This window comes from Apis florea, unplaced genomic scaffold (genome assembly GCF_048593485.1).
Source record: "Apis florea isolate Af1SG1 unplaced genomic scaffold, ASM4859348v1 contig_2748_pilon, whole genome shotgun sequence".
Taxonomy (NCBI): domain Eukaryota; kingdom Metazoa; phylum Arthropoda; class Insecta; order Hymenoptera; family Apidae; genus Apis; species Apis florea.
The window spans coordinates 256744-400922 of record NW_028256636.1 but is presented as its reverse complement, the minus strand read 5'-3'; the positions used below and the strand labels follow the sequence as shown (position 1 = coordinate 400922).

General features: G+C 40.4%; 1 protein-coding gene across 1 annotated transcript; it reads left to right on the top strand.

Annotated features, from left to right (window-relative positions):
* The first annotated feature begins 70771 nt into the window (after positions 1 to 70771).
* neo (ZP and PAN domain-containing protein neyo) lies at positions 70772 to 143752 on the top strand. The gene is made up of 6 exons (XM_086907120.1): positions 70772 to 71144; positions 72378 to 72772; positions 93401 to 93602; positions 129055 to 129391; positions 131702 to 132367; positions 141555 to 143752. The coding sequence occupies exons 2-6, from the start codon at positions 72409 to 72411 to the stop codon at positions 142110 to 142112; spliced, it is 2127 nt and encodes a 708-aa protein (XP_086763246.1). The 5' UTR covers positions 70772 to 71144; positions 72378 to 72408; the 3' UTR covers positions 142113 to 143752.
* Positions 143753 to 144179: the final 427 nt, after the last annotated feature.

Genomic DNA, 144179 nt, shown 5'->3' with positions numbered 1-144179 from the left:
AGATCGAATTTTTAATTTCACTGTTAACATACATTTTCCAACGTTTTGACTCAACAACTCAGCGATGATGGGTTCAACTGGGCCGTGTAATATATTCTTTGCTCGGTCATCGCAGTTGGAAAAATTTAATATCGGTCCACTCGAGGATTTCGCGTGCAAGATAAATGATAACGAAGATTCGCAATAAGTAGTTGGCGGTTTTTCCTCAAACGACGACTCTTCTTTGTTCGTATCCTCCTCGTGTCGACGTGAACTTATACCTTCTTTTCACAAAATAAAGGAAAAAGTCGCTTTATCGCGAGTGTAACTAAAGGGAATTTCCGTCATCCGGGCCGACGTTTTGACACACGACTCCTTAAAGTTTACTCGCACAAAAGTGCAGTTTAGATTTCTCTCCTCTCTTCGCGAGAAGTCTCCTGACAGTTGGCGCACTCTTTTCACTCGAACGGATTCGCGTTACTCATTTTCTCACCCGATGGCTTTATACGTTTTTGACATCCTATCCGACCAATCGTCGTAAATTATAGGGATCGAAATCGTCAAGTGAGACAGAATTGAAAGAATTGTCAACGTTTGTGAAAATGTATATTATTATTATCCCTATGATAATTGATATTCTTTAATTATACGGCCATTTTAATTTATTAAATTAACTTTGTTAAATCAGTTTTATGGTAAAGAAGAGAAGCTTTAGATGTAAAAATTCAGAGATCCTTCTCGAATTTTACACCTACAGTTTCGTTTGATGAATTATTTTTATAATTCGAATAATTCGATAATTAAATAATAATAATTTCTAATATCCTCGTCGTTAACTTTAATATTAATAGTTGAGATGATATTTAATAAATTTTAAAAAATTTAACAACTCGAACTCGTAAGATAATTCTAAGATATTTATTAATAAAAATATTATTCGTATATCCATATATATATATATAAATCTCTATCAAAAGTGATAAACTGTAAAACGAATAAAACGAATGAATTACGATGTTCTTTCCTCGAGTAATAACAGAACAGGCATTAATTATTCCATTCATCATGTCTCCTGGAGTGTTAAATCGTTAAACGATGAATGTACTGTTATGTTTATCAAATCATGTTTATGATTGGATTGAACGTAATGGGCGTGTATTATAACCGGCACGTTCACCGGATCTAAGACTATTAGAGTTTTTCCATGGTGGAGGCTAAAACAAGATCTTTATCGGCAATAATTTACTATCCTAGAAAAACATAATGAATCAAATAATTAATGCTTATACCGCTATTAACTTTTAATATTTATCGCCTCAACGTTAAAGTCGCTCCTAGACGAAACATATCTGCCAATGAATCATTCATGTTCACGTTTCAATAAAAATTATATTAATAGATTTATAAAAAAAAAAAAAATTGATATTTTATATTAATATTTATACACGATATATCGTGTATCGTGCTAATAGTATATATTATTTTTAATCGTATTTACACTTTGTGCTCGTACCTTAGCTTAACGATTCTATTATTTATGACCGATTGTATTGTTATAAAAGTATTACAAAAAATTCTATCGAAATTACATATTGATATATACTGCTAGCGGATCTAGCAACTAATGAGAACATTTAAAACACATAAATACTTGAGAAGACGAAAAGAAAATAATCCAACAAGATTAATTATACTGTAATTGTTACTTCCTCATCTTTCTGTTGCTCGGAAAAATATTTTAATTTTAATAATTTATCTCTCTCTCTCTCTCTCTCTAAAAAAAAAGATGATATTCGATGTTCAAATTTTTTTAAACGATAATTGTAAAGATTTTCGAAAGCATGGGTTGATGCACGGTTGATATCAAATTGTCAGCAAATTGTAATTATTCGAGAAACTCGATCAACGATCAAATAAATCGATTACATTCGCGTAGCGGTTTCATCCAACGTAATCAAGTTGAATTCTCATTAAAAGGAGCAAATTGACAATTCCTCGCGTATCGACTCGGGCCAATAGAAGCGTATGCGTGCGGCACGCTTACGCGCCATTTATACGTGCCGTATCGCATCGTATAACTTGGTTTATCGGTTGAGAAACGTCTGAATTAGTAACCCCTTGCGTGTATCTTGGAATCGAGTCAATTTAACCAGCCTCTTCTATCGGGAACTTACACATTCCTCGCCAATTTAATTCGCCAATGAAATATTTAGATGCAAACTGTTCCACCTATAATGGTGAACGGTGTGTTTAATTAAATTTCCAGTATCAAAGTAGTGGAAGATTTCTTATTTCAAGAATATGGAGAATTGTTTACAAAATATCAATTTTTTTTCGTCCACGTTCATTTGGCGAGTATGCACAGTCTACCCTGAAAGTTGAGTATGAACTCTTTCTCTGGCAAGCGAAAAAGTTAATTTTGGGATATTTCTAAGAAAAAAGGAGGTAAATTGTTATAATTACTCGAAATAAATTACAATTGGTCGAGAAACTTTTCGGACAGATAAATTAATTTATTTGGTAAAACTCGAGTTATAGGCACAAATTACCGATACTCTCCTTTCCTTTTCCCAGTCGAAACGTCGATGCACGCCCGATTACGCTCGCAATAATGCAAGCGATTAAATTATATTTACTTTCAATTTATGTCGTTCACGGTTGAACCGAGTCCTGGTAATCAAACTTGTTCCACACCGCAATTACTCCGCGTTTAACAGCTGTGCGAGTGCGTTCGTTAAACAACGATTACCATCGCGGCATATGTTAATAATAAAAGTAAAACATTAATGCCAACCACGAATGTGTTTATGTTTACGCGAGATCGTAAATCAGCAACAATGACATCGCCAAAACACGTATTCTTTTATAAATTTCATCGATGTGAAAAAAAACGTATTCCCCGATACTTTCTCAACATCGTTCAATTTTAAAAACGCTACCTCTCAATTTCCACCAACAACCTTCAAACCTCGTTCGAGGAGAAGGATCCTTTACAAGATCGTAAACCGAGAATTTAACGTTGCGTCCACGGCGTTCAGATAAGAGAAAAGAGGGCAGCAGGATCGAGGAGGAAAACGAGAGGGAGATCGGCGGAGGAGAAAGATGTCTGGGAAGCATCCCGTTTCCACCTGGCTTCGTTCTCTCCCCAGAAGAGATATCTGTGGAGTGGCGGTGTAACGCGGTAGGACGGCGCGTAATTAACGCCTCATGTAGATGGTATCGTGTTGTGGACGATCCGCGTGACGACCGGTGATGTACGGCCTCGCCGCTGTAATGGAATATTATTATCGGTCAGCATCGACTGGTCGTCGAGGTTGAATTAGTGGCGTCGTCGTCGACTACGACGCGATCCCCTTGCGGGGAAGGCGAGATGCGAGTGTCGATGGTGCGTTCGTTGCCGGCCATCACCACGCAACGTTCGTGGGGAGCGTGAGAGACGATTCATCTTGGAACTTTCGCCGTCCGGGTGCTCGATCATCGAAACACGGTGGGAAGAGTCGAAGGGGATGAAGAATCTTAACGGGATACGAGGCCTGCGAGATTCCAATTGGATACTGAATTTGAACAAGTACAAGCGCTTGCTTCATACTTTGTTCCGTTTAATAGAAACGCCTTTCGTAAACGTTATTTCGTTCGATTAATTCGTCTAGTTCTAGTTCAGAAGGAAATTATTTTCAAAATTGTGCGAGAAGAGGGGGGAATTCTTGATTAATAGAAAGAAAAAAAGGGGAGGGGGGGATTATCAAACTTTGTTTTTCGACGAACTTTATTCTATCATTTCGATCTGCTTACCTCGTTATGCACTTTTTTAACGAGCCTCCACGGAGTTTCACAACTTAATTATACGCGCGACAATAATCTCAAAACAATTTAACGAGCCTTGAAAACTTTATCTAGGGCAATCGGCATAAAGGATCCAACCCCTCCCTCTCTCTCTCCCCCCCTCCCCCCTTCCTTGTAAAACGACGAAGCTTTGAAGGCGCGAGGAAGACAATGAGAGATAGAAAGGGGGAGGGGGAGAGGTATTCCTTCATCGAGAAGAAAGATCCGAGCGCCATTGTGCTCGGAGAAGAACTCGCTGTCGAACTTCGTTGACTTCTTAAAAAGTCGTAAAAGACCGATTGCGGAGAGGGGGAGGGGGGATGGGTGGGTTTCTGTCCACAACTGACAGGGATGTCCTTGCCTGTCCACGTTGCCTGGAAAATTGACGTCGAGAACGAACGTTTTTCCACCTAGTTCTTGCCCCCGAAAGCCGTTTTCAAAACCGTTCTCCAACCGCTCCCACTTCCGCCATCTTCTTTCATCCAACCTGTCCCCGCCTTTTATTACGATTGCGCCTCGCTCGACTCCGATGATCGATAGTCTCCGGCCATCTAAATCGTGTTTCTTAGACACGAATTGATTACTTCGCGCGGGATCTTTGTTTTTCTTTCCTTTTCTCCGCCGCGGCGTTTAATTCCGCGCCGCGCCAGTTGTGATTCGGATATTTTAGGTTAGGTTAGGTTAGGTTAGGTTACCGTTTTTTTTTTAACAGGCTACGCTCTTTTTGTCTTTTTCTTTTTGCGAGAGATATTCGCAGTTGTAGAGATTATTCATGGATTTATCGTATTAAATAATAGACACGATTTTATTTTTGGACTCGTTGGCGAAAATTCGATGCTACGTTGAGAAATGAAAGTAAATGAGATACATTTTTCGTGAACTTTTGCTCAATTTCATTAACAAATTGAACATGTTTGAAATATGTTATTACACTTACACAAATAAAAATGAACGAACGAAATGAAAAATATTTTTCACTGGTAAGAACTTACGTTCGAGCAGTTTGTCGTTAACGAGGAACTGATTTATGTATCGCGTCTTCAAGGAACACGCGTTCAATTTTTCAACGCCGCTTCAACGCATCGCGCTCCACAATTCGTCATCTTATTAAAACGATTCCCTGTTCATTCGTGGAAACACGGTCATGAAAATCGCACGGTCATATGTCTGCACGATGAAGGCATGCTGAGAATAGACTTTTTGTCCACGAGAATCTCGCAGCATGCGCTTCAAACGCGTTTATTATGCGACGTTTCACGTTTAATACCATACCGTAACCGTGCTATTGATCGAGTTGATATACTTACTATCCATCAACAACAATGTTGCATTTCTAAACACGTCTATACCTGACAAGTGCACACGTATAAATTTTATCCTCATCCTGTGAAAACAAAAGTAACTCATTTATCGATTCATACACAATCATATGTACTTACAAATTTACAAAATACTTGCTAATAGATACAATTCAAATATCAAACGCGACATTGCATCGAGCGCTAACAAATTATAACAAAATGTTATCCTTGTCGATTATTCCTTCGCAACCTAATCTAACCACCAAAACACGGTAAATCGTGGAAAATGGTTCAAATTCCGATCGAAAGCGCCATCTTTCGCTCGAAAGCTCGAGCGGACCGACGATTTATACGAAATTGTAGCGCGTGGAAAGCAGGGACGGCACATCACGCAAGGACGAAATTACAGAGAGAAGTTCCGTTGGCCGCACATTGGAGAGGAACTGCGACAAATCCGATTTTAATGCGATCAGTGCACGGTTGCACGAGTTTCGAGAGCGGATGGTTAGACGGCTCGCATCGGCAGTCAATGCTGGCTGGATAAGCAGTTGCGGCCACTGTGGATGATCGTTAGAACGCTTTTGATTAGCGCGAACGAAAGTGAAGAAGTTCTAATCTGTGGTCGGCTCACGTCAGCCAATTAGAGTTCGCCGTGGACGGCTCATCGAAGTTAGATTGCCAAGACTGGCGGGCGGACTTAATGAGCAAATTTATATGATTTCCACGTCGAATAATCCGTCCTGTTTCGACCCTCCCCCGATCGAATTTCAAACGGACAGGCCTTTCCTTCCTACTTCCGTCTTAAATCTTTTTCAATCAACGACTCCAGACGATTCTCGGTAAATTTCTTAGCTAATTGCACAGAAATTAAAACTTTTATATCCTAATATTTTATGTGTCTTTACGCGTGTGATATTTCTCTTCCATCTATCGTCAATTTCTTGATGAATAGAACTAATTTCATTATTCCATGCTTACAAAACTCAGAAGCTTTCGAACTGTCGGACCAACGCCGAAAATGTAGTTTTATCCACGATCTAATTTCACATAAAAAATCTAACACTTCATTCACACTTATAAGATTACATATAAAGAGCTTAGGAATCTATTCATGAAGCGATATTTAAAATCAAACGTAAATAAATATCGTTCGATATTTCGCTTACTCTTCTTTCAGATATAATTTTTTTATTTCTATAATATCTCGATTTTCTATACTTCAAATAACAAATATTTAATTTATTCAACCCTATTTTAAAACTATTTTAAAAATTTATCCGAGAATCTGATAGTCTCGTTCATTTGTTTATAATTCGATTTACGTACATGTATGAATGGCTACACTTCTTCAGTGTCTCGCTGAATATTTATACTTGCCGTGCATACACGTGAAAGACGGATCGAAGGATGGAATGGATTCTATCGTGGTGGCCTTGTTGCACGAAAAACGGAAATAGAGAGGAATCTTTTAAGGCGAATAGAGCCATCTTTTATTTCCCTTTCGGGGAAATTCTGCCTGTTTTCCCTCTCGATACGATCAGGATCAAACAGACGGATCCTTTATTGCGAAGAAACGAGAAATTAATCCGAAAGGGTGGGGGCATAAGCGTTTATCTTTTATTGGCCGGATCGTGAAACGAAGGGGGGGATAGTCAACGCAATTTCGGGCCGAAATATTAGTTATTTCCTTCTTCAAAGCTCTTTGACTCGGAAGACAATAAAAATCTTCTCTGATGAAGAACTTCTCATTGTCGTGTTGTATTCCTTCATTGTAGAAGCTCGATTACCAACCATTTGTCGCATTTTCTTTTCTTTTCTTTTATTATTAATGATCATTGTTCAGAAATTGTATCGAATTCAGGAATTTTAGATTTGTTAGAAAAAAATTCTTATTATCGATGAAATCTACCATTCGACACCATTTGGTGAAGTTTAGTCGAAATCTCTGATGAAAATCTGGCCAAAGGTGACCGTGTAATTATACCCTTTCCCCCCTCCTGGACTGTTCATCGTTTTAACACCAAATTTTGTCGAATCCACGGGGATATCTCTCGAGTATCGAAGTGAAAGGGGTGAGACCAATGAAACGAGGAGCAAACAAAGTGGAGGAGGAAGAGGGATGAAATAAGACGAGACGCGTTGCATTCCTTCGCGCTTATTGATTTCATCAGATTGCTTTGCTTCTATTAGGTGATATCTATACAAATTCCATCGACACCGAACAAATGAAAGAGCGCGCTTCAACTCTTTCATTCCTTCATCCGAATCTGTCCTTTTGTCTACATTCTCGTCCCATTGATATTTTCTTCAAATATTCTTTCCCTTCTTTCGAAATGTAACTGCAGTCTCTTGGAAATTAATTTATACTCTTTAAAAAAAGATAGGCATACGATACAACACCCTTCAAAAATTTATTTAACAATTTAATATATATCTCTTTCCTCGTGTACGCTCACCACATATCTCTCTCTCAATCGTAGCTCAATATTTCCTAATGGTGAAACTTTTGAATCGAGAGAGAGAAATCTCGCTGATCCCTTAATATCGTCATGGCTGTTGTTTACACGGTACACCGTTGGTTACTTCTTGGCGACAAAGAAGGAGAAAAGATAGATCGGACGGATAAAGAGGGTGGATGGATATCGCCAACGGCCATTGCTAACAAACCTCGAAATGTAATAAAAGCCAGATTCTCTGCCGCGAGAGGGTGTTGGTCGCGTGTACGTGTGTTTTCCTTACCAATATCGAGGCTGGATCGATCCAGAAATAAGTATCTTATTCGATACAGCAGGGAGGGAGGGATTTAAGGAATGAAAATCTGTCAAAGGGGCAACGAGAATACACCGATGGAATACCTGTTTGCGTAGCGAGTTAGAGTCGAGATCATTCGATCGAGCCAGCTTTTCGAGAGGGGTACCGCTGATCCTGATGGAGGGAAAGGTTTCATTGTGACGGTGGTCAGGAATATTACCGGCAAAACTGCCTACCGAGTTTACTCTTTGACTGTGCTGGCCGATCGATACCGACAATCTGCGGTGGCCGTTAACAAGGAAGGTCAATACTGACAACTGGGGCCGAGTTACGACAATGACGAGGGCCGCAATGATGACACCCATGAAGTCGACGGGTATAATATAATCCGCGAATTTACGTTTAACAGCCCGTCGTTACAGCACCATCCCCTCCCTTTCAGGATTTTGGCCTGCTCTCTGCCTGCGTTAATGGAATTTGGAAGATCGAAGTTCTAAAAATTATAATTGCACACCGATTAGATTTATTTAATTCTGATATTGAAAAGACAGATAACAGATAAATTTGATTTTTCGTATTCTAAAAACTATTATATTAAGAAAATGATACTCGATACTAGCCTAGTTAACAAACTCTTCTAAGCAGAGTGGATGATTAAATAAAGCTTCTGAATCTGCGAAAAATTCATTTTGATAAATTCACGAAATCGATCCTAAAATCCTTCCAACATGATCCACTTTAATTTCTCAACAAGTTTAACTAAAAATTCTCACGTGTGAAATCGAAGAAGAGAGCTTAAAACTTTCGTTACCGAAGTTACGTTGATTCGAAAATTCGAGATCATAGCCCGGGATATTCCAGGCTGCAGAGAAAGAGGAGAGGTTCTAACTAATTTATCCGTAGGTGTGTATTTAATGCGATGATGAACAGGCACGAAGTTTCGTATTTTAAATTTGTTCACGTTTGTAATTTCTCCTCTTCCTTTATCCTTGACCAACGTTCGAGCGAAAGAGAGGAGGAGTTTTCCGCAAGATCGCAGACTTACGCTCCCCACACTTTTACCAAGTGGTTGTCAGTCGGACGAACAAGTTTTGAATGGGTTTTGCCGAGCCATTGTCCCTTCCACGACCCTTCGTCGGTCTTGTTATCGCAGTTGTAACACTATTACCATATAATTATCATCAGCGGTTGCAAGTTTACATACAGGGACACGTCATGGTGTTTTCGTTGGATGTGTTCCACGGCACATTTGTCACAATTCGCGTGAGAGACGAGAGCGCGAATATCGATGGCTTATCGAGCTCGTTTGCGAATAAAAATTATGACTTCTCATTCTTGGAAAAATTTTTTGTTTTATTTAGTTTCCAAATAAACTTTTAATCATTTTTTATGGAAAAAAGGAGAGAGATTTATAAATGGTCAAACGTTATTGGACAAACGTCACTTCATAACGCTAATTACGTGATTGAACGTGGCAGGTTGTTAGGCCTGGTGTGTGCATAACGCAATGCAGAAATAAACTCGAGCCCAAAAGATGTTAATTACACGGGGCCTGTGTCTAATGAATCACGTTCCACCAGTTATGCATTATACCCTAGGGGGACTAGCTATAGGAATTTCAGATATACATTGAACAGTTAAGTTCTTCGACCGACCGAGAACCGGTAGGAAGTCGTTCATATGGATCCGAGCACGTGGTAATTACGAGTCGGGCCAGTAAACACGAGTGCCAAGCAAATCCTTCGGAGAATCCTTTTGTTCCAACGAAGAAATTCACGCGTTACGTAAGAAGTAGCCAGATGTTGGTTCGATCGGGAAGAGAAAAAAATCTTTCATCCTCTTCGAAACATATTTCTCGACGATCTCGTGAACGATGTAACGAGCGTCGAGAGTCGAGTTTGGGAAGGCAGGATAGCGGAAAAATACCGAAACCTATATCGTTAATCAGGCAAAAATTTCCGCGGTTACGCTGGCATGAGCGAAGGAAGAGAGAGAGAGAGAGGAGGTTTGGACAAGCGCCAAGGGAGGAAGGCGTGCACAGCCAAGAGAACGAATCGTGATGGTGCATGATGCTTTTCGCCCGTCGAGATCGAGCATTTTTATTTATTCCACCTGGAAATATTCCGCGAGCATTCGGTTCGAGGAGAAAAAACGAAAAAGGATTTTCTTTGAACACCTTTGCCATCCTTTTCAGACTTTCTGCCTATGCAATCTCTCTCTCTCTCCCTCTCTCCTCGTCTCGTGTCCTCCCATTTCCTCCCTCGACGACGAGATTCCGATCGAAAGGGTAGCGCGCGTGTAGGAAACAACCTACACCTGGATCCAACGAACCTGGACGACGGTGTCGCGATTTTCCGTGTTCGATTAGCGAATTCTCTCGTGCTCGAGAGGAGGTAAACGAGAAGGAAGGCCTCGTGTATCTCTGCATGCATCATCCGTTAGAGGCGCGACGCCGAGGAGAGGTGTAAAGAGGGGGGGATAGGATAAAGGTGACGGGGTGTGGAGAGAAGAGGAATGAGATCGGGAGGAAAGTGAAATACGTCGGTCTTAAGCCTTCTCTTCCGCGGACGATACGTCGTCGTGACTGCTCTCAATAATAAGGAGCTCTCTCTCTCTCTCTCCTCTGACGGCGGGTGGAATATAATACAGCGTGGAACGAGAGAGAAAAGGTTGGATCGCGTCAAGGAATGGGAACGGAGATGGAGGCAGGAAGGAGAGAGACGGGTACAGGAGATGAGACGAGGCTTTCCTCCTCCGGGTACCGTTATTTCGCCAAGGTTCTTATTTACCTTTCTTTCCTCCTCCTTCCTTCTCCACACGTCGTATATTTTCGGGGCGGAGGGCTTCGATACCGACCCAACCGCTTCGTGATCCACTGATCAACCTCGCGACGAGCCGTGGAACCTTCTCTTCCGGCGAGCCGTGGATGGAATGCCGGGCGAATATCTCTCGCTAATGAAACGATTTCAAGTATTCTTCTTTTTTTTTTTGTTAAATTCGGTTAATTTACGATGGAAATAATCCCGTCGAATTTAACAAACAAAAATAGCGCATTTGATCCACTAATCGATAAACATTATTAATTTTCTTACACTTGCATTGAAAATTCCCCAGGATTTGAAATATTTTTTCTCTTTCGATGATAGTGTGGCCAATGGCGTTAATAAAATATTTCCCACCTTTCTTTCTCGTGATTTTTATTCCTCACTGCAATCTTTTTAAATCGTGGACTCTTCTTATTCCTATCTAATTTCTCCAGTGTATCCTCACAATGAAAATAATCGGCTTCGGAGTTGAACGCGTTTCAAAGAAAGAAACGCATTCCTCCGCTAATGGATAAACGTTTGTCAACTGCTCCCCGTCGAAAATTACCCCCGGTAATCGAACCCGGCTCGAATAATAAATTCAAATAAATCAATTAAGAAAAAACAATCGATCGGCCCGAACGAACTTATGTCCCTCTTTAAAGACCCGATCGAGCGTGTGTACCTAACGAGTTTCCGACTCGACAGTTTACCGTATCTGTCCGCGCGGTTAACGAGCACGGGCCGAGCGTCTCATGCGATTCTCCTCCTCCCTCTTACCTCTCATCGGGCCGTGCACACTCTCCCTCCCTCCCCTTTCCCTCCTCTGGGCGCTGGGAGGAATTTATAGTAATTCTGGAAACTGGCGTCACTCGTTGCACGTAGTTTATACGGGGAGAGAGGCGACAACGCGAAGGCAATATAGTTTCGACCGTTCGAACGTGTGCATGCATTATAGTCGATAAATAGTCGGTGTGGGTCCACGCATAAACAATGGCGGCACGTCACGGCCAACCACGGAGGGGGAACCACGGTGAAATTGATCGTCACTTGGCAAAATACGAAACGTAAGCTCGTACGTGCATCACGTCAAGATTAATAATGGCGATGATTGAATTTCAAGAACGTTAGAGCGACGGCTTACGGTATATGAACAGAGATACGGGCGTGTACGTTTGCGGCTTGGGGGGATGGGGAACGCCTAACCGACGTTGAGAGAATATATTTCGGCGCGGAGATAAAGCTGGCGGTTCTAATTCTGGTCATCGACTCGTTTCGAACGAACAATAATTTTTGCAAGAAGATCAGGAGGAGGGTTTGGATTTCTTTCTTTTTTTTTTTTTTTTTTCTTTGGAGGAAATTCGAAGGATGCTGCGAGAGTAAGAAAATTAATAAAATAAAAAAAGAGATATTTATTCGTCGATACGTGAGAGAGTTAATGGAGGAGAATAAGAAAGTTTGGAGAAAGAATAATAGAAATGGAACATTTGCTGATTTCAAATCCCTTTTTTAACAAGACAAATTCCAATTTTTTTTGTTCAGTGCGTTTATTCTCACTTATATACGCAAGAATTCAAAGGATTCCGTCTTGCAAAAATTATTACACAGCGAAGAAAGAGATAGGATAAAATAATTTTCGAATAATCACTCGAATGAGAGAATATACGCTTCGACCAACGTCCAATCCCCGATTTATCGAGGCAGTAAGCGTAAAGCAGCCTTGACTACTTGGCAATGGCGAGGTTGTATCGTTCGGCCCTGTATCACGTGGTATATTTAAAACATAGCGGAAATACGTGGGTATCGAGATCAGTGATTCCCTCCCTCCCCGTCAAGGGTGCCTGGGATACGCCGAAGGGGAATAATTTCCCCATTCCGAAATAACCTAACCGTGAGCCGAATGGGGGAGGAAGCGAGGTTGGCAAGAGCCTCGGCATTGGTTCAAAGTGCCCCTAAACCAGCCTGCCTTCCGAACATACGTGGTAACTTCCGTCGATTCGCGAATATCGTGAATTTGCAAGGCTCGCCAGCTGCGCGCTAGTTACTCGTTGAATCTACGATCCCGCCCCGCCTGGCTCGTGCGCCGAATTCGGCATTATATATAAGTTCAACCCCGCCACGGGGTGAATCTTGAACGTTCACGCGACAAAAGAGACGATTTCACGCGCGAAAATCTTTTTGTTTTTTATCCGTGTTATGTATGATAAATAAAATTTCACCATACGGCTGTAAATTTTAATTGAACAACAGATGTAGAGGTTAAGTAATTCGTCAGTCGGTTATTATATATTATTATGTCAATTATTGTGCATCAATATTATAATATGTTTCTTTTACTGAATATGACAAAGTAAGGTTATGTTTATCAAAAGAAGATTTTTGTTGTACAATCTTAATTGAACAAGATATAGAATAAAAGTTAGGTGACTTTTAGTAACTATATATTATTATGTCAATTATTGTGCATCAATATTATAATATGTTTCTTTTACTGAATATGACAAAGTAAGGTTATGTTTATCAAAAGAAGATCTTTGTTGTACAATCTTAATTGAACAAGATATAGAATAAAAGTTAGGTGACTTTTAGTAACTATATATTATTATGTCAATTATTGTGCATCAATATTATAATATGTTTCTTTTACTGAATATGACAAAGTAAGGTTATGTTTATCAAAAGAAGATCTTTGTTGTACAATCTCAATTGAACAAGGTATAGGATATTTACAAAGGTTAGGTGACTTTTAGTAATTTATGAGTCAGTTACTATATATTATTATGACAAAGTAAGGTTATGTTCATCAAAAGAAGATCTTTGTTGTATAATCTTAATTGAACAAGGATATTTATAAAGGTTAGGTGACTTTTAGTAAATATATCAATATTATATAACATGTTTTTTTACTGAATATGAAAGTTTTGTTTATCGAAAGAATCTTTACGAGAAACATTCACCAGACCTAACCTTTCGCTTTAGACATTGTAACTGAAACATAGAATGAAAGATCGAGATAAATAAATAGACGGAGAAAAATGATTAAAAGGAATTTAAAACGAACGTTCAATCGATATACAAATACCCTTATTCTCTTATTTACAGATGTAAAAACACATTCGCAGGACAGGAAGATAATAGAAGGGCGGATGGAAAATCTAATTTTAAAGATGCTTGGCTGATGCGGCTCGGCACTTTTACCCACGCTTCCTGTATATGTGTGTGTGTGTGTGTATGTATGTGTCCATGTGCCCATGGTAATATAATAATATCAAATTACGTCCCGACGCTTTGTACGCTTTAGAAAGTTACTCGCTAATATCAGAGTGATTAACGCGCGTGCCATACCCAGGTAATATGACGTACGAAATTCCAGAGGATCGTATAAAATTCCGTAAAACGTAACACAATCCTGAATCATTTAACCCGGTTATCGTTTCGAATCGCCTACGTTACCCTAACGTATATCCTGGTTAACGCCTCGATGTTTCTCTCCCTGCATATACTGGGCTGGGACCCAGGGTGGACCAGGTTGCAAGATTTTTATTGCTTATTACGTGTATACTTTCGTTATGTTTACTTTCACGGTAACGGTGCCATCGCTCGTTAAACTTCATCCCTTTTATCCGAGGCTGGGGCATAAATTTCACTTTGCCCAGGAATTCCTGATTTCCTCCTGTCCCACGATCTTTGGTAATGCTACGATCTCGGCTGATTAATGTCCTCGGCTGATGGACGTTTTACGATGTGTTGATACCAGGAGACATATCGGATCTAGTGATAAAATTAATTCTCAATCGAAAACTTGTGTTAACCTTGTTTCGAAGAATTGAGAGAAAAGGACGAGCCTTCTTTTTATCAAAGAGCTACTCACTTGGATCTTTTTTGTTTTTTGAATCGGTAATCTTCCTCAGAGGCTGAAAATATGGAGCATAAATTTCACGGTGTATCGGGCGCGAAAATTTAATTGCTTCGATAAATTAGCATACAAGTGGAGAGTTTAAGAGGAGCAGGGATATCCAGCCCTCATCTTGGCCATGATGAAGGGTATCTTTTTCCGTAGATGGTCAAATCGAGCAAAACGAAAGATCGGCTCTCCTCTTCCATTCTCCCTTCCTAACTCCCTCCCTCTCTCTCTCTCTCTCTCTCTCTCTCTCTCTCTCTCTCTCTCTCTCTCTCTCTCTCTCTCTCTCTGTACACCTCTGGTCGACGAACGAGTCGATACTTTCGTTACTTATGAGGGAGCGGACAAAGTAAATGAGACGAAAGAGGGCAGATCGAGGGGAAAGATTAAAAGGGAAGGGGTTAAGAAGCGAGAGGGAGGCGGAGGTTTAACGATGGAGGGGGAGGGGAGGGAGGATAGGTTAGGCGGGTTATCCGATTCTATGCCACCACGGTAACCAAGTAGGTATGGACCAACAACCATGGCTAAAAGTTAGGAGAAACTTCCCTAATGTATGTGGGAGAGTCGGATGGCTTGCATCCATTCTACGACCGGGCGGTCCAGGTCGTGACCTGCCAACTGACTCCCCCTCCCTCCCTCCCTCCCTTCCTTCCTTCCTTCCTTCCTTCCTTCCTTCCTTCCTAGCTTGGCTGGCTCGCCTGCCTGATCCCCCCCCCCTCCCCTCTGATCTCTTCTCGACGTCTCTTCTATAACCTTTATCTAATATCCCCTTCTCGCTTGGGTTCACGGATCGCAGGGGCCAGCCGTACGTGTAACCAATTGGCAACCTTCTAACCTCGTTTGACCGTATATTCCTATAGGATGTACAATAGATGCTGCCATCCCGATATATCCTGTGGCTGTGTTTGAGACGCGATGAAAATCTTCGCTCAGAGATGAGGTGTACGTTAACGGCCCGTTTCTTGGGTTTCAGCTCGACCTGTTTGTCCACTCGAGGGACTGTTTGCGCTTTTGTGCCTGTTGTGCGTGTAATTGCGAGAGGGATAGAAATTTAGATTGTGATTCTCATCCTAATTCATCGATGATGCTTGAGCTCAGTTCAGTTAGAGGTTGCGTGATAATATCTTTCTTCTTTTATCCGTCTAATTTAATTCAATCATCAATCGAAGGATCTGATCTGAATGCAATCGCATTGGATCAAGGTGAAATGGGAAGGGAGAGAGAGAGAGAAAAAAAAGTAGAGAGATCGCGTGAGAAACTCTGGAAGGAATTTCTTGTTATCGATTCTATTAGATCTCTGTTTGGTCAGGTTTTTTCACTAATTAGCCAATAACGAATGTGTCATTGGACCTGGTTTCTTCATCTTCCTGCTAAGAGATCTATATGACAGGACGCACACGTGTTTGAGAAAAACGAGGTTCGTGATGGTGGCTATCAAGTCGTGAATAATAGAAGAAGGCCCGTTACTTCTAACGTGTTACCGTCCTCCTGGTGATTTATACGTGTGGATATATATATATATATATATATACACACACAGTGTATCTAATATTCTCGGTGACTTGCCGACAAGACTTGGTATGATAATACCGAACGATTAGATTGTTTGACAAGCAAGTGTTACAAGGCAGCATAGGTCGTGACATGCAATCCTTGCTTCTGGTTTGCCGACTTACTCTCCTTCCCGCCTACTAACACTTCTCCCAAGCCTGAAAAATGATCTTCATACGCGTGAAAAAAACTTGCTTCGAAGGTGATAATTCGCGAGACAATTTTTAAAAGTCGTGTAAAATCAACCGGTAAAGATAAAATTCCAAAATTTTGCATGCATAAAAAGATTGAACTCACAAGTACATATCAGCTAGTATGAATGTTGGGTTAAAAATTTCAGGTTGAGAAGAGAATGAGAGAAAGAGAAGGATTGAATATTGACATTCGTCGTTATAAATATTAGATATCATCTAAGAGAGGGATGAATTATGTATGCAGGCAGAGAAATAAAGAGGGACGTTTAGAATATTTTTGAGAACGAGTTCTCGAAAGTTTTCTGTTGCTTAATAAATTTATCGCGATTTACTTTGCTAACTAAAAATGATGAGAATGCGAGGGAAGAGGAAGTGGAAAGAAAACTGGCAGAAGAAGAGGATCTCTCTTGGTATGCAAGGATTTTTCCTTTAAGAAATCCAACTAAGGGAGAAAAATTCGAGCTCGAGGGGAAATTTTTAGATTTTGCAGTTCTACGATTCTTTTATTTGTCTTCTTCTTCTTCTTCTTCTTCTTCTTCTTCTTCGTAACAGATCCATTTGGAAACAGTGCAATTTCGAATGATTATCTAGATGCGGAACTTTTCGTCATCTCCCATTAAAATCTTTCATTCAACGTTTTAATCAATCACAATATTTTTAATCGTTATTATTATCATCGGTGTCTTATTAATATTCAACGCGACCCTGTCTCATCCATCTCAATCGATTCGTATAATTAACAATCAAATATCTACGTAAACGTAGATATTCACGCACGTATAATTACAATTTTATCAATCTGGCAAGAAGAACCTTGTTTCCAGACTTACATAACAAGCCATACGAGAGTCATGCCTAGCCTGCCTTTTTTTGCACAAGAAACAACCGTACCCCGCTCAATCTAGAAACTTTTTAGTCGACATCCTGTATTATAGAAATCAATCAACCGAAGTCCTGTTCGCGGCATTGTATCGGGGATCGTTTGACAAAAACCACTTCCCGCTCATTAATGAATTTATGCGCACAATTTCCCTCGTTACCCTTTTTTGCGCGGTCGATTTATAAATCGATAAAAACGGCGTAGCTGGCAGGCAGGGATCGCGAAATGCAAATGGGCTTTCGAGAGAAAGATTAGGCAGAGGCAGAGTGTACGTTTCGTGCGGCGCAAGAAAGGAAAAAAAAAGGAAAAATTTCGCGTAAATGTTTCGCGACGTTTTTCCTCGCGGAAAGACGGATAAAGGCGAGAAGTGAAACGACCACGAACTTTCCTTAGCCTTTCATCTTCCCTCCCCCCTCGTTTCTTGCACGGCTCTCTTGGCCGCAAAAACTTGTACAGACTGGTATTTCTGTTAAACATGGAAATATCCCCGCTGGTTACATGCTGTTGTACTGTTGGACAAATAGAAAAATTCTTCTTACGTGTTCCCAAGGATGCGTGGCTCGGCCTCCCCGTCAAAAAATAAACGGATCACTTACCTGGAACAAACGAAAAAAAGGGTATAGAGTTTCGAGAGTGGAAAAACACTGTGCTCCTTTTTCTGAAAATTGGTCGCGAAAGGAATTTTTTGGGGAAAGGATTATTTTTGAATTTCGAGGAATTATTATTTTTGATAAAATTTTGTACGAGGGGAAGAGTTTTATTTAATTTTTTTTATCGAAAAATGAAGTTGAAAATTTCACGATACTTTATATTTTATCAACAGTTTTATAATTCATAAAATTACGTTGTATTACATTGAAACAGTTATTGTGAAGACTATAAAATACGATCACGATTGATTTAAAAAAGAAAAATACGAAAATATCATATAAAATTTATAATTCGAGACTGTATCATTTTCGAGCAATTCGATTTATCTTCGTCTTGCGAATTGCAATTAATTCGACCGTATAATAATTCGTAACACGAAGTATTTCATAATCTCTCTTACAAAAGTAGTTCTTATATTCCCCTAAAAAAAAAAAAAAAAAGAAAAAAAAAGGGGGAAGGGAGTCTATAATCAGATTCTTCTTACTTAGAATTATTTCATGCACCAAATGGCAGGATGGGCTGTAATACGAACTCTTATAACTCGATAAATATATTATGAAATTTTTTAAGCGGATTCCCAACTTTTCTCCTCCATTCTTCCAGTTCTTATGAAAATCTTCCAGGGATACGTCTCGAGTGTAATCGAATTTTTCAAAGTAAAACACGAAAGGGCTCTCACCTCTTTGGAGAAAAAGTTGATGTGCATAAACAAAATAGTTTAGCAAGTAACGTGATAAATAGTCTTGGATGTCGGAAGGAAGGGTTAAATGAACCGAGATCGAAAGGGGGGCAAATAAAGCAGACAGCAGATGCTCAAAAGGAAGGCTGGAGTTCTGTTTGCCGTGTCAAAAATCAACACAAATTGAAATCACCGGTGACCTGTGTTGACTTGGAGAAAATCGACTTTATCCGCCTTGAGCTACCAGATTTTTCCACCGTCTATCGCATTTTCCAGATTGGGCACTCGATGAGAAAGAAAGGGAGAAAGTGTTCGAAACGCGAGAAAAATTTAGAAGAAAATTTCTCGAGCATATGGTGATAGAGGAGAAGAAAATAATAATGATAAAAGGAGAATAAAAAAAATCGAAAAGTTAATTTTCTTCGAGAGGGAAGAATGAAATAAGCAGGATATGGGATGAAGATTTTTTTTTTAACTGATGTTTAAAAATTTCAAGTCAATTTAATTCAACGCTTTTAATGTTTCAACCTCGTTGATAATGTTATTAAGATTGTGCAACGCAAGTACACGAATGAATGCAATTAAACTCTTTCCTAATTTGTAGAGAATTGTTTCGAAATTAAAATGTAATTAAAATTTTTTTTCTTGGGTTAAAGAAAATTATTCTCTACAAATCAGATGATTGAAATTTTAATTTATGTTAACAAGATTCCATCGCTAAATATAATATCAAATTAGTGCAACACCATAGTGAGTTGCACCAACTATTATTCATTCGATAATTACGATATAGGATGTTTACCGAGAAACGAAACCGTACAAATTTATTCCAATTATTTTATATTTTTAGAAATTATCTTTTGCAACGATATACCTTTATCACACTTCAAAACATTTTATTAACGTTCACACATTTAATGGAAGCAACAGATTTATTTTCCAAAATGATCAAACGTTATACTTCGTTTATTACAAGAAGAACGAAAGTCGTTGGTTTCGTGGTTAATTTTGAAAATTAACTGCATATGAAGTTGAAGATAAAATTAAACGTCGGATTGAACGAAGTAAACTCGATGCTCTCAAACGAACAGGTTTGAAATCTTTTTGCTAGAGAAATATTACACTTTTTCCTTTCAAGGTTATTATCGATTAAAATAAAATAAATTTCTTTATTCAATCGGTAATAATTGCAAATATTAGATCAAGGATTTAATTGTTAAATAATATTATAACTTCAATATTTATAATTCAGATTTAAATATTTAGATAATGTCAATGCTTTCAGACCATGCTCGATGCAAATTATCGATATAAATTAATTTCGAAAGAACAATAAAAATCACACATCGAATTAAACAACTAAAATTTCAAGAAATCAAATTTCAAATTAAATTTCTCTTTTCCACTTTAAATCTTTAAACAAATTTCGAGTACTCTAATTAACCTTCCCTAGATCAACGAACATTTACGACACAACCGTACAAGATTTCTTATTCCATTCTTCTAAACCTCCTCAACAATTTAATTTCCCTATTCGATTTTCCGATAAGGCTTTATCGAACGTTATTTCGTTTGTGATTCGTCCGCTTTTGTTGCGTAATTTTTCTTTTATCCCTCGCTCATTACTCGGCCGGCGTGACGCAACCTTGACTGAAGATTGAAAATCTCGGATCGAGACTCTAATTGACTCTGCTCACCGAGGAGGAAACGGGAAAGCACGAAGGGTGAAACGCTAGGTTTCAGGAATTGCTGCCGGATGACGAGGCAACCTTCTCTCCCCTTTCCTTGAATCAATAACCCCTTCCTCCCTCCCTCCATCTATCCATCTTCGAGACGATCCCGGCCAGATTACGTTTAACTTGAGCCTGTGATACGCAACGTAACCTGTACATCGCGCTTGCCTCAATTAGAATTTGTTCCACGACGCGCCCCATGATTCTGAATTATTCATAGATGGCGCATCGAAAAACGATACAGAGGGAGTATGGTATGCATGCATGGGAATAAAAATGGGGGGGGGTTATATATATATATATATATAGAGGACGAATATTTGCTAAATATACGCATATTTATCCGTTTTTGACACGGATATGAAAGTATTTATTGCATTTGTGTGGTAGGAAGGAAGGGGATCGATCTTTATGCAATATCTTTCTAACAGTCAATTTAGATAGACTCGATGGAACGATAGGATGAATTTGATTAAGCGTTGAAAAATAATTTATTATTTTTAAATGTTTATATTAAAAGTTGTGTTACGTGAATCATTATTGATTCTATCATTTATCACGAATAATAGATTAAATGTATTACAAACTATGATAATATAAAAGAAACTTGAGAGTAAATAGTTGTATAATTATGTGATAAATCCAGTTGAAAGTTGATATTTAAAATAAAGGAAATGGTAGGAAACAAACTATTCTCTCGCGAACGACAAATAACACAAGATACATAGAATCCACAGAATCCCTAAATTCAGTTTAATTGCAACCCTCCGACTCGAAGAAAGTACACCACTTCCTAAAGTTCAACGTACAGTGGCCAAGATACCTTCGAGGGAAACTTACCCCTATCTTTCAACTATGCTCGAGTTCTCGAAGACGTATGTCGTCCGAATGTACGACCACGAGAGTACCTCTAAATCTCTAAACTTTAACTTCAAAGCGTTAACAACACGCTTCTTTATCCATTCACGAATTTATATCGCTGTTATCAATTTCAACCCCTTTGTCGTCTGGAACAGAGATATGAATGACAACTTAATAATAATTCAATCAAACAGAGGTATTTTCTCACGTGATTTGAACACGATTTGAACATCGAAGCACTTATAAGCGTATCTTCGTAACAAGTAATCGTTGTAAAGTCTCGAACCAGTTTACGGGGATTAAATACGTTTAAGGGCGTTTTATGTGCATCTGGCACAACCTAACCACAGCTCTTAAATATAAAATAGAGTAAAATTTAATGAGGTAAAATTGAAGGTTTTCGAATGATATATGGGATATAATGAAATGGCGTTTAAGATTACAAAGTCATCTCTAACGTATTTCTTCTATCGTCGATCAAAAAGCATTCTTTTAACATTCATTGCATTCATCCCTCTCTTATCTTTCAACACGATAAATATCACACACAATTAAAATCAGAATAATCTTTGAGGCTAATCAATATCTTAATATTTTTTTTTTGCTTTGTAATAATGCTCGAAATACCATTTAATTTTATCCCATAAAATGTTCTTCCATCTTGTAACATTTTATTATTGGAACCAATTGATACAATTCACGAGTAATATTCAAAATGACCAATCAATGTCCTATTCAATTCCTATAAAATAAATCCTATTTTTTCCCGTCGAAATTAACTCTATAACATATACGCAAGTACACTTACACGCCAAATCCAAACCAATCACCATTAACGAGGCGGGAGTAAACAATATCGTTACTCTATATCGTTCGACGTGTATCCTCATCGCGTTCGATCTTGGCGCGGCCTTGGCGGACAGCTAGAGCCGCCTAGGCGGTAATTAAAAGAGGCAGCGGGAGGTGGCTGCATATTGATGGAGGAATTTCCCAGCGTGTAAAGCCGGGCCCCACGACTTCGCCTCTCCACTCTCCTTCGATTTCTAATCTGGTCGGCGTAATGTCGCCCGTAATTAATACAAGTTGTAATCCCTGCCAGCATTCCGGTTTTGCGCCGGACAAGATATTAGTTGTGCCGTAGTTGCGCCACCGGCCAACCCTGCACGCAGAGATAGGGATCGGTATTAGAGAGGTATATAGAGAGACCTCCGACCATCTTACTCGCTCGATCCTTCTTCGGTTCCTGTTACAGTTAATGGAAATTCAACAACGTGCACCGCTTCCTAGTTCGCGCAGTTTTCCACCATTCCAGATGTTCTCCGTGTTTTTCTCTCGCATCGAGGAGGAGAACTGTCACGACGTTGACATCTTGTTTTAAGATAGTGTGGAACGAGATATATATATGTATATGTATACGCGATTCGATGTCGTTATCGAGAATTTATTCGAGAGAAATTTGTTGTTATTAGTATGTGTATATATATGGTTGTGTATGGGGGATTATCGAGAATCGTGAGAATTTGAGTGTGAGGATTATATGAATCGTGGGAATAATTTTCCACGAGTTGGTGCGAACGTGGCTTTTTTTTTTTTTTTCCTTTACGATTTTGGAATATTTACAGTTTTGTGGATTGTCGATAATTTTGGAATTTTTGCAATTTACGGTGAGAATTTTTTACCGTTTGCTTTTTTATTTAATCGACGTGAGGATTTTGCATCTATTTTGCATACGTATATCGCGGTACGAGTGTACAATGAATAATCGTTACATCTGAAAATAAGTTAACCTGACCAAAATGGATTCGATGATAAATTGGTGTCTGGATTTTTTGCAAAAATCTACGTTACGTATGTTATTTTGATCGATGATAGTTAGCAGATCGTGTTGAATATGAAATAAAACGTGTAAAAAATATAATACGAATAATGATAGAATAATATAATATAATAACGAATATAAAACAAATTTTTATTTGATAAAACAGAATAGATATCGTTAATAATATAAATCATTTGTCATTGCGGCACCGTGTGTTTTTATTGAAGAAATTTTCTACGTTTAACAAAATGTATGGAAAAAAACGCGAGATAGAAAATTCGTTGTTATAACACTAAAAATAAATCAATATTCGATACATAGAGATATATCTCGCTGAGAAATATCGACAAATCGGTTAAAAATCATCCATGATTTAAACGGATTTATACGGATAGCGATCGACGACGAATCATTATTTGGAAATTCGATACATGCAACGATACATTTTATTAAAATTTTACTGTGAAATTTTACTTTCCATCATTCGACTATTATCGTCATTATATTTTTCTTCCATTTTTTTTTTTTTCGAAATTCTGTTCAAATTGTACCGCGCTCCGTCCTGGAATTTCGAGCGAGGCGAAGAATCTGAAAATTTCTGTCAAACGAGAACGAACGTATGCGTGCAAAGGTAGATTAAGTTAAGCGCAGGGATGACGCACGCGATGACATCCCGGTGTTTTCCGTCTGAAATGCACTTCCGGTCTACGTGCCTCGCCATCCCCTAGTTAAGAAAGCTTTATGGAAATATTCGTAATTTTCTCACGTAGCCGAGCATACGTTGCTCGACATAACTAAATCTATTTTCATGCATGAATATGGATGGGCTTTGTTTATGATTCAGTAGAGCCGTTTTCGACCATGGGGATAATGGAATTGTTATTGGTTTTTTTTTTTCAACGATCATTTCCACGTAGCATTTAACGACGACGACTAAAAAAAATATTTTGTATCCGTTTTTTCCCTTTTTCCTTTTTTTGCGATTAGTCTCTTCGGGATGGATTCGTCGGGAAAAAAGCAAGCCTATTAAACGGGTCATTTAAATTTTCTATAGAAGACAATAATAACGAAATTGTTCGAAGGAAGGAAAAAAATTTTAAACGATCGAACCAAACCTTTATTTAAGAATAAAAACTATCGGAATCGAGGGAATAGATAGAAAAGTTGAAACCGTTGTTTCCCTAGAAAATATACTTCATATAAGAAGCAAGAAATCTATTTTTCCGAGTCTGAAGAGTCGTCCTACGTTGCAACCGCGTGATAGCTCGACAAATTGACCGATCCGCACCAATGATTATTTAACAAACAATCTGTGAAAAAAACGAAAAACTGATTTTCCACTGTAACCTTCGTTGTTTCACTTCCTTTACAATTCTAACATTATAACAGTCGATACAAAATCTCTTAACCCAAGCTGATAAAGAGAAAAGATAGACAAAATGATCCAAAATGACGATCCCAAGTATTCAACCCTCACGCACTCAATTCGCGAAACAATTCGAGCCTCATCTCGGTTGGTGCCTAAAGAAATTGCGCTCCCCCGCAGTGACTAAGCCTGTGGTTTCACGCGTTTAACGTTCAGCAGGAACGTTCATTTTTCTCAGGCCGCACGATAAATTTCTATCGGCTCGTCCCGAATTCGATACCACGATAATCTCGTCCGCGGTCAGCCGGGACCCGGTCGCAAAAAAATCGCATCCCGCATCTTGAACCCGTGGAGAGACCCGCACCACGCTTTTTGCCACCGGCCAACGTTTTCCCTCCACACACAAATTGGCCGCCGGTCTAACAGGTAGAAGACGAACACCGGCTACCCGGCAAACGTGAGAGGAACTAGATTTATCAAGCGACTTCTTCTTCTTCTTCTTCTTCTTCTTGATACGCGTATAGAACTGGGCTATCTGGATGGAAGACGCGTGGAGCGACCTCTACAGTCGTAAAACTATCAACCAGAGCTCCCCCTTGCGACGAGAAAAGATAGCTTTTCGGTATCCGAGTGAGAATCGGTTTGCACTAAAAGAGATAGGCGAGGTTAGGTTAGGTTAGATTGAAATTTAATTTGCCCTGTCCTGGGGGATGATAGGATAAGCACTGGCGTTTTTTAATGGAATGCGGGAGAGATTCGAAAGCGTGTGCTTTTTACGAATATATTCACAAATATACATACAAGTGTTCGTGAACGAGAAAAGTTTTTCGTTCGGGGGGAAGCAAAAACTGAAAGAAATTTTCGAAGAATGGATATTCAGCTTTTTAAAAATCGATTCCCCGTTCGAGCAACAAAGAAAAATAAAAAAAAAAAAAAAAAAAAAGGTACGTAAATATAGGATTCGTTTCATCGTGGAAGATGCGCGCCTGTAATAATCACAATCAACGGACCGTAACCATAAGTAATAAAACTCGAAGGCGCGAAATTTTTTCACCCTTCGAGGAGAATCGTCGGAAATTTATTAAAAAAAAAAAAAGTAAGATAACGATCGAGCAATCATTCCTCCTCCTCCTCCTCCTCCTTCCAGAAATCTCCTTCTAAATCCCCCTTCCTCCATAATACCATAAAACACCCGTGTTAGTTGGTTAACCCGGAAAAATAACCGATCGAAAATCGAGGCAATCTCCCCGTGGCCTTGATCGAGGCACGCCACAGGAGGCGGTGGATCCGCCAAGTGGATCTGGTCCACCGATCTATCTAACACCGCCGCATCGTCGTCCGACATTCGCGGTTTTTCACGAGCCGGCTCTGTCTCCCTTCCCGGGATTCCTTTTTATCGAGGCGCGCTCGCCGGGTATATAGCCACCACGCTCTATCTGGGGCCGTGATCGCCTGTGCTCGGATGTTGTTGGGGGCCCCCGAGTGCCGCAAACGAGGAAGATGGAAAGGCGAAGGGGGGTCGATAGATAAAAGGAACGAAGAAAGGAGGGAAAGAGAGAGGGAAAAATGGACGGCAAAATAGCGTGGCTGTTATGGCCGCGGCACGAACTGTCACCCGTTTCCGCGTGTTTCTTACTCGCCGCGTTCCACAACTCCTTTATCCTCCGCTCGGCGACACGGTCTTACGTAAGTGTGTGCGCTGATGCACTCGCGCGCCGCTTTCTTTCGCCTCCCCCTTTATCTTTCTGTGATGTCGTATGATGAACAACGATCGTGGCATGGTCGCCACGAATATACGCTGGAAGCGTTGTTGTCCCCATTGATCTACGAGCGAGCGCGTTCCCCACCGTGGCCAGCTACACAACTCGGGTCGGCTCGCAGGTGAATATAACAGGAAGAGGACGTCGTATTATAGGAGAGTTGCGTAACCATAAACGTTGCGTTTACCTGGCTTATTACCATCTTTCCATTCTCGTGACGGTCCCGGAGCGAGCGATTAAGCTGAGCCGGATCGTTTGTGAAAATTATATTTCCAGTTACATCGATCGTGCGAGTCAAATTTATAAGTAAAATTTCGCGACACGTGCCGATTTCGAAGTGTTCTGCGATTAATTGTGACGAATGTATATTCAATTGTAATAATTCTTCTAAAATTAAACAATTTGTTTAAACAAAGGAAAAAGCTCAGGTTTCTATCGAAACAATAGTTGGGTCGAATATTAACCGAATAAGAGTGAAATCGTGGGCCGGATACAAAGCGGAAGCCAATAAGGAGAGAGAGAGAGAGAGAGAGAGAGAGGGCTGGATGAAATCGGGTGAAATAACGAGGCAGTGAAAATATTCTTGGATATTCTTTCACAGTTGAACGCTTCCCTCGCGTCTTCCTTCTCCTCGACACCGATAGAATAAAACTGATAAGTAAGGGGGGCAGAATTCAAACTAGCCCCAGAGCTTCTTCTATTATCCAGTAAACAACCTTGTTGAAAGAAATGGCTTGCGGCTCGTGAGCCCCGGCTGTTTCGCCACCCCAACCTAGAAACCATAAGCATGGTCGACCGATTATTATCGGCCTCGGTTATATTCTTCGAGTACACTGTGTGTGCATCTTCGAAGACTATCGAAGGTAGCCGGAAGGTAAGGTCCTTAAGTCGAAAGAGAGAGCCTTTGGAATCCTTTCGTTTCTACTTCGCCACAGATTCGATCTATCTCGCGCGGTCTATCTCTCCCCAGCCTTGTTCCCAACGCGACAAGGACTCCGCGCAAAGGCCTCGGATTCGCCCTTACGTTATCTGTCTCATTTTCCTCTCGAACGGTTCACGGCCATCTCGGGGGTATCGGTGTTGTCTCGGGTTCCTCGGCTGAACTCTTGCCACGGTGCTTCGGTATCAAAGCGAATGGAATGCGGATTAATACCGCCTCGTTTACGTAACTTGATGACGCCTCTGACGAGGACAGCCAACGTTGGCCCAGATAAGGAACGTCCTTTTCGCAATATTATATAAATTTTCATCGTTTCTCGAATTTTCGAAATGATTAGAAGTACTTTTTCAATATAATAAATTCTTCGAGATAAATGATTCAATTCGATTGAATTTGCGATTGAAATTTTTCGTTCGTTCGTTCGAGGGGCGGGGGAAAGGGATGCGTTTTTCATGAACTGCGATTTTAATTTAAAATATATTTCTCTATCGTACTCCCTGACTACGGTCTGAAAACAATTAATTTTCGGTTAATTTGAAAAAGAGTAAAAAATTAAAATGTGATGTAAATTATGTAAAAATTTCCATTTCCTCTTCTGTCTTCGTGTTTTTATTTTAGGAATATTAAATTTAATTCGACCCATCGTACGAGATAATAGAGTTTTTCGAAAATTTCAACTTTAATTAACTTTCGTTCGCGCGTGGATGCAAATTCAATTGCAACATTAACACAGATTTTATCTTAGAAATATGGACTTGCAATTCCATTACATTTAACGTATAACTTATGCAACAATTGAAAAAATATAATATATAATACCAAGGACAATTACATTTCCTCTACAAGAAAGAAAGAAAGAAAGAAAAAGAAAAATTCTTCTCCAAATCCTTTCCTCGATCCCGGCTCGAATATTTTCAAGCGAACGCTCCATTTGGAAGGCAGATGTAATTTCAAGTATTTAATAACCGGCGATAAATATGACAGCGGCGAGAGATAGCAGCGTAACTGGTGTCTCGAGAGTTGGTGAAAAACGAACGGAGCGAAAGGAACAAAAGCTGTTCCTCTGGATGGGCTTTCGAAGGAGGAGGAGGAGGAGGAGGAGGTGGGAACGATGGCAAGCAGAAGGGCGGTTCCTCCTCTTATTGAAAGAGGAAATAATACCCCGCTACAAGATAACCGCATTACCCCGCTGTTCCTTTGGGCGTTCTCTCCCTCTCTCTCCTTCGTCTATCTCGATCCACCCCCGCACAAACACGACGACGAATACTAATTTGAAAGCGGAGCTAACCACGTCGCTCCCGAGGGATCATCGTATCGTGTTCGATTGACGAATAAAACACGCATGACGTACGTTGGCCGGCCAAGAGAAACTTCTTAGCTTCTTTTTCGAGTTTTACGAGGTTCACCTTCTCAGTGTAACGTGACTCTCGTCGAGCACATTTCATTCGAGGGGAGCGAGATTTTCCTTCACGAGGAAAAATTACCTCGTAGCCTTTTCTAACGATGTTTGCTCGAATAAATATTTTGTTTTGTTTTGTTGCACGCATGCGCCTCGTAATTGTTTGAACAAATGGGTGGGAACGGAGGAATTATCGTTCTCGATTGCCAGTTTTCTTAAAAGTAAATACTTTTAGTCAAAAAAAAAGATGCATTTAACTAACAAATTAAATATCGAATTTATACTTTCACGCGTAACGAACGAATAAGAATAATTTTTTACGTAAAATAGCACAAGTTGGAAAAAAATGAACGAGTTCGAATACAAGTGATATTCAATTATTAAAAAGTCTATCGTTTCTTTTCTTTTTTACAAGAATTGAAATACCGAAATTCGAAACGATATTTCTATACAAGAAATACGGATAACGTCACGTAATCTTTAACGCAACAACGTGACATTGGTCGCATTTCACGGAATCGTTACAATCCTCGCGCGAAATCCTTTCTTACGCAAGTTGGAAGGAAATGTGCACGCTATGGAAGTTTCAGGGGCCTTGTTATTTCTCCGATTTCTCCTGCAGCGGATCATTCCGCGTGGAAAAATACGATGGAAGAGTTCTATTCTTTTCGAATGAGTGTTATATCGGATCCTCCTCCCTCGTGAAATAGAAAACTAATGGGATTTGCATTGAATACGGGTGACGTAAAATGGTGGTGGTCAAGAATAAAAGTCGAAGTGTGATGTAATAAGGGGAAGGATTGATTCCATTCTTACTTTCATCTCTATTAGGAGGGAGAAGAAACTGATCGGATATAAAAATTGGCCCGAAAACGAAGTTGCGAGGAATTAAACACGTTAAAAGTGATTGTGTCGCAGAGAAACGTGATTTAAATACGAAAGCGAAAGGATAAAATCAATTTCCAACAATGGGATGTATTTGTTGTGAAGTAAAAATTGTAAAAGCAGCGAGAAAATAATCTTCTCGAAGGAGTAAATGTAGAAAAAGAATAATTTCTTCTTTCTTCTTAGTGTTAAAGTTTAAATTTCAGGATCGAATCAGGATCGTTATTTTCACAGACGTTTGAGAAAAAATTTCAAGAAAGATTTCTACAAGTAAAAATTGAAAGTTATAATTTTGTAAACGGAAATAATAATCGGAGCAATGACAATCTGTCAAACAGAGGGTGGTAAGTTAAATGAACGTGATGAATTCAGCGAGCGAAATTCATTTTCACAGAGATTTTATATAAAATACGTGCATTCTACTTTTTTGATTTATAGTGGAATCACTCCCTGTCCGGTTGTAACGTTCATACCGTCTCGCCTTGTAAATTATATCGCATATGCGTATTTCTCTCTCTCGAAAAATTGTCCATATATATAAAAATGATTTCTATAAAAATATAGAAATCCATTTTCCATCCATGGACTAAACAAAAATGATACATTCTGTATTTAAAAATCTATATTTAATTTTCATTAATACGATCGATTTGCTTGAAAAATATTAAAATATCCAATAATATTGCAATTTGAATGGAACAACCTTATATTAAAATTTCGTTTTCGCTTTACTTTATAAATTTAACACAGGAATATTCCTCTCGAAAAGTTCAAGTTATAAATAAAAACTTTTATCAAAAATACATAAATCCGTCTAAATAATAATTAATACGTCTTTATTAACGAATTATTATTTTCATAATAAATTCTCGCTGTAATCTAAAATTCGTCGATTCGTTTTTTAAAAATATTCAAAAAAAGAAAAAATCATCGGATAATATATCGCTATTTAAACGGAATATAATGAATATAATGAACCCCCATTAAAATTTCATTTCGCTCGCAAATTACTCGAAACGTTATCCAAACGCCAAATAACACCGAGACACATATCTCCTCGCAAATATCGTCTGACAAAAATTCGTAATCCTCGTAATCAACCCTTAAAGATATGTAACCGAATAACAACTCGTTGCCGAGCTTCGTTATTAAAATTTCATCGAAAAGTACGAGTAATGGCGATGCAAATCCGCGACGCGTTCCGTTCCAGCACGCAAAATGATCATCTTCCAAGGATCATGATAGAATTACGCTTTCCTTACCCGGTGTAATACCGGCCACGTAGAGGATCAACCGAGGAGCCGTTTCACGAACGGGTTAAGGGGCAACAATTTTGCCCATCCTCGTGATAAACGCGAAAGGTGAATTCACTCGTTACCAAGAAGCCAGACACCGCGTAATTTTCTCATCCCCCCGTTTCCTTCTTCCAAGAAATCGTCGAGCTTTCAACTTAAACTCCAACGACGAGCCTATCTATCCCTCCTAGACTCTTCTTAGGTAGCCATCCACTTTGCGCCCTGGTGCACCTTGGAAACGACGAAAATGGAAGGGAACGGTGAGGAAGAGACCAGGCGAAGTGAAGGTGAAGGTGAAGTCAAGGACAGAGAGGGAAGGGAGAGCGAGGCGAGCGGGGAGCTCGATCTTCACCGTCTACGAGTCACGATCTAAGAAGAGCGATTGTCTCCTGGTTCTGGAGTTGCGTGTCTAAATTTGGTGTTTCAGTTTTAACGTTTCAATCTTCTCGCTACGAGCTACCGCCAACAGACTCACCCCCTTCCTTCCTTTTTTAATTCAATTCGTCGTTATAATAAAGGCAGTGATCCGTCCACTCCTCATTATTATCAATGTATTAATCAAGAGAGGAAGCGGCGGGTTAAGCGAGAACATCGAGAAACGATATTAGAGGGGGTCAAGTATATATCATAAACACCGTGCAGGAGTAAGTTGATCTCTCCTGGCGCGGCCAGTTGCTAGGATAAACTACTGCGGCTGATCGTATGATCAGCCTTATCCGAAGGTATCTGTACGACAAATAATAATAAGCCTGGGTTATTAACGTGCAGCCCAAGATCACACGAAAGATGCCGGCGATAAAGATTATTGGGCTCTCCGTGGTGGAACGTATTATCATACCCTCCTCGTGAGGGAAGAGGCTGAACCTTATGGAGGGATCGCAGCTAAAGGGATGAGAGGGAGACAGACGAAGGGAGATCCATGATGGCGAGATCTCTGAGGAGGGGACGCGCCTGTTTGGAGGGAGGAGGCACATGTAGAAAGAGGCACGTGTGCGGGTGTGCGCAGAGAGGAGGGAGGAAAACAAGGAGGACGAGGGCTGCCGGTTTATAGAGGGGATTTAGAGATGCGGACGAACGAACGGTTCGCATTGTTCGATATAAGACACGACTTCATTAAGCATTCAAGTAATGTTCAAACATTGTACATTGAATTGTACTCGCGCGTCCCTCTTCTGGACCTCTCTCCCTCCCCGGTTTTGCCCCCTCGGCGTCTACGAACATTGTCCACCCACCGGATGGCCGGCTATGTATTGCTAAGTGGCGGCGCGGCATACAATGAGAATATCGTGGCGATGGTGGAGCTCGTGATGCCGCAATATCGAATAATGTATAACTATATCATCGACCGGCGAAGGAGTCAGATACTTGACTTGTGATGACCTTTCCATTTTTTTTTTCGTATTTTGACGCCTGTACATTCGATATCCGCACTCTCGTTAACTCGTCGCTTTTTGATTTTCTATCGCGAGTATACACAAAGCGCGAAAATATGAAGGTTTTAAGCGGAGAATTGTAATTGCAAAAGTATAGGGATTGGTTCATTGATTGAAGTTGATCGAGAAAGATAGAAGTTAGAAAGAAAGAAAGAAAGAAAAAAATAAAAAGGAAGCCACAAGTTATTTGGAATAATACTTCACAGGCTTTATACAGGATGGATATAAAGCTCCTTCAGGGGCGATGGTTCTCGCTACGACGGCCTTTTTATGTTCCACATTCTCGATAAGACGCGTATCTCTCACATTCGGTTACAGTTTCGATCCCATTCCTTCCCTCGGCTAGAAATTCCAAGGGAGATTGTACATACGGAATCAAGGGATTCGTGATAGATTTTGCAAATACGAATCCAACCCTTTTATTACTTAAAAGAAATTTCTAAGATTCTGCTAGGTTAAATTTTATTCAAGGAGATCAAACGTCTTCTCTCAATTTTTCTTTTTTTATTTTTTTATTTCAAGAACACCGACGTCCCAATTTTCACGTTCCCAAATCGAATATTCCCGCGCTTCGCCTTCGCACCAGGCCGGTCCCCTGCCTCGGTAATTTTAACAAAATTGCAGTCGAAATCCTTTCGCGTTGAAATAATGCAGGATGCCAGCCGCAGGGCCTGTCTTAAACAACGAAGATGTATAACGTTGCTGCCGAGGGGGAAGAATGACGGTGTGGTTTACTGCGCCGCGTACGTTGAAAATTTTCACGATTCCAGGAAGGAGATCATTCTGGCTATCAGCCACGGGGAGGAGGGTTGAGAAAGGGGGTTAAACAATGAAGGTGCACGCAACTTTCAAACCGGTTTCATCGAGTTTAAATGCATTTTGCGTAATTGAAGGAGCAATTCGGACACAACGATATGGAAACATTTTTGCCGGGAATAATATCTGTCTTGCGAAGAATTGTGACCGTAATTTTCGAATATCCCATCCCCCTTTTTCCTTTCCTACGAGAAAGAGAGAGAGAGAGAGAGCTTTTCTCGTCCCTGGAGCGAGAGAAAGAGAGAGGGGAAAAAGATAAAACAATAAAGAGAAAAAATAAAAATAAAAAATATTACGCCTCCTACGGAGCCTTAATGGCGTTGTTAACATAATTCTCGAGCACGAGCTCGCGCATAACTTACTTCGGAGGGCGCGAAGGGCCAGGGCGAATTATTTGGGGGGAGGATACCGGTGAGATGGATGAAATATATCACGCGACGGAACGGCTTCGAAACGATTTTATTCTCGTCTATCCTTCCCCTCTTATTACCGCGGGACCTTGATTCGATGTCACGAATTGATTTACGACCCTGCGAGATTGATAAATTTTTCCCACCTGCTTTGGATAAGATTCTGATTTTTGACCCCTCGCTGGTCGAGGGTTAATCGAGTCGCACGAGAGATAAGATAAATTTTATCCAGGCAAATTTTGATTTGGTTAGAGAGTTAATTAATTATACCATATTTTGGCATTAAGATCAGAAATTTCGAATATATCTTATTTACATGATTACATTAATTATGTAAAATTTAATATATTTTCGATATATTGAATGATATCGATTATAGAAGAAGGTATGATGATAAAGTGAATAATATATGAATTTAGATTTTTTTTTTTTTAAGGTTCGAGTACAAGATCCCTTTTAAACAAATGCGTTTATCCGATATACACATGAATTTAATCGTTTTATTCGTGTTCCATTCAGAACTTGTTTGAACGTGTGAAAGTAATTAGGGCAACACGCCATGCAATTATTGCACACTCTGCGTGCATATACAGGGACAGACGTTGCAACGCATGACAAGCATTTAGAATATTAACACGTACAGTATAATTATATCCAATAATTATAACGGATAATTAATTTTTACTATTTTGTTAGTTCGGATTACGGAATGGAAAATCACCTTTGGAATTCGTATAATAAAATAACGTCTCCAACTTAAAAATATAGCAATTAACCTAAAGTTACGACCCCATTCATTTCCACGTCGATAAATTGGCTAAATCATACAAATGAAGCGTTGTAAAACGAAATTTATTCCTGCTCGATTGGAACAAAATATAAGCTCGATTAATCTTCCACTCCCGTAATTACATTTCAATCGCTCATTATCACGAGGAGTATTCAAATGTAAAAGGTTGAGGGGGGGCGAAAGAAAAACCTGAATCCAAGAACCAGTTCCACGGCATATCCACCATCTTTGTTTTTCCCCCTATCTATATATATATATATTCAATTTTTCTTCGGCATTACAGATTAAGAAGAGACGCGGCCCTAGCTAAATAAAGCATTTCCTCCATCTTTTTTCCCTAATAATTCCACGTTAACGTGTCCATAGAGGCTGTTTCCTCGATCGCCTTAGGCGCCATGTTGAATACAGGCGTTGGAAGAACTTGTAGGTTAGGTACGACAAAAGATAATCCGGACTTTTTTTTTTTTTTTTTTTTGTAAAAAACAAGGTCTTTACTTGTCAGTGGCTAATTCGTACACGGCATCGCAGCCCTGTCTTTATCTTCATTGCTATCTCGTATGGTTCACAGCCAACCTTCTGATTATTTTCAGTTAATGAGTTCTGGAAGTAATAATAAATCGAGGCTTGAACAGCCAGTAATATCGCGCTTTTGCCTTTTCATTTAATAAGACGTTTGTTATGTATATATATCTCGATTATAATCTTCACGTTTCTCTTTATCTCTTAAAGCACATTCCGCTTCTAATAACATCTCCTCGCGAACTATATTCTATCTCGTTCGTCGAACTTCGACGTTAACATCCTAGATGTTACCCGCTTCTTAAGTTCATTATCATCTTCCTTTAATTGGATCTGCCTATGATAAACTGGATTTAGTCCCCGATAGTTTCGACGTGGAACAACCGTGTAAAATTGAATTAAGATCTTCGATTCTTCCTCTGCTAGAATTGAATTATTAAATATTCTTTCAATCACAAATCACAAGGGAAGATTGACGTTATATGATAGATTTATAAGCTACGATTCGTAAGCAATGCTACAAGAAAAATTCAACGAGGACGTCGAAAAAGAATTGTTTTCTCGTTTGCTAATTGTTGTGTTATTTCAATATATATATATAAGATAACACTTATCACAGTAATTTCTCGTTACAACAAAAATTACGTCGACACATCCATTTTTTATTTTCTACATCGTTTATCTTTCCATCGTAATTAAATAAATTCCTCGTCTACGCAACAGATGTTTAAATCCCCATAAAACATACGAGCCTAAGACAAAATTCCTCGAAAATAGAATCAATAAACTAACCGAGAAACCGGTTAGTTCTATTTATATATATATACGAAGAGTAATCATCGAATTATTCTTGGATAAAGGGACCAGATGCTTTCGTCGATCGATTGTTGCAAAAGTGTTTTAACAAGGCGGGAATAGAATAAATTAAACATCGTTGTATAATTGCATCCGTGTAACGTGGAAGAGAAGGAGGAGGGAGGACAAGTGTGTAACACGGCACGAAAAACGGCGAAACGATGAAAAAAGTAATTTCGCGGCGCATGATACGTCGAAAAAGCGTACATGGTATTCGCCTATTATTACCAGCGCTCTTTTAAAGCGTCATCAGTTGGCAATAAAAAGATCGTACGGCCGGCTAACGTTCGCCGCGTCTAGCTGTAGTCTTAGCTATAATTCCATATAAGGCGGTCCCGCGATTAACAGTTCGAGAATGTGGTGTCTACTATACACATTTATATAGAAATGGAGGTACGTTGTACAAAGGGACGTAATTATCGTTTAAACCGTTCGAACCTAACCTAACAAGAAGCGCCCGCCTTGTTTCGTGAAGTTGGAATTCCGGGTTTATATAGTAGAACCGCGCATACCGGAATAAATTTGTATATATCCGTTATTGCTTCATGGCGTCGATAATGCATGACACGCGTTCTCGTCTCGTAATCCGATTAAATTACATCCGCCGTACGATAATTCAACGCCGGCGTTAATGGAGCAGATTCAAGAAACTGTATCACAATTCGATTAAGCGTCGAACGAAGAGATTAATTTTTATTCCAGGTGAAAGTTTCTAAGTTTTTATGTATAACGATTCATTTGGCAGGAATTCTAACCTAACCTCTCTTTTCTTAAATTTCTGAATCGTCTCATCTTCTGAATAAATCTTAATAATTTGAACTCGATAATAAACATCTTTCCCGTAATCGTTATCTTTTGCCTAAAATTGTTACTTATTAAAATAACACGTCATATATAAAAAAAACTATTGACTAACGTGCTCGATACGCGTGCTGGAAAAATAAAAGAAAAAGAAAAGGTCGTGCATGCACTCGACATTTGTTAAATACACATTTGCAACATCGTTTAATCGTCTTTCGATCGAACCACTGATTTTTCATGGCCCGAAACAGATCTTAATAATTTCGATACAAATCCGGCCATCATCCATTCCTCGCTTCGTTAATTAATATCCCCGATTCGTATCGTTAGCATATTTACGCATGACAAACGAGGCTGCCGCTAAAAAGCTTTCTCGAACACGCTACCACGCTATCTCTCTCTCTCCGTCTTCTCGTATCTCTCGTCGGAGGGAACTCATTCTGACAGAGAATTGGGGGAGAAGGGGGGAGAATTTCATCGTACGCGTCGTGCATATTAAATTTCAAGCGGCGTTGCAGGCTGTACTCTCGAATACTGGAGAATGTCAAACAAATCCCGATTTCATCAGAAACCGATATCGGTCTATCAGAGCGTGGTCATCCGCTCGGTGTGCGTTGTTGTTCTATCCTAAATACACGGCCAAAAACCATAAATTGTTGAACGGTTTCCACCGACGAAAACGAAATGAAAGCGTTGTGTTTTCCTATCGTCGCCACTGTCCCCCCGTTTCTTCCGATTTTTTCGCGAACAATTAGCAACGCTTTTTACACGTCTCTATCTACGCGTACGTATTTTCGAAGAGGAAACGCGTGTGCGCGCGAAAGGTTTGTGAACGGGATAACGAGATTAAAATATGGATCGAATGAATTATGAAATTTATTCGAGAAGGTTGGATCGATGATCAAAAGAATTTGAATGAAAATTTTTTGATTGGTACGATATATCTTGAATTTTTTTCTTTTTTTTTCGTATAACTTTCTACTCGTAATTCGTCCAATTCAAGTCAAGTTCTCTTATGCTCGAAAGCTTTCAAATTTGATTTATTCAGAAACGAAGCCTCAGACGAAAAAAATAATATTCTTTTTTCCTCGTCTTATTTCCGAATCATCCATCCTGAAAGATTCTTTATTTGTACTTGAATTTGATATTATACGTGTATTTTTTAAAATCGTTCGACCGTGAAACGAGTAAATTTTAGCTCTAACTTCGTTACACGCGATAGCCAAATTATTTCAATAGTTTGCGATGAGTTCATAAACAGTAATTAGCATTATTTCGCCAAAAGTTTGTTCCCTTGTTTATCTCGCAGACCCAATGAAAATATAGTACTGTTATATATCAATTTCGCGTTAAATTTACCAAAATAATTAATTACATTCGATTCAACGAGCAATTAAAGTAATTTATTACGATATACCTTATTTTCTATCTCTCTCTCTCTCTCTCTCTCTTTATACTCGAAATTACACGCAAGATCGATTTAAAAAATTATATTCCATAAACAAGAATTCAAGAAATATGCGAAACCTTTTACTTTCCAAATATTCACAGTGACATCTCACTTCTTCACGTTCATTTATCATCGAAAAAGAAAAAGTCAAGTTGTCCCAAAATCTTGGAAAAATCTCTCAAAACAAAAACGATCTATCGATCTACCGGAATAAAAAATCATGGATTCCTGGCTACAACTCAGCGATCGAAACGATTCCCTTCGAATGTCGAATAAAACTCTCGTTCGAAACTTAAGAAGTGGATAATTCAATCGGCGGAACGAGCCCGTTAAAATCGACACGACGGGATTTACACGCTTTCCATGTTTCACCTTTACACGCCGTACCAGCCGCTTAATCGAGATCACGTCAAGCTATAATTTCGTTTACGTCTATTCATCCATCATCTTGCCGCCGTGGCTGATCGTGACTTGCTATCGGGGTAAACACGAATCGGCAAATATGCGAATGAAGCCTAAGCAATTGATTGAGTTACGTCACGCGTCATTGGCCCCGTATTCGCCTGAGGAAAGAGCGATGCGTCATTTTGACAGACCACCTCCTCCCCCGATACACCTCGGCTCAACACCTCGCGCATATCGGAAGAATGCAGGTAGCCTGTTCTGGATCAATGAAAGATTCGATCAATGGGGGAGGAAATGGAATGAAAATGGAAAGCGTGGAAAATGGAATCATAAGTTCATAAGTTGGATGAGAACGCGATTAATTCAAGCGTGCTTTCTTCTTCTTTTTTTTTTTTGTGTGTGTCAATCGTTTTTTAAGCGTTTAAGCGCGTGTATTTGAAATAATTTGCAATTTGTATCTCGTAGAATTGCAACGGTGTTATATACGATACGATGGACATTTTTTCCTGAAACACTAGTTGACCGAGATATTCTATTCGTTGTCAGACAGATTTACTCGATTTTTATTTATTATTTCCAAGACACTTTTAAATACTTTCCCGTTTTTATGGATTAGTTTTAAAGATATCGCGATCACGCTTGCATGTAAATTTATAAACATATAAAAATTAAATATTCACATTTAAAATGATAGCGGGAAATAAACTTTATGTTTTTTCACGTTTGAATTTATAAAAAAAAAAAAAAAAAAAGGTGCAGTAATTAAGAAAAATAGGAAGGGGGAGGGGAGAGGAAAAAAATTCAAAAGATTCGCCTTTTTCTCTATGATTTTATGACACCTATCCAAGTTTTCTCAACATCTATATAATAATTACAAAATAACGGTACAATATTTAATTACACATTTCACTTAAAAGTCTTGGGATACTTTCCATCTCTCATAAAACTTTATTATTCGGTTCATAAATCATAAATTTTAATTTCATACGTTCTTCATAAACTTGTCAGCATATCTTGTACTTTCTTTATCTAACTTTTATAAAGCATTATCTATTAATAACACAATAGATGTCTTTTTCTTCTTCTTCCTCCTCCTCCTCTTCTTCTTCTTCCTCCTTCTCGTCTTCTTCTTCTTCCTCCTCGTCTTCTTCTTCTTCTTCTTCCTCCTCCTCTTCTTCTTCTTCTTCTTCTTCTTCTTCTCTTAACTTTTGAATAATTATATAATAAATATAATAATCCCAAGACAATCAACCTTAATCAGCATTAACTTAATCTCCTTATTTCCTTCAAAAAAGAAAAAAAAAAAAGAAAAATAATCGTTACAAAATTCGAAGACGTCAAAACGACAGAAGAAAGAAGAGCGAACGAAAGAAAAAAATAGATAATTATTATTTAAGAATTTATCTTCGTTCGGCGAAAGCAGATATTTGTTCAGCCTCTAAGCTTTGGCAACCCTTCAAAGGAGCTTGATTAATTGAGTAACAGCTCGATTGTACATGACATCGATCTAAGGAAGTTTGCTCTCGCCGCTGATGAAGCTATTGCGCATTGTTGTACATACACAGGAGAGGAATCTTGGAGTAACGCGTGTTAACGAGCCGTGCGGGTGTCGCAATGGGGTTGTGTACCAACTTCTAATGTTCCGTATGAACATATACGTGACTCTACACGCAACTAGGAGAACAAACTTACATTGTACGCTATAACAATGATTAAGTAAGCAAGAGACAGGAGTTTATGAAGGAAGAGGGTAATAATTCTGTTTCATTCTTAGTTTACAATTTACATAATTATTTAAATAAATTATTCTTCAAATAATCTAAAATTCAATTATTCTTGGACCAAATTGTCTATTGATCGCTTGTAAATAATAACTCGAAAAATTATATTTGTAATAGCCGTCAAAAATTGAAGGATCACATTCTTTTTAACACCATTTTAAAATGATCAGGACGAAATGAGAAATCGAATCGACAACTAATCTGATTAAATTAATAGATATCAAAAATAAAAAAAAAAAAAAAGATTTAATAGAATTATTTTAAGATAAAGTTCACTCAGCTCCCAAGCTTCGTTAAGACAGTTCATTTCCTTGTCCTTCCAATGTGGGAAAGATCCACTATCTTCCTGAAGCTGAAGTTGTATCATATCCATAATCTAGATATCTTCTTATCCAATCACCTATCGTCCGGAATATAGAGGTGTGTTTGCATACAACTTACACGGTTGAAGTATCGAATACCCTCGTTCCGATGTACACATCGTCAGCAGATTATGTCATAGCTATACTGTGAAAGTTTGGATAAAAGATTATATCGACTTTTATGAATATGATGTTAGCCACTTTTCACAAGTTTCCTTTCTCTTTTCCTTTTTTTAACACGAGAACTGCTCCTTCCACCCAACTAATATCTTAATCACGCTATTGTAGATTTTAACAATCGATACGACATTCCCATAAATATTCCTTTTACTACTTCTTCATTCGAATCAAATTTAAAAAAAAAAAAAAAGTTCACGTTGAAGAATCCAAAAATCGCATAAAACCGATTTCTACATAGGAAAAGATCGGTTACTGTCCATTAACGTTCCTATCCCTATACAATCGATACGATATTCCCATAAATATTCCTTTTACTTCTTCATTCGAATCAAATTTAAAAAAAAAAAGAAAAAAGTACACGTTGAAGAATTCAAAAATCGCACAAAACCGATTTCTACATAGGAAAAGATCGGTTACTGTCTATTAACGTTCCCATCCCTCTACAATCGATACGATATTCCCATAAATATCAAGTAAAATCCTTTTACTTTTTCATTCGAATCAAATTTAAAAAAAAAAAAAAAGTACACGTTGAAGAATCCAAAAATCGCATAAAACCGATTTCTACATAGGAAAAGATCGGTTACTGTCCATTAACGTTCCCATCCCTCTACAATCGATACGATATTCCCATAAATATTCCTTTTACTTCTTCATTCGAATCAAATTTACTTTTTAAAAAAAAAAAAGTACACGTTGAACACGAAGAATCCAAAAATCGCACAAAACCGATTTTTTACATAGGAAAAGATCGGTTACTGTCCATTAACGTTCCCATCCCTCTACAATCGATACGATATTCCCATAAATATTCCTTTTACTTCTTCATTCGAATCAAATTTACTTTTTTAAAAAAAAAAAAGTACACGTTGAACACGAAGAATCCAAAAATCGCAGAAAATCGATTTCTACATAGGAAAAGATCGGTTCTCGGCCGTTTAATGTCCATTAACGTTCCTATCCCGCGAAAAACACGCTCCTCCCGAGGGGGTTGCGTTCGGGATGGAACGCGATTTCGATCGACGACACGGCGGAATGCGCGTCGATAGGATGGCGCGATAACGCATACGGAATTCCACGGGCCAGTTTACACGCGGCGCTCGTGGGTAGAAAAGTTTTATCTAGCCGGAAAGAGTGGCGGAGGAAACGAACCGTTCGCCGTGCGACAGTTACACGGCGTGGCGCCATTCCGGCCAACTTTATACCTTGGGAACTTCGCCGAGAAATTATTTCCCTGATAAAAGTTTCGTTCGGGGTGTCGTGGAGGAATCAGAGGGGAGGGGAGGGCGACGTATAACCGGATATTATCCCCCTGAAAAACTCGCGCGAAAACCCGCTACTTACCCGTTCGAGGATGGGATTGTGGCGAGTGTTTCATGCTCGTCACTGCTGTAATATGGCGGTGATACACGGTTCGCGTGAATAACGATAGAAATTGAAAAGAAAAAAGGGGGGAGGGGAAATAAGAAATGGGATGACTTTGCGTATACGATGATCGTATGAAAGAATGGCGACGAGAGAGGCAACGGTGCTATCGATTCAATTACCGAGTTCGACTTCCTGCGAAACATGGTTTAAACGCTTTGAGAATCGAGTTTTTAGTTGGACTCACCTTGTTGTTGGACAACGTCGGAACCGTGGATCGGCATCGACACTTCACATTGTTCACCGCCATTCATCAATCCTGACGCTTGCGGCTTTTATATTCATAAAGGTTTGGGCCTCCTTTCATTTCTAATATCGAAGCTGAAGCTGTTCCGCCTCAGAGAGGTACAGTTAGCGACCTCCGGGCCAACTTCGTGTGCGAGATTAAAGCCAAATAATGAGAAACAAAGACGGAAATGGAGGTATAAATATAACAGGTTAAAAGCTAGATTTCTTCTCCTTTTCTCAGGCGAACGAGAAACCTGCGAGGTTATTCGTTTGAACGGAATTAGAATTTCGGCGTGGGAAAGGTAGAGGATAAACAAAGGGTTTGTTATGCGTGTCTGACCAGACGATGAAGGCGGATGAAATATATATATATATATATACTTTCGACTGTTGGAACTTGCTCAGGAATTGCGTTTAAATGTCTTGGGCAATTTCTCCAAGTGCTTTTATCCCTTAACAAGTTGCAATGTTGGAAATTGAATTAAACGTTGGCTAATAGCGATTTAAATAATCCTTTAGCAGTGTTGGGTTCGAAACGGCTTCGTTCCTAATTTGGCGCTGATAAGCGCACGATCGTGCTTATCCAATTGAATGGATCGAGTTGCTCGAAACCGGTATCTACCATCATGGGCAAAAAGGGCCCGCATACACGCATGAGACGTGACTTCGTTGATATCATTAACACCGAGCTCGAATTGGTATGGGTGACTCGTTCGGTGATCTCGGCTCATTAAAGATAGAGCTGAATCCAACCAAGTTGAGCGTATCTCGTTGCAGGTGTTTCGACGATATTCTTATCGGTTACCCAGACAACGGTTGCTATCCCCTGTTCAACCGTATGTTTATATTAAAGAAAATAGCGGAACGTGTTTATACGAAGAGCAGGTAAATGATAAATTTTTTTTACTTTTAGTGAACGAAGTAGAGTAGAAAAGTCAGTGGGGCCACTTTCTAAATTCACCGACGAGAGAATTATATCCATACGTTTTTAATTATTTATTAATTTAAAAAAAAAAAACCGAATCATAGAATATTTAGATCTTTAGATTTTCGAACGTATATAAATATTCATCCTATTGTATCAAGTGTGATCTCCTCGCTCGCGTCCACGATACATCGTCCAGAAATTGTGGTGTTGTGAACTCCTTTTTGCCTTCTGTACAAGATATAAATGACCGTCGAAAATTCGTGATAAACGTTAGGTCAGTTCGAAACTTCACGAGCAAAACGATAGCAGGTCCTCCTACCGGCCTACGCTTATACCAGGTCTCGCATAAAGTTGGCGCAATTGTGGAAATGGCTGATGTAATTTATGTGGATACAGGCTCGCGGTTATGTGATATTGTATAAGTACGCAGAAGCCGGCAATATATGTATACACGTACGTTTCGCCCATTAATTTTCGTCCAGGCTAGGTTCGTAACAGGAGCGTCAGGAGCAGGAGGATATGTAGTTGTGGGAACCGCGAAAAAAGTTGCTCGATTAAACCACGGATATTTCCTCTCGACCCGGTTGGATTAACAGCTTTGTTATTATCACTTGGCCGGTCGCTAACTTTTTTTTTTCTCTCTCTCTCTCTCTCTTCCCCCACGTTAACAGATCACGTATGAACTTTTTGATTTGCGCACACGGAAGACGTTTATCCGATAATATGCGTCCCGAGATATTAACGGTTGAATTATGAGGCCAAAATCCGTTTTAATCCCATCCAATTTTCGGAAGGTATGCGGCTTAAATCGATGGGACACGTGGGCTCATATGTATATATATATATAAAATGATAATGATGCTTTTATTTTTATTCATTTCAAAACGGATTTCGCGCTTTTTTCATTTTCTTTCGTCAATTTACAATCTTGGGTAGAATTGTTATTAAAATAGGCAATTGATTCTTGCCAGATAAGAATGTTTCGTTGAATTTGTTGAAAGATTGAGGATAACTTGTACATTTTATTTTTATTACGAAGAATTAAAGAATTTGTAAAAGGAATGAAAGTTAGAGAGAAACGATGAGTTATATTTTTTAATTTCAAAGATGGATTTTCAAAACATTTTTCTATCGTTTTAGAAGTTTATATCGGTTCTTCATGTTCTTCTCCTTCATTATCGTACTCTTTTTTTATAAGATACCATAAATATCTACAAGTTTTTACAGTTTTTGACGCATTTTCGTTGACGCTTTATAAGAAACATAATTTTAATAAAATTGAGTTCTTCCCATCCTAATTAAAGATCCGCAAGGAGGCAAGAAGTGATAAATAATTCAACTACGTATAACAACGTGCTTTAGATAAATCACTGTAGATAAATATTCCTGTTATCATATGTATCGCTATATACCTGTTCCCGTGAAAGAAATTAAACACCTGCTATCTTAATCTCCTCGTTGTTCTATCTAGTCAACATTTAGATATCTACGCGCTATTTGAAGGTGATTAAAAACGAGGCAGGGTATCGACTCGTTGAGTGTGAAAAGTGGGTGTTAAACGCCCTAGGGTAATTTTGTAACGCGAATGAAGATTTATATTCCTCCAAGCTGAAGCGAAAAGAAAAAAGAAAACGCACACACATTCTTCTTCATATTCTTCCCACGTTGATCTTTCACAGTTGCAGTAATTCTGACGTGAGAGGACTAACTAATTGTACGAGTCGCCAAGAATTCTAAAAAAAAAAAAGTCTACGCACGTAGCTGAATTATTATCGAGTTCAAAAAGTTTCGCAAATTTTTATTTAATTTAACACCGTGGTTCGAACGTCAACTAACACTAACATTAGAGTGCAATCCGATGCTTTGAATTGAAAGAAACGACTTGATTTTAATGCTTGAATAATTTAAAAAGAATAATAGAGAATAGAATAAGAACGTAAAGTGAGCCAAAAGAGAGAAAAACTGAACAAGTTCTCAATTCTGATTTTCGTTCGGAAGTTACGCAATATTTGTTACGCAAAATCGTCGAGTATTACACAAATCCCCTACCAGGCTGTGCAGACACGGAGAGAACAACTTCCTAAGGTCAACCGGGATGATAAATTTCCCCGAGAAGCTTGCAAGGATGCTCGATACACGGAATGAAGTATGCGGCTGGAAGTGCTTCTATATCAAGTTAAAAGAAACCGAGGATGTCTCGCGCGTTACAGCTCAATACACGGAGGGGTCCAAGGCCCGAAGGGCGTGTACACGTTCCTCGTTTCCCGAAACAAGGGTCTGGTATTGAGTTACGTCCGCGAAACAATCCAGCGGATACTTTATCGAGCCATCCGAGTATATCACTCGGCTCCGTGTACATTTCTATCCTCCCCCCCCGTCCCAGGGATTTCTAAGGTCGCCACTATCTATACGTTGAATATACGGACGTTTACGCGGCTACATCGACCGGAAACCCCGGTGTTCAATGCACGCGTGCAGGGGATAGGGGAGGAGGGAGAGTCCTATTGTACTTAACTCGCGCATGCAGATACCGCGTGTACACAGGGGGGACATGATCTCTGGCGCGAGTCCTCAGCTGCATCGAGCAGCTCCATCGTAATCCGCGTTTCGGATCAGCCTTTCGAAGACAAAGAGCCGGGAAAAATGTGGAGTCTCGCTTCGGATCGGGTCTTCAGATCGGGTTGAGTCGCGCGAGTTTTGAGTTTTTGGGATGACGATTGTTTGATATCGAAAGATAATCGCAAGGTATAATTAAATAATGTGATTATAACCGTGCGAGGATCACGGAAGTAAGGATGAAATCTAGCTCGATATAGATATGGATATGTTAATATGTGGGTGATGGTTTAATGGGTCAAACGCTTTTTTTTTTCCTCGCGTTCTTCGTCTTATTCTTAGAAGTTAACTAATGTCGTATTTCCGGTATTCCAATACTGCGATCTACATACCGTCGAGTACCGGTTGGATCTCTGGGAAACCGGTCGATCGTGCGATTTTCATTGCCTTTATTATCCTTCTTTTTCTCAGACGTTCGCGATATTAACCTTAACCTTGAATTAGTTTGATATTAATCTATGAAATCTCGAAGAAAAATTATAATGTTGCATATCGTATGTGAGGCAAATAAATTTCTGGTATTCGTAATTGTATCTTTGCATCTCTTACTCTTTATTGACAGTTATGAATCATTATGTTTACTTAAAATTCTTTGGAAACGATTTACATGAGTTTCTCTTTAAGAGGAACGTTATACAGGATATCATGGTAAGGATTTATAGTATAATTACAAGAAATAAAATTGAAATAGGTTATGAAATGTAGGTAAATGTAGTTTAAATTTCTTTCCTTTTTTAGAATTATTTATAATTAGTCCTCTCCAGTAATCAACAAAACATATTCTAATTAATTATAATAATCTATGGAGAATATACATTGAATTTCTTTAAGAATAATAGATATTATTACTTTTATACAAAATAACCTAATCTAATTAAGAATGTATCTATTTTATGTTAACATTCCTTGTTAACATATATTATAAAATAAAATAATATAGTAATTTATATTCAAAAAGAATGCAATCTGTATATTATTTATAATATTTATTCTCATAAATTCATACTGTCAATTATTCAAAATTTTATATATAACTTTTATTATAATATATCGTACTAACCTAGAAGTACAATTTTTCTAAAATTCTTCAAAAATTCATCACTCGGTCCAATAAATATATATGGCAAACAATGTGAAACAGCACCAGAAATATTTAACCCGTTCATTAAAGGAAGTTCAGCTAACGTTCTAACAAAACAGTAGCGTATACATTCTCCGCTCGTTAAAACAAACTGCACAATACCACACCATTTCACACGTGCCGAACGAAACCGAGGTTTCATCCCTTCCGACGAAATAATACCGACACTTTGAATCGTTCCCGGCTGATTCATATCCCAGATCATTTAACGAGAAAGTTTATGATAGTAAAAGTTTACAGCGGAATACATAGTGTGTAGATTTTTTCGTAGCGATGCGACATGTTTTCCTACTGCCATCTACACGAGATCCTAGGTTAACGAGATCGATATCTCGTTTCGAGCGTGGCAAACTTTACGACGCTCTCGCCTTGTTGCGAACGTTTGGCTGAAATTCGAGGTATCGAGAATCGATTTTTGCTTCATCATGGTCGCGTGTTTTAATGCGAACGAATCGTAAATCTTTTTTTCACGAATCTACGAAACTTGTTTCACGTGTGCGCGTCCGGTAACGATGTTGTCCGTGCAAACACAATCATTGATACAAGAAGAAAGAAAGCATCGAATAGATTACACGTAACTTGCGGCAACGTAAATCATCGGTGGTGGAGGGGAGTAAGGCGAAACGATGGATTCTGAAAATGACAATGAGCCCAGACGTTCCGCACGTAAATCAGTAGACGTTTGATTTATCGGTGTTCCCGCTGCATCCGCGCTGTTTTAAATCGGGCGTTATGAAAGAAAATTATCATCGGGTATGTGGTTTTCCGGAGGAATTATGCAAATTTACTGTCGGTTTAGAGAGTACCGAGCGATATTTCAAGTTAATGGAAAAGGAATAACATCGGGGTATGATCTACCTTCTCGCCACGATTAACGGTTAATTTAATGGCGGATATTTGGATGTGTGTATGTGTGTGTGTGTGTATGTTTAATGTAACGTTTAATTTATAGAAAAATTTATTTAATTAAAGTATTAAAGATTCATCGAAAATTCAGATTTATTGAGAATTTTTAAATTATTAGTACTGTGATACTACTATTAAGTGAGGAGAAATATACGCTGTAAAAAGAAAATTTCATATAATGGTGTGTGTATAAATAAAGAAATATTTACTTTTAATTTAAGTAATTGAACTGATTATTAAAAAATTAGAGAAAAATTTAAAATAAAATTATTTATTATTTGTTTACTATTTCTGAATTTCTGAATTTTTTTAAATAATTTTAATCAAAAATCAAATGCAATAATAAAAAAGAGAAAAGAATCTAGGTCAATAAAAAAATAATTCTCAAATTAAATAAAGTATTTATACATCCTATAGAATAGGTATTGTATTATGATTTTGTTTTAGTATTGTGAAAATTTTTGTTTTAATTAATTTCTTCCAAACAATCTAATAAAATAGTTTTCAATTTATTTTTAACTTTGACGTGGAATTTTGTAGCATTGTATTCCAATAAAAATGAAAATTTTAATAGATATACAAGATTATTGATTGTAGTTATTTTAAAAGGCAATAAAAAAACTTTGTGATTTTTTTTTCTTTCTAAAAGTATAAAGTAAATTTTTTTCTTTATAAAAAGTACTTTCTAACGTAATATATGATATTTTCTCCTGTTTATTTTTCCTTCTTCATTTCAACATTTTATCTTTCTTACAAATTTAATATTACAAGCTTATATATATAGTATATATAATCTTTGTTATTAAGGAGAAAACATTTTTAAATTATTGAATATTTGAGAAATAAAGTATCAAAGATAATGTGAAATATTTATTGGACAAGAACGATTCCAAGAAATTCTTTTCAAAAATTTCAAGAATGCTTTTATCGCAACTGTTAAGGCATCTAAACTATTCCAATTGAAACTTACTATTCAACAGAAGTTGCAGAGTCAAATAACACAAATGTTCATTTTATATGAGAAAAGTTTTATATTTAAGAAGATAAGACTTTTCTTGAAGTCTAAATCTTTAAGATTTGAAATATTTGTTCAAAGGATATAATGACAATTAATAGATTTTGATATTTTGCTATTTAAATAATATCATTTTATTTAATTAGAGAATATTTTTAAATAATTATGTTTTAGAATTTATTTCAATAGACAAACAATTTTTCTTTGAATTATTTTAATCATAAAAAATCAAAAATCACTTTTTTATTTAAATAGCTGTTTTTTATAAAATAATTTTCTACACGCATATTATTTTATTATTTCAATCTATTTTTCTTAAAGATTTCTTCAGAACCTCTCTTACTCATATATGTATATCATTTTATTTCTAAAATATTGTTAATTATTACCTTTTAATTCTTATTTCTCATCAATTTTCTTATCAATATAACCATAAGAGATATTATTTGTTACCATTTCAAGAAATTAAATTAATCTTATCTTTAATTGAAATAAAATGTATCCAAGCATGAAAAGTAAATTAATTACTCTATCAATCAGCGTATACGAGCAATATAGAGGAAAATTTATATTTTTCCACTTCAAAATCCCGTTTCTCTTTTCCTTGAATTGAACCGTTCCACTTTGAAAATATGATTAAAACGTTAACTTCACGCACGGCTGATGCAACTTTTCCTTTTTACACGGACAAGTTACCAGCAGATCGACACCACGGACGATCAAGCCAGGATTTAAGAGCGGATCACCATGGTTTTTCATGCAAACGATAGCTCGCGCACGTTCACCCGCCACGCGAGCCATGATTTCTTTGGCCAACGCATTCGTCAACGTCGCACGGCCGAGTCGCAGAAATTTAACCCGCTAGAGAAATGGACGGCTTTGTGGCGTGCTATTCACGACCTAGCTATATCCATGGTATAAAACGTGACACTATGGGAAGTTTCGATTTGTATACCATGATCCTTACTTGAATTTCGGAGAAAAATTCAAAGCTCGATGACTCATCGTAAACATATATTACCAACGTGAAAGATATATTATAGTCGAAGTTTTCTGTGTAAGATTAGAATTTCCTTCATTCTCTTCTGTGAAATTCTTTGCAAGTAGAAACGTGAGGTTCCTCTAACTTGAATTATTTGCCATTGTACTTAGGTAAATTATTATATTTTTATGAACGATCGCTGTTGTAAATCATCAAAAAACTTTTGTGATATGCTATTATTGTTGTTTCTTCAATTTGAAGTATCATAAACTATCAATCTTCTCTTTTCTCAAATTCTAGAATTGCTTCTAGAATGATTTCTAGAATTAAAAATGAAAGATATGAATTTCTCTTTTTATGAGGCCTCATAATAATAAAAAAAAAAGTTAACTCTTGTCTCTCTAATTTTAATTTTATTTTATAGATATCTTGAGATACATATAGAATTTTTCGAAAATTTAGAAATCAATTATTTTCTTTATTCCTAATATTTGTAAAGAAAAATTCAACAATGCAACGAATTTGCACTAAATTAAATCGTTAACATTTCTCTTAACGAGTAAAAATTTAGAGGTTGATGCAACTCGTTTAAAAACGTTTCCCGAGAATAATGTTTAAAAATGATGTAACGTGAAACTAAATTTTAAATGTAGTTTATATGAGGTAACATTAGAGCTTATGAAAATGCGTGGTCTTACGCGTGCCACGAACTCAGTAAATCAACTCCTATGGCAAAGATTCGTGTGTATTCGTTAAATAAATTACCACGGCTTTATGCATGAATATTTAATCGCCACAATCATTTATTCCGCCGGCCAGAATCCGCTACGCTAGAAAAAAAGTTCCGTCAAACTCGATAAATTAACTAAACTCGCCGACTAAACGTTGATACCCTGACCCTCGCCAAACTTTCAACATCATTTTCAACGTAAATTGAAAGAGTAAATTTCTTGTTTGAATCACGTTTCTATCGTAGCTTCACTTACTAACGACGCACAACCAATACATTTGACAGAGTTTTAGATCATCGTTATACTTATATATTTTATTATATCTGTTTGAACATATTATATATTTGTATTACATATCGATTGCCTTAAAATATTTCTAAAATTAATGTTGAAATATCACCAAAAATAATTGTCTTTGATAGCCATTATCTTGAAATTATCTTGAAAAAAAAAATTTAACAAAAAAAGAAATGCTTTCCTTTTATATTTTCCATACAAATATTCAGAGGAAATCAAGTCGTTGAAATCGTTTTTGTTTTATCCTAATATCCCAATCAATTGTCAGTTTATAAAAATTCAAAGCGTTCTTAACCAATTAAGAGATTGCGAATGGGTCCATGACCCAGTGACCTATATTTTTTCCTGGAAATGCGTATTAAGTTTTTCCAAGGATCGCTTATCTGGTTTGGATCAGTGCAATCCGAGTTAATGATAAGGGGGGAGATAATAAATGATTAAAAATTAACTTTTTCTTTACACGACGATATCTCGAGAACGAGAAGTCGTACGAAGATGAATGAAAAAACGTTTCAAAGAACAAGATTCCTCGCTTCTAATGATCGCCCATTCGTTGACCGGAAATCACTATCCTCGGAGTTATAGCAATTTAAATTTTTTTTCTAATTTTAATAGGATTTAATTACGTTTAAGTAAAACGATTAAAAATTATCTTTTTTTCGCACGACGATGTCTCGAGAACCGGAAATCGTGTCGAGATAAACAAAAAAGCGTTTTAAAGAGCAAGGTTTTGCGCTTCCAATGATTCATTCATCCATTCACTTCAATATCTTTAAAATTATAACGGTCTTAAATCTTCTCTCTAATTTTAATGAAGTTTAGTCAAATTTTAAATCAAAAATTTCGCTATGATTACGTTTATTTCGGGAAGAATATTATGATCCTACTGATTTTGATATATTGGAGATTCTAAATTGATCCTTTAGTTGAAAGTGAAATAATTTTTAGACACCTAGCCGTAGCCGAACGTTCCTTACATCATTTACATAATATATGCAAAACGGATATAATTTGCATACATACGTATGATCGATAATTAATTAAAATACTATAACTTATAAAATATTATACCCAAGCATGAATTGAAATTTATCCCAACAAAAAGAAAAAAGAATCAAATTTAAAAAATTTTTTAAATTTACAAGAAATTACACGAAGTGGTAGTATACACCGTTCAAAGGTATTTTAACCTGACGACTTAAGACTGCGATGAAAAGTGTACGAGAAATGAGAGAGAGAAAAAAAAAAAAAGATAAAGCTCTCATATGTGCGCAGACACATTAGTCCCCGCCTAAACTCTCGGGAGCCGGTCTAGTGGTCGTTCCTTGCGTCGGGTTTAATTTTATTCCGTCGAGCGAGAAAAGCGTCGCTCAGACGGGCGAAAAAAAGGAAGAAAAACAGAGGAAACGAGGGGTGGCCGGCCTCGTTCTCGGTGGTTTCGTTCCTTCCCGCCGCCGCTGCCTCTAAAGGACGAATTAGATTACCTCCGACTCGATTAAACCGGCGTCATTCGAGCCCGGCCCAAGATAATCTCGGACGTTGCCTCGCCGCCGAGGTTCGTGTTGTCGACACGTTCCACAGAAATCCCGTGATTTCGTGCGGGGTATTAGCGACAATTTCTTACGAGACCTTTAACACGAGGCCATTCCACGTAATAATTATCCATGGAATGATTATCAACAAATAAATCGGGCGGGGGAAAGAATATAAAATATTGGAATATTGGAAAACGGAGGAATAATATCTTCCTTCGTGGTGAAATGTATTTCCGCGAGAGAGATTTCGGTACGTGACGTTTAAAGGTTGGGCGAATTTTATGGTGTTATGGTGTTTGTTAAATTCTTGCGATTGAATTTTCGTAATACGTTCGATGCATTCAGCGGCGCGTTTCTATTTTCGATCGAGGGAATTTCGTTGAAATTTATTACGATCAAAGCTTATCGAATAATGAAATTATTATATAACAACGAAACGAAAAAGGAATTTTAGTAGGTGAAATGAATTTTCTGCTTCGTCAAAATGAGTATTAAATTAGAGTTTTTGAATTGCACACATTTTTTTTCTAATTATCATCTTCGTCCCGAAATTATAACTAGTATTACATTTCCATTAAGCGTTTCTCGTAATAACGAGAGAAAAACGGTATCTTAATGGAACGATTCCTTTCACTCCTATCACTCTCCATTTCTATTCCTTTCTCCTTTCTCCCTTTCGCTACATGCAAAACTAGTAATAATACGAAAGTCTCTTGAACTACATTCACATACAAATTTCTTACTTTTTCTCTCATACCTGATTCGAATCGAAAAATAAAAATAAATCATTGATCTTGTAATTCAGTATCGATAAAATTCTTTAAACGTAACAACGATTAAATACCATAAATAAGAAAATAAGAACGATACAAATGTTTCAAGATACACGACGATTCACATCATTAATCCGTCAAAGAATAAAAGAATCTTACAAAGAAGAAATACCCGCACCGTTTCTCAAAATATAACAAAAATCCACGATCCCTCGAATAATGCGCCTCGTTGCAATGGTTTATGCCACCTCTGATACCGAAGAGGAAAAGGAAAAGGAGAAAGAAAACGAGGAAAAAATTCATACAAGAGAAGAAGAGGGGTCATAGTAACGGTAAACCGGAATATAGCAATAGCGATCGAGATTCGACGTTGGAATCACGCGATGCCATAACTCTGCTACCTACATACACCTTTCTTAAAATCCTCCTCCGCCGTCTCTCTTCTCCAAAAAAAAAAAAGGAACATTATATCGCGCCGAATTGCACGTTGCTCCATACGTCGGGGAAATCCCATGAAATAGGCGCCCTCTCATTGGAGCACGGTGTTGTAGATGGCGCGCGTTGCAGCGCGCGGCAGTAAACGTTAATTGAATGCGCTAATTCACTCTCTAATCTTGTGTAACCGTATTTACGCGTAATTGCAAAATACACGGCCGCGATATTGCCTCGCGGGGGCGTGGTGCGCTTCGGCGCGAAGGTCGGCCGCATACAGAACCAGGATTTTCAGCCACCTACGGGAATATTAATTTGCAGAGAGTTCGCATGGCGCCACGGCAAATACCTATAGCCGAATATCAAGCACGTAACGCGCGACGTATCCGGCGTGGTTCCCCTTACTGTCGTTCGGGGGCGCGGCGTGTGGTGTGGCGCGGTGAGCGTTCCCGTAATTATGTTCGCCTGGCGGAGGAGTTGCAGGCGGAAAATGGGCCGTTGTACCGTTTGCAAAAACATTATTTACTGTTTGTTAGGCGTAATCCACGGCAATTCGCTAAGTAAACCGACGTTCTCTGTTATTGTTTTCGTAATATCAACGGTGTTCGCTTCGTGAGCTCTACTCAAAGGAAATGTCTTTTTATCATTATTATATATTTCTTTTTCCTTCTAATGGGTCGTGAGAGAGCGCAATTTCTCTTTCTTTCTCCTCTGCAGATTTTACACGTTTCCCGCGCACGATTGTTTTTAACTGGCTAATCGTTTGCTTTAATGACGATCATTAGCATTAGAAGATCTAGGGTTTAATTTGTCACTATTCGAAGCATTTGACTGATTAATTTTTTCAATTTTTTAATTCTCTATTGATCTAAACTTGAAGTCTGTGCATAGCAAATGATTGACGATTTGGCTTGGACTTGAAAATATCCTTTTTATTCTGCAAATATTATTTAAATTTTACTCAGTAAGCAATGGATTCTACACGACAAAGTCGTTAGCGACTTAATTCGTTACGTTGCGTCGATTTCTTGCGATAAGAAGTTTAACAATTTTTTTTCTAAAGGAATATTCTTCGATATCGTCCACTACTTTTACGATATTCAACGAATTTGATTTAAAAGAAAAATTTTATTATTTCCCAGTGTGGATTCAAATAGCTAACTTCTAAGTTATCTAACAAGCGGGCACTAGTATCATTCACGGCAGTAGATGAAACGGAAACAGGGTAAAAAGTGAAACGTGACTTTTGTATGTCGATAACGAGTGCAAACCTTGCTCTCCAACCGAAACTATTCTCATTGTCTGCTCGCAGCGCAACTCGTTTACGTCTCTGTGCCGGCGATTTTAACATTTAAATCGATCTCTAAGTGAAAACGAAAAATTTTTCCCGTTCAATGTACTCGTCGTTCCCAAAAACAGAAATCTTAAAATTACCAAAAGAAGCTGTTAATCAATTTCTCGTGAAACAAGTAGATCGATCAAAAAAAGGCGAAATCAGAAATCAGCAAGGTATTGTTTTATGGAAATTTCGAGGGACATTTTTTATTCATCATTCATCTACTTGTGTCTAACCCATTAAGAGGGGTTACAAACATTGTCATGCCGAAGCATCGATTTTCTTCCATTCCCGATTACCTGCCTTAAATCTCGACCGGAGATGGAGGATGCAAGAGAGAAACTTGAGCTTTTTCTCATCTGGAAAGCCACCCTTGGAAGGCGAGATCTTTTTGACTTAATTACGGGCGAACAAAGGAGACGAGAAAAAAAGGAGGAAAGAAAAAAAATTCTTTCGAATCGCAATCGCCATTCGTAACGAAATTACGAGCAGTCGTTTGCATTCGCACGAGGGCTGATGGGTGCCCCACTGTGAGTTACGTAATTTCCTAATACGGTCGGCAGAGTGGTAACAAAGAGCGATCATGGACCGAAATGGAATAGAATAGGAGAGGTAACGAAATGGAATAGAATAGAATAGGGCCCGGAATACAATGAATGTATAAAGTAGATCCGCGTATACGTCGCGTTATCCACAGCACTAAAAGCTGCCTCCTCTTCCTCAAGGTGAATCGTTATCCACGTGTACGCGAGATTTTTTCCCTTCTTTCTTTCTTTCTATTTTCCCCTCCTTGGTGGAGGAGGATATGTTGCGCGCGGTGGCCATTAGCGTGACACATCGCATTCGATCCTTTTTTTTTTTTTAACCGATCGAGTTAAGTGTGCAAAGTAGAACATTTTTTTTTTCTTTTTTTACGATTCTATAAAGCGTGAAAAATTCGAAACCGCTGATGAGGAATCTCGAATCTCGGTGCAATGTCGAATTGAACTGTGAGAAGAAATTAAAAATATTGTCAGGTTGGAGGAAAAGAAAAGAAAGGGGTGGAGGTGGAAGAAGTAATTGATCGGCATCCAGATGGTGGATCGGTTTTATTACGAATCGAAGGGCGAGAAACGATGAACTCTCGACAAACACGTTATTTGCTCGGTGTAAATATCTGGTCGATGAATTTCATGAAATACGTGATTCTTCTTAGGGGAGAGGAATTAATAGCGTTTAATGTCCTTGGTAAACATCGTTCTGCGTATTATCGATGCAAATCGAATCTTCCCCGCGATTCCAAGATTAATTTAATCGGATAATTTTCGAAATTCATGATGGAATCGTTGATTACTTTTAGATCATCGTTCACCGTTCTTCTTCGAACAATTAATCATCAAGTTTGAATAAGTGTAATCGTAAGTTGGATAAATTATTGTTACATTTTTTTAAACCACTTAATCAATAATCACGCGATTTTAAATTTCGTTAAATAAAGTTAATTTTCCTTTTGCCTTTCCTTTTCATCACGTCACCTCTGCCATGTCTACAATCTACCAAGCAATTTCTACAATTTCTACACACTGGTAAAACTTCCAAGGTTCGAAAGCACAGAAGGAAAGTCTATTCAGCGCGGTAAGTGGCCGCCTCTTTCGAATACGCAAATACCGTGGCTGCCGCGTCGTCACGTAATGTTGACGGACGTTCGAATAAGATACTCATCTCGTTTCTATGCCGGGGCAACGAAAGTAACAGCGCGCACGAAAGTAAGCGTGGTACAGGCAACGATCTGTCTCCGCGGTAGGCGCAATAAAACTTTCGAGAATGATACATCGGCGTTTCAACGGCAATGAGAATTATTCGCACGTGAGCGTGTGAACGTGCATCTGGTGGAACACGTGCATAGACGGGCTTGTTGTTGGCCGACGTGAAAATATAATTTCCGCTCTGAGAAACTCTCCGGGATCTGTCTCTATTACTCGTAGCAGGATACATTGAACGGCTCGCGTTCCATCATACGCAGGTGTCTGCGCGTGCACACGAGGCGGATCACACGCGTAGCCATTTAAATTGCCCGCGCTATCCCTCGACCTTTTACCGGCGGATGTTAATCGAGGACATTGAATTAAAGAGCAAGATACATTTTTTTTTTTCTTCGCGTTTCTGAAATATTATCCACTACGTATAAAATGTTCTTGATCCTATACAAATTAGATAAGAGATAAATTACACATATAAGAAGATGTATTATTAATCAAGATCGTGAAATAATCTAGTCTGATCGTTTCTTCCTGGTAGAATCATCTCCTCCTTTTTAATTACACCACAGCAGATGATCGAAATTCTGAACGTACGTTTTCGAGGGACATTGCTCTCCTTATTCCCCGGCTTTAAATTTAGCCGAAACGAAGTCCACATTCGGCACAGGCCAATGAACTTATTCGCCGCATTGCGTGCCATCATAATTCCCCTCCCTCTCTCACGTTTCTTTTTTCGTAACCGTGTCGGCTCCGTTACAGAGCCGTCTCATGGGATATTATCGATTTAACGACAGCGAATCTGCCCGACTTCCTTATTACAGGTGGTTTCGAGATTCTCGAGCACGTCTCTTCGTATTCGAGGAAACTATGATTGTATGCGAACGATTTCTTTTTTTTTTTTTTTTTCACAGTGGAACCAACGATATCGCGGGTCACTTAATGACAGCGTGAAACCCGTTGTAAGTGGATTTCCTCCATGGTTTCTGGATACAGTACACTTATCACCGCGATAATATACACGTCCAATTTGTATCGCATCGAAGTGAATGTGACGAGGTTATTTTATCGTATCGTTAGGATATAACGATTCTTCTTTGAACTAAATTTCGAACGTGAGTATTTTTTCGACGTAATTCTTTCAAAGGGGGAATTATGGCATAGTTGTTTATATATATATATATATATATATAAGCGTTTAAGAGCTATATAAAGTATCGAGAAAATTGATATCACGATCTTATTGGGTATAAGAATGTTTGAAAGTGTACCTGTTCTATAAATATATACTATAAACACGTCTTAAAAATTTGTAAAGTATTCACAGTTGTTTGGCATTATTTTATAAAGTTATACGTATATATAGGGTACTTAGAGCAACTTGCTTATCTCGATTATGTAGTTTCAGCGGATCATAAAGTTTTTTTTTTTTTTTTTTTTGTTATAACTGAGTTTTTCTCTGTATTTATTCTCCCAGGGATTAATTAAAAATTCAATTTCCTCGTCAATAATCTTATATGACACATTATATCAGAATATAAATTTAAGAAACTCAAAAGCAAATATTCCAATCAATATGATTTCTGAATTTATTATTACTTCGATTTTCGATTCTTATATCAGTTCAATAAACAACAATAATAATAATAATAAATCATATGTACACGCTTGAGGACATTTTTAAATAAAGTTCTGCTTTTTTTTTCTTTTTTTCCCCCTTTTTCCTTTTCCATTGTGAATTACGGAGCGGCGCCTGTATATTTGCACGAACACAACTTCCTTTCTTTTTCTCGTACACTTTTTAACGATTACTGACCGCCTAACTAGCTCTTCCAATATCCTGTATTATTAGAAATTTGCATATTTATGCGCACGTAAAGCGGTGCGCTTCCAGCATGTGATTTCATTCGTCCTTTAATATAAACTTCAATGGCGGTTTCGCGTGATACGTCGGTTTCTCGAGCGGAAAGTAACGGGCAAAGGGGACGGTTGCCTTGTTTACTATTATCATAAATACGATCTAGTAACTTCTTCCTGTCTTCTACATCCGTGCGTTGCGAATCGATTTCCTCGGCGAAATCTTTAAAACACGGCCTGAAACAAAAGCTCACCCTCGACCCTCCTTCGTTCGAACGGATTCCGTGATCTCTGCCGAGCAAAACAGGGAATGCCTTGGCTCTGCGTTTGAGAATAGAATCGAGAATGATATTCTTTGCTTGCACGAGCGAGTATATCGAGATTGAAATGACATTTTATAAATTGGACGTTACAAGTTTCTATTAGTGTGATGATTAAAATTAAAGCTCAATTAAAGTAATTGAGAGTGATTATTATTTGGACAAATTAAGTAATCAGTGAGGATATATTTTTGCATTGGAATTAAGAATTTTGTTTAAATAATATGGAAATAGTTCACTTTTATTATTTTATTCGTTGTATAGAAATTGCATTTATTGAAAATTTCCTTTATTTTCAATATTTTAAAATAAAAATTGGAATCAAATTTTCTTGTTTAAAAGTCAATTGAAAATAATATGAATATAGAGAAGAAGGAGCAATTGTGACTTTTGTACGATCGTTTCGCTTTTCTAACAATAACAGGGAAATTAAACAAAACAGAATGCAATTAATTACGAGCTCGAACTTAATTTTCGCAGTAATATGTTTCCGTACGAATAGAATTTCGCCAAACTATTGCAACAATGTATCTGTAACTTTCAACTTCAAACCTGTATATCTATCCTATAATTAGAAACAATTTTAACTTTTTCAAAAACAGGATAAATTGTTCGTGTTTAACTGAAATTCTATTTCATAGAAAATATGAAACTAAACTTTCTACAAAATAAAAAATTATTTTTATTTCATAATTCATTTCAACAGCTCCAATCCAATTCTTCTTTTTTTAATATTTAAAACAATTTGTTCAAAAATCGTATCCTATTAATTGCTCAATTGTTACGACGGTAACAATAAAATGGTAAAGAAAAATAAATACAAATCTACTTGTTATTTTATATCTAAAAACAATGTTGAAAAAGTAGCATCAATTTTAATACATTCGAACAAATATATTTCTCTTAAGAATAGCATCTTTTATGACTACTTTTCTAAATTCAACCATCACAACTAAATTAACTTAATAAACATCTGTAACCCGCTTATCTTAAGAAATCTTATAGAGATAACTTAAAAAGAAAAAACCCGATATTACACAATTTCATCGCGTTTATCAATTCCATAATCTCCTCCCGTTTGCACAAATTATTTGCTACCGCGATCCATTCGAATTGATCGTGAGACAAGTTCGAAAATGATCCATCCATAAAAAACTCTGACGTCTTTTGTCCGTGCCATCAGAGAAAAATTTCGCAACGATTACTCGCCGCAAATATATCGCGCGTAACACCGTTGCTTTATACACGAGCGTAATTAGCCACTCTTAACAGCGGTACTGTCGCTAATGAAGGGTACCCGCACGCATTTACCGACGCTACCGCGTACCCAACGATGACTAATCCCCGGCTGTGTCTCGTTGACTGATCGTTATGACTTCGCTAACGACAGCCGATGTTTTCTTCCTTTTTTTCTCCCCTAACGAACGAGGGGAAAATCTTCGTCCCACGAGGAGGAAGGAAGACAAACAAGCAGCCAAGAAAGCAACGAAGGCCCCCTTGGGAAACGTTTAACCCCCGTGACGACCTAACCTAACCTAATCTGACCATAGAATCGATCCGCATACCAGGGACGAATTGACGGGTCAGGGGACGCGATGATAGACGATCGATCGTACGAGGTTTAATCACCACAGGCGAATCATGAATCGGTCTCATGGCCGTGAAGAAAGGGAGAATATACCAGATCTATCCACGCGCACGCAAAGAAGACCATACTGTGTTTCGCTTATCTCTCTCCTCTACCCGTTGCACCGTATCGAAATTACCATCCTACGGACCATGTGTATACACATATCAGTCGATGAAATTTGAATTATGATAAGGCGTATATACCTCGCATATCGAGCATAAACGATAAAAATGTGGTAAAGTGCGGGCTGTCGCTACGCGTGCCTCGAATACCGTGACGTTGCCTCCTCGATTCACTTCTCCACACCTGATCCTTTCGTGTTCTATCTCGTTCGTTTAATCGGCCGGTGCCCGTAAATTGGACTAACGCGAATTCTTCGATGGGTTATCGCCTCGTGACTTACACGGATTGTCGAGCCGTTGTCGCCTGTTGCGCGGAAGGAGGAAGAAGAATTCTTGAACGGTTTCGTGACTCCTTCGTGGGTTCGTTAAGTATTTTGTGCGAAATTTTTGACGCGTCGTTAAAAATTTCTCTCTGGATCAAACGAAAACAATTGTTTCGCTTTCATAATTTTTTTAACGTGTGGATAAAGAAAAATAATTTTATAGTATCAGTGGAATTAGAATATTCTGATACGAACATTTATTTATTTTTTTAAACGAATTTTGTAACAATTTATCTTGTTCACGAAAATAATAATTGAAATAACACGGAATTATAAATGTTATGGTATTTTTCGAGATGTTTTATATAACGTTTTCCAACCAAGTTGACAAGTTTCATGAAAAATTAAACGCGATAAGAAGGCGAGGAAGGGAAGAAATTCTTATTTCTTTCCAATCTTCAATTATTGTAAATGATAATGGGCACACCCGTGGGAATTTCACCGCGAACGAAGATGTACGATTTCCACCGAGTTTGGAAATAAACCACCTCCTGTGGTATGTTCACAGAAATAGGAAGTAACAACGCAACGGAAAACGACAGTAAACTCTAGATTTGCAGGCTGCAATCCGTGTTCTATCGTAACAAGTAATTGCATTTTCTTGGAAATTCGACGTTTCTCTGGGAGAAACCAGGAGAAATATTTTCTTCCAAAATCCGATATAAAAGGTGGAATCTTTTTAAGTAGGATCATAAAATTTTCTTTCGAATTTTCTTAATTCGAATTTTAATCACAATTCTTCCCATTTTTCCCTCTTTTATAATTAATTAAATGTTTCACTAACGCGAAACATTTCTTCATATGAATTAATGCAACAGTAATACTTTTCTACAACAAATAACCAGTTTTATCGATCAGAATTAGTTTCTCTCGCGTAGCATGTATAACTTATAAATTAAGTTACATCAATAACCAAGCATGAACCAGCAGCCATATCTCACCCACACATCTATAATTCAAACGAACCAACAACAAGTAACGTCAAGTTTACTTCTATTGAGACACAAGAAATTAACATTTTTTCGCATTCGAAAAGAACAAACCGTTTCTTTGAAAAAAGAGTGTCAACGGGTTGAAAGTTAAAAACGAGCGGTTAAAAGGAAAGAAAGCGTCGTCTGGAAATTTATTTGGAAGGGAGCAGGATTGCTGTTTGCGGTTTATGCAGATGAGCAAACACGGCCAGATTTACTTCCGCGTGACATCGTCGAGACGACTATCATCACGCAAAATTACACGGGGATATTTATATGGCAAATAGCTGCTTCGTCAATGTACTTCCCTCTGCCGAGGGAAAGCTACGAGGAGGAAAAAGCAAGATTGCACGCCCCCATTGGCAAAAGAGGCTTGCAGAGTACTATTCCCTCCCTCCTTCGTATCCAGGGTGAGGAGATATTCCGTTCGTGCTTATCGGGTAAAATTGAGTCGACGGACGGTTGGAAAAAGGGAAAAATTAATAAATTATTCAGTCCTCGACGCGTTTTCGAACGTCCTTCTCTCTCTTTCTCTTTCGAAGAGAATATCTGAATACGACGTCAGAACGAATAATTTCGTCTCCATTAAGAATGTAACATTTGGCGAAGAATATTTGATCCGCGCCATTGATTTAATTGATTTAAACGAGGAAGGATCGAACGTGATTGAAAGAGTCGAAAGATGATTACATCGATCGACACTGATGATTCATATACGTTTTATATGTTTCGATCGTTCAATAAAAGTGAATGCAAAGGCATTTAATTTTATCTGCAAAATTACGACATTTTCAAGAAATATTTAATATAATAATCGGTAAGAAAATCTTTAAAATCGAAGCAGAATTATTTATTCAAATTAAAGATGTGAATTAAAGTACAGCATATACGTATCAACACTTGCAATTGCCTCGTAAATATTTAACTCTATCCAACTATGGAAACTGACAATTTCTATTGAAATCTGCGAGTCCATAGTATTAAAGCCAACAATTTTCCATTACGTCGGGCATATGAATATTGCACGATCAAAGAGATTCTACATATACCATGTATACCATAATGCATTAACAACGCTAATAGAGCTTTTCACAGTACGGATGCGTTATTATTTAGTCATTAGCTGCGTGCCAATTTGATGTATAACTATACAACGCGTGTCACGTGAATTATTCGTTCAACGGAGGATTATAGCGTGTCCAGAATTGTTCGTCCATTTTTAAAAACTGTATGTATTATATCGTGATCGATGCTGTTTATTAAGACAATTCGCTCGATCGTGAACAGAATCATGAACGAGAGATCAGAATTTTTTTATTATTTTTTTTGTCGTTCGTTCGCGTTAATTTAAAAAAAAAAAAAGAAAAAGGAAAGTTATTCAATATCATTTTCATTCTATATTATAATTCATATTGCCACGTGTGACATGCATATGAACGAAGTTCGATACCGCGTATTAATAGGATGCACAACACTGTTATTAACTACCCATAACAATTTTTTAATAAATATTCAAAAATTCGAGGTGCGCGTCGAGTTGCTCGTGTCATCGTTAGAGCATAAATCATATTTTAACACAGCCATCCGTTTAATAGGGAAATATCTGCGTGTATATTTTAATGAAAAATGGATTATGAACAGCGTTCAAGATTAGTATGCAAATAGGATAAATTACTGTTTTCGAATTTATCGCGGTAGCTTGTATTATTTATTAGCATTCAATGCTATATACCGATGTCATTAACGATATGTAAGTACAGGACATCAACGTCGAAACGTCACAGAAGATGCAATTTAATCGTCAAAATGATATTAGTGATTAATGGGCGTGATGAATATTGTTTCATTCCGAAGAAGTTAATTTCGAATACTTTGCATGTAACATATAATTTAAATATATGTAAAAAAATCTATTTACAAAATTTCAAACGATACTATTATTACATTTTTTTCTTCTATTACGCAAGAAAATGAAAATTAAATCCAAAGTATACAGTTGTCCGAGGATATCAATGAATATTTTAAATACAAAAACGAAAGAATCATCTTCGTTTCCAATTTCAATCACCAGTTTTAATCAAATAATTGCAAATTTTCCTTATTGCCAGAAATTAAAGACGCCACACGACCCAAATTTTCAATCAAAACGAGCTTAAACAACCCGTTTAACGAGGATCTCGAAAGACCAGGAACCAGAGCCCGCCGCAAAAGTTTCCAAAGAGACGCAATTCTCCTCGATTCTTTCTCGAGAAGATCTCTCGCGCGAGCCATCGCTGCTTAGCTCGAAACGATGGTGGGAAGTGGTGTGACCGAGAAGCGGTTCCTCCTGCTAAATCGAGCGTGGGCTCTGCACGATCGAGAAAGTGGCGCCGGTTGTAGTACATCACACCAGCCAGGGGTGGTGGTTGTCGTCGTCTCCGCCTCCCTCGAAGAGATTTACCGTCCCCGAGTAAGTGCTCGACGCGGTTATCGATTGTACGCGACGCGAGTTAATTGCTGTTAAACCCTCTCCCCCCTCTCCTCGGTTTCCATCCGTCTTTAATTATCGTTGTTGCCGCGAATCGTGCCGGTGAACAGTAAAGGGATCGAAGAAACGAACGCGAGCGCGTATCGTTTCCACTTTGGTGGCTTTCAACAACGCGGGTTTGAGTTGGATGAACCCACGCGGTTGTCGCTGATGAACGCGGGAAGCAACGGTAACGACAATCGGAGAGGCGCATTACGCGCGGTTAACTAACGCGCCAGACAAGCAAGTGTCTCACGACCTTGTGCATCTTCTTCCGTTTTCTTCATCCGTCCATTTTCTCCTGTCAAGCTTCTACTTACAATCTGCTACTTGGCGTGAGATTAGGATTGAATTACGAGGAATTTTATTAAGCGAATAAATATTCGTATAGCGGATAGATAATGCTTTCATCGAAATCGCTACGATAGAATCCCCGTCGTTTGAATAAAAGATTCGATACGTGTGGACTACTCACGTGTTACGCTTAGTCGCTCGAGTGTGGACAGATACGCGGCCCGTCGGTGGTGGAGAAAACTTATCCGAATACACGATCCACGTATCGAGAGCGAGAAGGGTATGTGCACGAAGAAGGTATTATGAGAAGGTAGTAGTAGCATCGGCGGTTATACGCGCTCTAACCTTCATGCAAATAAAGCGCGGCCGATAGAGACTCGAGAGCTTGCGGATCGTAATGCCGTTCCCCGGCCCGTGACAAGATCTTCTATCGCGATTAAACGCACGAGTCGCGACACGCCATCTCTCCTGCGATAACAGGCCCTCTTCTTCTCCAAAAAGAGCGAGCGAGCAAGAGAGAGGGGGAAGACAATAAAACCAGAAAAGCCACGACAGCCCGCATAGAGTGGGCCAACAAAAGCCAAAGTGGTGGCGGGAACTGCGACCGCTATCAATCTCTCCACGACATTCTCGTGAGAGAGGGGCGCGTAAGGGTTCGGTTGGGGTAATACGAGCAAAGTTTAATTACCACATTACTTTGGTTCGCTTTATCCATCCCCGCTCGCTTCCCTCTTCCACCGAATCCATCAACAGCGAGGACGGGTGATTGCGAGATCGTACACGGGGATCGTGGTAGAGAGAAGCAAATAGCCTCTTCTCGAAATTCTATACGCTATTTCCCTTGAACTTCATCCTCCTCGGGCTCAATCATCCCACCACCTTGACGCGTTCGTGATCGCGGTGCTACGTGCACGCCAAGGTAACCGCTTCCTCTCCCCTCCTCTCCCCACCTCGCCGCACCCCACCCCACCCCGCCCGTAACTCGCCACCGTTCCGTCTAATGGCTCGGCCAGAGAGCCCGAGAGCTTTATTTCGTTCCAGCCAATCCCCTCCTAACAGTGGATGGTGTGTCTCTCTCTTTAACAGTATCCGTGAACGTGTATAGATACACACCGTCTATAGATGGTAGTGGGCAGCCACTTAGAGGCGCGGAGCGTAACCACGCATAAACCAGTTTCCTGGTTATCCGACTCCTCGCATTTTCCTGGTCGACGCACAGCGCGTCGAACCCGCACGGAACGTACCATTAACGGAGGCTTCGCTCGATTCCGCTCCGCGATCGACGATCGACGGCACCGCCAACCTGGAAACCGGTGGTGCGCGGCCGTCCACGCTTAAAGGCCTCCGGTATCGTTTTAAAACGACCACTTCCACGGCCGCCGCGTCCAGCGACCGGGTACCGATACCGAACCATCGAATAATTACGTAACGAGCCACGAGTATCCCTACCTCCCCCCTCTTCCTTCTCCTCCTCAGCCGCACACACGCGCGCGCGTCGCCTGTGCGGTTTGGTGGGAGACGAAGAAAGACGTTACGAACGTTTTCGTTGGCGGAGATCGATACGATAAAGGGGAGGGCGAAGAGACGGTTTCACGCTTTTTCGAAAAGTGGTTAGATTAGATAGATGGGATAACGATGGAAGAGGTTAGGTTTAGGATTAGAGATTTTATTCGTGTGAAATTTATTCGAGTGGTAATTGGGAAAGGAGGAGGAGGAGGAGGAGGAGGAGGCTTCTTTTTTTTTTTTTTTGGAAGGAGGAATAAACGACACAGCGCACAATCTTCGTCCAATTATCAAATTGGCAATGATAAAGGATGGAGATGTGAGGGGAAGTAGAAAAGGAAAAAAAATTAATCGTTTCGAAATTATTTCCGTTTTACTCTCGTCAAAGGGAAATTTTTTTTAAACAGTTTAAACAGTTTAAACAATGAGAGAAACTCTAACGAGGGCCCCATTCAACGAAACAAAAGCTCCTGATTCTTTCCCAAACTCCTCCATACTCGGCCATAAATTTCCAGGTCGTCGATTCCGGTCAACCTTCCGAATTTGCATAAAAATCACGAAACTCATAATCCCTTCCCCTCTCTCTCTCCTCCCCCCTCTTAAATTTCAGATTAACCCGAGATTTTCACGGCTCGCTACATATTTTTCGAGGACGGAGGCGTCGAATTGACCTTTAAGACCCGCGGCCGGCCGCCTCTCTGCAAAAGGAGGACGGGGCGGCGAGCAACGTTGGTCGCCGGCAACGTTGTTAAACGAGAATAAAAGTTTGAGAAGGGATCGGCAAGGAGAAGTCACGAGGTAACTTTGTTTCTCAAGCCGTCTTAGACCGGATTGGATGATAACGTTTAGCAATTTAACGTCGACTTAGAGGTGGAAGCTCCCTCCCTCTCTCTCTCTCTCTCTCTCTCTCTCTCCCTCTTTCCAGCGATAAAGTGGTACGAATTAAATCAGCATGGAAGACTTTCTTTACGACACGGGTAACATCCATAAATTTCGTCAGATCGGAGGAAGAGAGAGAGAGAGAGACATCGAAGCGTGTATCGCGGACAAGACGTACAGAGTACACACTCTTATAACCTTCTGCATAACTTTGAGAATCCGCTTGACCGAGAACCAGTATCGAGAACGGCCTTACGCCGTTATGCGATAAGTCGCGTGCCCGTTAAACGTTCGCACTGGTGGAGGAGAGATTCGTTTACCTTTTCGTTTGTTGCACGCTCGCTTGTTTGCGAATCAGCGGGACGGTAAATTAAACCGCGCGAACTAGTAAATTAAAACACCCCGGCCTGTGGCTGGCTCGGGTTACATAACGTAATTCAACGCAGAGGAACGATTCCTGGCCGGCCTAAGTGTTAACACGTTACAAGCTTTTTGAAACGTGCGCTGATTTTACGATCGAAAAAAAAAAAAAAAGAACGTGATGCACGATGCACGTGTTGCGTTACGTGTTATCTTTGAAGAGGACGGTGTTGCTCGGCACGCCAAAGTGGTTATGATCCAGTTACGGGATGAATGTAGGCTATTCGTGGCTGATCGGTGTGCCCCTGACTTACTTATTTTCACGCGACGAGTTGGGATGATGATATTGGTGGGAAGAGTAATCGATTTCTTTTTTCCTCTTCTTCTTCTTTTGTATAAATATCTTATCGATATCTTTCCTTTCTTGAGAAAAAATGAGTTGTTAATGGGTTGGGTTCTGCAATAAGAAAGATAAATATTCGGCGAGAGAGAGGGAGGGCGCGATAATTTATTTTCGAAATTGTAATAGGTATCAAGCTTCTAATTAAAAGAGAAAAATTTAAGGAAAGTTGATACTTGACTGGTTGGAATCTTGTGTCTCGGTGTGCTTCGTCATCGTTCGTCTTAAAGAGAATGCATCGTTCGTGATAAATAACGTAACTTCATAAATCATCGCGTGTACACATTCGCAAATATTGCAACTTTTGATGTAAAATTTAATGAAGATTCATGAAATATAAGCCGTGTATTATCTGCGCTTTCTCGTTCCATTGAATCGAAGAGAAAGATAATAAATTAATTAGTGTAAGCTTAATGAAATTTTGTTATTTGTACGTGTATGTATTAAATCTTTCTATTACAAAATTTCGTATCGAGGACAATCCATACGGTCGGCCAGGATTTTTAATTAGTCCATTTTGAAGCGAGACGAGGTAACAGTACAATTTCCATTCCAGAATTACGTCGTCGTCTATTCCATTCAATTAGCCCGAGGTATATCGCACTACATATTGGTCGATACAGTCTGTTTTGTGGCTACTAAAATAATCCGATCGTATTAGCGACTCGCGCGAATATCAATCGGCCCCCTGTTTTGTACACGTGTAACCTCTTTACATGGCTAAGCATTATTACGGTATCTTATTTACCTCGTTAACGTTGGATTGCATCGAAGAAACCTTGAATGAATAGAAAGAAAATATACGAAGAAATATATCCTATATCTATCGAATAAAAATCATCCTCATAATTAACATTACTCTTTCTTAACAGGATTAAAATTTACTATCCCGTAAAGTAAAGTTTTTCTCAACATTCCGGGAAATTCCGTGAACAATTTTATTAGTTAAACATATAATCTCCAAACGAGGTTATCTATGTATTCTTTGAAGAAAAAAATAATAATAAATAAAGGCCTCGTAATATTACCGGTTTATCAAATACTCGAGGCAAGAATTCTATACCATTCACTTTCTATAATATTCGTAAAACTTTAATAATTCAAATATTCGAGTTAGTAACAGCACGATATTCTCGTTCAACTAGTTGAACAACTTCTGGATCTTCTGGACTAGTCGCTCTAATTACACGGCATAATAAAATAAATAAATGTACAATAAATATATACACATATATTATCCAAATTTTATTCGTTCGCAGAAACGATTCGAAATTCCATTTCCAAAATTTGCTAAGCAACGAGCAGAACACTTTCACTTCCGAAACGAGAGAGAGAGAGAGAAAGAGAAGAAAAGAAAATATTCGTAGAAGAATCGTAAAACGGATTAAACCGTAAAGCGAGAGAATTAAACGTGTGGCTTTCATTCGAAACGGTGGCCCCGTAAGACACGCATCAAACGACACGGGCAGGGGGCCATTGGGTCGATCGGTACTCAAGGGCGGACGAATGGCGGCCGCTCGTAAATCGACGAAGACGAGCAAGACGACAAAACGGCCGTTTCCTTGCGAAATTCCGCGGCGGAAGATTGCCGATTGCGATTGAACCCGATGAGACATCCAGGCACCGTTATTCCGGCATGGTGACGCGATGGTATAGGCACCTGGTACGAGCTCCACGTCTCTCTCTCTTTCTCTCTTCCTCGTCCCGCCTTTCTTTCCTCCTCGACGGCGGCGGCGGTGGCGGCGGTGGTGGCGGCCAATGCTCGTTTCGCTTCTTCCACGTCGAAGCCAGAGTCTAAGCACCGGCGGTGAATCGGTATATAACGCTCAGAGGGACACCGACGCCCGCTCAGGTCGCACTGTTCACACGTGCACCCGATTTTGCTCTCTTTGGGATCCCCTTGCTTTTCCTGTTCCCCACCTCTCCCCACCCGCATTCCACCGCCGTGTGTGTGTGCGTGTGTATCCACCTCTGCCCGATAATTATCATTTATTTTAACACGCGATCCCCGATCTGGGTTACACGCTGCCACCTTCGTTACATTACGGCGTTACGCGTGGATACATTTCGGGCGAGAAATCACTTCGTCCACGGATATAATTCGGGATTCGAGAAGAGGTTCAATTATATTTCCCGTTAACCTGATACCTTTCCGCGTTTTATTTCCTCGATATTTCACTCATATTGTAATTTTATTTGCATTGTATATTGATTTTTATTTATTCCCCTTTTAAGGATAGATAAACTTGCTTATATATCTCGAAATAAGAAAAAAAGTGAATAAATAATTTATCCCTGCCCCCGTTTACATCCGTCACACAGGATTCACGGAAAACGTTCACGTAGGATATAATAGCGGCAGCGGCCGAATAAGGGTTAATACGATTCAGTACGCGAGCAATAATTTCACGAAAGATGCATGGACAACAAAACAGCCGCGCTTATAATTATTCCGCGAAGGGAATATATATATATACACGGATTATTATGTATCGCGAAACTATGCGTAGAATGTAACGACCGGGGGCACCGTACACGACGCAGAAATTTCAATAAATTTTCCACACTCGCAATCCCCCCCTCCGTGTACACGTCACGAGCGTATCCTCCCCTCCCCCTGCATTAACTCATTAGCGTGAATTCGCGATCCTCGAGAGAAAAGTGGATCCACGAAATTTCTTATTATCTCCAAATGCTCAAATTATGGCGAAGAAGAGGAAGAGGATAACGTAATAAATTTCTCTCTCCCGTCCAAGAAGAAGAAGAAGAATAGAAGAATTTCACCGCGTTCGATCCGTGAAAATACGTGCGTTCGTACGTGAACGAAATCGGGGTCTATCATCGGGTACGTCGACCGGGGTACGAGAGGAGGGGGGGGGGTCGGCAGAGCGTGCACCAGATATAGAGGAATAGGGGGAAGGTTGGGATGGAGGGGGATGGGGGGAGAATTCGGGTGGAGGCAATGGACACGGTGGCTGGGAGGGAGGAGGAGGAGGAGGAGGAGGTTGGCTTGTTTTCAATGGTGTCGAAGCCGCGATCGAATTGTGCGTACCGTTCTGTCCTCCTTAGTCGGCAGCGGTCCCACTGCCCCCTCCCCCTTCTCAGGTGAGCTCGAGGAAGAGTCGTGCGCCGCGGCTCGGCCAGGTGTACCCAGTGCCTAAGAGCCAGCCGGTCGACGTCGTTATACCCTGCAGCGCGGGTACTCGCGAGGTATTCGTATCGTATTATCATTGCAAATCGGCCAGTTTAATACCAGGCGTACGTGGTAACGCGCGCGGGCTCGTCGAACTCTGTGAAATCTGTACGTCCTCCTCCTACGCGTGCACGAGTTGTGTATCTCGTTTTTTCGTTGCGTTATTCGGTGCGCGCGGCAACCGATTTTATTTCCTCTTCCTCGAGGAGGAAGTCTGGGAGGAGTGAGTTCCTGCACACGCGGTGGAATATATATCCTCGATCGGGTGGAAAGAAGAGGAAGAGGTCGTCTTTCGAGGGGGAGGATTTATTCGAGTAACGTAATTTTGACAGGTATGGGAAGATTGAATTTTCTTGGTGATTTATACGAAGTGAACGAGTGCTATGATGAAACGTGTTCTTTAGGGACTTGTTATTATACTTATTGTTTCGTGTTGAATTTTCGAGCGCGCGCCAACACGCGTGAAACGACGATCGAAGAGTAAGAACGATTGTTTAGTTTCGCGCGATGGGAATGGAGAGGTATGCGAGATGTTATTCCCTCTCTTTCCTCTTCTTTTCTCTTCTTTTTTTCGAGTCGATGGAACGACTCGTGTTTTTACAGGGAAGGGAATAGCATGTGGGCACGAGAGATGGGAATATTCGTGGAAGGAACAATTTGTTCGATCGATTTTCAATGGTTACGAGGTGGAGGTGTAGGAGGATCAAAATTGAATGGAAAGAATAGAAGGGTTGATTAAACTGTGATCGCGTCTCTCTTATTATATCCGTTGAGAACGGATATTCGATTCGTGTTAATCTTTTGCGTAATCATTTTTCGAATTCACTTTTTTAAAATGATATATAACGTGGCGAGGTGTCGAATCGAGAAGAATCGGAGGAGGAAAGAAAAAAGAAAACTTGTTCTTGGACAAGTTTCGTCGTGTGATGAGAAAATTGTAATTCAAAATGTAACAGAAATGATCACTTTCACGTAACAAGTACCTAATGATTAACGGCACTTGGCCAAGAATCAAAAGTCTCCAACAACTTCCCGTCCTCAAACCATACTGTTTGCAATATCTATTTATAACCTGGCTAGTATGCAAATAAATTGTATAACAGCGAAAAAAGAATAATCGTTAATTTTACGTTATACGATCTGCCACGTTGCAAAGGATGATTCAGGGAACAGGTTGAACGGGTTGAAAAACGGACACCGAGTGTCGGGACGAATCGATCTTACTTATAGATCCTGACGATAAATAACATTTCAGATCTGTATCGGGAAATATTTGAATTTCTAATTAAAGTAAAAAAATAAACTCGAATTATAAAACAACCGCCACAACCGTATGTAAAATCGATCCCCAAAAAAAGTCTCATTTTTAGAAAAAAAATATTCCTTCAACACGAATATTATAAACGTTAATTTAAAAAAAAAATCACTTGAACGAAGCTTCGAACGTATAATTTCGAGAGAACGAATTTTTAATAAGAATTTAAAAAAATTTCCACACAACGAAAGAATCCGCTCGACAAAATAACCATCGCCATTTTTTTTTTCCCTCTTCTTCTTCTTTACAGTTGAAGATCGAGTAACAGGTGGAGCGGCACGATGACAAGACTCATCACGGCATTGCTGCTGGTGCAGGCTATCGCGAGGTTCGGTCGCGTGGCAGCCGCAGATTCCACGCACGCGGCTGACCAACCGGCCCCATCTGCGGTCCCATCGGGGCTTTCTGGGCCAGATTACACCGGGCCATCGGCCGGTTCCGACGAGTGCGACCCAGAAATGGTCGGGTTCGAGCTGGTCACCGGCTACGTGTTCACCGCGCCCACGAACATGCTCGAGTCCATACCGGGAACCCTGATGCTCACCGATTGCTTGGAGACCTGTCAAGCGAACGATTCCTGCCAGGCGGTGAACTACGAGACGGGCCTCTGCGTTCTCTTCAGCTCGAACGCCGACAGCAATCCAGGTAAGATTGAATCGTTATCGTACGTACTCTCGCGCGTGGATACCCTATCATCCGTGTAGGGTCAACAGAGTGTACAGGGTGGCTCGTTCAAAATATTTTTTACACGACGAATATCGCGAATTTTCTATTATAACACGATCCTTACGATACGAATACGCTCTATGCATATTATATATTCCATTGTACAATTCAAACCATAGCTTCTCCGCAAGTATTCCCAATTAAGAAAAGAAGAGTATATTCAGCGAAATAATTCGAACGTGCAATAATTCGTCCTCTAAATGATCACAACTAAGTGTGACACCCTGTAGACGAGGAGGCAATCGGTCTTTCTCCCGTTTCGTCGACGTTGAACGGCATCCACCGCGGTCCCTGCATATATGTATGCCCGTTGACGGATAAGGAAATTCCACGAAGCGGAATGATTAAATGCCTGCGGATGGACGCGGATAAAATAGACGTGTGTGTCGTTCGGTCATCGCGCCGCTTTTATGCGGCACGTGAGCCGCCTCTCTGAAGGCGTAACGGGTTCGATACACGATATTCGGACGGGTTGTGTGTGTCGATCGTATGCGAGGAAGGAAAGTATGCGTCGAGAAGGTCGGGCAAAGAGGAGGAGATCGAGGTCAACGTGGCAACGTACCACATTCGAAGCGCGTGTGTTATCGGTGCGCGCGCGCGTCCCATTTACCTTTAATTTCCGCGAAGGTTGTCTCTTTGCTCCTTGATTTGCAACAACAAGGGGATAGGCCTGTTCGATTCGTTGAAATATGGGTCGAGAAGAAGGGAAAGCGATTATTTGTAATTGGCTTATCAGAGGGGTTGGCGTCGAGGTGATGGGTTGAAGAGGGAGAACTCTGTTTCCCGCCAGTTTCTGGGGAGCTGTTGTTGCGCAAGGTTATAAATTTTAATCCGAATCGAAATTTGCTTTTCGAAGAGCAATTAGACGGGACGGAGGATCGTTATGGAGGTATTTATCTTTGGTAATTCTGAAATTGAGGATTTATCGTTATTAGCGGCAGTTAAGGAAGGAGGGGGGGAGGGGAGGGTGAACTTGGAGGATCGTTGTGATGGAATTTAGTTTCTGGGGCGATTCTGGGAAATTCGGAATTTTCCAATATTAATAATTGGAGATAGAATATTTATGTAATAATAATAATTATAGGAAATATAGGAATTAGAACAGGCAACGAAACGAATTTGTGTCGAAAAAAGGGTGTTTTTTTTTGGCAAAGTGCATTCTTGCATTTTTAACCATTTTTAACGGATCCGACGATAGAATTTCCCGATTCGTATTTCATTTTTCGAACGTATATTCGATTGTTATTAATCGTCTATTTCGCGGATTATACGTCCAGGTATATATCGTAATCCTTGTTTGCCGATAGAATCGCAATATCCCACCGTATCGATTTTGTCCGTCGTGTCGAAAAATCCGCAACTTTTTCAGCCCCGGCTAATACCTGCAAACATCCTTGTTTCCTAAAATATTGTTGACACTCTGTATCAAACGCATTCTTTCTCGTAATTTCCACAAATACGCAAAATAATTTCAATCTTTCAATAATTCTTTATAAAAATATTATTTTTATACGCGTCTTAAATAATAAATTTAATCGATTCTTTCGTAATCGATGTAAAATAAAGAATCAAAGCAGAGGAAAATTTATAAAAATTATATATATATATATATATAAAGTAACGAAAACTCTTGAACGTTTGACGATTTTATATTGATTAAAAAAGAAGATAATACGTAACGGATTAAAAGAACAACCCGGAAATCTTACTTATCCGTAAACGTACTCCTCCACTGTACACAGAGACACTCGAGGCAAGAAGAGGATCCTCCGTTTTAAACCGTTTGATTGAGCCACGTCGATTCAAAATCACCTTACGTTCTATCTGTCTTCGATTCTGTCCTTCTCTCCCCCCTCTTTCCTTCCACTCTCCCTCCGATCTTATTTAAATTCTTGCAAAGTACGAAGCAACGTTCGCACTCGCGGCGCGAGTTGATTTTTCTACAAAACGTTCCTCGAGAGCGAAATATCGAGAGCCGGTCGAAGGGGATTTGTCAAGCACCCCTCGACCTACTCCAACAATCGCGTCGTCGCCCTCTCCAAGGCGTCGAATCGAAGACAGTTTTAAGCCATTCCGGGGAAGAGCGTCGTCGCACGGATTACGTGTTAAAGTTTTACCGGTGCAAGTCGCTCATTTTTATGTCCCTCCTTTTCCTTCTCCGTTCTTCTCGTTTGAACGGGTTTTTCGCGTGGAAAAAAAAAAAAAAAGAAAAAGCCTAGAAATTCCGCGCATGGTTGTACATGGTTTCAAAAAAAAAAAAGAAAAGAAAAAGAACGAAAGAAAACAGACGAGTTCAAAAAAAGAAAAAAAAATATCGAGAGAGAATATCATTTTTTCGCCACTGCTCTCGAAAGGATGAAACTGGAATATGCTTTAAAGCATCCTGGCAAAAGTGGGGAAAGATTCGTTGCGAGAAAAACGAATTATTGGATTATCATCGAGGGGAGGAGAGGAGAGGATGGAATTGGGGAAAAATGTATCCCGTGACCGGTGTAAATACGGGGAATTCTTCTTTGAATTTGATTAAAAAAGGGAGGGAGATTAATTGTTTTGGTAAAAGTTTTAGAGGAAAGTTGATCCAAGTTAGTTGGCAACGCGTATTAAAAATATAATTTGGTTTAGAGTTGTGGCTTGTGGTGTTCTTATATATCGTGTTATTAGAGGTGTAATTAGAGATGACCAGTTAGAAAGTAGAGTGTGCAAGAATGTGTTACAGTATCTAATGTTTCAAAAAAAGGGATTGAAAAATTTGGAATTGATATATTCAGATGAATGTTCATTCGAAGATTAATGATTCATTATTCTTAAATATCTATTTCCACTATTTCTTCCATTAATGTCTTGTATAATCTGCAATTTTATAGCAGAAATTTTATTATTGAAACGCAAAAAAGATCTTCACAAAATGGAAAAAAAAAAAAAAAGTAAGCAAGATTTTTCTTCATCCTCCTATTATACTATGATTATACATTTTATTCGTTGATATAATTCAATGAATTCGATGATAATTTAACAATTTAATAATTTCGCCAATTTCAAATAAATTAATTAAATTTCACGTTAAGAGTTATTACAGATAAAATATATAGAAGGTAAAATGAATGAGATGAAATATATGTTACGAGATACTGCAGTATACTATATGATTCATTTTCAAGTATCGTACAACTTTACTTCAATTAATTTCACAAATTAATAATTTAACGATTTTATTATAAGGAATAATAAATCATACATAAAACGGAGCATAAGAATTTCCTTATTAAAATAATTTAAAATAGATAACGAATAACGTTAACTAACGCAACATTAAATAATATAGTAATAACTTTGTATATATATATTTATTATTACGAAGAATATATTATATAAAAATTGGCTTATGAATATATGGAACAGTCGAATATACTTGTCTTATCTCGAATGCAGTATATCTTTTGCAGAAATCCATACGCTTACTTAATACCAATATATGAAACAACGATAAAAAAAATAGAAATATTTCTCAAACTTTTTTATTTACAATATATATACACACTAACTAACTTTTGATCTTTCCCAAAAACTTTTAAAAATTCTCTCTCCCTACATTTATAATAACAAAAAAGTAATCGCCTTCTTTAAAAATAACTTAAAAACTTTTATCTCGATATATCACAGGAAGAGTACAAAATTTTCAGACAAGAAATTTTAACAATCAAACGAGAGAATTCTCTGTGCAACGCTCTGCTTGAAAATGATCCAAACACCGATAACATGTTTATTAGTACAAGCTGAAGGTATATCGGAAGCGGAATTCAATTATATATAGTACGCTAATTATACTTCCACCTTCACAGAGCAGAGTTTCCTTTAACAATAAGAAAATAGAATTTCGCGTAAGGGACGGAAGAGGGGAGGGCAGAACGGATAAAACATTTTAAACGCTTAATGGGTTAACGATTACCCCGCGTAACAAGCAAAATTCCCGGTAACGCTAACAATGAACCCACCTCGTACACGAGGTTTTCATTAACGAAGCAATCTCACCTGGTCGAGCGTGTGTTCGGATTGCATTTTCATCGAATGTCATGCAGGAGGAGAAAAATAGTTGCAACAATACCCGTGTAACGATCACATGCATTGTCAAGGCGGCTTCACCGCGCCGGTTCCTCATGAATAATGGATACACGGCCATAAGTAAGTGTAATGAGAAATGCGCTAATTGAATCTTCCGGGGTGTAATTAATATAAACCACGCGTCCGTGGCTGGCCGACCTGTAAGCATTAATTAAATAGCAAATGAGTTTGGCGCACCAAACAGAAAAACGGTGTTATTCCTCCACCTTGCTCTCTGCGCGGTTTATCGCGTCGAATATTATTATTTATATCGTTTAAACAATCGAGCAACCGAGTTTCTTCCCCGTCTTTTGAAAATTTTCGAATAATCGCATCGAGAAGAAAGTAAATGGAATTCGATGAGAAAGAAAGAGCCGAGAATTGAATTTGAACAATCGGGGGGAACGCTTTTACAACAATGAAAACCAATTTCCCTCGTCGTTTCTGTTGCGCCTCAAATTCACGTTGAGTTCGAGAATTCGATGGGTTTCGCGAGAGGAATTATTCGGAAGGAGGATCGTTGAAATGCATAAATTTGCAGGGGGTGTGATGAAGAATAGATATGGCGGGTATCGAGCGAACGATTCGCTCGTTTTATTCATTTCCAATCAGTTTTCAGAAAACAGAGAGAGGGCCGAAAACAACGTTTGCAAACTGGAACGAATTCGATCAAAAAAAAAAAAAAAAAAGTACTATTTCACGATAAACTATTTCCATTACTCCATTCCCGAGAGTGTATAATGTAATACACAGAAATTATAGCGTTTGCTCGTTGACTGGAAATATTTTTCCATTTAAATTGAGGAGTGAATTTATCAAGATTGAGCGAATATAATTATTTCTAATTTTATCGAGAGGAAAAAAAGAATGGTTTACATGCAAAAATAGTAATGATTATATTACCACTTTTTCGATTAAAAAATATATATTATTAGAATATTGGAAGATGGATTCATTCGTAGCAATATCCATACACGTATCCCCCTACACAAACCTATAAATCACACGTGGGCGATACAACGCGGCGAGGCATGTTTTATCGGTCAATTACATTGCGACCGATATTGTGATCGCGAAATCAATTATTGCGTGTTATTTATGCAGAGGCGCGTATATAATTAAGGAAACGTAAGGGAGCATCCACGATATATTTTTTTGCCCTTGTATCAGAAAAATCGAATTTCTCGCGCGTAATGATGATGAGCAGACCGAGAAGAAAAAAGGAGGAGCAGGGTTGATATTACGACGAAGTTGAAAAAAGGTCGAAGGAGGAAGGGACGATAAACATGCAAAAGATTCGGAAAGAGGCTTGCCGTACAGAGATACACCGGTTAAGACAGTTTGACAAAGTACCCTTTTTCCTCCTTTTAACCATATCTTATTCTCTCCATTCTTTCTTTTCGACACCCGATTAAAACTTGGACGTTATGTATCGCGAATTTAGAAAGCTAATTACCGCCACCACTTTGAGCGAGCACCGTAAAATCGGCCGTGTCAAGCGTGCTTGCTTCCGTGGTATTTTTCACGAAGAAAAGAAAGGAATAAAAGGAAGGAAAGTAAAAAAAAAAAAAAAAGGAAAAAAAATGGCGAGTGGAAGAGCAAAGATGGATCGATCGTGCGCCTCGAATTTCTCGGAGGATGCGATTGACATGGTTACGCCTTGATGACTTCCTGACACGAGCTTCCTGTAACAATGATCCAGAAATAATGTGTCTCTTAGCGGTATTGAGACTTTTTAATTTTCACGGTCGTTGCTTCCATTGTTGGCCGATACGGTTCGCAGATTTACACCGGATTTACACGAGATTCTTTAATTGCTTTTTTTCTATTTATTTTTTATTTTAATCAAATTAGTGAACTTTGGTTAGTGACAAAGAAAAAAAAAAGAAAAAGCTTATTTAATTATTAACGCACATCATACAAGCATCAAAATATTATCTCATCGGATGAGATATTGATAATTCTACATTCTTCTATATTTCTTCTATTTATTCAAGATCTTCCAACTCGTGATATTAAGAAAATTAGTCCAATCTTTATGCGATCTTCATTGATCTTTTATCCTCGTCTAAAATTCCCCATCGAATCAAGACAGCGATAAAACACGAGAGAGAGAGAGAGAGAGGTAAAAGAATAAATACATTATCCAGGATGAATAAGGAAAGGAAATACGGCGCGTAGCCAAAGGGGAACCCGGGGCTAGAGGTTCAATAAAAGGCTTCGCATAATTCTTCCTTTCCCTCCCCCTCCTCCGGTTTAAACAGCGTTAGATCTAAAGTTACAAGCATTATTCATACCCGTGATACAGGCCAAGCTAAGCTAAGATGTATGCACATTGATAAGAGACGGCGGTTAGGTAAACCCCTCTCCCTCCTCTCGTATCACATGGAAATTCCTTCCTAACGTGGGTTTTAAACGGGACGGGGGAAGGAAGGAAGGAATCCTCGTCAGCCAGGTTGGTTTTGCACGTTCGGATATTTTTGTTTCCCCGTGAAACGGGACCAGAGATAGGTTCGCAGGACCCCGTGTAACCGCGGGCCCCGCGGTGATCGACGATGGGACACAATGACGACACAGCAGCGGCGCCCTCCCCGTCACGATCACGAAATTTCTGTACCCGGGCCCCGTTACTCGATGATAGGATCGTCTAACCGACCCACTCCCCCCCTCCGACATTCCCCTCATTCGTCTGGAACCCGTCTCTCCGCCTCGAAAGATCCTCTTATATACACCACCGGTATTGAGCATGAGGCGGTAATTAGTCGCGGGATAATCTATTCCAAGTAGCACGCGAGTAACAGAGGTCAGGCTAGGATGACCTTTCCTCTCCTCTCCTCTTTTTTTTTTTTTCATTGCTTGACGGATTTATCCGCGAAATTAATAATCTCTCTCTCTCTGGCTCTCTCTTCTTTTGGGAATGCATCATCTCCCCAAGAATTTTTTTTTTTTTTGAGTACGTTGATGAAGTTGAATTTATTGTGTTTGTTATTTTATTATTTTCTTCGTGAAGTGATTTATTTTGGATTGTTCGTTAAATTAGAAATATAATAAAGGAGGGGAGGGGGATATTTTTTGGAGATTTTACGTTTTGGAAGAATCAAGTAAGATTGATTTTGATTTTTAAAAATTCGTAAAATTAATGTTTCTTTTCGCTCTCTTTTTTTAACATCTGTATTCTCTTGCTTTTATTTGATAATTTTTAGCATAGAACGGTTTCACGAGTTTCGCTTCAAAAAAATTCTCGTTTCTTTCAGCGGCGAATTCCGCCGACTAATTTTTGCTGGTATCCACAGTATTTAGTTTCTCGCCATTAAAAGATTTGCAGAAAAACCGGAATAAATGATACCATGTTATATCCATGTTAAATGAAACGAATAATATAACATTCCAAAGGTTTTTTTTCCCCCCCTAGAATCGAATATTTCTTTTTCTTTGTCGATACATGTCATGTTTTTATCAATGTCCAATGTAGCCTCGTTGAAAAAGTGTATCATTAACCACTTCCGCGTGTTTTTTGATCATCGTAATTAATCTTGAAATGGGAATTTGCATGAATTCAACACTTCACGTCCCCTTCCAATTGTGCTAAATACATAACAAAATTTCATATTTCGATTTTCAAAAAGTACTTTCAAGTAGTACAGTAAATGAAGTAGAAAATAAATTGAAATAAATGTTTTATTTTGGAACACAAATACAAAGACATCACGTATATTTGCCAATTATAATTTATAAAATAATGAAACAGTTTATTATTAATATTTTCTTACGCTGAAATAAAATATAAAATAAAAGTATGAGTTAAGAGGGCTATGATAAAAAATACATAATTATTTACATTAATTTGTTATTTTTCATACAAGAGGATTATTTAAATATCACGTCGCTTAAAACGAAATATACGCCGATTGTTAATATTAAAAAAAAAAAAAATAATGTGTCAACGATGAAACAACGTTGCACAATTGGCACAATATTCGATCATTTATGATACAAAAATATATTTAATATTTCATAAAATTTATAAAATCCATAGATTTTTAAAATTTCAAAAAAAATAACATTTTAACATCTTATAAATCCATTTGAACATTTTTCAACATAAGATTTCTTTAATATATAATTAAAAAATATAATGTAATAAAGATCCAATGTCTCACCATATTTAATACAATTAACTCAAATTCCACAAATTCCATAATCACGTTCCGAATAATTATCGACGCTTGCTCGAATCCACAATGCACAAGCGTATTATCAAGAAAGGAAGAACGAGGCAAAGTCGAGTACACATTAAATTTGCACACCGATTTCTAACCGATTTTCCCACCCTGTCCCCATCTCGATCGGTATTCCGCGGTTGATCCTCTTCGCGTGAAGCCTCGACAAAGGGGGCGGCTCTGCCCCCCTCTTTCGAGAGTCGCTCGAAATATACACAGCTACATCCACTCTTGAGCATGCCAGCCACCCATTTTTCACTCTTATCGTTCCTTTATTTAAACTCGAATCGAAACGGAGCAGCCTGAGAGATTCTCTTGCCTGTACGGGAGGACCAAGCTTGACTCCCTCCTCCGATAAAGAGAAATAGCGACGAATATCCCGTTGAAAAACTTTTGCAACGATTGGATAAATCCTCCCTCCCTTCCTCGAGATAAAACTCTCGATACTCAAGTTAGCGCTCTCGGTGTCCAAGAGATTTAAAGTTCCAATAAGGAGGATTTGAAGAGGCTACATCCTCGTGGCTGGTCGGGGGGAACGGGAGGCTCGTGGGAAATTGTTTATTAAACGAGCTGTTTGAATAAATAAAACTCGGCGGGGAGGAGGGGTGTACACGCGCATGTAAAGTTAATTTTCGTACGATTTAGCGGGCAACTGGCGGCTTCAAGTCACAGAGAATTCCTTGGCCGCTCTAATTTACGATCGTTATCCGGCAAATTGAAACCGGCGATCTCAATTTCCGGCGCGGGGCACACCACATGCATAAAATATTCCCGGCCGGGGAGGTTGGCTTGGTTTCAGCTTTTAGCATTACCAGCTTTCGAAACGTATGCGCCACCGTTAAATTCTAACTGCTGATCAAAGAGGATTATAAGCTTAAGTCGGTTTCCCCTTGCGACAAACGAGGTTGACAACACCGGTAAAGGTCGGCGGATACGGAATCCGATAGAATTCAGGCAAAGTTGTGCGGTATTAAGGGGGCAAGGGGGGAGGGGGAGGGGGGCGTCGAGAAATATTAGATTGTCCCGAAAATTCCTTCTATTCTTCTTCTTTTTCTTTTTTTTTTTCCTTTTATATATAATCGTTAACATGTTTCACGTTAAAAAATGAAGAAACGGATGAAATGGCACACTTTTCGTCGCGTTTTTATCCTTGAATGACATGGTACGATTGTGTCGACAGAAACGGGAAATCTGTTTACGAGTGTGTTAATGTACAAGAGTGGTGTTTTTTTTTTTGTTTTAAAAAATTGAAAATAATAATAATAATATCGTTTTACAAGAGAGGCAATTTTTTTTTTCTTTCGATCGAACAAGAGCGTCGTAGGGAAAAAGAGAAATGGCAGAGATGAAAAACAAGAGAGAGAGGAAACGTAGTAGTACGCGAAATGATAAAGTAATATGAAGCTGGAGCATACCTAAGAAATTTCTCTCATATTGCGAGCATCGTTTTATATTTCCCATCTTCATCCCATACCGGATATTCAGAAATGGAAATTAAACATTCGTGAAATTTAACTTTAATTAAATGAAATTTGAATCTAAACTTTCTTTATCGAAAACCGCGTTTCAGGCCATTCTTAGAAATTCTTCTCCGTTTAATAATCTTAATTCGAAGAAATATTCCAACTGGTAAATCGGATAAAAAGGCAACAAATTGTTTCGTTCTGGACACGGGATATCATCGGGCGCATTCCATGATCGCAACCATACAGAACGAAAGCTCAAGGAAGGAATCACAGGAGCGTTAACGAAAGATCAAGGAAATGATTTCACGATCTGATTGTCCGGTTATTTACTGTCACTCGCCACGTTACGTCGGGTTATTCACCATCGAACCATCGTTGTATAACGGGGCCTGGCCGCATACCAGCCGGTCGCGGCGTTGCAACACCATAAAGCCGCACGTGCATAATGCCACGGGGAAGGGAGATCCTCGATGAATAATAACGATTTTCGTATCGAGACGAAAAACCTACCCTACCCTGACGTTTTTACGCGTGTCATCGAGCAGCCCCCCCACGATCTTTTGACGAGTCTGGAACCCATTAGAAAGTAATCACCATTATTCCGGGATTGCTGAAAGGAAGTTGAAAATGAAAGAGATCAACTAGTTTCATCTATTTATGCTGGAACTAATTGCTCGACTGTATACTTGCGATTCGAAGTATTACGATATTTTGATCGATGAAATGTTGTGTGTAGGATCGTAAAAGAAGTCGTACATTTATAATAACGATACGAAATAAGCAAAAATAATTTATCGTGGAGTATAAATATAAGAGTGAAAGTTTAATTATTTATTCTCCGAAATTTTTATTTCCAAAAAAGTGTTCGAGTATAAATCACTGGATCTTAATAAATTCACGCCTCCGGCAAAGGAGAATCAATAAGAGAACACTCGATCGTTTATTCGAGTGAAGTATCATCAATTACTTAATCCGATTGCCGTGATGAACACGTAATCCGAATTCTTGTCGTCTGTGTCGCCTAAGGTTTATTGCGAGGATTGGAAGGGCGAGCTTCACGCGAGGCGGCATGCATGCAGGATCGTTTACGTTGGGTGCAGCCATCGGTATAACCGCGAAGTCGAGGCTCGGCGCCGCCAGCAGACTACTGTGACAAATTACACATAATTCACGAGTCAATTTCACACACGGTTCTCCCGCCAGAGGGAGACACCGTTGTCGAGCGTGCTAGGTTAATTTGAGGAACGAACGACTTGGACCGTGAACGGAAGTAAACACGCCAGCAACGATGATAGCGCCACGAATGATCGGTTGGTTTTGCCGGACTAGTAACGGTTAGGTTAGGATTGCTCCGTTTAATTCTTTTTTTAGAGAACGTCTTTGTATTTGTATAATTTTTCTTGCCTTAAACACTTTGATGGTTCTAATAATATTGTAATTATAATTTAGATGTCACGTTGGGATGACACGAATTGCACGATAATTTATCAATTGATAACGTTAATGATCTTATAATTTTACGTTAAATAGAATAAAATACGTGTAAATTCAGATATATTTGTAATTGAGTAACGATGTTGTATTCACGATCGCAAATCATTTGTTTTATGATTATTGAAGTGAAACGCTTTATTTATACTAATTACGTTGATTTCGAGAAATTGTAATGCCGAAGAGAAAAGAAAAATCGACGCGTGGAATTATACCGTTAAAAGTGTAGGAAGATCCCGTTACTCATCACCTAAATTTATACGTGATTAATCCGATTCGTTTTACTTTATTGTGAAAGCATTATGAGCTAACGGATACATTCCTCTCCTTCCTGGAAACGTCACGTGGAATGATAATCTATGCAGATCGGTATAAAAGAGAAAAGGTGTGCTCTATATAAAATAATGGTGACTCGATAAATTACGAATGCTCGTTTCATCTTATCTATTAGATTGGACACTGTATAAACATATTCACGTTAACGTTTATCGATAAGGCATATAGATATAAATCGAAGCTTCATCATTCTCGTTTATGCAATCCTCGTCATAACGGATGAACAGAGACGTAAGATTGAGTTCAGTTTAATAACTCATCGATATGTATATACATTGCACATTTCAACCAAAGTTTCCTTTTTTGAATTCTGCGCGAAGAGAGAGAGAGAGAGAGAGAAATGTTTATACAAAACGTAATATTCTTTCCGTGATATCTCAACTGGCTATGTTATTACAGCCTTACATGGCTCATCACGTGTCACCATTATCACATACCATGGATTACGAATAATACGAGAGAGTGCATTAAGTACAGTACACTATATACTTTATTTAAATACCACTTTTTAATGAATAATAAATTTCACCACTGTTACCGTTACTTAAATCATACGAGGGCAATGTATCAGTCGATGGCCATTTATTAGTTTACCCAACTGTAAACGTAGTTATCCGAAACACGGTTCGTGTTTCAACCGTCAATTGGCATTGTGGCAAACGACCCGTAACAGTTTAACTTTGGAATCGTTAAATTGTTTAATTTTTACGGTATACAAAGTACTTTAATTCCCTATTTCACGCGCCAAACAGAAAAATCTTACCTATTATTATATTCGTGTAATTCAAATTGATCAAAGTACGACCGATTCGTTTATTATTATTTACACCACGTAAACCCTAAAAGAACATTCATTCTTATATATACACCATCGCAAATCCACCCTCTCGAACTCTTGTACTTTCCTTAAACGCTTAAACGTTAGAAAGGACGGGTTCAAAAACCTCGTACGCAACATTGACACACGTACACCCACGTTTTCGTGTGTCCACGCCGCGAGAGGCGCTCCAATCGCGTGTCTACACACTGAATACCTGAAGAACAGTGTACACCGAGCGGATTCCAAATAGCCGTGGGAAGTAAGCGTGGTCCCGATGACGCCTTTTGAATACTAAATACCCTCGCCTCCCCCTCTGACACGCTATTGGCACCTCGTACGCGGTAAGGTGGCCGATCCACCTCGCAATCGAACGTGTTAATGCGTTCGTTGTCGCGATACGGGCGCCCGCGCCACTTCGACGCGCATATAGAGGGCAGTGCGTGTAAGCGAATACCTTGGTGTGTGTGTGTATGTATATATATATATACATTTGGTGTCGTCAAACCGACCAAGGGCACCAGAACGTAAACAGATAGATAGAGAGAGGTGGGATCATTCGTGTCGGAGGGAATTTATGGGGTCCGTTCGAACAGCACCGCTACAGCTTGCTGCTGAATTTGCATAGAGTGGAGCGCTAATAGTCGGAGATAACCGAGGCAGGAAGAGACACCTCCGACGACGCCTTCTTCGTGCCACGCGAATTTCGTGTCCATTCGAGAATCCATTTGATGATTAAAGATTTAAAAGTTTGGATTTAAGATTCGTTTCGTTTTATTTTTCGATGATGAAAAATTATCGTTTTTGAGGGGAGCAAGCTTGTTTTCGTTGAATAAGATGAAAAAAGATTTTAAAGTTTGTTTTTATTTGATTTGGTTTTTGGGCAATGATCGAGCGGTACGGTGGTAGTAAAGTAGTGTTTTAAATATTCAAGATGTTTTTGTTGAATATGTATGTGGCAACTTGAGCGAAAAATCTTAAGGGGGAAAGAATTTTTAAATTTTACTTTTATTCGATTAATTCTAGCTCCCTTTTCTTTTATTTTTTTACTTTTTCCCCTTTTTAGTAGTAGAATATTTAGTAGAAGAGAAACTATATGAATTATATTGCATGTTTGAGTTAAAATTGTGATACACCGTGATCAAGAATGTTTTAAATATTCAAGAAGATGTTGGGTTGTTAGATCGGAATTGCGTTGAATATGTAGCATCTCTAGAATGAGAAGATTTCTAAGCGGAATTTTAATTAATTAATATTTTCCCTTCGGCTTGCAACGATTATAATTTTCAATATACTCGACGAATCCTTCGAAGGAATTCTCAGAAAGATCTTTTTCTTTTTTTTTTTTTTTTAAACACTCGAAACCTCAACGTATCGAAATACACCAGGTATTTGCATAACTGCAAAACTATCCTATCCGTTAAAAATAATCAATGGCGAGACAATAGCGTTTGAAACGCTATTAATAGGACAGGAATCACCTGTTCACAATACCGCGTCGAATTACGAGACGAACTATAAAACGTGGCACAATCCTTCGCCAATTACCTGTTTTATTCCCCGTTTAGAATTTACAAGCGACATCCATGAGAAGACGTTTAGTCATCGTGCTCGGAGCAAATCTTTGAAAGCTTCCGAATCGATTATTGGCAAAGCTGCACAGTCATTCGCGATGGTCAGAGGTTACTGCCGGTCGTGAAGATGTAACCGGTAGTCATTGACTTCGTCATACCTGACCGGCCGGCTATTTATCTCATCTCTTATACCAGACCTATCCAATTGTACTTCGATAAAGCGTATTAAAGTTCCCGACGTTCGGATCGGACAAATACCACGTGTGTATGGAGAGATGGTCGGGCAAAGGATTTTGCTAACACACCATTAAACGCGAGGATCTACACAATCGATGCACGTGTATGCGATCGTTGTACACGTTCGGAAGAACTGCTTCGGATGAGAGTCGAGTGGTGCCTCTTTCAATACCGGATTATCGTAAGACGCGTATATATATATATATATATATAGACCGATGAGGATCTAATGGGCGGAATTATTATTCGAATTGTATACTCATTCAAGAATCCTCTTTGATCGTTGTTAACCAACGTATCTTTTATTTTCGCAACTGTTAAAAATTACACGAGATTAATTTCTATCCAAAGCTGGAAATATGATTAGAAATATATTTTTTTTAGTTAACGATTCGATAAATTGTTAAATTTTATCGTAATTAAAATATCAGAAGACAAAAATTGCAACGAAAGTAATCTCATTATCGAGTCCTCCTCGAACGACACCGTTTGCATATAGGTTGTTTGCTCTCCTAGGCGTGGTTTCGCGTATTAAATTCTTGGCTCGAATTAAGGGGGTGCATGCACGCAAATTAGAGACACGATAAAAAGTGGTCATTCTTCCACGAGCAGGAACGCACAATTTTCGGCATGGAAGGATGGATCTCGGTTGTTTCGTTATCGTGGGTTGAAAGAACGCTCGTTCCATTTGGCGGTTGAAACTGGAAGGAACAGGTGATGCTTTTCTCTCGATATTAACGAACGGTAGAAATTGAGGAAAAAGTGGATTTATGCTTGATTCAGATAATTGTTGGAAATGGAAATCTTTTTCCGTTCAATTTATATCAACGAGATTTCAACTAAAATAAGGATACTGAAATAATTAAATAACGAATATTATTACGTGATGTTGAAATTGAATAACGATGTTAGTTTTTACGAATTATATGAATCATATTATAATAGAAAATTAAGGAAATATACATAATTATGTATGAGAGGGGAATACCATTTTCTCCAAATGTCCTGTTAAAGTGATTTAACGAACGAACTTCGAAATAATTCAACGGAATACGTAATGTCGTGGCGCGACATTTTTTGAAAGTAAAATTTCGAAGACACGTGGTTGTGAACGTATCCTCGTGAAAAAAAAAAGAAAGAAAGAAAGAAAGAGGGAAAAGAGGAAAAAGAAAAGTGATGAGTGACGAGGAGAACAAGCGACAGTGGAGAGATGTTAAAAGTACGAATGCATTCAATTCCTCGAATTGCATCACTGTCTGCCGAGCAGACAAGAAGGCGGGGAAAAAGAGAGCCTCTGTCGAGCGCAAAGGGCGATTGAAAATGTTGGCGCCGATTCAAGGAGCAGATTTTTCTTATTCAGACTTCGTATACATGCTAAACTTTGTCCCCAGTTTGATCATATTAGCCCCATGGTCAAATTCGATCGGACGAAATATGAAGAAGAGGGAGAATATTCGTTAGCGGAGAAGAACATAAATTTTCGGTTTCGATTTTCTCTCCAATTCTGAGAATCTAATAATAAATACAGGCTATAATTGATGCTCTTCGTAATTTGTATATTATGATTTCAATACCATCACTAAATATTTAAATAAAATTAATGATGATGATGAGTAACAAAAAGTGTAAATATTATTTACTACTTGCAACATTCTTTTCTTTTTTTTTTTTTCCTTGATTTGTGTTCAGATATCGAAAATATTCTGATTTTACTGCTCTTTATATACAATAATATAAGAAAAACCTCACATTCGATTATTCCATACAATTCTATCCACGAATTTAGCAAAAGCATTAATTAAATTAGAGTTGCAGAAATGAATGATAGAGAATCAAATCAAATCTCGTGTCGCAGGAAGAAGAAGAAGAAGAAGAAGAAGAAGAAAAGCACGATTATTGCCAAACTGTTTTACCTCAAGTTTGTCTTCTTCTTTCTTTTCACTCTGGGGATCTGCGTCAACTCGTGAAACCGAGCACAATCGTACAACTTCCGGTTGCTGGCCATTCGAAAAACCGTGAGTTTACACGGCACGTTAAGCTCGTGTAACGACCGGCCGCAATTATGCTCTGTGCAAAACAAAGGTGCAAATGCAAGGATCCGATTGTTGCATAAAAAAGAATGTTTAATTTATAAAAATGAAAGTTGGAAAATTCGCGTAAACGATCTCGAGGAAGGAGAAGGGTTAATAATTATAATTATAATTATATTTCGGAAAAATGGAGGATAGAAAGATATTCAAAGTTTCGTTTTTTTTTTTTCTTCACGCGTATAAATGTGACGATTGCGTGATCGTAGCTGTTACACGACCCGATTTCCAAACCACTTCTCACCGTATGTGCTCATCTACCAACGTTTGAAAATCACGCGAGCGGAGTGATAAGTGTGCAATATATCGCTTTATGCATTTCTAACACCTGTAATTATTCGCAATTGTTCCTTTCGATCAACTCTATTTCCCCTGCAATTCGAGTCCATTTACTCGATCTAATCGGCACGATAGTAAATGTAACGTAACGATTAAATACGATATTTTTAATCATTATTCTCGTGATACTCGTGAATAATTCATGCCGTGCGATATTTTTCAAACGGACTAATAATAATAATAATAATTGCTACATCAAGTATATAATTATTAAACACGCTTGGATAACTGTAATAAATTTTCAATATTTCTCGAGCTTCGCTGGAGAACCAAATATGTGTTGATGCAAGATTTCTATTAACTATCCACGCATTGATTGAATTATTCCCCCCTCCCCCCCCTCGATTAATTTTGAAATATAGATTCGTATGATAAGAACAAAATACCAGGCTCTAATACGGGGGAAATGAAACCGGGTCAGGGATATTAATCGTTGAAATCGAAAAGTCAAATTAGGAGTCTCTGGAGAATCACCAGCTCTATAACGGAAACCGTTAAGACACCCTAAGGACGGAGGGGAGGGGGGAGGAAGGGGGATATGCGAGCCGAAAGCGCCTGCAACGCTATCTCGATTATCCAATTACACGTAAATAGGATAAAACCTGAGATTCTATCCATAGAAACGCTTTATATATACACGACAAGCATCATCGAACGAATATTTCCAACATTTTCGACGTCTCCCTTCACGCTTATCCAGAAAATTCTCGACTCGAAGAAATTGTTCAAGCCTCGCTGAATTGGCCGGCCAATTTTAATAATATCCCGAGCCCGCGCCTCGAGACCACCCCGTATCGGAATGCGCGGCGCGAGAACGGAAAGTCCACGTAAGGAAGGAATTTCATTGCCTTTGTTCGCGGAATGGAAGTCGAAGTACCAGAATGCGGCTGTGGTAGACAGAAAGAGAAATAACACGGCGATCGTTTGGCGGGACGAGGAGGGAAGTTGCAGATAAAGAAAACCGAGATTATACATCAAGTCCGCAGCGAGAGAGAGAGAGAGAGAGAGACTCGGTGGAACGTGGTCTCGCTTGAATCGTATCTAAATGCGGCTCGTATATCAGAAATCGAACTGTTTCTCCACCGCAGAGGAGAGGTTGAACCTGTGTAGCCTGCCTCTCCTTATCCATAGGCGGGGTTCGCCTCGCATCATTTTGCGCCGATCGCCTCGGTTCCGTAATACCATCCGTTCCACATTTCCCCTTTCGTCGTGACAACCCACAATGGAGGCCTCCGCTTTCTCCGCTTCCTCCTTGTTGTTCCTCGCGCAGGAATCCTAGGAAGAGGGTGCATCCCTCGATAAATCTCCGCCAGATTTATGACGATACCAAGCTATTTCGGTTCGGTTAAATAGGGGGAGAAGGAGGCACGTCTCCCTCTTCTTTTGGGAAGAATTTTTCCGAGGAGGCGCGGATAAACTGCGAATAACGCGCAGACAGAAATGAACTCGATACGTTGGAGGAGCAGAAATTAAAAGATTTATGACTGCGCGCAATCTTTGCCTGGAATCTGCATCCCCGGACGAAGAGGATGTAAGGGATGGTTTGGAATAGCGCCAGAGTGTCGTGCTTGCAGAGAGATTGGCAGTTTCGATTCGAGCCGGTTATTGTTTTATTTCATACTCTCAACGAGCAATTTGTATTCCCCGGGTGATAAATTGCGCCAGTTTTCTGCTACCAGGTTGCAAGATTTTTCTTTTTATCTTTATCGCGCCAGGCAGAGGAGAACTGGCTCGATCGAATTGTTCGCTTCGATTCGAAGAGGCCGGTTCTTGGCTAAAAGTGAAATATTCGTATCTCCGCTTGTAAATTCAAGGATATTTTTGAAACGAGATATAAAATCTCGGAAACTATATAATCCATTGTATCGATTCCTCGAAATTAATAGCATCAACGGTTTCGCGATAAAGTTAAACTCCCCTTCAAGAATTAGTCTTGCCCCGGTTAACGACCGGTATTTATCACGCATTTGGACGGTTCAGGTATTGCAACAGTAGTTTGCGCAGCAATAGGAGAGATATTTTTCATCGGCGAGAATGAATAGTGGGGCTGATTAAACGAACCAAAATACGAAACGATTATGATACGGTCAATAATAGTGTTGGTTGGTTATGCAGTGGTGAACAATAAATAAGAAATATACTGATTTAGCTGAATGGATATATTTTTGACGATCGAAGACAAATAAAAGGAGGCCAACTACAGAATAGTGACACTGCTAGCAACGCTTAATAATAAAATTATAGATAGAATTTCAGTGAACTTTTATATCCTATAACAAATAGCATACGGCCCCTTTTTCATTTTTCCAACACCGCGTGCAACTACGTTTCGGATCGATTAAACCGCTGATTACTTGCCAGCACCGTTAATTGATAAATCGTGTTTTGTTTCGAACGGAATAATAAGCTCCACGGATTTTTAATTAACCCGTTGAGTCGGTCGTGTTGATAAGAAAAGAAAGATGACGATAACGAAAAATAATTAAGGAGACCGTATTCTTTTCTAAAAAAAAAAACCTTCCTTCCTTCCTTCCTTCCTTCCTCGTCCGCGAATTTTTGCCGTAATTTTCTTCTCCGGTCCGGTGGAAAGAACGAAGATGAAAATTTTTTGCCCCAACCGGTTAAACCGTCCTTTGAGGAAGAAAATTCGTTATGATGTATTATATTTAGAAATTTAATACGGAAGGGGGGAGAGAAAGATACGGGGGGAGGCGAGGTTCGCCTCCTGCGGAACATTCAACGCGTTAAAAATGTTGTAGAGAAATACTTTATGTTCCTCTCCCTCTTAAAATTTCCTACAGAAATTAATAGATCCAAAATCGCATTACGAATTATTTCTCGTAATCCTCGACAGAGGTTCCATTTTTCGAGGATAGAAAGACATGTAACAATGCAAAAATCTAAAATTCTTCGTATACCTTTAAAATATTTACGATGCTCCATTATCATCTCGTGATGCCACCGCATCTCACAACGAGAGTAAATGCTACCTGCCTCCCCCCCCCTGCATATAGGCTCCCCCGGAAGTGGCCGTTGATTACTGTAATGCGCTTGCTTACCCCGTAACGAGCAACGTCTTCTCCTCTCTATCTACCCTCGATTGTGCCGGCGTCGAAGCCGCAGAACGAAGGAACGTTCGTTTAACGTTGCGGTTATCGTTGCGGTCACCAGCCGCTCATTAAAATTGGCTACAGTCATTAAGCAGCCTTATCCTTTTCCATAACCGGGTAATTGAATATCTTTAGCGCTCTCCCCTCCCCTGTTCGGGAGATCGATGTTGCGGCGTGTTTCGGCTGCACTACCCCTCAACCCGCGGGCGAAAAGTTTTTCAACGAGCGCGTCAATCCGCCGAGATTAATTATGATTTTCGTGAGAAGGGGGTGTGACAACGAGGGGAAGGGGCGGGAGAAATTATTCCGCCACTTAACGCGCGGACTCCCTCTGTCTCCACTCGAGTCACGGATCGACAGGGAAAGAATAACGAGCCACCCTCGCTCGAGATAGGGGTGAAGAGGATCGGCATCAATTTCAAATTGGGAAGTAAGGGTGTGGCTCTCGCCCCTCTGTGGGATTTATGAGTTTTAGGGATAAGAAGAGGGGGAGAGAGAGAGAGAAAGAGAGAGAGAGGAAAGGCGAATGTAATTTTTCTTTCGTTTGTTTTCTTCTTTTTTTTTTCCCCTCCAGTATTATTTTCACGGAGTATTCGAGAATATTTTAAAAGAATAGGACGAGATTGATTTTCGAAACAGAAAACAGATATTATGATTTAAGAAAATTAGAGATAAAATACGAAATCATTCGGCTTAATAACACAAAATAATTAAGAAAAAGAGTTCGCTCGACTTTATCCTTATATATATATATGTGTGTGTTCGTTTCCAGGTGCCCTCTCGCAATCCCAGTTCCCAGTGTTCACGATCTACGCCCAGAAGAGCTGCCTCGCTGTGAAACCGTGCGAACGCGCCTGGTGCATCGACAGGGTCCAGGGGCATCGTCTTCAGGGCCACACACGTAGAACCATGAACGCGTCCTCGCGACAACACTGTCTCGAGCTCTGTTTAGGCGAGAGAGACTTCCTCTGCCGGTGAGTAGCGCGAGATGATGCAACAACGGCTATCTTTCCGTTTCCCGCGTCGCGAATTCTATTCAACAACGCTGAGCGAGGAGGAGGGGGGAGGAGGCGCTCGTTTTCCACCGACCTGGTTCCTTTTTCCCCTTGGCCGCGGCCGGGCACGATATCCGCCCGAGGAGAAAAGGAGCCGGGGGCGGACGCACTCTCCTCTCCTCCCCCTTTTCGTCCCCGTCCTCGAGAATCGAAGCGCTGCACGCTTCGCTGCGTTTTCCAGTTATTGGGTTCCTCGAACTTGGGCGGAGGGGGGAGAGGACGGTTACATCACGCTCCTACAGAGTCTCGAGTGTTTCTTGGTCATGAAGCGGCCGATGTTTCGCGCTGAGGAATGGAGGAGGAGGAGGAGGAGGAGAGTTGGGCTATCCTTGTGTTGAAAAGTTGAAACAGAGAGATAGGAGAGGCTATTTACGGGACTTTTCTCGCGCTACGTTATTTTATTTAAAATATTTTTTTGTTTCTTTCCTTTGTTTCTCTCTCTCTCTCTCTCTCTCCCCTCTCCGCGCGCTCGATCGAATGTTTTTCACGTCGCTCGGTCCGCGCTCGCTCGAAGGCATTAGAGGAACGCTTTTGATCGTGGCCAGACTAATTATGCTCGCGTCGCTGCGCCTGTGTGGATAGAGAGAGAGAGAGAGAGAGAGAGAGAGGAAAAATGGAAACGGAGTATCGAGTATCACAATTGAAATTATCGACGAGGAAAAATTCCTTGGAAAGTTATTCCAATTTTCGAGATCGAACGGGATCGACTTTTCTTCCGCATTCATTTGAGAATAGAGGTTAGGATTTATCGTATTTGGTATGGCGTTTTTAGAGGCTTGGTATCTTATCGATTTTATTGAGAATATTATCATAAAGTGAGCAATGGTAAAAAAAAAAAATTGGAAAAGCGTTCCATCTAACTTTTTATTCTTTGGCTTTGCTTGGAAATCATTGAGTATTGCGTGAACGCGCGATGATACACGTAACGGATGTGTGAAAGAATGTGCGTCGTTTGAAAATGCAGAAGAACCCTAAAGTTTTATCGTTTTAAATTTAAACTAAAAAGAAAGGGGGGAGGGTAGGATTTTTATTTTGAGAATTAAATAATAAAAATATTTCAATGGCGGAGAGGAAATTTTATGCCAAAAGAGGATAGTACAAGTGCTCGTACACAAAGATGTGTACGCCGGATAGAGGTAAATCGGGCATCTTTGCGTTCAGATAAGAATTCATAATTTTGAAGATCGTTTTATCTCCTTACCATTACGAACGATGTACGTTCCTGTATTAGAATTCTCGTTTAAGGATTTTACGATTACACTAAATTTTACGTATATTCGTAGTATTTACCATGTTATATTTGTATATTTTTTTCTTTATATCTTTACTCTCGAAGCGCTATTCTTTTTCTTAAAAAAGCTTTCTACATCGACGAAGAGAGCGATTCATAATTGTTGGTGATTCGCGTGAAACGAAAAATTATCGTTTAGAGAAAGTTTTTATTCTTAACTTTGATAAAAAATTTATTGTCGTCAAACTGGAAAGCTTGTACTTTTCCACGAGTAACCTCCTTTTTTCAATCGTGCTTTACCAGGTAATATACATTTATTCGCGTTGGAATTTCCACACTTAGGGACGCACAAAGGGACGCATTTGTTTAATCAAACATTTGCAACGCGTTGTAAACTTAAACGAAGATAAAAATGTTTAAGCCAAGAAAATGGATCGAACGACGAGACAAAGGGAATATTCTAGCGTTTCAATTATACACTATCGACTCATTTTACTAATCGGATTTTTCAACTCCGTGAAAGCATGCAAATTTTCTTTGACGAAAAACGATCGCATCTTTGATTCCCTTTCTCCGGCGTAAATATTTGAAGGCAAAGAGTCGCAGAATTTTTGAAGCTAAGTTATTTCAAACAACGACGCGTTATCGATAATTCAACCGTGATGATATAATTTTTGATGTCGGCCAAGAATTGTTTCACGAGTAAAGTCAAAATTTTTTCAAATTTACCTTCTTGATAAAATTGAAATATTATAAATAAATAATTCCAAGAGCAGAAGCATTAAAAAGTTTTTCTCTTTTTCTCTAAACGCGACGATTTAAAATAATTTCGCTTAAATAGAGATCACCGTTTAAAAAGCATAGCGTTTTAAAAATGTTTATCATCCCATTTCCAACTCAACGCGCAAGAAAAATATTCTAAAAAAATACACACACACACACACTAGACAGTGTAATAAATAAAGCGCAAAGTATCCCACATCACGACACTCAAATGAACCGGTAGCAGCCTCGTGACAAACGCTCCCGCGTATAAAGGTTAATTAATAAATAACGTGCGTCGTAACAGATAACAACGATTCGTTTTACGAAACTTAAAGACCCATTTACACTACTATTCTCGTCTCCCACATATACGATTCGAAAATATATATCAAAATAACGAAATCGAGTCAAACTTTGATTTCAATTTAATATCTATTCATCAAACACATTTACAAATTTCCCCCTCGACTTTCGAATACACAAGTAAACCTCTCCCCGTGCATGGTAATTACCGAACACCAGGGAGAAAGAAGACATCGATCCAAGGGAATTTCAATCCATTAGCCTGTTGAAACGCCGATGTCTGGTAAGCACGCGGAACAGGGAGAAGCAGATCGAGGGAAAGAGAGAGATAGATAGGATTCTTCCGATTTCGATAGGAACGCGGCGCGTTTATGCGATATCACGCGTCAAGCTTCGCATTCGTGGGCACGTTGCAACGTGCACGTGCACACCTTGAAAGCCACCTAAGCGGTTCCTGCCAGCTGGTCGCATCACGACGACCCCCTCTCTCGACCAGCCAAGGCAGGGTCGAGAGGTCCTTGCCCAGGCGGAACCGTATCAAAAGTGGCATGGCTATGCATCCGTGTCCGCGCGAAAGCGAGAGAGAGTGGAAAGAGGAGCAAGGGATTCGATTCTCCTCCTCGACGGACGGAATGAAGTTCCGGATTGAAGATCCATCGTGCGTGGATCGTTCCCCTTCACCTCTATTATTCGGGAATTTATTCGCTATTCGCGTGTATCGAATCCCGTCTTTGCATTTACGTTCAAATGTTTTCTCGGGGATATTTCCTCCAACGGGGTCCCTCTTTTCATTGTTTCGTGCTTCGCCAATTGTAACCTCTTATCAAAAGTTGAAATCGAGGAGGAACATCTTTCAATCGAAAAATCCTCCCGAAAATTAAACAATTTCGATCTCCACGAGAATATCTAAGAAAACAGGAGGAGATTCGATCAGCAAGAGAATTCGAATCCATCCCCTGTCCTTGCCTGGATAGAAGGAGTCACGATGCAACGCGGAAGAGATAAGCGAAGGAGGAAGCGAACGTCTCCATTAAAACTGGGAAGACCCCTTTGGAGAGGGGAAGACCCATCCATCCTCCTGTTGTTGGTGGTTGAGGATAATCGAGGGAAGCCACCAGAACGGTGGTTATTGCGCAACGATACGTGCGTGCACACGAAGCGGGGCCCGAAGTGGGTCGTCTTGGCCTCCCCACCCCCCCCCCTTCCTCCTTCCAAGGGGAAACCCTCGAGCCCTTGCGGTTTCCTAAGGATCGTCGGTGTAGATCGCATTAACATTCCATGGGAACTGGGTATTTCCTTGGGCGTCCATCGGCTGATTAGGCGTCCGCGGTTCTGCCGCATGATTGCCTCGAAAGTCAGAGGCGTCCCTCTGCTACATTTTGCCAACCGAGGGAAACACTGACCGCTGTAATTTCAACCGCATCGCCGAGAAGAAGGAGGAGGAGGAGGAGGGAGAATCAGAGATTAACACGGGATGGAAAAGGTATATCCTGTTACAGAAACGCTGTATTGGAAACGCTCGAGCGTAACGTTGCCATCGATCTTCCATATTTTTCCCCATAACATTCCGATAACGACGACGCTGCTAATTTCCAATCGTGACACATATATCGAGAACGTGGCAGAACTGGAAATCTTGCTACATCCTGTTGCGTTATTTTCCCCTAACATTATTTATCTCGTACAATTTTTCGAAACCGCATTAACTCTCCGTTAATTCGATTTATTATCGAGAAGAAGAAATTGAAGATATATATATATATACACACATATCCTGTTACAATTTACTAGATTTTCTGAATAATTTTTCATACTCTTTTATAACGTCGTTTCGTTCGGAATTCGAAAAAAAAAAAAAAAAAAAAGAAAATCGCGAGAGAGAAAGTGTGACCGGTAGTTTCGAATCCAAGAGGAAACGATATTAATTGTCGCGCACTCATCGCGATTTATCATCGATACCACTTCAAAGGGGGACGGTAACAAAGAAAATGGATCGGTTTAATCATTCGATCCCCGTGACAAGATCCCGCGGTAAACCCTGTGAATCTATACGCACACACACACAGTGTTCGAAGTGTACAAATAACGCAACGAAGCGTGGAACTCGCACAGGCAGATTCAACACGGTTCTCCGCTCTCGAAATGTCGGCGATTTGTTACGAGCAAATGGCAAAGATCGGATGAATTCCGAGGGATGACCGCTCTCTCTCTCTCTGTCGAGCGTTTGGAGGAATCGGAACAGAGACGGAGAGATCGATCGAGAGAAACGAATAGAGCGATCGGCGCACCGGTTTTACGGCCGGTCGAGGGATCGATCAAAGGCGAATCTGGTCGCAGATATCGCTCTCCAGACGAGAGAGATGGGTTATTATTACAGGCGGCTGCCTTCCTTGTTACCGGCTAACGAGTTTATTGTTTAAGAATCACGCCGCAGTTACGTGCGCCGCGATCGGTTACAATAATGTAATAATATAATCGTCTTCTATCCTTTTCCCTCTCCTAATAAGAGGACTGTGAAACCGAATCGGGAGGAGCACATCTGCTCGGGTTTTAGATTCGGGTCGGAAAGGAATGCGCTACATCCTCCATCGTATATATCAACGTCGGAAGGAGGGAGGGGTGGAAAGTTGAATTCAGTTTCGGAGGTACGTCGCGACGAGATAAAAAGTTGGAAGTTCGTTGCCAGCCGAAATTTCCAGAGGAGATACATTCGGGGCGCGCAAAAACCCATTAACTTGTAGCGCGAAAGAGTTTTACATCGAAAATTCTACTTATCCAGATACGTCGAGCGTACGTAGTTTCGAGGAGCTGTGAAGAATTAGTTTGATGGAGAAAGAGAGAGAGAGAGAGAGAGAAGTTTAATCGACGAATTTTTCTAAGGAAGCGTGTAAACGAATTCGTCGCTGTGGGTCTTGTGAAAGGAAGAATGCGAGAACGTTCCATCCCGTGAAAAAACTGCGATGCCTTCTATCTTTTCGACCGTGCCGCACATTCAGGAAGAACGACGCCGACGAATTATACGGGAGCTTCGAGCGCGCTTCTTCCGGAACTCGCTTGGAAATTCGCGCTATATCGTCGGCTGGAGAAGAGGATGCACACGCTTCCGGTTGAATTTCCAGGAAAGGAAGTGGAATGCTCGATGGAGGAAAACTTCACGGAGACGCGTTTTCAGCTTGTTCCACTTTGTGCAAAATTTCCAGTGGATTATACTCTTCGTGACGATTTGATTAATCCGTTCGAGAAACAATTTTATTTAAAATTATATAAAAATACATTTATTCCTGCAATTTCTTTTCCTCGCAAAGGATAATATAATAGTGTCGCGAGCGCCATCTTGGAAGAGATGGCGCCACTGGTGCAACTAACCGAAGAAAGGCAGCCATCGATCAGGAATAAGTTTGAATCGGTGTTAATAGCGTCCTACTAGTTCGATGTTTCCCGAAACACGTGTTCGACGCATTAAGCAGTAACAGCACGTTGTCCCCCGCGACAGTTATTGCGCTCTAGTTGGATTACAATTCGGCCGAGGAGGAAAGTAGGTCGCTCTTCTCCCCCACTTACCATTAAAAGCCGGTGGCCGTAACAGCGACACATCCAATTATAAGTGCGAAATTCATTGTTCGGGCGCCGGTTCAGTGGCTGATCTTGTGCTCGCGCGCTTGAACGACTGCCAACTTGGGCGAGATACCTCTCTGGTGGAGTGGTACCACCCGGTGAACTACTAAGAGGCGCCAACAATCCCGGAGTCAAGGAGTCCCCGTCCCTTGAGAAATCTCGTGTAGATGTGTGAGAAGAAAGGAGCTCGAGCGGTGGATTGAAAAGTGATGAAAGCGAAGTGCGCCGCGAAGAAAAAGAAGAAAAGAAGAAAGGAAAAGGGTCCCCTGGCGATGCATCGATGGACCAAGGATTAATTCATTTACTCTCCTCGTGACGTATCGCTCTTTGTAGGCGCCTGTGAAACGAGGACAGTATATAACTCCCCCTCCCATCTTATTTAATGCAAATTTGCGCGTGTAAGAGAAAAGCGAGGTTTGCAACGAAGATTCCTTCTCTAAAAACTTTTGAACGAGGATGTACGGGTGTCCGTTATAACTGTCCGCAGCGTTGGATCTCGGGAATAAGAAATTCTCTCGTGTGCAGCATCGCGGATCTTGATTGTTGATAATTGGAATGTTCCAAGAGTGAAATCTGGATTAATTTCCAGATTGGGGGGAGGACAATCTCGATAATTCGACGATAATGACGTTTGGGTACAAAGCTTATCATCGCGATGTATAATTCCATTTGTTGGAAAGCCGACTCGTATCACGGATTCGTGAAGTGCACTTTGTACAAACCACTTCGACGATTATATCGGCCGTAATTTCAGTTCACAATAGATACCGTTGCTCGTCATTTGCCATAGCGAACGATATCCGAGTGCTGTCCCGTTGGAATATCGAATAAATATTGAAGAAACCGATTTAAATTTCCATCGTTTCCCAAGACTTGAAAAAAGACAACTTTTAAAAATTATTCTTCCTTCGTCGTTTACAATTGCACACGTCCAGCCATTTATCCCCGGCTGGATATATGCGTGTATATATATCCGAGTAAATAAGTATAGCGGTTAAAGAGACCATTTTGCTCTCCGGTCTCTCCAGTCTAGCCACTTTTTCCTCGTCGGCCGAGTGGCTGCGTGACCGGACGCCGCAGATAGCTGTCGATTGAAAACAAAGCCGTGAACTCTGTCGACCGAGCCGAAACCCGATTCCTTTCCTTAAAACGCGAACATCCGCTATCAGTAATTCGAATCGAAACTCTTTTCTCGTTTCCGAGGTATGGAGAAGAGATGAAAAGGCGAGGTTTCGATGAATCGTGGAAAAAAGAAAAAAAAAGGAAGAAGAGAGGAAAGTTCGTTCGTGTGCATAGAACAGGAGGAAGTGGAGGACGGGTGGGTGTTCGAGTATAAGAAGAAATAAACGGCGTATTTCTGCAATGGCGTGCAATGAGCAATTATTGCACGAGTTGGAGGTGTTCGTGATCCACCATTTTCCTCGGTGGTTTGTAGGGACGTAGGGCAAAAGTGTTGGCCCGTCTTGATTGCATAAATCTTGGCTTCGAATCACGTATTAGTTTCGTGGATAATCTCCCGTTGTGGTGTTTCGACGGTAATGCGAGTCACTGATTCGTATACTTCGAAGGAAAATGTTAGATTTAAGAGATTTATGAGAGACGTGTATCCTGGAATGGACACAATTCAAAAAATCGAATTGGAAGTGAGAGGATATTTATTTGGAAAAATTTTGAACAGAATTTTAATATTCTAAATTCATACTCGCGTATATTATAAAACAATTCACTTCTTTTCTTTTAAAAGTAGAATTTGGAACGAGCAAAATATAAAATTGCGTTGCAACGAGATCTGATAAAAAAAAAATAACTCGTCGCAAAGACTTTTCGAGACCTTATATAAGATACATAAGTGGGGGAAGAACCGTAAGAAGAAAGAAACACCGGTGTCTTCTTATTGCTGAAAATATTCGCCGATACCGAGAAGGAAGGGTTGCGAAAAAAGTTGACGCTATAATTATCCATAGGCTTTAAAAAGGACAGATTATCGCAAAGTGGTTAACCTGTCCACGATTTTAACGAGTTAAGGATTACTCGAGAAACGTTGATAGTATAGTAATTTGATCAGCGAGAGGACTGACGTTTTAATTGCACCCCGAGGACGTGATCCAAAGAATATATCGAAAGGGATAAGGGATAAGGGTCTCTCGATGGGCCACGTGAGACGTGGCAATCATTCGAGCTTTGTGTGTAATGATTAAAACCGCGTGTTTGAAACCACATGTTTCGTTCGGGAAGAAAAAGAAAAAAAGAAAAAAAAGAAAGAAAGAAAGAAAGAAAGAAAGAAGAGCGAGACAAGGCGCCTCGAATTAATTACAGCTACAATTTGTTACGTTCGTTGAAAACGAATCTGGCGTTAGTTATATAGGGTTTAATGGACGAAACGGTGTTACGAAATGGATAATTACGCGGGGAGAATTGATTAGCGCAAATCCCTAAGGGGAGGGATAAAGATGGGACGGAATAGATAAGGATCAAGGGTGGCTACGTGGGTGGCGTGCTTGAGAAAGTTTTTAACACCATAAAGCAATCAATCATCCGGCAAAGTTGTTTAATTCCTTCGATAACTTCGGTGGCGTGTGTGTGTGTGTGTGTGTAAGTAAGCCATGGTTCTGGATTACACGTTCGTGGTATATGGAAATTGTTAAACTGTACGGAAAATGTACTTGCGCGATATTCGTTGACGACTGTCAAAAATTTTCCTACGAGGAAATTTTAATTTTAACGAGAAAAGCGTTTTTGAAAAATCGAAGTCTTTTGAAGTCGTACGATTATTGAAAAAGAAAAACGATTGATTTCGTTTCTTAGATATTTTACAAAATTTCGCGTAAATTTCATCTCGATGTTAGTCGACTTCAACTTTCGTAACAGACTGTACACAAAAATTCCTCGATGATGAAGCGTGTGCGTGTACATTATGCATGCGTCGATCATTAAATTGTCGATTAGATTTTTCTTTTCCTTTCTTTTTTTTTGTTTTTGTTTTTGTTTTTTTTTTTTCCCCATTTTGATTAGATCGGAAAACGTTTTCCGTTATAGACATTATATTCAGGCCATTATCGCGAAATTGTTTCGAATGCCTAGCAATTGCGTGCAATCTACGCTCGAGAATCGATTCCAGCGACTATAGCCCCTCTTGTAAATCGAAGCACGTGATACGCTTCGTTTTCCTGTCGAAAAATCCGGGACAAAAGACTTCGAATCGACAATGTGTCACTGAAAAACAATCAGTACGGCGGACAGGGAGAGGGAGAAAAATTTTGTCGAGAAATTTGTACTATCGTTTCACTCTGCGTGGTTTCGAGGTTTAACGAATGACTCTTGGAACGTCATAACGTTGAGAAGAATTGATTTTTTCGAACGGCAGAATTGTAAATGATACCGTAATATCAATTGTGTCACGGATTATTCGATTCAATAATAATACTGGAATCGACAAACAATGTTGAAACAGTATATGATCTTCAAAATTTTGCAAAATATTGTTCAGGATGAGAATTCGAATTTGTTTGTAAAACAAATTATTCATAAAACGAGTTAGTGTATGTAATATCGAAACAACGAATTTATTTAAAAATTATTCAATTAATTACAATCTCATTTCTACTATAAAAAATAAAATATCGTTTTTCATAATAATTATTATTGAAAACACTGCTCGGAAAATTTGAAATCAAATCGATTAATAAGACGACGATAAAATACATGTTCCTGTTGAAGCAAAAAAATAACAGTACACACGGGTAATAATGAAAGGATGTTGTAATAATGGCTATATTATTTCTCGAATATGTTCCATTTCAACCGATCGAAGAAAATAGTTCTATATCTAGGAATCGTTTTCTTTCTTTTCATTCCTTCATTGCTCCACGTTTCTCCCGTACCCTTCGATCTATCTTACATCGCTCCCCGATCCATCGCTGCCGGACACACAATTCTCTGCTTCGTTCGATAGCTATTACCGCGAAACCACAGGCGTATCTTTCTTACTGACGGGTTACACAGCTGTGCCGCTGTAAAAATCTCGCGTACAGTACGAAGCTGAAAACGTTGCCGGGAGAGAGAGAGAGAGAGAGAAAGAGAGCTTCCTATTACCGGTTGTATTACATCACAACCATCTCGACCAATATATACACAAGCAATCTTAAGAAAATTTATTTATCTGAGTTAAATTTTATATCGAGCGTAACATTCTTCTTCCCTTTTTTTATATCCTCGCTATTAAAAATTCCCAAGAAATTCGTAACAGAGGAAAGAAAAATACTTACTCACTTTGCTTACTCGAGAAATAAACGAAAGGGGGAGATACGACGATCTTCTTCCCGTTTAAAAACCGAACGAAAAACCAAGCTCGATATCTCTAACAAGCAAGCAGTTGAACGGACGGCAAGGCATTCGTTTTGGAGGAAGCTGGTTCGTGCTCGCCTCTCCTCGTGTGCACACTCTTTGTCTTGCGTGCAGCGTATCCACACGATCGACACCCCGAGCGCAACAAACGAAAGGGTTGGTGGAAACCGGTGGTGATCGAGAGAAAGAGGCAGACAATTCTCGCGAGGTTGGATAATCGTGAGGACGTTGCGATCCGGTATTACTCAGGCCCCCGGGGTTAAATTGCGATCAAGGGCTTAGCGGTGATTCTCGAAGGCCGATCGAACTACGTGACTGATTTCTACGATTTATTCGCGTGCGCACACATTGAGGGGGGGTGGCCGCCGCCTCTGGCCATAATCGATTCCATTCGTCCTCGAATATCCACCCGTGTGGATCCCGCCATTAGAAAGGGAGCCGATAGCTTGCTCCAACTTCCACAAAACGTGCGCACTTTCCATCCGGAATTTCTCTCGAACGGGCGTTGACAGAAAGGTGTATCCGTAATTGAACGTGGGGATTAACTTCGACTCGGATCCGGAAAAAAGGGTTTATCGATATTGGTTTCGGCCGAACAATCCCCACGGAAAAGCTATGCTAATTCCCTTTATCTTTTCCACGAATATGAATGTCAAACTTACCTTCGAAACTTACTTTCGTAGAAGTAATTCGAGAGATTTATTTAGGGATGGAATTGGTTCGAAATAGGGTCTTCAAGAGGTCTTCTGTTTCCTTTCGAATCCGTGAGAAAAATCAATTTGCGAGAAATTCTGTTCCAATAATTAAATTTTCCGGGGAAACTGTGAAGGGATAGCGTAAACTACGAGGTCGATAAATCATGTCGGCGTGGAGGTCAAGGTCAGGCCACACGTCCCCCTTCTTCGAGGAATTCCGAAACGCACGTATCTAATTGCATTACGGAGTTGCAAGGCGGTCCAACGTCACGAAATAATTACATCAATTTCGCGTGGGGGCCGAATATGTCATTAAAAAGGGATACACAGGCCTGAGCAATTACGTGCCCGTGCACGTGTTCCGCTCGATCTCATCCTTAAACGTGGACGGTTGCGCTCAAGTCCGTGCACGAAATTAACGGCACTGGGTGTTCGTTCGCATAATCCGGCAGGCGAGTAACGGCGCTCGCGTTGCAATTAGCTCGCGGCGAACACCACACATTGCGAACGAATATTCCGTGGGGAAGCGTGGAGGTGGAAGAGAGAGAGAGAGAGAGAAGGATATCGGCTTACACCCTCGACAACGACACCAGTTACAGCGCCATCTAGCATTCGGACGTGTCGTGTACCGCAATCAAGCCTGTCATTTTGCACGAATCTCTATATATAAATACACCATCGGATGGAGAAATAAAATAGATCGAATCCAAGATCCGAGAAGAATTCTTCGTTCTGATTATCCTGAGATACTTTGAGTCCTCCTCCAATTGGTACCTGTCCCACTTTCGGTGATGTGTTCGTCTTGTACGTCTCGTTAGACAGCCCACCCATGTGGCTCCAAAATAACCTGGACTTGGTAACCAAGAGAGAGAGAGAGAGAGAGAGAGTGGTGCGCTCGGGTAAAGCAAGCGTGCTGCATCGAGGAATAGGTATGAACAACAGGAGGAGTTGGGTAAATGGATGGATACGTGGACACGGAGCGGAGAGAAAGAGGAATGGATAGATAGATAGGGAGAGAGAGAGAGGGTAGATATCGTGGTAAGCGATGAGCACACGCCTGTCGGATCCGACATAGCCGCCGAGAACAAGGTGGCATTGGGGGATACAGCCAGTCTCTCGATCGCAGTCGGCCGATAGCCGCCGCATGACAAGCCCAAGGGGTGTACGTAAACGGGTGAATCCACCTAGGCAGCCTCTCCACTTGGCGCGATGCAAGAAGACCCTTGTCCACCGTGTGTATGTATGTGTGTGTGTGTCTCCTTCTCTCTCTCTTTCGAGCTATACAGCGTGTTGTAGTAGGTCGGCTCCGTTGACTGGATTTGGTCGATAGCCTACATTCCAGCTTCGCCTCCCCGAAGATACCTGTTACCATTTCGATAATTGTGTACGCGGTGTCGTGGTATGGATAGAACGACGACTCTTGGGAGCTTTCTGAGAGAGGAAGCGAGAGAGAGAGAGAGAGAGGCGGTCGTATCGGTGCTCGAAAATGGACGAGCAGCGGGGATAGCCGTGAAGGGGCTACCAGGCCGGTTGCTCGTACACAGGCGTACAGACGATACCGTTTACAGAGGGCTCTGGAGTGGCTGATTAGCGATGCGCCTCGAACGTCTCTCACGGACACGAAGAAGGAAAGGAGCAAGTGTATATACCCGATCGGAAGAATGCCACCGTCGTAAATACGCCACGGAATCGTCCTATCGGCCCAGGATCCTCGATCCAACGTCCCTGGGAAACGTACACCGTTTTCGTTCCTACTCTTACTTTCTATTTCTCTCGTGGTGGTCGTTTACCGGCAATCGTTATTTGAACACGAACGCCGCTGAATCTCACGGGGCAATCGGCCAAGGAAACACAAATCGAGGAAGGGAAGAGAGAGGGGGGCTTGGTGGGGACTGGGAACATTTGCATCGATGGAAGGAGAAGGGAATAGGCAAATGTACGCTCTTATGCGCTCGATGATTTCGCATTGGGGGAAAAATTCATCAAAAATTTATCGTTTTTGAACGACGTTTTCTATATACGTTTTCAAACGATTCATAAATTAAGATTCAATATATATATACTTAACTATATGAAACTTCAAAGGGAGCTTGTTTGCAAGATGAAGGACAAAAGAAATGATATAAAAGGCTGAGTTCGAGGAATAGTACGCGATGACTCGCCTCTTGTTCTGTCTCTAAAATATACGTAGTTACTTACAAACGTTTATGAATGGTTTCGCAATTCAACACAGGGAGCGAGCAAAGAGTAACTGGCCCTCCTCGTCGTTTCATCCTTTGAAATATTCCGACTGACACATATTTATGCATCGATATATTTTATATATATATATATATATATACACCCACACACACACACAACAAGATTTAATAACCCACAACTCGAGGCGGAAAGTACGTTTTTATACACAAGCCGTCTCGATTTATGGCAAGCGCCTGGTAATCCTCGTTTCGCATATGCCTGATAGCTGTTGACAATATCCGAACCAGAATGAAATATCCTTTCGATCGTGGATTTTTAACACGAAGTTTCCTCGTAATAGGCACGCTAAGTTTCTTTCAAAGTAACCATGAATAAACATAGCGAATCACAGAACAGTGTCTCTCAACTGTACATTTTCTCTTAATTCTGACGTGAAAAATCTTACGATTACTGTTTCATCGATATCAACCGTCCATTTCTTACGAACCAAACAAAGCTTCTCTTTCAAATAATCTTGAAAATGTTGGTGATCCTTACGATGCGAGGAAACGAATCGTGTACGAGTCGGAAAAGACAAAAAGAAGGGAAGGGGCAGGGCCGCTTCCTCCATTCGTTTTCGACTTCCGGCCGGCGATACGTATGAGTAACAAGAATTAATATCCGACGGACTGTAAGGGAGCATTCACTTTTGCCTTGTCCGCTCGCCATCGTCCCACGATAAATTCTTCTCTCTTTCTTTCCTATCCCTGCCGCTCGGAAGGGTGGACTGGGGGCCGGGTGTGCGAGTGTTGGTGCGCGTACGTGCACGGGCCCCTAACGACACTAAAGGAAATTTGTAATGAAACGTACAAGACATAATGGCGGCGGAGGCCGAGGGAGCCACCGAAGCGATTTATCACGAACGCGATGTGATCGAGGCTCGCCTCTAGCGCACGGACGTTAATAACGCTTGCCGCGAATCACGAGCTCCATCCACCGCCACCTCTCCCTCCCCCGATGCATACCTAATAAAGGAGCGCGAGCGACGCCGCTCGAGCATCGCCTTTTCCGTAAAAGCCGGGGGTAAAAAGGCGCGAAAGCGGGCAGAGTTGACGTTGATAATGGTTCTCGACGACGAGCTGACTAATAATAAACTTCTCTGTGGAGGAGAACTGTGACGAAAATTGCGAGGGGAGACTCCCAGCCATCCGTTCCCCTTCTTGCCCTTCCTGATCGACAGGAATTTAATCAAGGGAATTGATGGATGGATTATTCTCTTGTTCCAGAATATTGGGAATATATATGTACTCTCTCTCGAGTAGATTGTTGTTATGGGTTGTAATGGGTGGTCGATTTGATTGTGCACTTACCAAACAGGATCTACCGCGATGCGAGTCGAGGGGAGAACTCACCTGAAAATTAAAAATATACTTTTTCACACAACAATTTCTACATCGAAAAATATAATTGAAAATCGAAATTGTAATTCATTATCGAGAAGTAGAATCGATTCCAAACCGATCTCGAAGCACATACCCAGCGAAGGAATCGCGATTCCTTTCTCGGTAAATACCCAGTTTGAAGCGAAAACGCCCCGGCATCCCCTGCGGTCAGCAGAAAATGCGGCTCATTCCCGCGTGGAACGGTATCGTATCCGGATCGTTGTCGTTTTCCACGAACGATCGTCTCCTTCCTTCCTCCTCCTCCTCTTCCTCCTCCTCTTCTTCTTCTCGAAGAAGAAGAAGAAGGCTCGAAACGACGTAACGGAGCGGAGCTCGCGATCCCACCCCGCCTTTTCCATCCTTGAAAACGAAAAGGAGGAGGAGGAGTATAGAGAAAACGCGGTATGGCACGGACACTGAAAGTTCGTGCCCGGTATTCGTAGTAGCGGCGTTGTAACGTGATCGTGGGGGGAGGGCTATACGTGTACAGCGATTGAGTTAGTGATTGTGGTGGTCCGGAACTGTGGTACGGACGGATGTATCCTGCCAACTAGATAGAGGTTCTGGCCTGCCTCGAAGATGAGAGGAAGGGAGGAGGAGATGTTGGCGAACGAGACACCGGTATGTGTAACAATCCGTGATTGCTGTACTGCCGGGTTCGACGTTCACCTTCCATACCTTCTCTCCTTCCTACCTTCGTCTTCCTTCTGCCTGCCCGCGTTTTATTTCTTGCCAACTATCTCTACTCTCAAGGAGGGAGGAAGGTTGGATGGGGATGGACGCGCATCTATCGTAGAGATGCAAAAGTGCAAAAACGAAGGTAGGAATCGGCGGAGCGAGGAGAAAGAAGCGAGAAACGTGCCGGAGAATCGGGCAGCGTTGGTGAGGATAGGTAGGTAGGTAGGTAGGTAGGTAGGTAGCTAGTAGCTACTATCGAGTTCGACTCTCATTCAACGAGTTGGCAAACTGTTCCAACTGCTGCTGCTCCGTTCCCCGCTTTTGCTTTCTCCTCCTGGGTATTACCACTTGAAGAGAAGGGGGGGGGGGAAGGAGGGAAGAGGTTGGAACGCGTTTCCTCCGCTACCCTCTTGTAACTTTTATGATCCGCGTAAAGCAGCGATTTTCATCGGTTTCGCCTTCCTTCCCACTCTTTCGCGAGCAGTCGTCGTCACTGAGCGCCGCTCTAATTAATTCGCGTTTCTCCTCGATTCTCTCTCTCTCTCTTTCTCGTTTTGTTTCTCTCCACGCTGAAGGTAATACCGAAACACGGAGTGGATAGCGGAAGCGAGTGTAATGAAGAAAGTATGAACCCCCGGGTCTTTGAATTCATCTCCTCGTTTTTGCGTGCGGTTTGGATCGACTTCGATACACACGTTAGAAAGGATGGTGGAAGGATGGTGGTGGATGGTTTTCAAGTGGGGAGTTTCGGTGTAGTTTCGCTCGGCGGGTTTTTAATTAAATTTTTGGAGAGGAAATTAATTTTTTATAATACAGTTTTCATTCCGTTTTACAGGGAAAATTATGATAACAAACATAGTCGACGGATAAAGGAAGCTTTATACCTGAACCTTTGATTTCGTGGTTTTTTAATTTTTTTGCAGAGGATAGGCAGGAGGAGTTATTGGAACGTCTTGTCGTCGTTGCGAAAGGAGATAGATTCGAGAAATCGTTTTTAACAGGTGTGGCACGGGGGAAGGGAAAAATAATAGTGTCGTGTTTGCGTAGCGAGTGTCATAGAGAAGCTTTACCGTGCAAAGCTGACAGATGGCTCAACGTTTCGAGCTTATGCAAGATGGAAACGAATACATCCGGATATACGTCACTGCGTAAACGTGGTATACATGTACAGTTTAGCAACAGCCTGATTCCCCCCCCGACAAGTTAAAACCGCCGATCCTCTTGTCTTTTCACAACAGAGAGAAGGGGAACGATGAACGAATCTGTTGGATAAACAACGTTGAAAAATGTAAAATTGATGAGAAAGAGTTTTCGTTACCAAAAAACTGTTGATGTTATCGCGAGGAACCGATTAAACATTTTTATTGCTCATCCCTTTATCGAGGAAGGATACCAATTAACCGAAATACCTGATTCCTTTTTTCGAGCCAGTCGAGCTTGTACCCTGAAATTAAATTTAATTCACGGGTTCCTTTGAATTAGATGACGGCTCGCGATAACAATGCCTCGTATACAAGGCGATCTTGGATGGGGTTCTGTTTATAAATGATTTAAAAAGTTAAGTGAAAAAAAAAAAAAAAAAGGAAAGGAAAAGAGGATAACCAAACCCCCCCCCCCCCCGTCAAATTTTCTTAAGTTGATATTTCAACTTAGGAAAGGTCGTTGAATGGAACGTAGAATGGAATTGATTTATCTCATCCTCTTTAGAATAATTCTATTGTGCGAGAGGTAAGTAATTATGAATTATAGCCGACTTTTTAATTAATCTTATTCATCACGCGAACTTAATAAGTCGGATTATCATTAATATTTTCAGAAATGGGCGCATTTATGCTACTATTTTTTCAGATCGTTCGTTCAATCAGACCTCCTCTTAATTGAATCTCATTTTAAAAATTGTTCCTTCCTTTTATCTCTGTTTTTAATCGCTCGGATGAAAAATTATTCGTAAGAAGATTCTCGCGAGAAGATAATCCTTTACAAACTACGCTTTACTTGTTATTGTATTCCGCCCAGATACGTTTATCCAAAGGAAATGAAGCCCCGATTTTAATATCTTGCGGTGAAATGTTATCGATGGAAAGACGATAAAACGATATTAAAGATACGACGCTCCTTGTTGATTTTCTAGCTTCCTTTTATTTTTTTGCATCGATTCGAGACAAGAATTGAACAAAAAAAGAGAAGCAATAAAAGCGGACATTTATTTCACAAATAACAAATTCGATTCGATTCATCAAATTAAACGTTTCTAACGAAAATGTTTCCTCATCCTCGAGAGAGATCAGAACTCGAGTAACGATCAGAAATCGTGGTCCGGACAATCAAGTCACGATAGGATTTCCTCTTTCACGGTGGAAAGAGATCCCTCGATTTTAGTCGGTTTTCCATTTCGAGAACGCGATAGGTGCAAACTCGGTTTGACGAGAATTTTTCCCTCGAGCTACGATTCGAGTCATTATCGAAATTATTCCGAAAACTTGGTCAAATTTTTTCTGCGAAAAGTCGAAAGACAACGCCGCATGCATTAAAACGAGAAAAAATTTCGGAAAAAGGAAAAGGGAGGGGAAAAAATTCTCGATTTCTCGTTACGAGAGTTTTGTTAATGTTTACAACATTATTGGAGATAAATTATTGATCGACAAATAATCGATCTCCTTCGAAAGTATTCAAATTTAACGTACAATTATATCTCATTCTATTTTCCAATGATCATCGAGGAAATTTACCACGTCGACCCCATAATAATTTATAAAATTAATGGAATCACTTTCAGCATAAATGGCTCCCTCCCCTTGCATAACCTAACTCTCCCTCCGCTAAATATAATTATAAAAATCACGATAGAAGGATGACATTCTCAAGTAATTTCCCACGTGGGAGCCGTCCGGACGAGATCCTGGATATTAAGAGCCAGCATTTTTCCTCGAGGCGGCCGCCCCTCAGCGTCGCTCCATTTAGACTAACGACCGACACACGTAGGTCGGCCGAATCGTCGGCCGGCCACGAGGAATCCGGAGGGGGGCTATCGTGGCTGAAAATCTGGAACGCCCAGCCGTTCGAGCTTTTCAGCCTCGATATCCCAATATTTATCTCGCGTTGTCTTCTTTCCTCGGCGAGGAAGTCGCAGCGAGCGCAACTGCGACAAAGGGTGGTTCGCGATTTCGAGGGAAACAGGGCCTGGTGGGGTGGAATCGGGTAAAATAACCGGCGGGAATAATGCCATAGATTGGGCGGGCGAGTTAGCGCGAGCATTGCGAGAAATGGACGATATATCGCCGGGTCGGCCATTACAGGGGACCATTAGATAGTCGACACGTCGAGATAACGAGCATTAGCCGCGCAACGGCCACGTTAGGTAGGTGCTGGCCACGTACGGACTCGCAAAGATCCATAGACACATCCCCTTTTCGTTGCCTTTCGAACGAGCTTTCTCCTCTGGCGGCGATTCCTTTTCTTTCTTTCTTTCTTTTTTTTTTTTTTTTTTGGCTTGGTTGGATAGGACGAGATCGAAGATACGCTCGATGCAATCGAGAAACACGCCTCTATCGCGTATTCTTGCTCGTTGAGCAGGTCGGGTATCGGTTCCCATAATCCCTGGCCTCGAAATTTAACCCGATGCGATGCTCGGGCTAATGATGATTCGATTTGAATAGATGGCTACTCGCGCACCCGCGTGTGTCTCTTAAATTGGCATGGGATTGAACGATGGTAGATTTCCTCGGGATGGATGTTGATTTGGTCGTCCATAGTTTGTTCGGGAAATCAGAAGCAAATTAATTTTCATTCGCGAGTGAATTATTGAAATAATTTGTATGGCAACGTGTTTGATCCTTGTTTCAATGGCGATACTAGCGCCACGCGACCATTAACTACGCGACCAGTAACCAGAGTATATTCGTACGTTCGTCTGTCGACGAAAATATATTCGAAGCTATAACTCTGTAGAAAGATCGTTTACTGGAAACAAGTATTTTTTAAAACAGACGCTTAAATAAATAAATCCTCCTTCGAAACGGAAAAGGTAAATAATAATAATTTAAAATAATATATCTTCGTCCAGATACGATCCCAGAGATATTTCTAGAGTTAAGACAAGACCAAACACAGTACGCCTATAAATTTCATAGAGCGTTCACCGACGATCAATTATCCACGAGGACAATGAATTAACTCGATCCTCTCTCACCTTCGTTAAACTATATACGTACCTCGAGATCGAGATCACGAGGAGCTTAGATCTCGATCGTAATTTTATCGATCTAACCGGCCAAGCCGGATAGCTTATAAAAGTGTTATTTAAAATCGTGAGAAGGGTGGTGGTGGTGGTGGTGGTGGTGGTGGTGATACGGAGGAGAAGGCATTCAAAGCCTCGAGGTACCCACGCTAGATCTCGTGTAAAGAGCAGCAGTCCTCGCCGATGCAAGACGTTTCCTTTTCCGGCGAGCTAGATGTCGAGATCGACTACAGCCTGTATCCCTCCCTCCCCCTTACTTTCCTTCTCTGTTTCTCCCCACGTTCGTTCGCCACTCGGCGATCTCTCGTCCCCCTCATCACTAACGAAGAACAGAAACTGTTATTTCTCTCTCGCGCACTATTGCACTCTCGCTCGAAAGAGGGATGGAAACGAAGCCACGATACGGTGCGTAATTTCCTTTGTTTCTGCCGCGTCGTTAGTCTCCACGTGATTTCGAGAAATGGTTCGATCGAACCTTTGACAATTCTCCAGTCTCTCCTTGTCTTTCGGTTGCAAGGTTGGATGTAATTTAATCGGATGGAAGGAGTATCTTGGCGAGGGTTGGTAAAGGGGAGGAAGGGACGTCGAGAAGAAGTAATTTTGACGTCTGCGTCTGTCGAGAGCCCCCTTTTTTTCGCAGTGATTCGTGGAAATACCGGGGATTTCGCTTTCCTTATCCTTAGATGGGGGAAAGGAGACGCGTAAGCTCGTCGAAACTTAATTCTCTATGAAACGAGAGACGAGGGTGTTTTAAGAGGGACAAAAGAAATTTTCTTTCTTTCGAGAATCGATATTTGCGATCGCGAACGTTCTTTCTTTCAGACTCAAAGAAGGAGCGGATAATATTTCAGAATGATAATTTTGTAATCTCGTTCAAAAATACTTATCGAACAGACCGTGCAATTTTTTTCCCCCGGACGTGGGGATTAAAGTGAGACAGATTTTATTTTTTCTACCTCTTAAGAAGCTTAACCCTTTGAATTAAAAATTCCATTTCGCACGTTTAATCACGGCACACCGATTATTCTTCACCCAAGAAATTACCTTATCCTAGCCCGCGAAACGTCTCTCTCTTTCTCTCTTCAATCTTTCGTATTTAAATTAAATCACGTATATCACGAATAAAATATAATAATCACGTAAAATCTTCACGACCAATTATAATACTTCGCATCACTTCCAACCATCTTGCACCTCTTCAACGGAACCGGGCAAAAATTTAATTAAACCGCCTCTTTCTTTCCCGTGAACGATTACTTCCGCTCCGATCTTATCTCCCCCCTCACGAATAATCATCACGTGACCGCGTCACTCGATCGAAGATCGTCCCAAGCGGAAGAAAATCAAAAAAAGGGGAGGGTTCGATCCTCTTCGAACGAAGATAGGTTAGAGAGAGGGGAAGATTTATCCAAGGAGTGGGTGGATAGCACGTCGGTATCGTTCGTATTATCCACGGTGGCCCCCATAATTTGCTGCTAATTAATGCTAAAAGCCCCGCCGCGATTTGTCTCAGCCGCTCGCCGTTTACGATAATGATATCGTCCCAGCCGAGCAACTATTAAGTAGTTTAGTCACGTCTCAGGGGGGAGTATACCTTTCCTACGAATCGTTGCCTTCGATCGATCACCTTCTTAATTTCGAATCGGTGAACCGCACCGATTCGCTCGGCCTTTTATCTCCTTGTGTGGCGCCTCACAAAGGAGAGAGAAATTCTCTGCTGTCAACCGGACCATCTCCTCGCAGAGAGGAGGATTAAGAAGATTTCGAATCGCGCTCCAAAAGAGAGAGGAATAGAGTCTCTTTCTTTTCGATCTCTCGTTATGAGGGATCGTGTGACCGATTCAGGCGAAGGAGCGGAAACAGAGAGAATCGATAACGATCGATCCGTGCATCCGGGCAACGTGGGGCGGGTTATAACAGCGCGTCCGAACCGCACCGAGCTATTAAAATGTAAATTGATCGGCGTACGTTTGACTAAACAGTCACCGGGGGCTCGGGACACGGTTCGATTGCGTTGGTCCGTTTTGGTTCCGCGATCCCCTCGTCCCCATTATGCCGCGCATGCGATTAAATTTGAGAGCGAGCACCGTGGGAGGAGGCCAAGTTTCTAATGGAAGACACAACGGATGAATTCGCACAGCGAATTCGTGACAAGCGAAACAATGTGTGAACTGATTTTCTCATATCCAAGAAAAAAAAGAAAACTTTATAATTGTCCTAATAGAAGGGAATAAATGGGCAATAAATATGGGCCTATTACGAACGTGTAATCGAGGCGTCGACGTGTTCCACGAGGAGAGCGTGGAATGAGAAATGGCCGAGTCGTACGTACGATCTCCGCGAGGAGAACGAGATAGCCTACGAATTACGACAATTCAACGAGAGTAATGTTTTTCCATCACGTTCCACAGAGTGGATACACGACTTGGACAATCGTGGCCTCACGGATCGGGCATTCATGCAACATTCATCCCAAAGCCCGCTTCCGCGTCCATTGTCAACTCGCGGCTCCAATCTTTCTCTCTCTCTCTCTCTCTCTTCCTCCTCCTCTCCTTCCTATCCTTCGAACGAGACAAGAGCGACGCGCGATGCTTATCATACCGATGCGTCAAAGGGATTAAGTCGTTGTCGCGTTCGCGCCTCATTTATCATGCGATAAACGTCCGCGCCAGAAAATCGTTAGCCGGGCGTAGACGTGGGCGTAACGCCAGATCATCGTTTCTGGATTCACTCAAAGTCGGCGTCTTTCCGACCTTTCCTCTTCACCCTTTCGTGTTGCGTATTTATCGGGGCCTGAACATCTACATCTGAGGGAAGTTCGATTCGATTTAACCTCCCCTTTGAGGAGGATGGAAATTTCTATCTTTCTTCTTCTTCTTCATCGAATGAAAAGTAACAAATTAACAACCGTTTTAAAGGGTGTTGACGTTGAAAACCGACGGTTTCTTCGATTGGTCTAATAAGAAAAGTTGAGGGGGGTAACGATGGAAGGGGAGGAGTTAGAATGGCTTATCACTTTTTGTGATAAACGCTGTCTCCGAGGGGCAGCGTTAATTACATTCCGCGCGAATGATCTTACGATCGGCGGATTTGTAAGATGCGCCTCGAAATATCCTCCCTGAAATTCTTTAGAGAGAGAGAGAGAGAGAGAGAGGGAGAGAGAAGATCGATTAAAGATCGCGTGATTAGGGAAGTTTGCAGTGACAAAAAGAGAGAAACGAATCTTACGAGACCCTCCATTTTAATCCGTTATAATTGTATAATCCAATTCTCTCTTCTCTTAAGATTTCTTCGAAAAGCATTTTCGTATTTTTCCAGCTGAAAGACGCGTATTTCCATCCTTGATTCTGCCTTCACCAAATAAAACGAATTTTACTCTTTCGAATAAAAAGTTAAAGCCCGAAGAAGAATCGAGAGAAAAGAAAGATGGCGCGAAAGATCGCGGCGCCGCCTGGCGGCGCCGATTCGAAACCGTTTTCCAGTTTTCTTGGGCGTATCTTGGAACTCGAACGGAGCTCGCCGTTAATTAGCCGCGACATCGTTATTGTTTCTTTACATACAAGACTTTCAATTACCGTGGCGAATCGAGGCAATCGGTGGACGTTAAAAGATTCGCATTCGCCGCGTATTATTCCGCGCAAAGCCTCCCCATCCGATAATCGTATCGGAACATTCATACCGTCTTTAATTAGTTGGTCCCCTTCTACCGATCTCCAATAATCCCAAGGACTAACGAAGCTATTTATTGTTGCTCGGGGATCCGAAACGTTAAAACGTTTCGGTTTTGGAGATGGGGGCCGGTCTCATCTCGAGGGGGAGGGAGAGGGCAATAACGGAAACGGTTTTAGCCAATTATCGAGCGTGTCCCTGCGGGGAGAGAACTTGGCCGAAAATTTCCTCGTTAAATCTCCCCAGATTTCCTTTTTATCCGGGAAAAAGGTTGTACAACGGATGGGAGGATGCATAAACATGCTGAGAAACTCGTGAATTCGCGTTACCTCCGTGGATGGGATAAAGGGGACGGGGGGGAGGGGAGGGATTTCCTGCGACATTTAAGCGTTACATTAGCCTGTCGTTGTTGCGCGCTATTTCTTAAGAATTCATGAAGGAGGAAATTTACCGGGAAGTAAATGACAACATGTATTTACGGCGTAACGACGCGGATCAAGGGGGGAAGGAGGAGGAGGGGGGGGGAGAGAGAGGAAGAGAGAAGGGGAGGTCGGTAGTGAGACAGAAGATTGTGAAATTTGTTCTTCTTTGCGGAACAAGCGAAATAAAATCTGGATTAAAGTCGTTGTGCGCCGTTTGATCGCTAATCCCTTGTTAATTAATAGAACGGATTCTTTCAAATTTTTCATTTCAAATCGTCGTACAATTCATCGTGAAATTAGAAAACGTTGAAAAACGAAATTGGATTTTATATTTCGTGATATTTCTATGTTGAGTTGCTGAAAGATACTCGTGCGTAGAATTTGTATATTTGAAAATATATAAAACTACGAGGACGACTGAAATTGACTGAAATCCGAACGAATGGAAAAATTAATAATTAAAATTCGCTCAAACTTCAAACGCTTCACTTTTTACGAAATAAATCGAATAAATCGATCGAATGCGAAAAAGCAAAAAAAAAAAAAAAAAAAACGGGAGGAAACGAGAAGTCACCTTATCCGAATTAATATAAATTCCACGAGGAATTAAAATTAGAAACAATTTCCAATCTTATTAACGCTCGATCGATACGATTTCTATCGTATCGCAAAGACGTTCGTCAGCCAACGAGGAGAACACCGATAACGATAAAATTTCGAAACTCGACTGGAAATTGAGAGGAGAGTTCATAACTCGCGTCTCGTAGAAAGCTTAACGTATACGCGCATAGCAATCAATTAGTCACCATATAAGGATCACTCCTGCGCGCCGATATATCTGGTGTGCAGCCGGGTATGTACGCGTTGAATGCAGCCGGTGCAGTAGGTGTAGTACCACCGCTGGTCAACCAGTAGTCCCCGCAATCGTCGCTACTCATCTCGGCGGGTAAGGAACCCCGCTGGGGCCCTGCCGTCCCACCGCCCCCACCTCGTGGCCCCTCGTGCACCTTGTACAACGGCTTGATGGCAGTGACAGCGACCCAGGCAATCGCCGGCCACGAGATGCACGGTGGCACGCGAGGCCTCCTCTTTCCACCGCTTAGTTTCTTTTAAACTAAACAGTGGCGAATCCGAGTAAATCGTTCGGGTAGATCGGGGGGAATCGCCCTCCCTCTTCTCGATCTCTTCGTGTGTCGTCCTTTTGGAGGAAGATAGAGAGGATTGGGACAGACTGACATTGCGGAGGAATCGTGGAATTTTCGATAGTGACGTTTTAATCGATAATAAACGGTTGTCTTTGAGGAATACTTTTCTTATATGAAAAGTATGTAGCAAATGTTTATGTTCTCTTCCTCTTTTTTTTTTCCAAATTCAAGATTTTATTTCTCCCGATTCTTTTCGTATCTGGGAATTAAAATTTCCGGCATTAAATTTTTTGCACTTGTTCGGCAAGATATCGCTCGAAATCGTCGCATAGGCCTCTTGGAACGCGACTGTTCTTAAAAACGAAAGAAGTAATTCGAATTCGGTCGAAAGTTACGATCGTAGAAAAATAGAGGAAGGAACTTACACGTAATAACTTCTTATTCTTCGAAGAAAGAAAAAAGGGGGGAGAATCTGAGGAGGGGGAGAGAAAGAAAACAGGATTTTTTCCGCGCAAAGTATCGAATTATAATCACTTTACCACTCGCTCTAGCGGAGCGTGAAAGCAATCCAACAAAACCAACACGAAGAAACTGTTAACATAATAATGCAAAATTGCAAGGAGGGAGAGCAGAAAGAAAGACAAGTTTGCAAGAACTGTGCGAACTATACAATACCATTTCCCTACCGCCTCCTCCTCCTCCTCCTTCCACACTCTCGCTCCCGGGAGTTACATCTATGGACGTGGTCGGGAAGAACCCCGTATACCTTTTACGCCGTCATGCATAAAAGTATGCAAAAGGGTGCGTGATACCGAACCTTCTTCCCGTTTTGATTTACATAATTCGTTACGCGGCGTAGCTAAGCCCGACGAGCTTCCAAGTTGAAAAGAATCCGTTCCTCTCCAAGAAACCGATCACCCAGAGCCGCCCAAAATATCAACCTGCCTCACGATCTTGCACGAGAGATTAGAAATTCTTCCACTCTCTCGACCCCCCATTTTCATTCGGTTGGTTCGGCACGACTGTTACGTACGAAAGATAGGAAGGTGCATGCGCGCAGAAATCCGACCATTAAAATATATCCTGTCAGTATGCAGACACACCGGTGTGCCCAGATCTCGCGCGACAGTGTGTACGTACAAACAGGGGGGGGGGGGGACAGAGAGAGAGGGAGAGAGTCGTGGCTTGCCTTGCTGACCGTACTATTCTTGCGTGTTCGTCCCAGCACCGACTTGGGGAGAATTACGGCCGAGATAGCAATAAGAAAGATACGACTTTATCGCGGCTCTGTTTCTATCTGCCGTACTACACCTCTCGCTGCTGCCTTCCGCCAGCTACACGTATACGTATGTACCGAGGGAAGGGCGATCGACCCTCTTTTCTGAGCAATGGACCCTTGTTCCATTTTCCTTTTATATCTTCGCGTTATCAGATCATAGTCGGCTCGCATTACGCACTCCCGATGGCAGATTTTAACTTTGACGATGTCGGGAACGCGCCGGCTGTTGTTGCCGTTCATTAGAGTTCGGTACGATCCTGTGAGGGGATCCACCGAATAAAAGGCCGCGGTAAATGTATAATCGAGGCGCAAATAACCTCGCTATAAACACCGTAGAAGCACGAGATGTGGTTATGTGTGTGTGTGTATATATATATATATGTATACGTTTATAATTTCACACGTGAGTTGGATCGATAAACCGTGCACGATGGATGGAAGAATTATGTAATTACGTGTTTCGAGCGGTAATATCGTGATTGGCGCAAAAAGTTGGCTCGGTTGGCACGTTTTTGTCGAATTTACCGGCGTTTAATGATCTTCGATCGAGACGAAGAATATCGTTTCGAGTTGTGTGATCGTTTCTTTCGTTTCTTCATTTGGTAATTGAAATTGGTTCCGGATATTTTGGATAATTAACGTATTTTGTCTCATTGACAGTTTTCGATAGCTTTTTCTTTCTGATCGAACCTTTAGTGGAAAATAAAATACTGATTTTTCTTTTTATTCCTCGTGTTCCCTCGACATTTTATCAGACAGAATCGTAATTTCAATAATCGCCTCGATACATCGGATGGGAGATTAAAGGAAGAGATTAATCGAAGCGAGGGGTAAAAAATCGCACCGCCCTTTCGAAGAAGTATTAAACGATTAGAACAAACGTGTACATAATGCCTATGAACGAGGCTATCGAGCGTCGTTAACATGAACTGTTACAAGGGCCCCTAGATAGAAACGAATTCCACGATAAGTGGAAGCTCGCTCCTCCTCTCTATCGCTTTATCGTTTTCGCTTATACGGGCGGTTACACAGGCGATGATAGCAGCGGGCGAGCGAGCTAGCTTCTTGCCTCGATCGACCCTCTTTTCCCTCACCGGTTCCATTTCTCTATCTGGCCACACCACTGTTTTCTCCACCGACTTTGTTCCCCCCGATTTGCATATGCAAATGAAGCGATATAAGTAATTAATTCGCAATCAGAAGCGGAGTCAACCGCCTCCCCTGCTACACTCGCCACGGTCAGGAACCGCACAATTCATTAGCCAACGTGATATTTATTAATTAGTAACGCATACGTGGGTGTACACCGCTGATTACAGCTTCAATCCTCGTCATTAATTACATTTCCCTTTTGCTCGTGCTCCCTGGTGCTTACACGCCCCTTAAATCTTGTCCACCGATCACGCTTTATTTCTCGGAATCTGAGAAACAGGTACCTTTGAGAACCAGTATCTCGTGTTCCAGGATCGGTTGATGATATTACTTTCGTACAGGGATCGTCGAGATCGGTCGATTATTTAATCGGTAAAAGAAGAGGCATCTCATCTCTGTTTGGTTAAAGTTGTTGGAAATAACAATGTTCATTCTTTTCAAGAATTCTACGTATCGGAATATATGGAAAATACATTTTCAGAAACGAAGCTTAGGCGAGAAGCAACAACTTTTGCTCTATTTAATTCTCATCGACTTTCGATAAAGGCGAGGCAACGTTCGTGGCGCACCTCGTTCGAGCATCATCGGCGCGACGTAAAAATTTCCTTCCCTCCTCCACGTTGAGTTTGCAAACTTTTCACGCCATCCCATTTCTAAGACACAGCTGGGGCCATATCTTAACTGCTCGCTTTCTCGTCGTCCGAGAAAAGCTTTATACGCGATGCGTAGCACCTGTTACACCCAGAACAGCTCGTCGATCGAGCGTGGAGCCACCAGCTGGGCCACCTTACATTAACTTTAACTCGTAATTACATCGAGCTGTTTCATGTATAAACGCTAATATCGGCGAACGTGTACGAGGTGCGTGGATCCCTTGCACCAAGTTCCAACAGAGACAGGGACAGGGAAGGAAAGATATAGCATATATAAACTGACTTTTCCTTGAATTGATTCGAATTCCTTCTCCTATTATTATAATCGTATTTGATCCTTGACAATTAGCTCCTTCACATCGTTGGAACCAGAGGAGAAAATAATCGAAGAAGAGAAATGAATAAACAAGCTTCCTTTCTTTCGAGGCGACCTCTTAATTCTCTTCGAATAATTTACATAACTCAACGATAAATATATGCTGGTCCCCAAGCTTCTTCTCTCCCTCCTCTGTCGTCTCTCTCAAGCGATCTCGAAAATAAAGAGGGGGAGAGAAGGAAGGAAGGAAAGAGAAAGAACAGAAACATTGGGAAACGGACTCGTGCTTCGTTCGACAGAAGGATGGAGGGTTGAGGGTGGTGGGTTATGTATTGGCACGTGTTCGTAATTGTAGCTATTTGTCGGGGGAGGAAGAACGATGGAAAGAGGGGGGAGAGGGTGGTGAGAGCCGGGGAAAAGTCGATGTAGAGGGGGTGTCTCGTCCGGTAGTCGCGGGTGAACGCGCAATGCATCACGGGATTGCGTAGAGGACGTGTATCCCCGAGTAATAGCACATGGATAGCCATCCCCTTTCTTCATCTCTTTTACCCCTTCTTCCCCAAACGCTTTCTACACGACGAGAAAGCCGTGTCGGACAATAAGAATTCTGGATTCTCGATTGGAATCCTCTTCCCTCCGATTCTATTCATAATCGATACCTCGAGTTTCGATTTTCAAGCAATTATTATTCAGCCTTATTAATCGTTATAACAATATAAATATCAAAAGAAATCTTTCTCTTTCTACGCACGTGCGTTTCCTTTCGAAAATTAAAAAGCCGACCAGCTCGCTCGAACAACGCTAACTGAATTTCGCCCGTACAAAAGCCGGTTAAATTTAATACTTCCCCAGTGATATATGTATCACTTTGATACACGGAACATACGCATAAAGGATGTACAATTCCAAGTTGATCAGTTTTTATCCGAGGGGGAGGGAAACGACACGCAGATACGAAGCTTGGTTTCTGGTTTCCACGAGCAGGAATGAGAGAGAGAGAGAGAGAGAATACCACGACCTTTTTGCGGGTCGGTCATTAATATAGCTTATCCCGCCGGATTATTCTCCAACGCAAAAAGGGGGGAGCCGTGTAAAAGAGCGATGCAAATTAGCGTTTTTCGGCGGTGCCCCATTGGATGCCCGGTGGCCCATAAAGTTTGGCCGCGTACGTGACGCGAAACAACGGATAGCGCGCGTGCTTTAAAAAAAAAAAAAACTCCCCCCGATTTCGAGTGTTCCCGACCGTGGCAGCGACTGTTAACGGATCGATTCGAGTTGTGTCTCGAAACAGCGGTTATATTTCCAACTCTCGCAGGACGAACGCGTCATATCCGTTTTACGGGCCCCCCAGGTTTTTCCTCGGCGAAATTTTCCTCCTCGGAAACGACCAAGTTACCGATACGCGTTCCTCCAAGCGGGATCTGAGAGAGAAAATGTTATATTGAATGTATATCGTAGATTTGCACGAATAGAAAATGTTCGTTTCTTATGTGTAAGGGGAATTTTTCTAAGGTTGAATCACGAACTCTTCCACAGTTATAAAATATTAATGAAATCTGAGGGAAGATTTAAGCAAATACATGCATAAAATCAAACGAAATCCTGGTCGAAGCGTCCCATTTCCGGTTGTACGAAAAAATTTTTTCTTGGAAAAAATTGCGGCAGAAACTCAATTACGGGCGAGAAGCCGCAAGGGGTTGTGTACCCCGTTAAGCGGTGCTCGTTGCGAAATTATTATACGAAGGAACGAAAGGAGCGAGTGCTTGAAGGAGAGAGAGAGAGGGAAAAAGAAAATACTCTTCTCTCCCCTCGCTTCGAATCGCATTCACTTATTCGATTTATTTATTTGACCCAACCTTCGAACGTTTCCATCCCCACGGCCGTTCCATGGAAATTTAATGCAAGTTAGATGCGTCGAACACGGTCGATTCGTATTGAAACGGCGCTGCGAATAATTTGAGATTCATCGAGATGCACCGGGCCGAGTCACTTGTAATTCTTTTTCCGCCGTTCCCTCCGCCGTTTTCCTCCGAGCTCGTCTCACTCGAGAGTCAACCCTCTTCTCCATCCCCCTACCCTTGATCGGCGTTGTCCTTTTTGTCTCTCCATTTGCTCGAAATGGGGCGGCGAGGAAAGATGGTAGGTGGAATTACGATTGGCGAACGGAGCAATTGTCCCGAAGTTGAAGGTGGAGTGGAAAAAGGTTGGGGTGGAAGAAAGAGAAAAAGAAAAGAAGGGGGAGGAGGGACGAGGATGCGGTTAAGGGCGCGTCCCGGACATCGCTCCGTCCAAGTTAACTTCGCGTTTAACATCTGCCACGAAGGTTAAAATTTCCCTCGAGGTTTACTCTAAGTTGTATCAAGGTGTATATATATATATATCTTTTGCCTTGGTTTAAGGAGAGGAAAAAAAAAAAAGAAATAAAGAGAAAGAGCTCTGATGGATTTAGCGTGGAAGAATGGAGAAAGATGGGGCATTCGATAGAGACCGAGTTCTTGTTTACGCGAGAAAGTATTTTAGAAAGAACGGCGCAGTTATGGAAAAGGAGGAATTTGAACATCTTTTCCCAGAAGGGAATTCGTTTCGATTAATTAATCGATCGAAATCGATTATTAAAGAATTACGAATCCGATACATTTCAGCAAATGAACGTAGCAAATGAACGTAGCAAATGAACGTAGCAAATGAGAAATGAAATGAGAAATGAACGTATATATCGCGTAACTTGTTAAAACTCGATTAAGCGCTATTAAAATTAGGAAAACTTTGAACCGCTATAACTCCGAGGATAATGAATTTTTATCGACGAGTGAACGATCGTTGGAAGCGTGGAATCTTTCCCTTTAAAACGCTTTTTCATTTATCTCGATACGACTTCCGGTTCCCGAGATATCGTCGTGTAAAGAAAAAGGTAATTTTTAATCGTTTACCATCTTCGTCCTTGTCGCTTATTCGGACCTCTCGCTCGCGCCTCGTCTCACTGACCTATTCCAAACTCCAGACAAACGACAGACGCGATTCCTAGAAAAATGTAGGAAACATTTCCAAGAAAAATATATATGTCATTGAGTCGCTAGCCCATTCATAATCTCCCCGGTGTTTTTAAGCGCTACTTTGAATCTTTGTATCTCGGCAACCGATTGAGATATCGGGATAAAACAAAAACAGATTTCAATAGCATGATTTCCTCTATCTTTTGAGCAAGCTTGATGACAAAATGTTTAATTTTTTTTTTTTTTTTTTTTTACATGAAAGTAGAAATTCTATAATTCGTGATAGAAAGTGTACGAGACTTAAATTCGTGATGATAAATTACGATGGAGAAAATTAATTGTTCTGGAAAAAATTTAAGAAAAACATAGATTTTCAATTTGGCAACAATTCTTTTAATAACATTGCTTTTGAACATTCGGGATATTTCATAGAAATATTTTTTCTCCGATTCGTGGATATGCCTGGTGGAATTTCGGTGGAAACAATCTAAAGAATTCAAATTATTATGGATAATCTATAACTATCTATTGTTATTAAATTCTCCCTATAACAACGTCGTGCAAAAGCTATAAATTAATCCCACCTAAAAAAATCATTACTAAAATTATCCTTCCCGTCTATTTAATTATACATTTTCTAAAGAATTCGCCAAAATAATCATCAATTCTACGAACAAACGAATATTATTATTTGAACAATTATAAATTCAATGAATAATACAAGTGAACGAGCAGAAATGAAATAAAAAAAAAGAGAGAGTAACAAAATCTGCGAAATTAATTCACGCAGATCGAACGAAGGGGAGTGGGGGAGGGGCGCGTTTGATACCTCGCGATATTGACGGCCCGGCAATTTGCGCGGAGGAAAAATATCGTTCGACGTTTCTATTAGAGATCGATTACGACAGGGGCGATTGCGTATCCGGGCGTAAATCTTGTCTCGTTACAATCAGAGGTCGGATCAGCGAATCGGATAAAAGTAATTCGCGATAAAAGCGATCGGCGCCCCCTATTCGTGAAATGAATAATAAACGAGGCGCGGGGGGAAACTGGAGGGATATCGCGGGCCAATTATTCGAATAGCGAACAATTCTGTTGAAACTTGTTGATTTAACGAACGAATAGTCAACTAGATACGTTCGATTACGGAACCCTTCATTTCTGTTTGTGCTGTTTCATCAAACGATATCGTTCGAATTTGATCAGCCCGATATTGTCGCTCGATCGATAAAAACGGCCCGGCCAGAGTACACGTTCGCGGACTCGGAGTTGTCCCAGACTTGTCGCGGACGGATATTATTCTTTCAAATTGTTGAATTTGTGATATAAAAATTGCACAGAATTTCATTGTAGTTAAATTTTATTAGCAATTATCGATCGAGCGCGCACAACAGAGAGAGGATATCCAAGAACTGAGTGAATTTGTTAAAATTGTTATAGCGAAAATTTACACGGAATATCGATTATGGAGCCGGTAATACACCGTTCTTCGTTGGCAAGATAGATTCGATGGCATTCTCGATAATCGCGGGAGCCGCAGACGATTCGATTATACGTTCGATTCAATGGCGGCGTTTATCGCGACGAACCGCATAAGGGCGCGGTGATTTTTCGACTTGAATTCCCACGGACCCTGAGAATATTGAAATCATAACGTACCAGCCATGAATATCATTCGGGTCTTAAGGCAATATAATCCAAAATCGATCGGCCGGCGTAGAATAAATTTGACACCCTCCGCTTTGAGCTTGATGTTCAAACGGGGGAGGGGGGGGGGTGTGTGTGGAAGGGAGAGCCATCGAGTTCGGTTGGATCACGATGATTCGATATTCCGAGTTTTTCACGATCGAACCTTCCACTTCCCTTTCGTTTCGATGGATGGATAGAAGTTTTATTTATTTTTTATTGGTCGCTAATAGAAATGGGAAAAATTTTAATAAAGGTGAAGGATTAATTAACCGGTCTGACAGATCGGAATGAATATGGAATAAGATAATAAAAAAGGGGGAGGAGGGGAATTTTAAATGGTCAAAAATTTAATTCAATATTTAAATCCGATGTTATACGGAAATTTCATCTATTTAACACCAAACCTACCGTCATTTCATACCTATTCCTACCAAATGACCGCTGCAAAAAAACATTTGTATCTTAATATAGAAAGAGATTTTAGCTAATTGGATTCGTAAAGTAAACAATACAGAAAGTTGTGAATGAATTGAAAAATGGGTTGTATCTACATTATAGAAAAAGTCAATATGACGCGATACAGTAATTTTGTATTTAAGAAATTCTAAATGAAATTTCAAAAACGGTCATTTTGGTAGGTTTAGTGTTAAAATTAGTGTGATCACAGATAATAATTCTTATTAATTAATGGATTTAAAATTATCAGTATTTTTCGACGTTAATCCAAACTGAAATATGTAATTGAGAATCAAACGACAACCAAAACGACAGATAATAAATTCGAGTAATATCAGAAATAAAACTGTGCGTACCTACTTCATTAAGCTTCTTGCTCAACCTCGAACTAACTATATTCTTGAAAAAAAAAAAAAAAAAAAAAAAAAATTGAAATCGAAATTCATAGAATGAATTAACCGCGAAGTGATAAATTCAATTTACGTGATCAGAAAAGTGTAGAAAAATATTTCGTGCAAAATTTATATATTATTGGAAAAACACCCAATTCCAATCATCATCCATTGCTCTCGTTCCAACAAGTACTTATTGCAGCACGCCTGTGTCTAAGCCTGAGAACGAGCAAAAAGGGGAGCAAGGATAAGCAATCAGAAATGTAACGTGCCTATTTCCGGTCCAAGTCGTCCGGTATTACGTTCATCCCGTGCAGGCATTAACGAACGGGGGCAAAAACGTGGAAAGGGACGGGAAACTGTCCGGTTGACTCCTCTGTAAACGCTGGTAAATTAGTGTTTTCGCGGTTCAACTGTGGGGCTATTACGGAGCAATAATCCCGGCAGCATGTAATAATTGCTTCGACCCATGGCGCCGACCGTCCTCACGAAAATAGAAGAGAGACCGAAGTAATATTACCCTCGTATATTTTAAACCGTGACACGGTTAAAAGAGATCGAGAGCGAGAGAGAGAGGGGGCGCTTTCTAAACGCGATTCTATTTCTCTTTCGCGCCATTAAAGGAGACGGGTTCCAGCGTTGATTGAACACGCGCCTAGGGAACAGTTGTTTTGGATCAACGGGGCGAAGGAAATGTCAACAACGTCCACACACTTTCGATTGCGTATCGATTCATTGGAGGGTTGGGTTTGTCAAAGACGAAATACAAGGTGAGAGAAAATCGAGACTGGAGAGGCCACTTATGGAAGAAGTTGAAATTCAATCCCAGGGATCCAAGCTTTTCTTTGAAGTTTGTAGAGGAAAGGATAAGAGAAAGAGAGTCGAAATAAACGTATCGATTTTCGTGATATGTCAATCCTTTCTTCTTGCTGTAGCGTTGCAGAAGAAGATCATTCGCTCATATACGATAAATTTGTACAATTTTTGGTATATTTTCGGTTGTTTTATTTATTACGAGTCATTTTAATGCGAAACATAATTTTAAAATTTAAAATTTAATCAACTTCCGTCGAGTTATTGATAAATTCAATGGGTGGTAATTGTAAGATAATGACTTTTTCAATTTTTATGCATTTAGTATGAATGAAGAGAAGTAAAAATGATTGCTTCAATGAGTAAAAATTTTTTTCCACGTCGTATTATTTCTTGTTAATAATACAGTGCATTGTGTAATTTGTATTATAATCGATACATTTGAAACGTTTCACGTGTATCCAGAGAAACTAATTTTCAATCATTTAAATTGGAATAATTGTTTATTGTCAAAAAATTTTCGTATAATGCGCTGTTTAATAATACGTAGATATCGTTTAAATATTCATTTCGTGTATGTAGTTCGTTCGACTTCATATTGCGAAAAATATTTTAAACGAACATTATAACACGTTGCGTTTCCAATTAATTATCCAATTGATCAAACATAACCTCTCCTCCATAACAATTTTAAATCGCATATTATAAAATTTCCCTCTTCGACGTATACGCAATAACATGCCAATCAAATAAATCAAATTTTAAATAATTTATTAATCGTCGATATTATTATACACACATTCAACAACAACTTGCTCTTATTCGTTTCATTATTGTAACATCGTATTGTTAAAAAATGAAAAAGGAAAATTACAAAAATCCTCAACAATTTTTGCTTCAGATCTGCCAATTATGCAAATGCGACGAAACAATGCGAATTATCGGACATGGACCGTCTGACCGTCGCCGGATCGAACGCCTTCCAATCTTCGAAGGGATTCGATTACCTTGAGAACCACTGCGTGGACGAACCGGTGAAACTTTGCGAATTCAAGAAACTGTCCGGCCGTATTTTGAAAACCGTGGACTCCGTTTACCAAGATGTTGGCAGCACCGAGGAGTGCCGGGAGCTTTGCTTGAACTCCCCATTCCGTTGCCATTCCTACGATTATGGCGACACCGGCGACATGGTATGCCGTCTCAGCCATCACTCCAGAGCCACTCTTTCGGATATTCAGGTGAGGGATTACGATATTTCATAATGCGCGAGATTAATCCTACTCTCGACTTCCTAATTATTTTTCCAAGTGGGATATCGATCAAGTTTTTCTCTTTCTGTAATAAGCGATCGAAAATAATCCAAGCAAGATGAGAATGGAAGATGAGAGATCGTAATTTCATAGAGTTATACACTTTTTTTTTGAAGCTTAATAACAGAGCTACCTCAATTCTACTCGATTTTCCGTGTATCATGCTCGATGAATATTTTGGAATACGTTTTGAAAAATCGAGGAATCCTACGCGACGCGTAAGCAGGTCGCGTTCAGGTCAGAGGTAGTCGTGCACTTTTTGCATAAATGATCACCTGCACATTAGCAGCGTGCATTAACGGGTTATAATTCAGAAAAATGGGTCAGATGGAATACACGTTCTGTGCGAAGTGAATTTATTCCATCCTCTATCATTAGTGTCGATTCTACGTGACCTGATAACATCGAGTCTACTATCATGATAAACGATCAGTTTCATTTACAAGCGCAAATGAAAATTATTGAATATTCCAAAAACCAAAGCATTTTAACATTTTCCGATCGACGAGAAACAACAACAATCGATATAATTTATTATTAATATATTTTCACGAACTACGTTTCCATTTTAAATTTAATTTTTCCCTCCTAAAAACCTTTCCCACACCTTTGTCCAAATTTATAATCCAATTTTTCCTATTGACAGAGATCTATCATCAGAGATCTATCCACTTCGGATTTTCCACGAAATTTTCCGTTCTTTCGTGGCCGCACGACGTTTAATAAAATTGTCGTTCAACGATTGTCCCGCGTCAGGAACGAAACGCGAAATTTCGTTGCGTCAACTTACTTTAATTTATTTGGCGCACGCGGGGATGGTAAAACAATTCGACGTCAATTTCGTGGGGATGGAATTCGGTTGGAAATCGTGGACCGCGCATTTCCACGTACGCGTGGTTCTCCTCCTCGTGAAAGGGCCGGCAGGGATTTTCTGTAAACGTGATTACATTGCACACGTGCAAACCGGGTCGAACAATTCTCTGTGAGAACGCGTTCGTGGAAAATCGAGTTTCCATCGCAGATGCTTACCCTATCCCGGGCCTGTGACCGGCCTCTTCAGCTTGTGCATACGGTGCGCCCTGAGAAACTCAAGACAAAGACTTTTCTTCTCGCCAACCTGTTGAAGAATCGGCTCCACTACCGTTCGAATTGAATCACCGTCGCTTCTTTTTTTTTTTCCACATATCGTACGGATTTTTCTTTTTTTTTTTTTAGGAGATCTCACAGCGATTCGATGTTTCGAGAGGTTTCTTCGAAAGAAAGTGGCTTTTTCATTTATTTCAACAACTGGTGGTATTGGAAAATTGTAGAACATTGTTAAAACATGGCGGTTTCTCGTATAAATTTAAATAAATTTAAATTTAAGTCGATTATCTTTTGATTGGATACGAATTGGATGATTGACCGTTGTTTTGCTGAAGTTATATAAAAAAAAGTAAAATTTCTTCCTCGGGATCGTTGTACTCGAGCTTAAATCTTCGACGACAAATCTATTCGTATTCTATGAATTTTGAAATTTAATTCTCTATAGAATAATAGTTTTCTCGAATGGAATGTTTTTTATAAATATTCACGTTGAACACAATCAGATGCTATGATATTCGCGAATGAACGAGAGATTCCATCGAGTTGTGACGCAACAATTTATTCGAGGCGAATAACGATAAAACAAGGACACATTTGTGAGAATTTAAGTTCTATAAATAGCGGATAATTATAACACTGGTTAGCTATTTTAATAGAAATACGCAAATTGTTATTACTCGGGCGACCCAGATTATCGTATTATCGAGAAGAATTATCGAATTAGCATAACCGATCGATACACGTGCGTATCCACTAGTATCGAATGACAGTTTGTTTACGATATGCAAATTACGCTCCATATTTCATAATGCAAAAGTAAAGGAAGATTTTCCTTTTTTTTCTTCGCCAACGTGCATTTATATACATATAAATACCCAGTTTGTAATCCAGTATATCAATCATTTTGCCTAATAGGCCGAGCCAATAATCGGGAAATTATGCGCGTCGTATACGATACAGCGTTCAGATAAGATTCATTTAATAGAACGATATTTATAACGTTGCGAGAGTAATTTAATCATCCGATTTTTCCGAAGGAAACGAGATCAAATTAAAAAAAAAGAATCTCGCAGAGACGTAAGAATTTCCCAAATCGAGTCGAATAATTATTCACAAGAAGAAGTAACAGCAACAATTATTATACATTTCCAGGAACCTTATCTGGACGTGCCCGAGGGATCTACGTACGAGTTGAGCTCGTGCTATAACGTGACCATCGATTGCCGGGCCGGCGACATGGTGACGAGAATCCAAACGAGCAAATTGTTCTACGGCAAGGTGTACGTGAAGGGGTCGCCGAATTCTTGCGTGCAGGACGTGAAGGGCGCGCTCGAGTTCGAGCTGAAAATGGCGTACGACGATCTCGAGTGCAACATCAGGCAGCAGGGACTGGGCCGCTACCTGAACGACGTCGTGATCCAACACCACGACACCATCGTGACGAGCTCCGATCTCGGCCTGGCCGTCACCTGCCAATACGACCTCACCAACAAAACCGTGTCGAACGAGGTCGATCTCGGCGTGCACGGCGACATAACGCCCGCCCTGTCCGAGGAAGTGATCGTCGACTCGCCCAACGTCGCCATGAAGATCACCGATCGAAGCGGAAACGAGGCGATCCCCTCGGCCGAAGTCGGCGATCCGTTGGCCCTCAAGTTCGAGATACTCGACCCGAACAGCCCGTACGAGATCTTCGTACGCGAGCTGGTCGCCATGGACGGCGTCGACTCGAGCGAGATAGTCTTAATTGACTCGGATGGCTGCCCCACCGATCACGTCATCATGGGTCCCCTCTACAAGTCGGCCACCACCGGCAAGGTAAGTTCCCGGCTAATGGTTATCGTTTATCGCTGCCTTTGCTGCGCCCTTCACTGGAGAGAGATCCTATGCGTGGAATCACTTTCTCCAAAACTGGAGGAGAAGGAAGCCGCGTCTCAGCCATCAAAAACGCGTATAATACGTGCCTAGGATTCCTGGACAGCTAGGGAACTGTCATTACACCGGTCGATCCTGGTAATAATTCCTTCGAGTTTATTCGATGATAAAGGAAGAAAAGGAAGGGGAGGGCGAAGAGCGATTCTAATTTGACGGAGTGATAGAGCTAATAGAGATGCTGGGTCGAGATAATGTCGATATAGGCGACTGTTATGGGAAACGTTTGGGTTCTCTCACTCTGTCGGATGCATGGAGTGGCGGAGCTGGAAGAAACTCGCGAGTCAACAAGTCGGTCCAACCGTGTGCTAATCAATCACTCGGTCGGATTTTACGACGGGAAGCAATTTGCTCGAGCCATAACTGGTCGCAACGTTGTCTTGGCCAGCTTCGTTGATGCGTTGATAGCAGCTTCGGGGGCTCGTTATTATTTTCACCGTGTAAATGCCGGCTGTCGCTTGAAAATTTGGAAGGTAAACAACTCTTCGTCACCGGCCGTGATATATAGGAATATTATCCCTGGGAATTGTGTAAATTCACCTCCCCCTCGTCCAAGTGTTGGATAATTGAATGGTTTCTTTAACGACTTTCTTCTTTTTTTTTTTATATATATATATATATATTTTTCTTTTTCTCGAAATGAAATTTTTCTCATTACGTTCCAAGCGATGAAAATTTATCCATACGTGTATCGTTTCGTAATGCGTACGAGAGATAATGCGAAAGAGAGGGAGGGGAAAAGGGGAAGAAGAAAGAATCAACTTATACTCTATCGTGATCTACTAGCTAGTATCGGGGATGTGACGTAAAGAAGCATTTGATTACTATCAGAAAACAGGGGGCAAAGGCAAGAGAGGAATGAAGTAAATAAAACAGCCTCCCTCGGGTAACCTGGACCGATGTATTTCACTTACCCCTTAATGCAATATCACTTACCCACGTGCCCCAGAGATATTTCCATTTTGATCATCTGTTCGCAAAGGGAGGAGTAAGAAAACGAGAGCTATGAAAATCTTAAATTAAACGTTTCCTTCGTTTTCCCTTCCCTTCGTTATATTAACTCGTATATTCGAGAATATACCGCCTCCATTAAATTCTCCCACGCTGTATTCGGAAAAAAGGGAAAAATTCTATCGAGGAAATTTCCATTTCTATAAAATGATAAAGAGACGATCGATTTCCTTTGTATTTATAAGGAAACGGAAAAAGTAGTCGATATGTTTTCATTGGTAAATACAACGTGGAGACGTTGATCGATGATCGAGGCGGCCACCCACAATCGGATGGATGACACGAGATCGATGTATCAACGATTCGAACGCCGGTGCATCCGTGTGTCGAGGCGTCGAAACACAGCTGAGTCATCAATGAAACGTAATTCCACGGGCAAAGTACACACGCGTCGTTTGACGCGTGCGCGACAAATAACAAAATAATAAATTAATATCATAAACAAGTGTGGAACATCGAGGCACAGAGGATTCCCCCATTTATCCACTTCAAAGGTTCTATAAAATATATTCGAGACTTATCCACCATAAATATTAACGCTTCGTTAAACGTTATTTATCGTTCCCGTCAATTGTCCCCCTCTCCCCTCCCCTCTCCCCGCTATATCTCGCTTCAAAGGGGCGCATTAATCATCGAAACACAGTGTCGTTAAAATTCGGTTTAATGGAATTAGAAAGTCGAACAACGCGGGATGAACTTACGACGCATGAAGACGACGCGCGATTATTAATTACACCGATCAATTACGCGTGGAATTCGCGTGTGATTTTCTCTGGAAATAAGGTAAAGGAAGGTGTAATGAATCCCGCGGTAAATTGCGAATTTCAATTACAGTCATCGACTCCTTGTTATGATTTTATCCTTGGACGGGTGAGCTCTTGTTGTTGAAAATAAAACGTGAAAAGGGTTGATACGCCTTTAATCATCAAGAATGATGATGGCGCATGACTGTCCCAACACGAAGCGAGAGATCTTTCCCGCGGTAATGATCATTCCTTTCGCATCAGGAAGCGTAAAATTAGCTCCCAAGATCGCGTTGACGAAGGAAGGATACAATTTGTTCGACAGATTATTCCAGCCAATGTTGGAACCTAACCATATCGGATAAATTGTAGGATGATATAAAGCGTTTTAGATGATTAGAAATATTAGACACTTTAGATAAATTGAGTAGGATGGTACTTATCTGTACGATAAATCTATTAAAGCTGGATTAAAGCTTGAAACTTTTTTTTTTTCGTTTATCGGCTATCAATATCTGGAAGAGATTTAACATTAACGTAACAATTTGATGTAACGTGTGCGTACTCATTTTTCATCAATTTCTTTTGTTCGTTTAAAAATTAATATTATACAAATAGATTTTTCATCAAGTCTTTCGAAATCCTAACCTCACTTTTCATTAAATTCCCGAATCCTTATGGGACGCGTTTTTACTTTACTCGCTTTCAAGTACCGCTTCGGTGTAATTGAAAATCAATTAAAATACTTGGAGATTATCCCAGCAATAAGAAGCCACCGATTTTAACCACGGTAAATCTCGGCTCGTTAACTCTTTTTCCGATCTCGAGACAAGTTAAAAATAAAGCACCAGGCCAATTTCAATCGCGAAGCCACATCGACGAATAATGACATACGACTATCTTAACGACGTGAAAGATTATTCCACTCCAATAATGATCGTTCCTTCCGTGTATGGCCGCATAAGGAAGCACAAAATTAGCTCCAAGACTGTATTAGCACGCAGCAAGAGTGAAAAAGAGGGGAGGAGGAGGAGGAGGAGGAGGCTGAAACATCATTAATTCTTGCAAATTTTATCGGCGCGAGATCGTCGCCCGAGATAAGGAAACTTCACACGTCGTATGATTTAAGAGGTAGCTGTCATGGTCACGAATGATTTCGAGTTTTCTAGCCACGATATAATTATGCTCCTTAAGTGAACTTCTCGTGTACAAGATCCATCCGCGCGATAAGCTCTTGAACCTTTGGCCATTTTTTCCCAATCGAGTTCCTCATCAACTGGCTGGAATCTAAAGATCGTTACCGATAATATAACAGTATTCCATAGTTAACAACGTTATGCAATCGAAATTTTTCACCGATCGACCCCTGCCTCCCTTAGGGAAGCCATTGTCCATTTAAACCTTGACCCAACCGATTTCTAATCGAATCGGTTGAACGTCCCGATGATCCGTCTGTCGAGGAGTAAAACAAACCGATAATATAACGGTACTCTACGGTTAACGGCGTTATGCAATCGAGATTTCTTATGAAACAACTTCTGCTTCCCTCGGAGAAACTATTATCCGTCTAAATCTTCATCCAGAGATTACAAGAACACGTTTATCATCTTATCTTTAATTTGCATATTACGCGCGATTGATCGGGAAATTAGATCGAAACGAAGAAAGTCGATGATATAACAGTATATATATTCCATGATTAACAATCATCACCTGTTCACCACCTAAGCACTCGACTCGATTTGATTTCCAAGAGCAAATTCATCGAGTTAAATGCGATTAATGCAAATTAAACCGATAACGTAACACCATCCCATAGTCGGCAATGCTTTTCGATCGAAATTTTTCACCAGCCGACCCCTGCCTCCCTCAGGGAAGCTGTTGTCCGCCTAAACCTTGACCCAACCGATTTCTAAGAACACGTCCATCGTCTGGGATCGATCGATACCGCGTATTACGTGCGATTGATGGTTCGTCTCGACAGAGGGGGGGTAAAACAAACGGATCGTTACGACATAGTGGCAGCTGTAGAAAGAAGAATGCGGAGGGGGAGGAGGGAGGGGCATAGAACAAGGGGCATACCGCCTCGTTAACTCGCCGTTCCACATCATTTGCCCGCGCGGGTGGGGGCAATATCGCTTTATTAGAAAGTAATAACAGTCTCCCCCGGTCGAAAGAAAGAGAAAATTTATATCCGTTAATCCAGGAAAGATGCGGCGCATCGAGATATATCACCGAGTCGTGTACACCCTGACACCCAGCCTGGACAGCAGTGAGCGGAGGAGAGAACCCGTTCCATTCTCGTTGCCACGATCTCGTCCAGCCGATTCTACAGATCACGCGAGCTAACCTCATTTCCTCTCACGACTTGTCCAAGTAACGAGGCCTGCTGGATCTACGAATGGCCGCTCGTACGTGCCCCCTCGTACACAGGAAATTACAATTCGTGGAACAAGAATCTGACTATAAGAAGAAGAGCCGCCGAGTAATGGCAGACACCGCCTCGTGGACACCCTTAATCGGTGTACCTTTCAAGTAAACGCGTGTAACGTTTTGAAATGTTAAACGGTGAAAAAAAACAGGAGCATATCGAGTCGTACTCGAGTATCCGAGGTGACGTTTTAATTACTGCAATGTACACGAGATGTGGTTTGAGAATAGATAGATCGAATTAAAAGATTACGTGTAGTACATTTCAAAGGTACAAGCGTAGGTATTTTATCGCGAGCATTTCTTCTTAAATAGAGAACGAAGTAACGGATATACGGAAGATTGATACGAAATTACTAAAGTAAATCGTAGATGTAATAATTCATTCACACAACTGCAAAGGATATTAATATAACGACATATCATTGCAATGTGAATATATCCTTTTATAATTCACAGAGAACGAACGAAATAGCAAAAGACCTAAATTTGTCTTCATCGTTCGATATCAATGTGGCAAATGTTCGTCCTGGACATCTTGCTTGCAAAGAGGGAGAAATAGTAAAAAAGATTGAGCTTAACACACGTCATCATCCTATCGTGCATACGATAATAAATAACAGCCGCGTCACGTTTCCTTTTTAAGATAATCAAATTTGTTGCATTGTTGCGGCGAAGGATTTTAAGAAATCCTTTTTATAAAATGGCGGATGTAACTCGTTCCTAGGGGACCGTTGCGGCCGATTCTCATTGCGCGGAACAAAGAATCGTATATTTATCGTGTATAACTATGGAACTGGGTTTTCCCAGGCTGCAAATGAGTCCGATTTTTTCTTTCTCTCTCTTCCTCTCTTTCCTCTCCCGGCCTTATCGCTGGTAACGTTACTCGTTAATAATTTCCGTTGTTTTTAACTCGAGCACGGGGAATTGAACGAAGGAAAAGGTGGATTAATAACGCATAGAATGGTTGATTAAAACGAAAAAGAAATAGATGGAATCGGGAGGATCGGTGAGAGTCGTCGAGATTAACGCGTGTACGAGGTTCATTATAGAAGCGTGTTACGTTAAAAAGTGGAACAAACGGATGGATTATTTGGTGAGAAGTGTAATTCAACGGGGGAGAGAACGTGTACGAAGGGGAAGGATAGCAAAAATCAACATTAAGAGTTCTTCTTGGACCAGGAATGGCCGCCGGTGAATTTCTCGGAGTGGAGGAATACTCTTTACTCCTTTAAATAAACGTGTTGAATTGAGAGAAAAGAGGGAGGAGACGAAAAAGACGATCCTTCTTACGAAAATAATCCTTCTTTTGGTCGATCCTCCTTTTTCCCTCGCGTACGCTCTGTGAAACGCGGCAAGCACGTGGCAATCTAATTATAAACGTTGAGGAGAAACGGTGAAAAATAAAATTTTAAGATTTCTTTATATTCCCCGTTAAAGAAAATTAACTCTTTCCTTGTCGCGAAAATAATTTAATTTTACATTGTACACAGAGCTCTTCTCAATTTCTCTAAGATAAATTGCGAGGTGGAAATAAGGGAAAAATAAGTTGTATAAAGTTTTCGTCCCAGCATTTTTCCACGAAAATCTTATTATTCGTGTGAAATAAATTATTTTCAAATAATTTCGATTCATTTCGAACGAATAATAAGAAAATAACAAACGAGCAAGTTCTTTACACGAAAAATTTAATTTTGAAGAATAAGTAAAATTTATAAAATATCAAGTTTACACGATATTCTTGTTTTCGCTTGAAAATTAGAAAAACTTGGAGATACTATTTCGCATATATAATCAATGGCAAAAATCGAAGGTATCGTTCGGAAAACAGGATTGCCGATATTTCGCCTTCACTTGTAACCGTCGTGTAATTTTATTAACCTTGGATAGGGAGAAAAACGAGCATGCAAGGAACACTCGGTTGGGCCTGAAAGGGTTGGCAAAAGGATTCGCCCTCATCTAACCAGGAATTTGCCAAAAGTCGGGTTTTCCGGTATGTCTGTCACGTAGCCAAGCCACGGTACGAGAGAGCTCTTCCATTTCACAACCGGTTTGAATGAAATTGGAAGCATTTCTCAGCCGCCACATTCGCTCCTCTGTGTAGACACCGGTATAACCGTACAATATACAAGGTATTCCGTGACATACACACTTTGACCCGTCCGTTTACGAATCGTGGGGGCAAAATTTTTCGAGTTTTATCCAATTTCACGATAGGCCGCCATTCGAGGCCTTCTTCTCCCTGAAATTAGAGATTAGGAAGAGGAAAGGCGAGCTACACTTCCATTAATACGATTTTAAAACTCTTCGAAACTTTGAAACTTACCATTATTACTCTTCGTAATCAACACAGAACACGTAGACCAACGATGTCATTTGATGAAAAATTATCGAGTACTTTTCTCTGCAAATGTGTCGATATTTCATCGTCAATTTTTTTTTTTTTTCAATAAACACCGTCAAAGCAACTCGAATTCCAACGCATAAACACGCTGACGATCTTTCTCGAGCACCGTTCACATTTTTGCTGCTCGTTCAAAAGAAGTGCCACATTTTTTACCATTTTTACCATTCTCCATTGCACTCTATGCTACCCTCTGAGAGATCAAGCCGGAACCGATCCACGCATTCACGACAGTTCACCTGCCGTCCACGTTTCACGCGAGTTCCATCATCGAGGAACGCAAGTGTCGTCGGTATATCCTCGCGCGTGTATATACATATATATATATATATTCCTGTTAAGGCACGGAGAAAGAGCGGATGCCACGGGATACACGGCGCGCGCGTTTCTTTTTCCCGCGTTTCACTGACCTTCGTTCCCTCCCTTGACACGGAGTTAATAAAGTTCCGCTCGTTCGCTTCGAGCCAAAGGACGCGAAAGAAAGAAGAAGGCGCTTTAAATGAAGCTGTACGCGGGATGAAGCATATTTTAATGTCTTACTTCGCCTGCCTCCCCCCCCTTCTGGCCACCACCCCGATAATGTACGTGCCCGGTGTGCAAATACGGATGAACGCGCCACCATTGGAAAACCAGTTCCGATGTGGTGGCGCGCGTGCCGCTTTAAAGGTTGGAGACCGAGGAGGAGATTGGAGGTGTCCGTTTGGAGGTCGGTGGCCATTTCGACGGGAATTAATTCCCCTCCGTGGCATAGGTTAATCCCTTGTAATTGGAATATTTTTGCATCTCGGGGGGAGGGATTGTAATTGATGATAATTCCTTTGAGAGGCGAGAGGCAATAAAGAGAGGGAGAGAGAGAGAGAGAGAGAGTTATGAAATGGAGAGTGTCTGATATGGTAGTTGGTTTGGTGGTTTGGAGGACATTTCGAGATTTTCTTTCTTTTCTTCGTTTCTATGCTCGTTTCATTAGTCGCTTGAATTCTCGTAGTTTTAACATCTTTTGTAAAGTAATAATTTTTGCGAGAAGTTTCAACCGGTTTGGGAAATATAATTGATAATTAAATTGCGCGTAGAATAATCGTTCGTGCTTTCATCCAAGCTTCCGGAATTTTAAACGTGCGTACGTGGATGTGCGTACGAAATTAGAATCACGAGGTATCGAAAAATATGGGAAACTGTTATACGAGGGAGCATCGTATCCTGTGTAATTTATTTGTTGGAGAATCCTTTAATCAAAGTGCGAGGGAAAATGTAAATAATTATAATGGACAGGCTCGTATTATCGAAGCTGCACGAGGGGATGGAAAGAGAAGCAATAGTTAAAGGAGAAAAGGAAAAACCGAAATGACCAAGTGTTATTTATTCGAAATACTTCGCTATGAGAAAAAGCGACAAAACAGCGTTTACCAAAGCTGTTTCTCATGCCATAATTCTGTGTAATTGCTGTTATACGAGTTTACTTAATAAAGAATAAGAAGAAAAAAAGGGGGAGAGAGAGAGAGAGAGAAAAAGAAAGAAAAGAGGCGAGGGGGAAAAAAATTAGAGTGCAGCTGTTGTAAGACGCGAGAACCAGTTTCAAGCGATCTTCTATTACGCATATTGCATGCGACGAGCAAACGTTCCACGTGTTATACGATACTATTTGCGTTCTGTAACGCTCTGCGGCTTTTTTTATCAACACGCGAGCCGTTGGATCGAAGGCAATTTCATAGAATGCCACGTAATTTACGGGACACTTTGTCCAGAGACGCATCGAGGATAAATTGTTTTACGTTTCATTCGAGGATACTTGATTGAATATCGATCGAGAAAGAAGAGGCGTACGAAATTTTATCCTTTTGCGAAGATTTTAGTATAAATAGGAAAATTGTGTCTTCTTAAAAACGATAGCATCTTTCGTATTTAATTGAAAATCAAGTGACACGAGATTTAAATACATACAGATAGAGAACAAGCAATGAAGTAATAAGACTGATGACTAATCGGTCTAACAGCAGCCAATTCGTTTTTACGAATAATAAATCAAAATATGGGAAAATCTTTGTTGCTACCAAAAAAGTTATATGACACAGCTGTTGACGTATTATCTTAATGATGAATAACGGCACAAAAATTCCTCTCTGTGACTTGCAAATCTTCCGGAAGTAAAGAATTTTTTCCTCCTTTGATTGTTTCCACGATTCATAAAATCTTCAACGGTCACGCGTGTATATATATATATATATTTCTCGATCTATTTTGACAGCCGCGAAAATTTTATTCTCCCTTTCTCAAACTCTCCAATACTTCATCATTACTTGAAATTCGTAACTTCGTGTTTCAAATTAAAATTCGAATTTTAACTCTTGTTTGCACTCGTATTTATATTTAAGAAGATTACCAATCAGGGTAACAAGAGAAGAATGTGAAATAACGCGCAAGAATGTATAATAAAAATTCGATCTAGAATAAGAGCAGCCTATAATCAATTCCAATTTCGCTCTTTCAGATTCTGCTCTCGCACTTCGACGCCTTCAAATTCCCCAGCTCCGAGGTGGTGCAGTTCCGCGCGCTGGTCACACCTTGCATGCCCACCTGCGAGCCGGTGCAGTGCGACCAGGAGGAGGCGACCGGGGAGCTCCGCTCCGTGATCTCGTACGGGAAGCGGCGTCGCCGTCGCTCGACCGGCTCCCAGACCCGCGAGGACCTTCTTCTTGTGCAATCGATCCAGATCACGGACAAGTTCGGTTTCGAGCACGACAGCAAGGCGTCGAACGCGAGCTCGGCGAGCAGGGACACCGTGTTCGTGGAGAGCGAGGACGTGTCGTCGGCGATGGGCATGTGCATCAACCTGGGCGAGGCGATCGTGGCCGGCACCGTGTTCCTCGTTGCCCAGATCGCCATCATTGCCGCGTGGACGTTCACCTGGCAGAGACGCCGGCAGATGCTCAAGCATCAAGAGGCGCTCTCGGTCTCGGTCTCCGTGCCGGGGATGCACTCGGTCCCCGGCCGCACCGACAGCCTCTGTAAGTTGTACGACACCGGATATTCAGCGCGCCGTTTCTGAGCACCGTCTCTCAGGCCCTCCTCTTTCTTCCCTCCTGATCTCGAGCGCGTCAACTCCTCGCTTCCTTTCACAGTTTCTTCTCGTGCTCGAAATTTCGAAGGGATCGAACAACATTTTATAAGAATCATCCGCGTGCATCTCTTTCTCTATTCACATGGGGCGAGGGGGATAAGCGATAGATCCTCGGCGCGAGGAAGGCTCCTGGCTCTATAAATTGCTTTAACGGGTTGGATAGTCGTGGCTCGTCGGGACATTTGTTAAAAAAAGGAGGGCAAAATCTCTCGATAACACCTGCAATTTCAATTAACTGACTGGTAAGGAAGAAAAGGAAAAAAGGGGGGAGTGAGGCCAGCCCTCCACGATCGCGGATTAGTTCTTCTCGCGATGATGCATCGTTCGCCAACAGCTCTTTCTTTCACCGCGCCTTCAATTAACCAACACCTGAGCCTGCTAAACACCCGTGAAACGCGTATCATCAGCCGAGATCAAAGCTCCCTCGATTATTATTACCACCAGAAAAAGAACCATTTGTACGAACTTGTTGCAAATCAACTGGCTCGATCGAGTCGAGCTCGAATTAAAACAACGAGTGATCTGATTACATCCTTACATCGAAGGCAATTAGAGCCAGGCTCCTTTATCGATTATCGTCACCCCCCTCGTTCTCATAACTAACTCCTCGTTAATCTCTCTATTTTCTTCTTCCTTACCCTCCACATTCGATTCCCCTCGCGCGAGGAACGAAACGGGAAATAAACCGAAGCGGGACGAGGCGTGGTTCCGTGGAACCGCGTGATGGAGGTCGACGTGTAGTTGCTAGAGTCGGATACGGACTCTAATTAGCATTGGGAATCGAGCATGATTATGCAGATGCTCCGAGTGGGGATATCAACAGGGGAGAGGGTGGAATGGAACGACTGGAAACAGTGGGAGGTGGCGGGAGGGGGTTGCAATGGGCGTCAAGGGGTTGGCGGAAGGTTAATTGCCTCTTGCGGCGTCTCGGGGTTAAGCTAAGCTGCGCGCTGGTGGAGGGAGGGGGTTTAGACGAGAATTCGGGGGCGAGAAGGGTCGTGGAAACGGAGAACTGGCGCTTGGATCGCGTCAAGGTTAGATACCAAGGGATCGTATAACCTAACATCTCTCCTCCCCGACTTAACCTTAGCCAGGTTTCGGCCCTCGGTGGTGGCGTTAGGTTAATTTACATCGCGACACGTGAGCTTATCAATCTGAAACGACTCGCTCTGGTTGCCGCGAGTTCGTGGCTAATCAACGGGATAAAGACTCTTTGAAGTCGTGGATAGAAGTAGACGCGTGGTAAACAGGGTTATTAATATCGCGATGAGAGAGAGAGAGAGAGAGAGAGAGAGGTGAAAGAACTCGAGCAACGATGAAGTAACAGTATGATAGAAAAATATATTGTTGATTAATATTGTCAGGTTGTTGCGGTATACATTTAATAAGAAGTAGAGTTCTTTTGCAAACGTATAAATATACATTGGGTACACCGATAGATAGTTAATAGTCGCGTGGCGCTAGTAGTGTCGCCTCGACATAGCGTTAAGAAAAATTGAAAAGTCAGAATCACTTTGAAAACATAGATTGGTGAGAATCGCGAAAAATACACGAAATCTACATAATGAAAAGAACTTTTGGTAGAATAATCTAAAATATCCACGCTATATTAAACGAATACTTTTTTCCCAAGTTTCCAAATTACGAAATAAACCGCTATCACGGTCGGGGATGAAATGTTTGGAGAGGTGTATTTCGAAATTTTCATAGTTCGAGATTCAAATATATATCCGGAAAGTTATAACTGGATATCAACTTGGAAACATAGATCCAACGCGCAAACGTCGTCGACACAATGCAGAGAGGACACGAAGGGGGGGGGAGATATAACGTTTCGAATCGGTTGCTGTTTAACATAACAAGCCTTACTTGGCAAAACTAAGCGGAAGCTCCCCGCCGCGAAATTTTACGCGAGCCAAAGTGAAACTGCGACCGAGCAATAGATAGATCCATGGTGAGCGATACGTTGGATAAATTTAAATCGGTTAGAGGGCC

Bases quoted from the DNA above. Each gene is read 5' to 3' on its own strand.
- neo (XM_086907120.1), top strand. From the start codon at position 72,409: ATGACAAGACTCATCACGGCATTGCTGCTGGTGCAGGCTATCGCGAGG. The intron at 93,603-129,054 runs GTGAGTAGCGCG...TTTTTGCTTCAG, and splicing joins GAGAGAGACTTCCTCTGCCG to ATCTGCCAATTATGCAAATG. The intron at 129,392-131,701 runs GTGAGGGATTAC...ATACATTTCCAG, and splicing joins CCACTCTTTCGGATATTCAG to GAACCTTATCTGGACGTGCC.